The 144,179-nt window shown below is 43.7% G+C and overlaps 1 protein-coding gene across 1 annotated transcript; it reads right to left on the bottom strand.

The window, feature by feature from the left end:
• Window positions 1-25,293: 25,293 nt before the first annotated feature.
• WNT3A (Wnt family member 3A) lies at window positions 25,294-116,438 on the bottom strand. The gene is made up of 4 exons (XM_061474380.1): window positions 116,186-116,438; window positions 66,538-66,779; window positions 32,919-33,184; window positions 25,294-30,344 (listed from the first exon to the last, which is right to left on the bottom strand). The coding sequence occupies exons 1-4, from the start codon at window positions 116,254-116,256 to the stop codon at window positions 29,865-29,867; spliced, it is 1,059 nt and encodes a 352-aa protein (XP_061330364.1). The 5' UTR covers window positions 116,257-116,438; the 3' UTR covers window positions 25,294-29,864.
• Between the last annotated feature and the right edge of the window lie 27,741 nt (window positions 116,439-144,179).

The following is a 144,179-nucleotide window of genomic DNA, read 5'->3' as shown; positions in this document are numbered from 1 at the left end:
ATTTTCTATTTGATTGCGGGTTTTTTTTCGTTGCAGACTTGACTTTTAACTCTTCTGTGTGCTAACACTGGGAGGGGAAATGACAGGATGGCATCCAGAGGTCTCTTCCAACCACCATTTCCAGGGCTCTTTCTAGTTTTCACCTTGTCTCTATTTGACATCATTCATCCTCCTGGCCCTGGTGCAGACTAAAACACTGAAACCCCCTGCAGCTGCAGTAGTTGGCAGGGAAAAAAAAATCCTCTGTGGTGCTTAGAAAACTCCCATCAAAATGTCCTCCACCTGGAGACTGTTTAAACGGGAAGACCCTCCAGATAGCTTAGATGCCTCCTGCTGAGGGCTATGCAAGATAATCATAGAATCACAGAATGGTTTGGATTGGAAGGGACCTTGAAGCTTATCCAGTTCCAACTCGCTGCCAAGGGCAGGGACACCTTTCACCAGAACAGGTTGCTCCAAGACCTGTCCAACCTGGCCTTGAACACTTACTGGGATGTGGCATTAATAACTTTGTGGATACGAAGCTGGGGACACTGTCAATTAAAACCCTTTGAAAAATGAGGATGAACTCTTAACAGGGTCTAAATTTCCATGTCCAGCAGAGACAAATGGTCTTTCTTGACTGTTTCCTGGAGTGCAGCAGGAATGCATTTTTGGATCCATGGACTCCCTCATGCATTTTTGGATCCATGGACTGAGTTTTGGTCTCCACTGTGGAGGTGGTAGGGACAGATGAGGACTTGGTGTTTTTTGGGAAGTACAGCCCAGGGTTCAGCATGCAGGGGGTTAATTGTATTAGAGCAAATACTTGGGGAATTAATAATGATTTGCTGCTCATCAGGCAGCCTTCCTTGAGAAATGTAATGCAAGAAAAAACACGTTAGGAAATGCCAGAAAAATGCAGCAAGAAAAAGAAGTTGTGGGTGTGTGGGGGTGGTGGTGCGAAGAACCAGTCTGGGACTTTGGTTGGGCTCAGGCCAGGAGTCACTTAAGACATTTGACTGCCTTCTGGATGGGGCCACCCAGCAGCCCCAGGGCCTGAATATGCCCTTTACTCAATTTTACCAGTCCTGGAGGCTAAAGGTGGGCTTCCATAGAGGGCACGACCTGGCTTGCTGCAGTGCTGTAGCTCTGTGAAGGGAACCTGGGGAAAGCATCTGTCTGTGCTGGGGAGGAGAGGCGCAACTGACAAACATTCATGCCAAAGATGGATCACCTGGGTTCCCATGAGAGGGAAAGCAAGGGATACTAGCCCAACACAAGCTGCTGTGCAGTGTGCCCATCTGGGGAACTCCTTGCTGTAGGGCACTATTGTGCTATCATAAAGAAGAAAGGGAAAAAAAAGAAGGCAGAAGAAAAAGAAAGAGAAAGTGATTTAGAGGAGTGACAAAGGCATCTGAAAGTCTGCTTGGAACTCTGAGGGCCTAAGAATGTTCCTCCTTTAGGGTATAGGGAGGCAAAGTAGGAGAGTTTAAGAACTAACACTAATTTTTCACATCAAGGAAAATGTAGACAGCCACCTTGGTATGGGAATATCTCTGAAGCTTGAATGTCCCTACTACCATATGTCCTTGGAGGGATGGCAGTTTAGTCAACCCTATTGCACAGAGAGGGGAGCCGAGGTGCAGGGAAGCTGCTGAGTGATTTAGCATGACACAAGCAGATAGTCTGCATCCACCACAGGCCTGAACCACATGTCCACAATAGCCCCTTTATTCCCTCTCTGGGCACTTTTCCAACTTGCCACAATAGTGCCCTGCCAGGGAAGTTGGGTGTCAGAGAGTGGTGGGGACTGGGCAACATGAGACATTCCTGCTTGGCGTCCCATCTGCTGTGGGTGCTGTCCAGAGTCCCCTGTTGCTTTTCTTTGGAGAGTAAAACCCTTTAATTTACATCAGTCCCACATAATCCTCCTTGTGCTTGTTGGTTCCCACTGCTGGCTTTCCCTAAGGTGGGGATGGTGTTAGTTTGGGATCTGCTTGCTAATGGATATTTTGGCAGTAAAAGACAAAAGACTTGTCATGCACCTCCCAATGGGCACCAGGTAATGGGAGGGGCATCCAGAAAACCTGAGGTCTGAGGATTATTTCCTCCCTTACTGGAGTCTTTGGGATACTTACCCTAATTATTAGGCAAGCCAGCAATGTCAACGCAATCTGCTGCCTGCGTCCTGCCTTCTCCCACCCTCTTCCCTCTGAGCGCAAGTCTTTGGTGGGTTGGAAACGGCCCAGGCTGTATGTCAGCTCTGCTATCAGAGAACTGACAGAGCTGTTTTCAGTGTTGAGGGTGCTGCTCTCAACTTGCTCATCTGTCACTAGCTCTGAGGAGGAAGCTGCCTTGTGTGTCAGATTTGGAGCCAGTCCATTGATGGAGCGATGCTGCTTTCTTGCTGGGCTGGAAGCTTGTGCCTTTGCCAAACAGCTGATGAGCCTCTTCACAGCCATCTCTTTCTCTGCCTTTTGCTAGGCATGGTTTTGTCTTGATACCAGAAAGCCATTGTAGTGAGGGGGATATCTGGTTTTGAGAAGAAATTTGCAATTGTACTGTGCCCCAAAAACATCTATTTCATCGATATTGGTGAATATCAGAATTAATTTAATTAACTTCCAAGAACTTGCATTGGCCTTCAAATGCAGAGATTGAACCCTGGCCCTCAGATTTGCAGGTCTGATATAATCCTTCCTATATGACTTCTCCTGAAACTGCCATCCCTGTGAGGAGAGTAGGAAAAAAAACGAGGACAATTTGTGGCCATTTACAGATCTCTATTTCAACACTGCAGCTCATTCTCTCCTTCCTAATTGCTGCTTTCTTCTCTTCTCAGGCTCCTTTGTTTCTCTCTGCAAGCAGCCACATCTTTCAGATGTTTTAGGGTCATTCCTCCATGTGCTGCAATGCTAATTATTTCATCTGCCCTAATTCAGTTTTACATATCACTCCCAGCCACACAGGCCATGTAGCACACACAAGCACGCTCTCTGCATTCACGTGATAAAACATCCCCATAGACACACACAGGACAACACAAAACCATAGGATCCTGACACTGGAGAGCAAACCATGGTTTCTGTCTCGCTGCCGTCACTTCGTTATCATGCCGTCTTAATTAGAGGGTTTCCAAAGCTAGAAATCTGGTGCAGCCGTGTACCAGATCTGCTCCTGTACTAATGCTTTGAAACTGTGAAGATAGCATTGATAATAATTGCCAAGACCCCCTTTGTTGTTGTCTATTATGGTTTATCCACAGCATCCAAAATATGTTAAGTGGAAACTACTCAAAAAAACTTTCCAGTTAATGAATGATTTGTGAAAAGCTCTGTCTTCCAAAAATGACCGATATTAGAATTGGTGCTGATGTCATGTAACAGCTCCCATTCAGAAAAGCTATTGAAAACAGTCCAAATTCCTCAGAACTGTTAAATCTCTTTCAGTTTCTCCTCTTTGTGTACTTATAAACTGTGGAGGTTTTGTTTGTTTGTTTATTTCCCTCTTGTGGAGAGTGAGTTTTAATTTAATTTGCATGTTGGGTTGCTGCTCTTTTTGTGTTGTGTTTAATATATTCAGAGTATTTGTGGAGCCTGAGGTCTGGAGGCAGTGGAAAGTGAGATTGTTTCTATTGATGAATGTGGCTTTCAGAAAAGAAACTTGAAAGTTGGGGAAAATTAAATCCATGAGTGCCAGAGTGGGCAAGAAAACGAAGGATTTTTTTTTTCCCTTGCGTTTTTCCAAGGCAAAATTAACATAATTCCTGTCCTTCCTCCTTTTGTTTTCTAATGGTATCTGCTTTAACAAAAAAAATTGCAGTGATGGCAAGAAAAATTAAAAAACAACCCAAGAAACAACCCTAGACAGCGGTTAAGGTAGATAGATGCCAGGGAAAGATTAATTAGAAGAATGCATGGAGACATACAGCTCCCATCCAAAAATATACTGGAAAATTAATGTAGAGAGGCTAATTCAGAAGTCTCCATGCGCAACTTTGGGTCTTGTATGTTTGCACAGTGTTTTGCAACCTGAGAGCTGTTTATGGGGATGAGGGTACCTGCAATGGGGATGCATTGACATACAGTGTTTTCGGGTATATAAGCCACCCTTCCTTCCAGATCACTTCTTCCCTCTCCTCTCCTCTCCTCTCCTCTCCTCTCCTCTCCTCTCCTCTCCTCTCCTCTCCTCTCATTTTCAAAATGACATTTCTAATTTCGTGTTTTAGAGCCTGAAATGAGCAATGTGTTACAAGAAGGAGGTTTCCTCCAGGCTAAAGATGGAGGCGATAACTCTGAGGACTCCTTGCTGAGGACCCTTGTCTCTCCTAAAGAAGGATTTTGTATTTTTTGAGGGGAAAAAAGAAGCAGCTGCAGGAAGGCTTGTCCATGGGCAGGAAATGACTGTGTGACCTAATCAGATTTTGCCCTCCTGAGCTGCTGAGCTTTGATGTGGTCAAAAGACACATCATGTACCCAGAGTAAACCTTGCAGACTTGTTCTTGGAAGCCTTTGAAATGGTCTTTGGGGTTGTGCAGCCAAATCCAGACTTGCCTTTCAAAACCAAAGATGAGGGTCCCTAAAACGGGAAAATATTTATTCTTCTCTTCCCGCCCCCCAAAATACACATTTAGAAAGTGTATCTGTCTCCTGCCCATGGAATGCATCTGGGTAATGTGAAGGCCAGGGAGAGGTGATGCTCAGCAATGCCCAGATGAGGGTCAAACATCTGCGTTTCCCACTTAATGCTGGAGACCCGTCACTACTCCGACATGAATTCCTGGAGACAATGCGAGCTGCCCCCAGCCGATGAAAGGCTCCTGTCCTGCTGGGTCTTCAGGGAGATAACCCCGCCAAAACCCCTGCAAGCCTCCACTGAGCGCCTCCAGCCCTTCCCCCCGGGGAACCCGGAGGATTGTATCCCCTGTGCTTGCAATTTGTGTGTGTGGCACCATTAAGAATTGATATGCTCGATATGAATGGCGATACTTCAAAACGTCTGAATAGACCCCGAGCTCCCTCCCATCCCCCCCCAAAAAACCCCAACATTGTTGAAAAAGTCCCCTACTCAGCCTGGGAGGGAAAGTTTGTGTATCAATCTAGTTTTATAATAGTGTAATTTAGTGTCTAGGCCTGGGCTCTGGTGGTGATATTGTACTGCAATGAATGAAACAGAGGACTCCAGGCTGAGCAAGAGCTCGAGGACCCGGCTGGCTCTATTCAGGCCAAACTAATCGGCTTCAGCTCAGCTCTCCGCCAAAGCTCCCCTCTCAGTAGTGGGTTTTTCTCTGGGTTTTTGTTACTGTTTCTTAAAGAGCTCAGCTGGCTGCTGAGGCTGAAAAGAATCAAATTATTAAAGATTTTGTGGAAAATCCAGTGAGAATGGGCCCATGCAAGAATAATAGCATTGTGCCACCGTGGGCCATTCCCAGCTTCCAGTCGGGAGAAATTGTCAACTCTGTCTTTGTTTTCTTAACCCTTTCAATGGAAACAAAATAATATTTAGCTCAGCACAAAATACCTTCTTTTTAATTTCTAATCCTTTCAGGTTCCTTTTTTTTTTTTATCCCTTCTCCTCCTCCTCTTCCTCCCTCCCTCTCTTTTTCTCTCTCCCCCTTTCCCTTTTTTATGTTGGCTGTCCTCTGAAATACATTTATATACCTCATACATTCCCCTTTTCCTTGCCAATTGGCCAGAGGGGCATCTGTTATTAGGAAAACCCCTTCTTTTTTAAGCAGGATGTAAAATGGATGATTAAATCTTTTATTAACAATCACCATTCAAGATTCTCTTTTATTAACATATAACATTATATTAACATTATAAAATTTATTAGCGGTTAATAAATCATTAGCATGTTGTTCAATGGGCTGCCTATATAAAGTATCATGTCTTTAAATGTCTGCAATTTTACATTTAATAAAATATTTAATTGGGGCATTGTAATGTCATTAAAGAACAAAAAAGAAATGTCTGCCTGTCTGTCCGTCTGTCCATCCTCGGTGCATTAGGGTAGATACAGACAATCACTTTCCTCCTCTTTTATTTAGGGACTAAGTATCTTTCCATTTGTGAGCTGTGTCTTTTCTCAGCTCTTTCTCTGTTGCACACACCAATCCTAAATGTGTTGAGGAGCAGCATTGTCTCTGTGGTGGGAAGAAAAGGCCCCCAGTCACAGTATGAACGTCGAGCCCAGCTGGGCTGCAGGTCTTTCCAGGTTACAGAGCAACTAGGTATGGGAAGCTTGGCTGCACCCCATCATTTCAGGGGAGCTGAAAGCTCATGGAGATGGCTCCTTTGTGTGGGGAAGGCAAAGCTGCTGCCACCTTTTTTTAGGATTTCTCCAGAATGGAGTAGAAAAAGGATAAAATAAAAATATACAAAGTTTGCCGTAACAATCCTCCCTCCATACCAACTGACTAGTGCCAGCGATGGGGTGACAAAGTGTGATGCCAGACCTCCTGGTGTAAACTTGATGCCAGCAGAATTAGGCAGAGGTAAACATGATGAGACTGTAGCTCGCCAAGTTATAATGTAGATAGCAAGTCCGGTACTAGGGTGTGGGGGTGAAAATTAAGGGACAAAAGGATACTCACTGTCCCATTGTGGGAGATCCCTCTAATCAGGATATTCTCCCTCAACTTTGCTCTGCTGTAACCTATTGACAACAGAACTAGGTCATCTTGGTGAATAGGGTAGATTTTCTGCCGCCTCAGTGTCTTTGAGGCTGGAAGGGATTGTGTGTTCAGTGTTACAAACAGACCTTCTGTCTTTATTTCCCAACCAGCAGCGCGCTGCTTAACAAGGAGAACTGGACCAGCCATTTTTCCCGTAACAAATGGAGTGTCCCATCCAAGCCATCCTTGCCAGTTGGCTTTCAGACAGGGGAAGCTTATTCATGTTTTTAGACCTCAGCCAAGTTCAGTCAGGAAGCCTGAGATGTTTTAAACTGGGGGGAAGGCGCGGGTACCCAGTGTTCCCTTGCCAGTGAGGAGGAGGGAAGGTTGCATTATTTCTGTATTTTCCTGAGTTGGGTCTTTTTTTGTGCGCTCCCAAGGATAGAGTTGTCTATCCCTGGCATAATGCTGGCTTGAGAGGGAGGTGCGCAAGGACTTTTTTCTTCCTGGCACTCCTCAAGAGGACAAGTCCACCCCTGCTTGCTTGAATCACCTAAAATGGTGGGAGAATGGCAGATGATGAGCACTGAGGTTGCTAGTGATGAGGGATCTTGCAGGTGAGTCACTGGCAGTGTAGGTGGATATTACACTACAGCCCAAGACAGTAAAATGTCTTGTGATGAGCTAGACACAGAAAAGCTGTTGATCATCTTCCTTTGGAGAAGATGTTTATTCCCCATCCCACCTTAGGTTGTTTTCTCTTCAGCTGTCTGCTCTGGGGAAGGACAGAGCATCATCATGCTTTCCCTTTGAGATCATGGTGCAATGTCCCAGAAAAACACTTGCACCACCTTTGTGTAATGTTGATCCTGGCCCATTTCAGGTGTAAAAACATCCTTGAATCTTTCAAGGTAGATGATAAGAATATTCCCTTCTAAGGAATAGCATTACCCTATCCTAGAGATCCCATAGACATTACCTCATGACCTTACACCCATTTTCCTAGTTAGCCAAACCTCATGTCCATTACTATGGATGAGTGCCTGGTGTCTTGGATCCTTCTCTGCCCATTTTAAGGCATCATACAGAGGTGTCACCTATACCTTGCTGAACAGCCACCTCCTGGGAATATGTAGAAGAGGGCATCCTGCCCTGCACATCAGGCACCCCATGACTTTCTCCAGACTCCACAACCACCCACCAAATCCCCTTCTGGGATATGTGAGATCAGAAGCAAGGGGGAATACCTGAATGGGGCTAAGCAGGAGTGACTGACCTGTGTTTGGTGGAGCAAAACCTTCTCAAGGACATGACTCATCCTTTTCACAAGCTTGGAGATCAGCTGAGGAGGGTCAGCAGGAGAGGGGATCCTTCTCAAAGTTTCCTGTTTCTTGTGGTCATTTCTAACTGTCCTCTTTTGTCTGGTCTTGGAGACAAGTTTTGGGGCTCAGGGGACTTTTTGGTGAGATCCGTTAGAGCTGTTCTCGATCTGTAGGATGCTCCTATAACTGCTGCAGTCGGTGCTGAAGATACTGTAATACAGGAGACAATGTGTCCTAAACTTGGCTATATGCCTGGATTAGAAATTGAAGGCAAATAAGGCAACTGAAGCTCTGGAACTGCATCAAAGGCAAATCCTGGCTAAATGGGAAGGATCCAATTTCACAGTTAAGTTTGTTAAATAGGTGGGTGGTGGTTGCCGGTGGTGTGCACATCCCTTTATTAACAATTTAAAAATGAAAGGTCCCTGCCTGGAGATAGCTGGAGGATCAGACCTTTTTCTGACTGTCTTGCTACAAGTAATCCTTACTCATGCTAGGTTCCTGCTAAAATTGACATAGGTACTGTCATACACGAGGACCATCCTGGATAAACAGAATATAATGACAAAGATGACGTGAAAGTTGCAAGGATAGTAAGACATGCTTGGCAGACTCAGCGCAGCAGAAAATAATCCAACAAATCTAGTTCTTTGTTTTTCACTTGTGAACCGTCTGCAAGCAATTCCCAGCCAGAAATTACTCAGCTGTTCGTTCATGCAAGCATGTTTTTCATTTTGGTTGGCTTCTGAATTTTGCTGCAATAAATTACACTTCAGCGTGTGCCCGTCGCGCAGAGCCTCTGACTGTTCTCCCTGAAGTACGCACTGGTTAGGTATGGCAATTTGCAGCAGAAAATTTGACAGAGGGTTTGGGTTTTTTTGCACAAATCATAATCTCATCATAATGGGTAATCATTAAAGTGAGAGTTCGAGGAGCTTCCACTGGCACTGTTATGATGCATTTTTTGCTTATAGATTGTTCTTTGCAATGTAAAAAAAAAAGGCTCTGTATAACCTTAGGAAAAGTTTGACAGTTTAATTCAAAGACTTTTGCATATATTTGTTTGCAGCGTTCACCGGACATGAATTACAAAAGTTTCCTTCTCTACCTACATCAACATCAGGATGAACAACTGTGATTACGAAAAAGTCACTTTTGCCACCTTCTCTATGTATTTTTGCTGTTTCTATATATTTTCTATATATAGTGTTGAATTATTTTTGGATGTTTTTTGTTTGTTTTCTTTTTTTTTGCTTACGGTAATTTATGATTACACTGCACACTTTTTATATCTGGATTTTTCCTGGTGTTTTCATGCTCGGTCACGTGATAAATTAGTTGAAAAGAAACAAAGCCTCTTCCCTGGATTTTTAGTACTCAGAACAAAGTTTGAGAAAAATCTCCCAAAGGACTCAGGAATCAGAAAATATATGACGGAAATCCAGCATGAACTATTTCTAATATGACATGACTTTTAAGCAGATCTCATAATTTTAGCAGGAAATGACTGTAGAGGTTGGGCTGCTTGGCAAGGGCAGTGCTGTGGTATGCTACATGAAATGGTCCTGTAAACAAAAGGAGGTAATTAAAATACATTTGCTAGAAAAGAGCCTGGATTTTCCATGCAATGTGCAATACTCTCTACGGAGCAGAGCTTTTCCTTTCTGCGCTCCCCTCAGCTCCTTTAGTTTTATCATCTCTCAGTCAGAGGCAAGCAAGACAATAGACATTCTTTGAGAAATTCACTACAGGGGATATGAAGCTAAGGTCTGTGGTGCCAGTTTTACATCTCCTTAGGACTCGTCTTCATGGCAAATGTGACCAGAATAGCTATTTTATAATTAGCTTTCTATGGTACCAGTATTCCAGAGGAAAGAGATTTTATTTCAGATGAATTACCCTGTTTAGGGAAGCACTAGCTATTTTGCAACTAAAATGCATGTGTGTAGAACAGCACATGGTAATGTACAGAGATACCTGATATATGGAAAGTCAGAAGCAATGTGGTCACATTAATGCCGTGCTCAGATCATGCTCTTATCCGCAGCATTGTGTAGTTACATTCACCCAGCAAAAATAGGGTATTCCTCATTAAAATGTAGTTGCCTAAAATATGTTTCCAGTGTGAGCTGGCCACCTTGTCTCTCCTTACAGTTAATGGGGTGAGAGGATCCTCTGGAAGCCTCTTGATCTCAGCTGTCTTAAGTATGTTTGGCTGGGCAAACTGCTTTGTGTAAACATATGCTGATTAGAAAGGAAGCCAAAATTCAGAGTTTAATCTAGATTTGCAGGAGCAGTGATGAAACAAACCCTTCTTCAGATGATTTCTGTTCTCAGGGGGCGGGACTCATCTTACCAGTTCAGATCAGAGTACACATTTGCTTTTTTAACGGGTGAACACCTGAAAGGGTGCTGCTGTCTCCATGATAAAAGATTTAAGATGCCAGTGGGTCACCTGTAGCCAAAACCTTTGCATCTGAGTTCAGTTGTACATCTGGGCTTCTTAGAAGTTACCACCTTCTCATGAATTTCCCCACACCCGTGCCTTTTGTGTGGCTCAGCTCCCACCACCTGCATATTCTGTGCTGTATTTAATATGTGTTTTAGTGGATAGACTGGGCCTTGACTCCAGCTGGGAAACTGGCTTCTGCTACCAGGTAGTGACCTGCCTGCAGAGGCACCCCTGCTGTCCATGGTGATGTTTCTTTTTTATTAACCATGTATGTCCATGGGGAATGATAAAATAAAAAAGCACGTCATGTTCAGGCAGCATCAGAAAGCATCTCTGAGTCACAGGGCCTCCAAGCTAGCTACCCTAGGGGAAATGCCTGCATGATTTCTGACACTTTGATAAAAAATGAGTAATCTTAGCAGCTTTTGGAGTAAAGAATAGTATCAGGATGTTCTCCTCTTGTCAAGTTTTGCTGGGGAAATCAGTCAGGCCCTCAATTTTGTGGTGACAGATGCTCTATAAATGCTGAGGGAAATCAATGCTAAAATGGATATAGGCTACTCAGTGTTTGTGGGGAGGGGGAATATAATTCATAAGGCCACCTTATACAGCTGGAACAGAGAGAAATGCTTCCAGGTACACAAGATCTTCTTCTCATCTAGATTTGTTAAAATTAGGAAAGATCAGACAAATGAAGTAGGTAGATTAGATTGTGCCCTGTGGTGGTAAAGGGTTTTCAGCATCTTAGCTGTGACGTAGGCTGAGTCTTATCTCATCAAGCTATGTTCAGAATTAACCTCAAGGGCCTTTTCCAGCTACAAGGTTGTACAGGTTGACCTTATGCGAGAGACAGTTCCTAAGGATGTCAGTGGACAGCTCTGGAGAGCATAGGCTGCAAGGGCAGTGTGTTGCAAGACTGATTCCCTACTCAGTCTAAGAATCAAATACTTTTCCTTGTTGCCAAAAGGCATCTTACAAGGGTCAGGTTAAAAGACTAGCCCTTGGGATGAAGGGATTCAACCTCTGTGACGCAAGTGCAACACCAGGGAAGTTGTTTGATGTGAGACCCGATCACATGATCTATCAAAAATTAATGTCTAATACGAGCTAGACTTTCACCTTCTACAGTTAATTAAAGAGATCTGGTTGTATAGAAAGTGACTTACCCCATCCATGTCAGGGGCAGAGCAAGACTGTAAGCTCAAGGTGTGGCAAATCAAAGTCTTATTTCAACAGGCTTTGCAGAGTAAGACATGCCCATCTGTCTCTCCCGAGGGCAGCAGGAGACTTGATACCTAAATTTGAGAAGACCGAAGTCAGGTGAAATGACTTGTCTTTTGGTTTCTGTGTGTTTCGTGAAAAATAAAGTGCAGTCTACTTCATCATAGAGAAGATGTGGATTGAAGTACATTAAAGACCATGAGATGTTTGTGTGTTGTGATCACAAAGCTGGATGTAGGGGTGTAGGTTAATTATCCTGATATCTGTTATCTTGTGCTTTGATGGACAGTGGGTGAAGGCATGCAGTTCAGAAAAGGCAACCTACACTGTAAACTTCATCCGTGTTTCTGTATGCGCAGTAACTGAAGTCAGATGTCACCACTGGGAGGCATCACTGGCAGGCAAATTCAGTTACATTCATGAGTTTGGAATACATTTAGTGAAGAAACATCCTGGTCCTGGCATGAGGAAGTGCTCCAACTTGCCTAAAGCAAAATTGACTCAGGGAATTTTTGTAGGTGTTGATTCACTATCAAAAGACACAGTGGTGGAAAACATGGAAAACTGTTGTCATGGTTTTATTGTTGATGCCTAGTGTGACCTCATGAGTAGGTTGGTCCATCATTGTGCTGTCACTTTTGGCCTCCTGAACCTGATTGAAGTGCTTATCTAAAAACCTTGTGCAATACAGATGAGCAAAGAGAATGTCACTATAGGAACATTTTTGGTGATGGGTACTTTAGAACCTACAACAGCTATTACAGGTCCATGTACCTTACTGAATCCCACAGTAAAATAGGGATAGTGATAGTCAACCAGCTTTGTGCTGTACTTCAGTTCTTAGGATGCTAAGAACCAAGAACTATGTGAGTGAATCTCATTTTGGTCATTTTTAGCTTGTCCTTTTTTTTTCATCCCATGAGTAGAAAATTCCAGATAAATTCCTATACTGGTGACTCTTCAGGTTTAGTTGGGGGGGATTAACAACCAGTAAAGGTATGTCCTCTTCATCAGTGCCTCGAGTCTAATGCCTAAAGATCTTGAGAAGGTTCCTACACTAGTCATGCAGTTGAGGATTAGGAGGAATTATTGACAGTGCCTCTATAAGATTACTTTCCAGCTGCTGGTGTAAATGCTATAACTGTTTGGTCTAGTCAGATTTTGCTTTGGACAATGGCAGGGACTAACCAGCCCTCTGCTCAACCTGAACCTCTGCTGCCAAATGAATAAAAGCTTCTTATGAAGCCTGGTGGGAGAAAAATGTCATTCTGCCAATGTTTTGTTGGAGAAAAGGAGAAATCAAGACCTGACTGATCACCACCCTTTGGATGTCCTCTGAGGTGAAATGAGAGAGGGCTGGGATGACAGATAAGTGAGGGATTGAAGCCAGGAGTGAATTAATAAGATTTTGTCTGGATTCCCTCTTTCTTTACAACCCCCCTTTGAGATATTTTTATTTTTCTGTAAGTAGGTTTCACATTATTTATCCTTCCTATATATTTTTAATATCTATGGGGCACAGAATGCCCATCATGATGCATGTGTACAGTAGCCAACTTTTGGTTGTGCCGTAGTAGAAATAAAAAAACAGTTTTCTTGAGAGCATTCTGGCAGAAAGATTCCTTAGCACCAACAGCTTTGTCTCACTAAGGCTGTGAAATGTATCTCTAATGTTTGAGCTTTTCTGTGTTTGTATAGCCCCTAGCACAATTGAGACAATATAACTGTGGTGTTCAGGTGCTCTTTGGACATAATAGCTGAACACTGTGACTGTGGCATTGCAGTGCAGGAGGCAATACACACCTGCTGTCCATTGTCCTCTACCAGGACAATGATCATGTAACCGCTCATGTACATTCCGCAGGGTATTGTCTGTTGAGATAAAATGGTAGGCAATAGAAATTTTAAAGCAAAAGGAATTACATACGATGGTTATAAGAGGCTGCTTATACAAATGTTAGAGACCTAGACTTGCCCCTTTCAAATCACTACCAGTGTCTCAGTTGAGTAAGAGGTGAGAACTGTAAGAACTATGACCACTTCATTTCAGTTCTGTCAGCAGCATCCATGAAATTCAATGTTCGAGGCATCAAGATCTGTTGTCTCGGCAGACACATTTTTGGCTCATTTTTTGCCCCAGTAAACATACAGAAGTTTTGTTATTGAAGTGGGAGATGTGGTGGTGCTTCGAGTGAATGGAACAGCATGGTGTCTCTGAAGATAACAAATTCTTCTTGAGACACCCCCCTAGCAAAGACACGTCCCGAGAGGATGTGTTTGCTTGCAGGGAATTATTTTAGCCACCAGATGTCTCTCCATGCTCCGCTGGTGAACAAGGAAGACAATTCTGGAACAAAAGTCATACGGAAAAATGCTTATTTGCAGTTTGTAACTCTTGTCTTTATTAATCTTCTACCTGGAGTTGGCTTTACACTATCTCAAGAGATACTTTGCTTCAGGGATGGCTTTTGATGCATCTCCTTGGCTTGAGGAGGTTGGAATAAATATTCTCTGGAGCTTAGTAAATCAAAGAGTTTTGTGTGCCGATGGCTATAGATGACAGCACTGTTGACAGATTAGTAATATGAAGGACACTTAGGAGGTCAGAAGAGCTTTATGGAAGAGATGGCCTTTAATGAAGGGGTTTCAAAATGGAGAGTGGAAGTGGAATGGAGTGGATAGAGTGAATTAGCCAAAGAAGAGCATTCAACCATTCTGGTTTTGAGCCTTTAGAAGAAGTCTATACAGGACTCATTTCTAACATGCATTGTTTCTCCACACTGCTGATTCTCAAGCTTTTAATCTTTCAGATTTTCTCCACTCAAGCAATCTGGAGTCAAAGCAACTTTTGCTTCCTACTTATTTTGAGAAGTTTACAATTACAGACCGTTGTGTCAGCCTGACATTTGAGAGTATACCAATCAAAAGGGGAAATTGCACATTTCTGACACCAAGAGATCATGGACCTGGAATATGTAAGTGCATCTTCCTCTGTATTCACAAATTGTGACTGTCCTTGGTTCCCAGTGTTATTCTCCTTTCTAGTCAGTCTACAGCTGTTTAGAAATTAAATATCCCAAAGCATTTTCTCTCTTTTCCACAGCATATTCAGATTTTTCTTTAACAACTGTAGTATTAATTGAGCTTGTGGCACTTGTGGAATTACTGCCCCTTAAATTTACCCTTCAAAGACACCCCCGATTTGGATTTACAACCAGCTCCTGAATCTGACAGGAAGCCCTTCTCTTGTTGAAGTGTAAAGACAGCAGCTCTTATGACTTTATATCTGAAAGAGGAGTCCATTCACCACTGCTGGCATACCCTGAAAGACTTTTGCTAAGGAAGGCTTAGCAAGATGAGAGCTAGGTTTGAACTACCTCGATTCATTGCAACCACAGAGTCAAAATCCAGCTGACTCAACTCAACCCTTTTGCTTCTTCAGCAGCCAGGTAGAGTCTGTTCAGATTAATCCCATTAAGGATATATTGTTTCATGGCCTGTACAAGCATTAAGGCCATTTTTTGGTCAGAAATTAAATTCGCTTTGGTGTCTTCAGCTACAAGTTTCTCCCTAGTTAGAAGCAGCCTTCATTCTTCAGGTCCTGTGATTATCGTGAGCTTTTCCTTCTTATGAAAAGCATTGCAGACTCATCCCTGGAAGTGTTCAAGGCAACGTTGGATGGGACTTTGAGAAACCTGGTCTAGCAGAAGGTGTCCCTGCCTGAGGCAGCGGTTTGGAAGTGGATGAGCTTTAAGCTGCCTTCCAAACCAAACCAGCCTGTGACTCTATGGTTCTATGAACTATTTCTCAGGCCAGGAGTGGGCATGTAAACCTGAGGGGTTCAAGGGAGATTTTGGTGGCAAAATATAGTTAGCCCCTGCAAAATAAATTTGAAATATATGTGCATTTTCTTTAGTGCTTAAAACATTTTTATTACTTTTTTTTTAGTAGTTTTATCTCACAGTTGCGATTCCTGCAAATTTGGGGTGAGGCTTGCAATTTTGGGAGGGTTTCATCAGTCCTAATTTACACCTCTAATGGTTAGATGCCCATGTCCAAGTTAGTCAGCCCAGGCTTGCTTTGCAGTCAAGGGAGAGGAGAGTCATCCCTAGGGGGAGATTCATCTCTTAAAACATACACCCAAGGCTGGTCATGCAAATCACTTGCTGGACATGTCCCATTCTCTGTCTTGGCTGTAAAGATGTCAGACTTTTAATCTTTTTTAAGTTAGGTGAAATGATGGCTGTCTTCAGGGCTTTTTTAGCCAAACTGAAAGAATAAATCACCTTTTCCTGAAAGTGATTCCCCTTGAAGTAGAGAAAGAATATTAGTCTCTCCCAAGTTTGTTTCATGGACATTTACATGTTGATGAATATACGATCAGCTGTACTGGATCAGACAGCAGGTTGTGCTAGCCCTGTCTCCTATCTCTGTCAGAGTCCAAAAGTAGGTGCCTGGGAAAGAGCAGAAGAACAGGACAAACACAGGATGATACTTCCACTGGCATATGCCCAACTCCCAGCCACCCCTGTCTGGGATTTCTGATTGAGGAGTTGAACCCTTGAGTGTAAAGACTCCTTGTGCATTTTTCTTCAGTGTACGTGGTCTAGTTGCTTTTCAAACTTGGGTAAATTTAAATATTGTGGCAGAGATTTTTACTGTCAAACCATGTCTCATGCAAAGACACACTTTCTGCTGTTTTCAACCTGCTAATTACAGTGGATGTCTCCTAGGTTCAATACTGTGAGAAATGGTGGATATTTGTTCTATGTTCACCTCTCAGCCCTCTTGTCTCCCCCAGGCCTGTCAGCTCCAAGGTTTTCTTTTGCAGATCATGCCAGCTTGCACGCTATGGCCTCTGCTTACAGAGCAGTTCCCACCTTCTTTATGCCAGCAAGGTATAACCACATGCTTGGTGAGCTAGCAGAACTGTAACTTTTTAATAGGCTTGTACTAATTGCAAGCCACAAGTGAAAAAAGTAATTTCCTTGGCATGACATGTTTGATAAATGATGCTGAAAGGCGGACCTCACTTTTTGCTAGTTACTAACTTGGTGTTATTTTTTGTGTTCAGGTGACTTGCAAGGCATCTGCTTGATATGTACAACTTTGTGGCCTCTTTGGGTATGGTTGTTGTATCTACAGTCAAACTGGCTGTATAACAATGGTTATGAGCTATTTTTATTTGTCAGCATCACTGATGGATGTAAACAGAGTTAGGTAAAACCAGATCATTTGGACTGGAATTTCTTTAGGACAGGATCCACTACCTTGTTCTGTATTTGTGTCACCTAGCATTAGAGATGGAATTCAGCTGTGATGAGCCCAGAGACACCACCATGAGACAGGGAGTATGATTGAGAGTATCATAATAACAATGACAACTGGATCTCATTGTTTTCTTCAAACATTGAAATATCCCAGTTTCAAAGAAAAAATCAATCAAGTTATGCAGCCAGCCAGCCTTTTGGTTGCATTTTATTCCATAAGAATTTGGAGTGTCTGCTGCCTCTTAATGTGTAACCTTTCTCTCCCCTTCAGGAACAACATCTGCTGCTAAGGTGAGGTGTGTCGAGCGGTCCCTGCCAGCCTGTAACAGCAGCTGGGCAGACGGGGAACTTACTCAGAGCTCTTGAGGACCTCTCAACTATCATTCATTAACAAGTCTAAAGGATAGCTCCTTGCCTGCCCTCCATGTGCCAAACTCCTGTGTGACTGCTGTGCTTGGGGGATGGTGTTCCCACTCCATGGTTAAACCAGTAACAAGTGTGCTTATTGATTTAGCTGTTAATGTCAGCTAAAGTCCTTCCCTTACCCACTTCAGGACTATTTACTTTTCCTGCCCTCTCCACTTCATTGAGACACTCTACTGTCCCAACTGACACTGTGGAAAGCTTGTCTGGGAGAAATCTCCTGCAAAGTCTGGTGTGCTGTTCTGGCCTGGGTTAGCAATGTGAAAGATAAGTCTTCAAAGACAGGTTGGACAGGGCTTGCGGCAACCTGGTCTAGTGGAAGGTGTCCCCGCCTGTGGCAGGGGGTTGGAACTGGATGATCTTTCAGGTTCCTTCCAAGCCAAACCATTCTATGATTCTGTTTTTCTGCGATAAAACCAGCTGTTAGGTGTTTGGAAGAGCTGTGTCTCACCACAGTCTACATGAAAAGGGGTCTTTGTCAAAATACCTCGTTCATCTTCATTCACAGTGACTAACCGAATGTTACTGTGCAGTCTCTACTGTGAACATGGATTTAAAGAGTGGGTGGGACCCAAGTTACTTCTTTATATTTGAGAGCACTTGGAATTTGGGTGTATTCCTTGGGAGAAGTATGAGAAACAGAGAGGGAGCAGCAATTTCAGAGGAAGCATTTTGACCTCTGGAAAGCAGCAGTTTGTTGAAACCAGAATTCCGGTGAGGTTGCTCAAGACTAGACTGGAGCTATCAGTCATTCAGAAAGGGCTGGTGACTCAGCCAAGGTATTGGCTGTAGGTTCAAGTCTCTGTCTGATAGGAAGGGGAGGCTTGCACTTGGATTTCCATATGCTTCCAGTTGTCCTTGCTGTGTGGCTGTTCTGGGATACTTTTCTCACTGAAGCTATCCTGTTTTGCATAAAGACCTTGATATTTCCGGGATGAAAGACACTGCCTGCATAAACCAGCTGCATTGATTAGGACAGAAAAAACAGGTTCAAGACTCTCCTTGGATGCCTGCATGAAAAAAATTCTCACTATAACAAGTTGGCACCCCACCACCGCCACCACTGTTTCACACACACACCAATGCTGCAGAATTGGGAATGACCATGGCCTCGCATATCCCAGGAAAACGTATTATGGAGCCTATTTATTTCTCAGAGCACAAGTGCTTGGTGAGACATACAAGCGCAGCTGTACCTCCTCTTTGACAAATGAGCAGATAAAATTTAGGGTATTGGGATGTGCACAGTCCAGGGAGAATGGAACAAGGTTTCAAAGGGTCTGGTCCAGAGCACAGATCTGTTTTAGACCACTGTTGAAGTCTGTTTAACCTTGCTGTCCTTGCATGAAACCAACTTGCAGAGAAACTGAGCTGACCTCACCTTAACACTACCACCAAGTTCATTAGTTAACACTTCACCTGTTGACACTTGCAGGCAAATCCCAGACCGGATCGTAGCCCTGTGGAATGCAAATCTGGCTATGTGCCTCCAAATGACTGTGTGATGGGGAAAAAAAATTCCACACCTGCAAATAAAAGAGATCATTAAGCAAATTCCAAACCCAGGCTAGGTAGCAATGAGATGGCAAAGCTTTCAAAGTATATTGGGTCACAGCTTATTTCTTTATGGTTGGGTTAGCTGCTGGTCAGGAATTGCTTTCAGCTGGTTTTCAAAGCTTCAAAGGGTGGTATATTGCACTGATTGCTCAAGATGGATTCAACTTGCAGATTAATACATCCAAATTTAGGCAGCAATAGATAGCATGCTCCTACATATAATCCGAGAGTCCAAGATTCCACTACAGCCAGTGGAGATCAATTTTCTGGTGTGCTTGCCTAAACACAGAAGTCCGGTACCATCTACGATATCTTAGTGAAATTCCTTAGGGTATCGCCCTGCTAATCCAGATGAACGTGAGTCTCCTAAAGGGTCTGTAGCATTACATGTGCCAAGCACATACAGTACTGCAGATGACTTATGTGATATAAGGCAGCACTCAGACTGCATGGTGAAATGGATCCCTCTTTAGACTTCACTAACAATAGAGGGAACTTGAAAGTCAGACCTCAAATTCAGGCAAATTGGGCTCAATTCATTTGACTAAAGCATCTAGTGCCTTTTGACATGTCTTTGGGTATCTGAGACATCTTTTTGAAGCTGCCAGACATGACGCAGACCTGCAGGAGACCCATGGTGGTTCTGGAACAGCACCTGAGGACAGGCAGAATGCTCCAGATTGAAATGCCTTGAGGACACCGATATGCCTATTTGTGGTTCTGTGGGCACCTGCATTTGTGCGTTTCAATGTATGAGTTGAATCCCACTCTTTGTAATCAGTGAAGCCTGTGTGGCAAGTCTGCAAGTTTGTGGAGGCTTTGGATGCCTTGTTTACATGCAGATTTGTCTGACTATGGGTGGTTTATTTCCACCAGACTGGTGCACAAGGACTCTGGGGGCTCTCAGAAGCCTTGAGCTCACCAATCTGCACATCTACTATGAATCTGGCACATCCCAGACTGGTTTGAGTTATTGTTCGTATATGTCTGGGAAACCCGTGCATGAAAAACAGTTAGGAGAGATGATGTAGTACTACCAGCAATGTGGGAAAGTGAACTTGGCCATGATTTTGCTTAGGAATAATGCAGTCAGTACTGATTTTTTGCTGGGAACCAAACCTTTGGCCAAGCTCAGTGCATTCTTTCTCAAAGAAACATGGAGTTCTCAACTCTACTGATTACAAGGAGGTTAGGTGCCTAATTATCTTTCTACATCAGGATGTGGGTGCACATCAATCCTTAAATTATACTTGGGAATTAGGATAGATCCTTGACTCTCTGTATCAAATACCTGCTTCTTGATAGTGGAACAGTTTTAGGTGACTTCTATGACATAGGTTGTCCTGTATAAATGTGACCATAGTTAGGCTGTGCTGCCCACCCACAGAGGGGGAAAGAACCGTTCTACAAAAGAGAGGACTTACACAGTTTCCCTCATGATGAAAAGTCCAGGTCATGGGACAGAAATGAGTTATCAACACCAGATTTTCTTTATTTCATAAAAGGGTCTGTGGGGGTTAATAGCATGTATAAGGTAAAAGTGAGATGTCCACTCATTTCTTAGTTTTTCCTATTTAAGTGAGAAAAGAAAGTCTCTTGCTCAAACCTGGTGAAGCAGGCAACACAGCTTAACAAATAAATTTATCTCAAGTGCTCTCTAATAAGAATGTTTATAATTTTTTTCTGGAAAATATGTTGGGTCCGGTATGCTGAAAGCTCTCTGTGGTGTTTGACCTGTGTCATTCAAACCAAGGCACGGCTGTGTGTTTGCAGGGGTTAGGGGATATTTTTTCTGGGACATTACAGTATGCTGCTTGCTTCCCAGACCCTTCTCATAGGAAAGGTGCTTTTGTTTTTTGTTTATCAATATGTTCATTTACAGTCTGTGTAGGAAAACAGATGTCTCTGAAGAGTATTTATACCAATTAAGGTCTATGTTTTAAGCAAGTAGGATAAATCTCTGGACTGCTAAAATCCCTCCACTGGATAAAGGAGTCATCAAGGATGAGTTTAGAGGAGATACCTGGTCCATGAAGGATAACACTGGGTGGCTTGAATCTCTCCAAAGTGAATGGTGAAGGCCACAAGAAGACCTGTGGGATCTGAGCTGTTTCTGCTTGTATGAACGGGGTGGGAGGTGAATAGGCAGAGTCCCTGGAAATGCTGCCCTGCCTGTCCACAGCTGTCTCCTTCTGCAGCAAACCCATCACCTCTGCAACCAACCCATCCCCTCTGCAGCAAATCCAAACTGAAAGTGCTGTAGAGAAGCTGTGCTGCTTTCTGAACCAAATGAGCCCATTTCATGAGGATGCCTTTCCTTGCTAAGGACAGAGGAATGGGAAAAGCTGTTACAGGATTTCTTCTGGGAGCAGATTTCTCTGTATGCAGTCCATGCTAGCTACGGTAGGTGCAATAGAAGGCCAGACATGGTTCCAAATAGGTTCCAACATGGACTCCCCATCTCACCTATCAGCAGTGTCTTCCACTAATTATATCTTGCAATCTATTCATTTTTGCAGCCTGATTACAGCCTTAGTGGTTGCATGACTATGATGTGCAGCAGGCTCCCAACCTAATGTACTAATAGAGGAAGAAAATGTCAGGAAATGGCAAAACCGACACGAAATTTCTTAGAGCCTTCTAGCAATGTTGTGCAAAGTGATGTGTCACTTGCTTGTGACAGGCTTTTACTGCTTCAGAGAACGTATAGCAGTCACAGGCCAAGGTGGCAGCAGCTCACCATGTACCAGGTCTAGGCTATGAATAGCTGTGTGGTTGGTCTTTGTCCTCCCCATGTTTGCAGCAAGATGCATGGCTTTTGACCACCTTTCCTTTACATTGCAGCTGGGCTCCTGGAGGAAAATTGTGTCCCTGTCCTGGTGATGCTCAGCTGAGAAATGGGCTTGTGGCAATTTAGGTGTACATCTTTTGCTCATAATTGGGTGTCACCTACTAGCTGGACATAGGTTAAATGGTGCCAACTTAGTTGGAATTTCTTCTTCCAAAGCACATAACTTCTGTCGTACAGGAGGAAGACACAGTTTTTCCCTCCGTCTCCCCAGCTATATTTCAGCCCATGATATGAAATACTCTCCTATTAAACTGTGGGATGGTAGGAATAAACACCCAAACACAGGTTAAAATTAATGCTTTTTTTTTTTTTTTTAATTTTCATTATAAAGTTAACACATCTATCAAACTTAACTGGTAACAAAAAACAGTTACAAGACATCGCTAGTGTGCTGTCAGTAGAAAATAGGGTAAAAGCCAATGAGGTCACAAGCACAACAGCAGAGCAACAACACTGTCCCGATGAGTTATTTTTGCAAATATATACTCTTACTAATATATACATTTATTCATAAAATAAATAATCATAAAAAATCATCAGACTTAACAAAATACTGAGGGAAAAAAAGGTGACAATCCTACTTTGTACAATAGCTTTGGAATTTCAAGTTGTATCATACATGCAATCTGTACAAAGGGGTGCTCAGGTTGGGCGAGGGCAGGGGCAGGCTGGGGAAGGGTTACAGACAGTGATGTAGCTTTGAAGAAGGTGATGCAATCAGGCAGACAGTCTGTGGGAAGGGAAAGCAATAGTGAAAAAACCCACCCAGAAGAAGATACTTGTCCTTGACTCCTGGACAAGCATATTTTGTACCATGGGGAATCCCTGGGATGCTACAGGTCTGTGTTCTATGTCTTCCACACTGCTGGTGGGCTCACCAGATAACCCAAACCTATGACAGGTCTTGTTCAGGCAGGTTTTGTCCTGGAATTGACAGAAAGTGATGCCAAAGGAGATAGATTGAGTGGGTCTATACTGAGATTAAGAGACATAAGGCTGAGCTGCAGTCAGGGACAGGTGGGCAGTGGGGTAACCAGGTCTGGAGGAATGTACACCTGCGGGACACTGGGTTTCAGTGGGTAGGATTTCATCACACACAGGAGGATTTTTGAGGTTTTGGGGGCCTGCCTTGGAAAGACTCAGGCCTCTTGTGCTTTCCAAGTGGTAGCAGCGGGTGACAAATACATGTTGGGAAGAAGCTCTGACAGGATGATGCCTTCCCTCAAAAACATGGGTGATACCTGTCTGCTTGCCAGCCTATGTCTGTAGCAGGCATGCCTTCAGGATTTTTGGTGGGGTGGAATGCATGGTGAGAAATAAATAAATACTAATAAATAATAAGAAGAAACTTGGAAAAGAAAGAAAAATGAGGAACACATCTCACACCTTCCTGCTTTCCACTTCCCTGCAGGTCTGTCCAAGACCTCCCATTGGTCCACAGAACATGTGTAAGAAAAGAAAAGTCTACAGAGACAGAGGAGGAGACCAAGTTATGTGGTAAAGACTCTTGTGACTGTTGTGCTTCAGGAGCTTTCTGTATCTGTGTGGTATTCATATAATAGTAGGATTTTTGCCCATAGCTGACTTGGTAGGACTTGTCCATTTTCATTATGTGCTCACCAACAGGAAGAGGAGAGATGCTCCAACCCATTAGATACCAGTCAGTAAACTGGATTCAAATAACTATTCTCACATAATAGGTTCACCTTCTGCTTTCTTTGATAAACTTGTAAGTCTGGTGTTATGGAAAAGCTGCCTCCTGATTTATACCAGTTCAAGTGACAGCAGAATTGAGCCCATACACAGTTTTACATCTTAAAGTCTCTAAAGACATGAGAATTAGGAATCTAGAGTGGGATTGACTAGGAGTTCAACTGAGTTGCTCATGCACAGGCATCTATTGCCATATGAGATGCCCTGGGGTTTCTGAAGCATCTGCATGGAGCCAGCAGATATGCTGTGGGACTTAACGGAAGCCTACACTTTTCCACAGTAGCTTCTAGAAGCCAGTGGGGTACCCTGAGGCATCCCAAATGGCTCTAGACACCTATTTTCAATAATTCAGTTCAGCCCTAGATGCTACGTTTAGGCAAATGGAACCCACAATTGTGATTGTATGGGAGTTTAAGCATCTAGCTTGCATGTAGATAACTGCATTTAGACATCTCACTTTGTATTCTGAATCCCACCCTAGGTAACACTGCCTGGGAGTTTACTCCTGGCTTCTTGTTTGTGCTTGAGAAAGTCTCCTCCTCCAAGGTAGCACCAAAGTGGGAGCAGAATGACTTCTTAAATCCATAAAGACACTTGAAGTGTCAGGAATGAGGACTAAACACCTCTCTCTCAAAATGAAGGCCACAGGAGCCTCTGTTTCTCACCAAATGGAAGTATCTGCAATTTGCAGCCATTAACTGCTGAGGCAGGAGGGTCCTGTTCTCTTGCTGTGTAGTGATGAACTGCAGATCAGTTGCTTCTGTTGGAGCACATGAGAGGGCAGGAAACAAGAATGGGGGGAGCTAAGGCATGAAGAGAAGAATTCAGAAAAAAGAAAGCCAGGTCCCGCTGCTGCTGCCCAGCCAAGATTCAGGTAGAAAATAGGATACACAGCTATGAAGAAGAGATGAGATCTCCTCCTGCCCAGTCCACCTTCTCTCCCGTTATTTAATACTCTCTCTACTTCTTCTCCAAGCAGCTGCTTGGGCACATGACTGACAGATCAGAGCAAATATTCCATTCACTCGCCATGCCACAGACAGCATAGTGTTGCTTTCACAGCAGCCTCAGCTCTGGAGCAGGTCTCTGGAAGAGCCAGGAGTCATTTTCCTATGGGTAGCCGATTTAACCATGTGCAAGCTGTCTGCAGGACAGTTTGATTTGGTGCCTTTTCATGGCCCTGTCTTATCTTTCCAAAGCAATATCACTAAGGCACCAACGGAACCCTGGAGTAATTTCATAGTGCAGAACCTAAGACTGGATTCACAGCTCCTAGCTCCTGCAGAGGGCTCATGCTGTAACCCTGAATATCACCAAGAACACCTAGCCCCAGGTTTTCAGGACTGAAACCTCTATTTGATGCTAAGAATGTGATCAGGGTTTCTCCAAACCTCATAATATTACTCCTGTATTTGAATTTAAGAATAGAGGCATGACAAGCATGTGAACACACATGACAAATGTACTATAACCCTTGGACATCTCTAAGACAATAGATACGAATGCACTGAAAACTCTAAAAATGTTTTAGATGGAGGGGCAGAAGAAATTGCTCTCTCAGGTTTGTTAATACAGAAATCTTGCAGTGCTCAGCCAAGACTATAGTACTTCTCTCTGCAGGGCTGATGTGGTTGGTGCTGACAGAGAGATTTCTGCACCATGTTGCATTTTGAAGTGTGGTTGTTTATGCAGTCCCCTCCCAAGATCAGATCCTGTATGCTTTAGTTCTGTACACAAAGCCCCTCGTAAGCAGTGGAAAAATTCTGGAGACTTCAAAATGCTTTGTGATAAGTATGACGCTTAGGCAAAAGAGATACATTGGGGGTCAAGTAATAGAAAATATGCATTTTCCTCCCCATGTTTTTCTTTTCTCTGAGAAAGAGAAGCCCCCTAATTCTAAAACTAAACAAAAGAAAAAAAATCCTAAACTTTCCATTTCTTTCATAGAAAGAAAAGAGATGAATCCAAATTCACCCCTTGCAGGTAGCTCCACTGTCTTTCATAAGGCTGGATGTAGAACTGATGGGCCCTGTCAAACCCATCTATTCAGCTAAAGGAAAAGTTGGATAGCAGCATGTAGGAAGATGGAGTTATATTCTTTTTTTTTATTTGTATTTTTTCATCTGTGTTACTTGGCTGGATGATATCTTCTCCCTTTTCCCTGGTATTGCAAGACACATCCCTGATACAAACCATCTGCCTGAAGACAAACCTCACAAGAAGTGAAGACTGAAGAGAAGGGCACCATGGATCATGGAGGTTGAGTTGGTCAGCTCCCATTTGTTGGATATTAATGTTCTTTTGACTATAGACTGGTGCATTACCCAGATCAACTGAAGTGGAGGGGAAGTTTTGACTGAACACCATTTCCAGACAAGTGCACAATTCAACTGTCTACACTGAGGCATCTCATGTCATTTTGCACACCCTACAGTCTTTGACATATCTGCCCAAGTTTAAGACTTGCAGGAGTCCTATGCCATTGAAGCAAATGCTGGATCCCAATAGGATATTGTAGGGCACCTAAAATGTCATCAGGTGCTGATATTATTGAATGAAACCCTAAGTCCCCTACATAAAGAAGTTCCTATCATTTTCACAGAATGGAAAAACCTGAGGCAGAAGGTGGCTCTGGGTTCAATTTAGACCATCTCCTAAATGAAACTCAATGCAGGCATGATGAGATGTAGGGAGGAATGGCACCTCACTCATCACTGACTCAGTCTTTCATACCAATACAGTGTCAATCCTGACTTGAGACATCTAGTGTAGGCAGTGGACTGGGATCTTAGTTTTCCAATGACACTTCCTGAATTCATGTGTACTAAGGAGTGATGTCCCAAGTCCTTTCTCCAAAGCCATGGGGTCAGATGCAAGCCTAGCATGTGCACTCAGCATGCTCCCAGACCCCTAGCAGGCTCTCCCTCTTCCCTCCTTATAGGTAGGCAGAGCCAGATCAAAGACTAAGACCCTCAGATGCACTTGGGATGATAAACAAAATTCACACAGGTATTTTTCATTGACTTTAGTAGCAACTGCTCAACCCCTTACATTGTATCATCACAGTGGATGACTAATTACATAATAAAACTTAACAATTATGCATAGGCTTCATTAAAAATCCCTTGAACGGGGTGGCAGTCCCCAACCATTTTGCTGTTTCAAGCCTGACAGCCTGACCCCAGCTTTGAATGAAGGAGTACAACTTCCAGACCATCTCAGCTGACGATCAGATTGTAGCTTCACCTCCTTGACTCAGGGTGGACTTCACATCATCAGACTGTACCCATCTAAGAGCTCATCATCTAGTATGAGCTCATCAGCTAAAGTCAGAGGAAAGACAGAACCCAGTGGGCAGTTTACCACACATAGCTTAGATACCATTCTAGGCTATAATGAATCAGCTTCTGGCCTTGTTTGTTTCTTGCCATTTTTCCTAGCAGAAAGCTAGATAAATAGCTTAGACTAGATGACATAGACAGATGAGAGAAATTCCAGCGCTGCAGCCAAAATCTGTTTAAATTAAGAGGCAATTGCTCAGCAAATGCCTAGTCTGTTTTTGTTGGTTTTTCTTCCCTCCATGCTTCCCAAAGAGCTTCACCTGCTAGTGATGCTGGGCTTGGTTCTGGTGCAAAAGCAGAAACAGTGGATGTTAGCGTGCTGTGGATGGGCTGTAGTCAGAGTCCAGCTCCCATATTCAGAGCCAAATCCTTCAACCCATTTCTTCACTGTTATGGTATAAAAGAGTTTGAAACCATCTTGCTCAAAAACATTAGGGTAAATTAGTGCTGGGTGTGACCCTTCTGAAGTCAATCGATTGTTAAGGACTGTGACCTGCAATGATTTGCATCTTCACTGTCAGGGAACCATTTAGTGACAGAAGTACCTGGTGGGACATGTCTAACATCTCTCACTGTGAACACTGCAGCACATTAAGTAAATGAGATGAATCTTTCCTTGTCCCATTTTTTCTAATTCATCATGTCTTCTATTGCATATATGGTTTTCTTCCATATTTCCTTTCTTGACGGCTTGTGTTTGAATACTAGTTATTGTGGCAATTTCACGCGCCAGTGGCTTCGTTCTCTGTTTTCCTTTTCTCACAGTCTGTATTACAAAAGTCAGTCATACATCCATTAGTTGTTCCATCTTTCTTTCAGTTTTTAGTGGTTTATTACTTTCTACCAGTTGGAGTGTGGCCATCCATTGGGTTCAATGTTTACATATACAAATATGACTGATTGTTTTTCTCCCCATTTTTTTCTTTTCCTCTCTTGATCTTTTTTGTTCTCCTTCCCTCCTTTCTGTATCTCTGCTCTCATTGCATTCTATCTTTTTTTTTGCAGAGTACTGACAGAAGTGCCTCCATCAATAAGCAAAGCTTGCTTGTGCCCTTGGGCACAGCCCTGAGACAAATGGGTGATGCACAAACTACACCAGCCTAGGAGTAGTCCCAGGAGACGCCATGACTCAGAGTCAGCCCTTAGAGGCATAATTTCTTCCTGTTTTCTCTCTGATGGGATTAAGCTCTGTTTGTTTCCTGCCTCCTCTGCATACTCCCTGCTTTGATTCTCTGGAATAAGCTGGCATGCAGTAAGAGCAGAGCTCTCTGATTCCTCTGCATAGATGTGCAGGTGCGAACTAGCCAATAGTCATTACAATATCATGATGAAAAGACTCTTATGGGTTACTGGGTGTTAGATCATGCCCCATTTCCTTTCTGGTATTGAAGAGGAATTAAAAATACCAATCCATTGTCCTTTTCCAAAGTAGGAACCCAAAGGTATAGGTAAGGCAAAGAGAATGCAGGACGAGTGCATCTGAGGCTAAACAGGCTACTACTTTTTGCTTGGTTCGTAACAATTCTATATGCCAGCATTGACCAGGAATAACTCAAGGAGAGTTACAGTGCTATAAATGCCAAGGTGGTGGGATGAGATTCATGCCTGATACCCACGTGGCTGAAGGAAACCCTGATGACCATGGAGGAGGCGAGAGCTGTTTCTGTAAACTGGCAATCCTGATCTGAAATCAGAAGTAGAGCAGCATTCAAAGGCAGGCAGGCAGAGGTGAACAGCAGAGATGAGCCAGAACTGCAAAGCTGGGATTCGTCTCTGTGTCCAAACTTGCCCGGACTCTGGGCTGCTTCAGACTCCGGGGTTTGTGCGGTTTAGTCTGTGCCACTTTTAGAGATGAGAATAGCTGTAGAAATTAGGTTTGGACAAAATCTGGCTCAAGTCTGAAACTGTTCCAGCTGGTGGGGTGCAGTGGTGGTGCGTTGGCTCACCATCATGTAAATTAGCAGGTGACAAGCAGTCCTTCAGAGTCTTGTTCCCAACAGATTTGTGGTCTAAGGCTTTTGCTAAGTGCCCAGGGGGAAGCCTTCATGAGGTGCAGAGAGAGGATGGACTAAGTGCACTTTCCATTCTTGGTGGCAGCATTTTCTAATGAGGTGGAAGGGATGAACACTTTCCCTTTCCTCCTCTCCAGGAGCAAGCTGGGATGCTGAGGAGATATCGTATGCCCAGCAGTGAGTGTCCAACCCCAGGGATCTTGCTCTGCACTGCATGCTTCCAAGAAAGACTCGTTGGTTGAACCATGTACCAGGCAACAGCTGGAGCAACATCTCTGTGGGGTGGTCTCCTTCTCAATACACATAGTGAGTCCCTTTCACTTCACAAGTCAGGCAATGAACTTTTCCATACCGTGCACATCACCTGAGTGCCAGCAGGGCATTTGAAGGAAACCATTGGCAGTTTTTTCTCTTTCTTTCCCTCTCCTTCTCCCTCTCCTGCTCTCTACAGGTGTCACTGAATTCTATGTCAAATCTGACAGAAGCTACTACGCTAAGAAGTTCATGTGAAAAGGCTGCCCACTCTACAGCTCTATAATATATTTGTAGACTTCTCTGGTTCCAGGGCAAAGGAGTATTTGCATTATTTTATTTTTTTATTATGAATTTATCTACTTTTATTTCTTTTGCTGCTGTTGTTGCTCATATTATACACAGAGTCTGGCCATTTGGCCAGATAGATCTCAGAAAGCCTGGAGCTGCTGTCCAACACAGCCTCTGTCTGGATGAGGGAAAAGGAGATACTTAGGAAAATGCAAGTCTTTCAAAGGACACTTAATCACACGAGTCACTTCAGGTGGGTGAGAGCAGAGCAAATCCATGCCTTTGCTAATGCTCTTCTTTCCAGCTCTGTATTGTTGGCTGGTTGAAAAACCTCTGTCTTCTACAGGAGGCATTGTTGGGGCGTAACTTGTGTAACTGCCAGGTGTACCTCAGGATAGCCCAGAAGTCATTAGACCTATTCTATCCAACCAGTTTTAGCCTTTTTTAAAGTTTTTATTCTTTTAATATCAAAAAAGTAGCCTTCTCTCATGTCTGCAACCTCAGAGGAAGTAGGCTCAAATCCGTTTCTCCACTTGGAGCCCAGTAAGGGTTTTGCCTGCTTTATTTGCACGTGTGGACATCATAGACCCGTATGCACTCCTGGCAGCGAACGTAGCAGCACCAGTGGAAGATACAGTGGCACTTCTCTTTCCGTTTCTCAGTCCTTGTATTATGCCCACGGCCGCAGCACAAAAGGTCACAACCATCAATCCCATGGGAAGTGACATTACAGATCCTGTCACGGGTTCCAAAGGAGCCTGTCTCAGGGTTGGGCTCACAAAAGTTTGGTGAGTTCTCGTAGTAAACCAGGTCCTTCTCAGTTGGAGCCTTGAAAAAGTTGTATTTGGGTCTGAGGGTCTCGACCCAGCCACGGGATTCTCGATGTTTTTCCACCACCATTTCAGAAGCGCTGTCGTACTTGTCCTTGAGGTAGTCACCGATGACCCTGAAGTCTGGCTGAGACCACCAGCAGGTCTTCACTTCACAGCTGCCTGAGAGGCCATGACATTTGCACTTAAGATGCATGAGTTCAATAATAGACTGAAAAAGAGGAGAGGAAAGGCAAAGAAGAAGGAAAACATTAGCCTGTAATCAAAACATATATTACATTCTGTTATTTAGCCAGGATTTCCCAAAGAATTGCAGTGTTTTCACAGATATATTTACACTCTTGTGAACAGAAATCACTGTATTCTCCTGAAGATGCCCTTCACAGATGCTGGGTCAAAGGCAGGTAAAACCTCTGCAGCTTTATTGTTCTCTGTGAATATCTCTGATTCCCACCCCAAATTTAAGCATTAGTGCTTTCACTAAGGGCCAGAGAGATTTCTCTTCATACTAACTTCTATCTTATCAATGTTCATGTGCGAATATTGCAGCATGATCACCTGAGAACACAGTTCAGACACATCTACCAGAGAAGTGAAGAACACACAAACCTACTAAAACAATGTCTTCATAAATTAAAAATACAGCTATTCCACTGGAAGCTAAAGAAATATGGAATGCCCTAACCATCTAGCACAGAATTGCATCCTTTATGTGTTTGATGTTTTCTTAAGCAAACAAGATTTTAGCCTTGCTGCGGCTGTGTTCAGAAACCTGAAAAGTAATGCATTTTTATTTTTAAGCCATGTTTATGATTTTTATAAAACCATATTAAAAAGGAAATAGGAGACCAACTTTTGATTTTGAAAGATTCAGACTTCAACATAAAACATTGTCCTGGAATAAATGGGAAGGTGATTATTGATCCCCGAAGTTTACTATTACCTCTTATGAAATTAGTTTGAAGGTTTCTAGAGGTGTTGCCCTCCAGTATTCTGAGGTGGGAGACAGCTTTATGCAACTTACTTGATAATCTGCGTTTTCAGACTGATCAGCAAATTTCCAGGTACATGAACAGACTAGTGCCAGCCTGAGTCCAAAAGATTTGCCATGAATCAGCACCTTGGTGTTCACCAGGTGCTTTCCTGTGTTATTTACGGAGTATAACCCGCCGCAAAGGAGGTTGTAATTAGTGATGAGAGAGAACCACAAAATGTTTGGTTCATATAATCATGCTGAACTTAATCAAAGCTTCTGGCATAGTGGTAGGGTTTGAGTTTATATGGGAACTAATATGAAACATTGCCTATGGCTCAGGTTTAGCTGGAAATGCTTGAGTATGGAGGCCTGGAAGAGCTACCCCGTGAGTGCTGCCACTGAGAGTGGAAAACACCGTTGCTTTATAAAACAGGAGGATTTCAGATAATGGTGTGACATCTCTCTAATCTTTGACATCTGTAAAATGTCCCAAAGTATCTCAGTGTCAAGTAACAAGACTTACAGTAAATAGACTTCTGAAGGCTCGTGATCACAGGGCTGTTTGCTCAAAGCTCAGATTTTCCAAGGGCTCTCACTTAAAGGCAAATCCCTCCTTTCCACTCTACCCACCTTCTCCACAGTCCTATTGGTCTCATTATCTATCCCAGCAATGCACGATACCTTGGGGTACCTGGGAGAATTTGGGCAAGTGCTGGAGGAAACCACATCATTGCTTGTAGTCACCTACATTGCAGGCAATTTTTTGTTTCTAGTGGTATTTAATTTTAAAAAGTTGAATTCCTTATTTCAGACCTTCTCTGCTGTGGTGTGAGGTGGGGTAACTCCACCAGGGTTTGACAGTATCCACCTGAGGAGCTCACACCAAAGTCCTAGCCTGTGTGAGGACAGCTGTTCACATGCATCTAGTGCCATTTGTGAGCTCCAGGTGTGTTTAAGGTATCTATCTGTCATGAGATGGCAGAGGTCCTGCAGGACACACACAGTCTTTCCCAGTAGCAGCCCAAGGAAAGGCTGGATACTTCAGGATATCTCAGTTTATACTAAAATGAATTTGTTTAAGCAACTGAAACATCCCCATAAACCTTGGTCTATCACATTTAACTTCAAATGTCTACAGAACAGACATCTTTGGCTGTACAACCCACCTTCCAGTGGAGGGGAACGGGCACAGTTCAGGCATCATTAACTGAGCTATTTCAAATTTCTTCTTCGAGCTGAGATGAAATCACATCCTATACCTGTCTATCTTCATCCATTTTCTGTAAAAGAGGTCTGGACAACTGACTCCAAGGTAGACATTTACATCTAGGTGGGTGAATTTACTTAAAGCTTTCATAGATCAGGTACTTTGGTCACCTCCCTGACAAGAACTATCATGGTACAGGTATCATAGAATAACAGAATGGTTTGGGTTAGAATGGACCTTAAAGCTCATTCAGTTCCAAACCCCTGCCATTGGGCAGGGACACCTTCCACCAGACCAGGTTGTTCCAAGCCCCATCCAACCTGGCCTTGAACACTGCCAGGGGTGGGGCAGCCACAGTTTCTCTGAGCAACCTGTGCAGGGCCTCACCACCCTCACAGGGAAGAACTTCATAATATCTATTCTAAACATACCCTGTTCTAGTTTAAAGTCATGTCCCTTTCTCTTATCACTACATCATTTCATGGTGTAAAACTGCTCAGATTTATGTTTGGTTATTCCCCTCAATTCCCTCCCAGTGTTCATTATGGCAGGTAAGAAAAGATTAATGGGAGACTGAGAAAGATGAAACTAAATATCCTTACGGTCCTTCCAGCTTCATTGTTGTGCCTGTTCATGGCTGACCGAGCGTCTGGTCTGTTCTCTCGGGCATCTGCAAACTCCCGAGACACCATGCTCCCAAACTCCACGTCCTCGCTGCAGCCCCCCCATTTCCAGCCTTCCCCTGGAGAGCCCTTGTGGCGGGTGTCACAGCCGCAGATGGTGGCCGAGCCCTCGGCGCAGGATCTGGTCACCGCAAAAGCCACTCCAGCAGAGGCAATGGCATGGACAAAGGCTGATTCCCTGGTAGCTGTGAAAGAGAGAAATCAATGAATAGTGGCCAGTGAAGGGACCACACATGGCTTTGATCAGCCCTGTGAACACCTTCCCTTGAGGGCATGGCAGAAGGCCAAAAAACTCTCCTTTTTCCTGTGGTCCTGCTTGGACCTACTCCAAAGATGTTTTTGTATACTAGGAAATAAACTCCTGTGTAGACAGGACCAGGCTTGATTCAAGACCACTGAGGTCAGCCAAGCAGTTTTGACTGAGGTCATCCTGAGGTCTTAAGATAGGGCCATGGCAAAAGAAAAAACAGTGCAAACCTGACTTTCAGGCAGTGTGCATAATATGCTATATGGTACTTTGCAGGCTATGCATCATGTAGCCATATCCTGAGCTGCAGTCTTGGCTTCAGATGCACAGAATTTGACCTATGTTCTTACAACATGGAAAATGCATGTCCGCACTTATTTATAGCCTCCATCATTAGTGGTAGGACCTGAATCAGGTAAAGCACTTCCTCCTCCTCAGCTAGGAGAGCTTCTGATGGCTTGAAGGTAGGAAAATACCAGGATGGCCAGATACTTCCCAAACTACACTATATAAACTAAACATTGTCCTCACACTCCATCCTGAGACCACCTTCTTTTTCTTAAGCTCACTTACAGGCACTGTTTAATATGTGGCACGTTACATCTATAGAAAGTTTTGCTCACTTGCCTAATTAAGGCCCCTACCAAGGGGACTGGAAATGAATTGATTCCCCTCCAGTTTTGGTCTCAGTATGTTTCTTCACTCACTAGAAATGACAGTTCCACACAACACCTCAGAAAACACTACTGAATGCTTCTTGGATTCAGCAAAATGACACTTTTAAAATGAACAGGGATATTCTCAAACCCTTGAGGCAATTCTAAGAAGACACAAAGATTCTCATAACAGGCCTCTCTTAACCTCCTATACTGTCTCCCACACGAGCTCACCTTGCACCTATAAACCAAGAAAGCATTTTGTCAATGATACCTTTCAGATGATTGATCTAGGACAGTGCTGAAATATTGAATGAATCCATGCAGGGGAATTATCAAGTTTGCAGCTGATGCAGCTTCACCAGCTTCTACTGAGCTTTTCATCAGCTGATGAGGTGCCTACTCGAAACCGCTCAAACCTTTTCTGCTCCGTATTTTGCTGATCTGAGCTTTCTCTGGACATTTTGTCTTAATCTTTACCATCTAGATGCTTCCAGGCTTTACTAACATTAAGACAATTTAACACGCCAAGCCTAAAAGCCAACATGTTCTTGGGGAGAAATCAAAACTGCATGCTTGCAGAGCAGCCCCGTCTGGATTGAAGGCTTAAGCAAGAACTTGTGCAGCACCTCTTAGCTTTGGGAAGGGAACCAAATACAACAATATGCAAATCAAATAATGTGCATGAACATACAAGCCAAAGGTATGAGCAATGTCCTGGAACATGTTGTCAATGCACATCATGAGGTTAGTAAGACACTGAGGGCTAGAACCAAAAAAGGAAAATGCAGGAACCCTCAATTCCAAAATGTGTTTTTGAAAAGCCCTTGTTCAGCATCTGTCCAGCCTGGAGTATCCTAGCTTCCTGCAAATGGTGATGCCGTTCATGAGCTGTCTGAAAGCTCAACTTTTGAGCATAAATAGATGAGTCCAGTTTTAACAGGACTGGGGACTTGGCATCTTGCACTTACCTAAGCACAGCTGGGACCCAGAAACCAACTCCTGAGGTGGGGATTTTTGCATGATGTCTTCAAGGACATTAATGACCACCCCTGCGGTCTGTGAAGGCTTATAGAAGCCAGTCAGATAAGCTAGTGGGATGAATGCCATTTCCCTCTGGTAGGTAGGTAGAGGGTATAGTGACTGATGAGATAACAGCTGAGAATGCCTTCCATCTCCCCTTATTGTGGTTTAAGTAATCTTGAACCTTTTAATAGAATCATAGAATGGTTTGGGTTGGAAGAGACCTTAACGATCACCCAGTTCCAACCCCCTGCCACAGGCAGGGTCACCTTCCACTAGACCAGGTTGCCCCAAGCTACATCCAACCTGGCCTTGAACACTGCCAGGGATGGGGCAGCCACAGCTTCTCTGGGCAACCTGTGCCAGAGCCTCACCACCCTCACAGGGAAGAACTTCTTCCTCACATCTCATCTAAATCTCCCTTTAAAGCCATTCCCCCTTGTTCTGTCCCTACAGGCCATTGTCAAAAGCCCTTCTCCAGCTTTCTTGTCAGCCCTTTTAGGCACTGGAAGATGCTGTAAGGTCTCCCTGGAGCCTTGTCTTCTCCAGGCTGAACAAGCCCAGCTCTCTCAGCCTGTCCCCATTGCAGAGGTGCTCCAGCCCTTGGACCATCTTCGTGGTCTCCTCTGGATTTGCTCCAATAGCTCCATATTGACCAACACCCCCAAGTCCTTCTCCTCAAGGCTGCTCTCAATACAGTCTCCCCCAGCCAGTGTTTGTGCTTAGGATTGCCCCAACACAAGTGTAGGACATTGAACTTGGCCTTGTTGAAATCCATGATGCTGGCACTGCCACCCCTCTCCAGCGTGTCCAGGTCTCTCCGGATGACATCCCTTCCCTCCAGTGTGCCAACTGCACCACAGAGTTTGGTGTCATTGGAAACTTGCTGAGGGTGCTCAGTTCCACTGTCCATGTCATTCACAAAGATGTTGAACATCGCCAGTTCCAACACCAACCCCTGAGGAATGCCTCTTGTCACTGATCTTTATTTGAACGTTGAGCTGCTGACAGCAACAATTTGAGTGAGACCATCCAGCCAGTTCCTTATCCACCAAGTGGCCTGTCTGTCAAATCCATGTCTCTCTAATTTACAGAAGGGATGTCTTGTAGGACATTGTCAAATGTTTTGCACAAGTCCAAGTAGATGACTTCAGTTGTTTTTATGTATCTTCTTTTTATAGAATCTTTTCCCATTCCTCTTGATGTCCCTGGCCAGATTTAATTCTATCCTGTCTTCAGCTTTCCTACCCTTTCCTACCCTGGATGCTCTTACATTTTTTTCTGTATTCCTCTCAGGCTACCTGTCCTTGCTTCCACACTGTGTAAGCTTCCTTTTTTTTTGCTGGAGTTTCTCCAGGAGCTCCTTGTTCATCAGCACAGGACATTCAATGTCCATTGGCTCCTCATCCATGCCCAGGTAAAGCTCCATGAACTTCAGCTGGTCACTGACATGACTCTTTCTTGTCTCCCCTACCAGTCCTTCCTGAAGAGCTTGTATCCTTCCATTCTAACACTCCAGTAACAGCAGCCATCCCACCACTTTCGTGTGATACCAATAAAATCACAGCCCTACAGGCGTGTGCACATTTCTGTCTCCTCTTGTTTATTCCCCATGCTACATGTGTTTGCATAGAGGCATTTAATTTGGGTCCTGATGAAACTGAGTTACTGAAGCTGATTTTTGATGCACTGCTACACCATGGACAGGAGAAGAATATGATTCTTCTTATGGTGAGAATGGTGAGGTCACGGCACAGGTCGCCCAAGGAAACTGTGAATGCTCCATCCCTGAAGTGTTCAAGGCCAGGTTGAATGGGGCCTTGAGCAACCTGGTCTAGTGGGAAATGTCCCTGTCCATGGCAAGGGGTTAAGAACTGGATGATCTGAAGATTCTTTCCAACCCAAACCATTCTATGATTCTGCAATTCTGTGATTCTGATATTCTACAATTCTTTTTCTCCCTTCTGTCTGACAGACGTAGTGGCTAAAGCACATTGCCTGGGTAGGTTAGCTCTCATCTCTTGGGAATCATCCCTTTCTCTGCTCAGGAAGAGAGACCTGATCTAGGCCTTTGGCTCTTTGGGAAGGTGCTATAGGTGTTGAATAGATGTTTGCAAGTGCCACGGAGAGCCCCTGTGCCTTGCCATGCTACGACTGAAAAGAAAGCACCTATACGCACAGTGTTTGCGCAGAAAACCTTCTCCTAGATGGGTTTAAGATGGGTAGCCTTGGCGTCCACAGGTCATGGATTCCATCTGGGCTTCAGCAGGAGCCATTAGCTTAGAACAGAGATCTTTCTCTGTGCATACAGTTGCAGAGCTCACCAAAGCCCAGGGAGCTTCAGACAACAGCAAGAGGGTCTGCAGAATTTCTGCATTTTTCAGGACTTGGAAGCTGAGCAAGCAGTTCCAGGAGGACACCCAATCCTAAATCCCAAATCTGTTACCTAAACTCTTGAGGGTTGCTAGTCCTTCCTGAAAGCCTACAGCTCCAGGTGGCTATTGATAGGATTTGTCTTAAGAAGCACCTATTATACTCGGCTCTCTTCCCAGAAAGAGCGCAATGCCTTTTACAGCCTGTATACGTTGTAATCACTCCCCTGCTTTTGAAATGCAGCCACCTCTGGGGTGGAGTGCAGCCACCACTTAACAGCACACAACAGGAAGCAAATAGCATTGTATCTGATCGTAACTACCTGGGGAATGTAGGCAGGCAGAGCAAAGAAACTGAGATCTGGCCTCGGGCACTGAGGTTAGGAGTTTGTCTCTTGAGAAAGTTGCAGCCTATCTCTTAATGACTCCACGAAATTAGGGCACTAGGTTTACATCTCCTACCCCTAACTTAAGGCACCGAGTTCAATATTGACGCAGATGGAAGAGCGCCATCGCGTGAATCACGTCCTGCCACCTAAGTTATAGGACTGTCCTCCGATTACTAAGCAGTCCTGACCCCACTGAGCTCCGAAGAGCTCCCCAGGTTGTAGCCGGGGGCAGTGTGGCTGCAGGAATGGAGGAGTGTATAGAGATACAGATAAGCAGAAGGAAAGCATGCACTTGTAATGGAAATGAGGGGTTATTAAGGTGCCATATAAAAATGCAAGAGACTTAGCAAAGATAACAAGAAAGTGCAGTATATTTGTCAGGTCACTTCATTCCTCTCTGGGTGGTTCTGGTAGCAGGAGACAAGCAGCTCGTTAGGACTTGAAGAGAGCTTCTGGAAAGTCGTCCGGCAAGAGAAGGTTAATAGGGAATAATACCTCATGGGGATGTTGATTTAAGAGCATATTAACCACTTTGTTTTCAGTGCAGCACAAGGTCACCAAAGCTCTGGCCTCAGATTGTTTAATTTCTGCCTAGTCCTGAGTTTCCCTGCAGGGCTTAGAGCCTTGGATGGCTGGTGCTTTGAGGTACCCTTTTCTGGACCCTTTCGAGAGGGTTGGCTATTAGCAGAAAAGGTACTGAGACATACAAAGGTCCTCTAAGGATGCTTTGTAGCCACCTCCTAATGCAGAGGTCCTTCAAGTCCCTGGTCGCTTCTGGAAACTGTTTCTTAAGGCGCCTGATGTGTGAAGCTGAGAGCCTGAATCCTAGAACAGTTTGGTTTGGAAGGGATCTTTGAAGGTCATCTCTCCAACCCCCACGCCATGCGAAGGGACATCTTCAATGAGATCAGGTTGCCTAGGACAACATCCAGCCTGGCCTTGAATTTCTCAAGGGATGTCCTGTGCAGAAGACCTCTGACCACCCTGCCTCAGCATCAGAGAAATCTTGGGATGCAAAAACACATGGCCGAGCGGTAATCATATGAGAATTCAAAAACCTGAGGATGAGGTGACCTAAGAGTTGAGTTCCTGCTTTCTTGGGGATTTTTATATGACTTTGGACAAATCCTTTGTCTGTGCTTCTGCTTCCTTATCCATACACCTGAGGGCAATCCTGCTTATCTCCTCAGGAGTGTGCAATGTTGAATCTGCAATTCAGTGATGTCTTCAGAATTGTGGGCAGAAAGTGCCAAAGATGAACAGAGGGTCATCAAGTTGTGGGAAGAGGAAGGCAGATGAATAATCACACAAATATCTCAACTGTCTAGTATATGAAACGTTCTCTCATGTGTTGTTCTGCCGAGACAGTGACTTATTTTCCCTGAATCTTTCTCTGAATGACTAAATTATTAACCCCAGGTCAGGTAGATGTCCCAGGTATGTGGGAGGAAGGACTATGGTGATGTAGAAGGATGAACAGAATGGTTTATATTGGTCTTAACATGCTACAGTCCCTTTTTTACCACCTTTGTACCATAGTACTGAGCCCTGTTGTCCCTGTTCTTGACATCCTAACTCTTCCCTTCCTCCCTGCACAGTGGCCTGGTGGTAACAGCAGGCTCCTGGGACAGGGCAACACAACCCACCTTCAGGTGTTCTGGGAGCTGAAGCTGCAAGTCCTGTGTCCTGGACTACAGCTTGAAGAACTAGGGGGTATTTTAGAAAGGGAGCACCACTGTTTCCACTGACTGCTCTTTAAAAGAAAGCTCTAAGTGGTTTCCACTCAACATGCCACTTTCCTAGATGGTCCTTCTGAAGGTGTAGAAACTCCTCTGCAAAGGGAACCTTAATGTCTCCAGGACATCTACTGACTTTGTCCTGTGGAGACAAGTCTCCCTTGCCAACAGCCCTCTACTGTCCAGGACCTTGTCACCATTCTTTTTGAAGCATAACCCTTGGAGTGAAACACTAGAGATGTATGATAGTGACGGAAAGAGTTTCCACATCTTAGCCACTCCTCCCAGCCATCATTAGCAGGTCTGCTCTTAAGTAGAGCGTCCTACTCCCTGTTCCACACGAGAAAAGGCACAGCAATAGTGAGGCTGTAAGCCTTGGATTTCTGGAACCACAGACTTCTTGAGGGCTCTTGGAAGAGTCACTTGGCAAGTGAGGCAAAATAAAGAAAATATATCTGCTTGGCAGGACTGCAGGAAGGAGACATTGTTTTCTTTGAGCTTCATTTTGCAAAGCTGAAAGAGAAAAGAAAGCTACCTGTTGTGTCAGCTACTTCAGAAACCCAGACATCCATCTTTGAGAGGTGGAAGGTGTAAAGTCTTTCCAACATTCATCTGCTATGGCATGTACTCAGGGAGCGTGAAGAAGGGTTTCAATTCCCTTCTTGGCTCGAGGGGATACAAACCCATAGCTGTCATGTTAGAATTTGTACAGCAGTTGACACTACATTGACACTGCATTAAAAAAAACCAGAAACCTAAATAAACCCAAAGAACCAAGAAACTGGAAATAAAACTGAGGGCACAGTAGTGCTGATGGTATCTGGAGCCCACACAGCCCTGCCTCTTACACTGGGGGGCCATCCTAGTGGCTCATTTCCCTTTTGGTTGCTGTGGTTGGAGTTCTATTTATAGGTTAGACATCACTGGGGTTGCAGGGGAGGAAGGCATTGTTCAATGACGGAAGGTGATGAGGAATTAGTGAAATGAGCTTTGAGAGTTTTGGAAGCCCAGTCTTTGTCTCAGGTGAGGCTGAATTTTGTTTTCAACTGCAGTATAAAGAGGACTACTCAGCTGCCACCAGCTCACTGTGATTTCCTCCTTGACTTCATCAGGAGAGACACCTTACCAAGAAGTGGGAAGAGAGCCGTGCTGTTTTTTTGTGAAGAGGGTCACCCGTAAACACCTCCATGGTGAAAGCTAAACCAGAAGGGCTTGAATGAAACACCATGTTGTACAAGTTTGAATGAAAAAGAAGGATGCTATATAAAACTAATGTCAAATGCTCCTCATCATGGGTGCAGGAGCTGAAGCATTGATGGTATGAAAGTCAGTGATTGTGTAAGTCAGTGCCTGTCCTTATTTGCAACTGCACTGAAGCCAAGGCTGGAGGAAGGTCTCAGTTCTGAAGTGTAGCTTTCAGAGCTACCTTGGGCCAAAGCCTCAACAGTTGTTAAGAAGATGCTGACCCCCAGGAGAAGTGGGCTTTTTTAGGCTCACACTGACAGCCTTGGAGGCACAGCTACTTTCTGAATAGCAGAAGTGAAATCCAATGGGACTGATGAGTCAGAGCTCACAGGAGCTGTAAAAACATATGCAGACATCACTATTGGATTATATTAACATGAACGGCATTGCCTGCTGGCCCTGAAATCTGTGTGTAGGATAAGTAAGGACCACCTGAAGCAACATGGCCTTGATTATCCCACATACCAGCAGAAGATACTCCAGTCCATCAGCCCAGGTGGCCTCTGTGCTAAACTTGCCAAACAGCAGATCCCTCAAAGTCAAAAAACACGGGTTCAGGACATGGGGATGATGTCCTCCATTTTGTGATGCAATTTGCACTAATAGGGGCTTAATAAAAAGATGGGGACAGACCTTTTAGTATTACCTGTAGTGACAGAACAAGGAGTAATGGTTTAAACTAAAAAAGGGTAGATTTAGACTAGATGTAAGACAGAAATTTTTTACAGTGAGTATGGTGAGGCACTAGCACAGGTTGCCCAGAGAGGTGGTAAATGCCACATCCCTGATAGGTTTCAAGGCCTGGTTGGACAGGGCTCTGAGCAACCTGGTCTAGTGGAAGATGTCCCTGCTCATTAGAGAGGAGTTGGAAGTAGATGACCTTTAAAAGTTCCTTCCAATCCAAACCATTCTATGGTTCTATGAAATGGTGGATCACATAGAATCATAGAATCGTTAGGGTTGGAAAGGACCTTAAGATCATCTAGTTCCAACCCCCCTGCCGTGGGCAGGGACACCTCACACTAAACCATATCACCCAAGGCCTCGTCCAACCTGGTATTGAACTCTGCCAGGGATGGAGCATTCACAACCTCCCTGGGCAACCTATTCCAGTGCCTCACCACCCTAACAGGAAAGAATTTCCTTCTTATATCCAACCTAAACTTCCCCTGTTTAAGTTTTAACCCATTACACCTTATCCTATCACTACAGTTTCTAATGAAGAGTCCCTCCCCAGCATCCCCATAGGCCCCCTTCAGATACTGGAAGGCTGCTATGAGGTCTCCACGCAGCCTTCTCTTCTCCAGGCTGAACAGCCCCAGCTTCCTCATCCTGTCTTCATATGGGAGGTGCTCCAGTCCCCTGATCATCCTTGTGGCCCTCCTCTGGACTTGTTCCAACAGTTCCATGTCCTTTTTATCTTGAGGACACCAGAACTGCACATCTCAGAGCATGGGACATATTTCCCCCAGAGGGAAGGTGGGGAGAAACATTAAAAAGGCTTTTTTTTTTGTTTTGTTTTGTGATCACAAAGAAGCAAATCATTTGCCAATCAGAACTATTAAATATTGGCATGGCACCAGGTGAAGACGGAGAACAGGGAACCCTTTGGCACATACCAGCTGACAGATCCATCATGCTGCATAAACGTTGCCCAAGTGCTGGAGAGGAACAAGCGTTGTTCCCATCGTAGAGGAGGAGGAAGAGGAGGATCACAAAGGTGTCGTGGTTGCTGTAAGGATGACATTGCTTGTGGGGAAAATACTGGGAATGTTGGAAACCAAATATTGGCACTGGCAGCCTTGGAGGCAGACGAGCTTCAGTTTCACCACATTCATCTCAATTGTAGCAATAGAGGATCCCATATCAGATAAACCAACTGAAAGTTTTTTACATAAGCTCTCTGGCTCAGCCTCAAGCCTCCTTCAGCTCCTCTAAGGAGAGGTCCCTGTTTCCATTGCTTGTATTTCCCCTGACCTACCCTCACCAACCTCAACATGTTGGTCACCTGCAGCATCTCCTGGTCTGGCATCAAAGATTCCTTAATTACTCCCTTACCCCTTACAGGGGCATCATTATACCACAACTGTTATTCAGTTATATGCCTCCTATCCATTAGGAAAGGTGGAGAGGTGCAAGTTGTGGCACTAAGTCCATTCCTCAAAGATCCATCTGTAAGACCACAAGTCTCAGTATAAATTTACTCACTGCTCTGAATTATTTGGAGCCAATACAACCATGAAACCCAAAGGTCTCCTGCCATTGTTTGGTGTGTAGGCTTGTCTCAGGTCCCCTAGTTTTTAGCAGCATTTCCGAAGTGGGTTAATTTCTATGTCTGGGGAAGCCTGCTTTGCAAAAAAGCAGTTCTTGGGACTGCAGGTAATCAAGGCTTTCAGGTTTAACCCTGAAATGGACTAGGGATGGCTCCAAGAGCAAGCTTCGCAGAACCCACACTGCAGCAACTGATGCTAGCCAGTAGCTGCCCTGTGGATCCACGCTGGGGTCTGTGTGATGCCTCAATCTGTGCCCTTCTTCACAGAAAGCCATACCAACTCCATGCCCAGCTGATTCTGCACTGTTTCTCATCAAAATCCAGCTCCGGGGTTTGTTTGACTTTTTTATCCTTTTAAAAATCAAGCCCCTAAATGCAAAGACTTATGCAAATGCAAAGCATAATAACAAGAAGCTAACCACACTTTTGCATATCTTAAAGGAAAGGTTAGGTTTGGGTCCCATCTGTGTTTTGAACGAAGTTCTGATTGAGTTCTCGTTTCCTCTGAACCAGCATGCTAGTGTCAACACATCCCTGGGAAGATGAAAGGCCCTAAAAAGACATTTGATCAGATTAGCTGTGATTCAGATCATTGGAGGGAAATTATTAAATGGGCAATTCCTGCCAGGGAACATGAAGGTGATACAGATAAGAGGAAATGTTGGATTGAAGGAGGTTGGATTAACACAGTTTGTAAAACCCTGAAGGCCAAGTTTCCCTGAAACATCTGAATGATTCCATTTTTTATTATTTTTTTTTACCACTTTTCTTCTGCTGGTTGCTTATGGTTATTGTTGCACCCAATACGACAGAGTTGCAGCCTCCAGAGTGGTGCTCACAAACCTTTCGGGCTCTACTTGAAACAGGTAGAGCCAGATTGTCAGACACTGGAGCAGCCTGGGAGCCTTGTGCATGGTACTGGGAGTGGGGCCTGTGCTCCCTGCTGCCCTCAGAGCCCTCCTGTGAGCTGAGGGTGGGTCAAGGGCTGGAATGTTCTTGCTAATTACCTACTGTCAAAATAACCCCAGGTGATCGCAGGTAACCAGACCCCCAAGATAGGCAAATCAGCAGGAAGGTCTGGTATCAGTAACCCATGTCTGATACCTGCAAAGCAAACATCCCTCTATCTCTCCCTCTATCACCCTATCTCTCTGTCGATCTAATCATTACCGTGTATGGTGTATGTCTCCTTACCTACCCTGCTTAATGAAAGCACGTTTTATCAGTCTTTCTGTTGGTCATGTGTGAAACACTCGGCGTTAGATCTCCCCTCCCACCATCCTGTAGATGCCTTCTTTTGAATATTTCATAGCCATCTTGAAGACTGAAACAGTATGGTCCTCTCAGTTCTTCGAACCGCCACAAATTGCCCCCAGCCTCTCTTCTCCCTAATGGCCTGATGTCCCTGGAAGGCTCTAGACAAAAGGAAACTGTGTGCCAATTGGGGGTTATTATCAGAGATACAGCATGTTCATTGTGGCAGGACCAAGTCCTTAATGAAAGGGGAAGGTAGCAAAGGAGGGGGAAGGACTGGGATGAAATTCTCCAGCGCGCGTTCCAGGTTAAATGATCATTGGGGTCCCTTCTGTCCTTGAAAAAAAAAGGCAAGGGAAGAAAAAAAGGCAAACCCCAAAGACTGCTATGCAAAATAGCCCCGCTGGTCAATAGCATACAGGGAAGGGGAAAAAAAGAATATAATTGTATTCTGTTATCAGAAGCAACATGGTCGAACAAAAGGATCGCCTTCGCCCACCTGAGAATGGAATGTGAGGCTCCATTTCACTGCTCTGATCGTATTTGACAGCCCCCCTCGAGACTGCCTGGTTGGTATGGCAAATCGTCCTTATTACCTGCTGGGGTGAATGAATCCCCCTTTGTGCTGGCACTGTCACGCTGCATTAGGTTGACAATGGCCCGAGATATTTTATATGAAATTTGCCCTCACTTGTGATTAGCCAGCACCAACTAAGTCATAGCAACCTAGAACTATGCATTGGCCGGGCCCTGTTGTCCGCCGAAAGGGAAATCCCTATTCAAATGGTTTAATAAAACAATCTAAAGGGCGTGTGAATCCTGAAAAGCATTTTCACTTTTCTCTTTAGCTTAATCTCATGGTCGCTGGGATATTGTGCTCTGAGCAGACCCCAGCAGGGTGTGGGCTAAGGTCCCCCATCAACTTCTTTTACAGCCTCCTTTTCTGCGAGTTAATGATATACCGGTGTGATTGCCTCCCGCAGCAAGAAGAAACACGCATTTGATGAAAAGGATGGACCTCCTAACACATCCTAAATGGCAACAATTTCTCATCCAAAGGTCACAGGTCATAACCTGGATTTTGAATCACCACCCAGATCTTTTTCAAAGCCCTGCTAAAGCTGGGGGATTCCGCAAGACCGTTTTACACAGACACACACACACACAGACACAGACACTGCGTTACCTCCAGAGATACTTGCTCTGCTTGAGTCCTGAGTTTAGTGTTTGGAAACAACTGGATTTTCCCCTGGTTTTGGGCTACAGTTTGCTGCCTTTTTCATCCTCTCAACCCTGGGTTCTGACACAGGGAAATGAACAAGACAGAGGTGGGCAATGCAGAGAAGTGCAGAGTCTCTGTAAGGCACCTCCTGAGCATCCCCAAAGTGTCACCCTGAGCTCAGCAGCACTGGGATAGAAGCAATACCCTTAGTTGCATTAGCAGCTGGCTGTTCATCCATGTTGCCCGCCCCGAGCATCACCTCCAGCAAGGCTTTGAGGTCTCAAAACTCTCCCCACTCACTTGCAGGTATGGAAAACCTCTCCCAGTGCTGACCCCTTGACGAACAACATCTCCCATGCATGAGCGAGATGCAGCCACAGAGATTCAGCTGGGGTGGAAGGAAGGAGAAGCTCAGGGCTCCTTTTTTGCATTTTTGCTCCTCTTCCTCAAGCAGGTTGGGAAGTAAAGGAAGACAGCAGCAGTGGGTCCGGAGTCTCTGAAAGACTATCTGAAAGCTGGGTGCTTCTCTTAACTTTTACCCAAACAGATGAACACTTTACGTCTGAAAAATGAGGCTGGAAATCCCCAGGGAAAAAAAGGTCCCTCATGAACCTTCTGCAGCCGAGCTTCCAAGCACACACAAAAGGTGAAGGGGAAAGCAGGACAGGAACCTGTTTTCATTTCCCCACTTTTCTTCCCTCTTCTTTATTCCCTCCCCCCCCCCACCTTTCCCATTCTGAACTCTTGGGCTGTCTGGGTCTTCCTCTGTTGGTTGTATGTCAATATTCTCCCTAAACTTTTTCCCACCAGGATCCAGCAAGAACAGCAGGGCTGCAGGGAGCATGCACAATGAAAGCAGCCCAGGGTCTCACTAGGGACCCTTTGTCAATGTTAGCCTCCCTTAAAAGGTGTTCATATGAGCTGTGGTATGTTTCCACTGCAGCTCTCCATGTAATTGTAAGCTATCTGGGGCAAGGAGTGATTTTGTTATTATGTGCTTGTACAGTATTTAGCACAATGGGGCCCTGATCTCTGCTTGGGGCCTCAGAGTCTACTGTAATACAAATAATTAACCATAATAGAGCTGGGAAAATATCTTAATAAAACCATGGAATCAATTTGAGGCAATTAAGCAATTTTTTGGCTTGCAGAAGTTTTTGCTTTACAGGCTTGATTTGGAGAAGGGAGGGGTTTTTGGGTGCTGGGGGAGCTGCAGGGAGCTGCTCGTCCTCCTGCAGCAGGCTTTGGCAATCTTTTTTCTTTCCTGTGGGTTTCAGTTTCACCAGTTGAGGAGGCAGAAAAGTTTTATGCCATTCCCAAAGCATTAAAGCCACTTTTTATAAATAGCTCATAAGAGGAAGCATGGTTTAGAGGCTGGATATGTGGTTCCTGAGGGAGAAGAGGCTCTGTCCTAAACAGCATAACTTTCTAGCAGCTCATCTGCTCTACCTCTGCCCCAGTTGCCCACCTGTGAAATGGAGAACAATCATTATCTTCTTGCTTTCTAATCCCAAGCACTTAAGGACACAGCTACCTGCAAAAGCACTGGGGCTTTGCAGATCTATTTAGACAGAGAGGAATAAGAAAACTGCAAAGCCCCGGACACAGACTGAATGATTTACAAGCAATTGTAAGCCAGCAGATAAGCTCTGGATGACAGATATTCTGATTATAGTTGAAGCTCTTGCATAATTTGCAAGTGAAAAAGGGAGCCAAATATATTGAACACTTGTCTAAAGTTGCATTCAGTTCTGTACTTGTCCGAAAAGGAGAGAGTGCATGTGAGGACACTACAGCAACGAGCATATCTTCTAAGGTTGGGCAAACTAATAAATTTACTGGCTAATCCAACCAAAATAGTGACCTCAAGGACTGAACTACACCACTCTTTTCTGAGGAAATAGCTATACCCTCTATCAACACGTCTGCTGGCCAAGTGGATTCAGACCCCAAACTTTGTCATGAATAGACCTTTCTTGGCCAAGCATTTGCAGCAGTTCTTAAGACCAACAGTCACGTTTAAAGAGGCCTTCCTTTCAGTCTTTCAATCCTAGAAAGACACAATCAGACTGATGACAGCAGAAAAAGTGAAAAAAATAAAGATATCCCTTCATACACCATTGTGCACTGACAGTATGGCTAAGACAAGTCTGTGAACTGGTTATGAGCCTGATATTGGTCCCAGACATGAAGAAATTAGTCCTAGTACTTAAAAGCTGGAGAAATGGATCTGCACCAAAATTCTTTCAAAGTAGACCTCATCTTCTACTTCATGTATGTCCTAATAACATCTCATTTAGCTTCCACAAAGAGCTAGCCTGTCATCCTGCTGGACTGAAAATGTCATCAGTTTGATTTGGGAAGCTGGGCAAAAACATGGAAGGTGAATATTTGGCTAGACACCTGGCAATCTCTCATACCCGGAATAAGACAAAGAACTTGAGTTCTTGATAAATATAAGACTGCAGAAATGAAATAAATGGAAGTTGTCCATCAGCTTCACTGTCAAATGATAGACACAGGTTAAAAAATACTATCAGCAATGAAATAGCCATAATTTTTATCTACTTGTGATTTAAAACAGTGAAGCTCTCACACACACAGTGTCTACCCTGCTCCCACCAAAGTCAATGGGCTACTCGTCATAGACAACTGTCCACCCATGTGCCTGTGCCCACGCTGGCGAAGCAAGTGACAAGCAGGTCTCATCCTGTGCTGTGGTCAAGTGCCATGTGCTCTTACTGCAAGGACAAGGAGCCAGCACAAGGAGTGAGCTGTCTTCAACTGGAACATCCAACCTGTGTTAGGAGAATGGTCTGGGGTTTCCGGTGCCCACCAGGAAGCTCCCAGACATGATAATTTCTGCTCCTCACTAAGTCCCACAGATTTTTGAACCAGTGACCCCAAAACAATTTCAAAATTGTAGATAGATGTTGGCAAGACTCGGTTGTCCTACTGCTATTTGGTCCCTCCTGTAATCGCAACAACAGCACAGTTGTTACAGCATGAGATAGCTACTTGACCTGAAAAAGAATAAATCCTGTTGTAGAAGGAAAGGGTACCAAACACCTCCAGACAACTTTCTCAAGTAGTCATCATTTGTACTCATAAGCCAATTTCATTAATCTTATGCTTACCTTATTTTGCCCAGTTTTATTAAGCTTGAATAATGCCCACCTACCTAATTACGGAGATGGAGTTTTCTCTCCTAGCTCCCTGCCATACACTCATCAGCCCTCATGGTGAGCAGAGCTGGAGGTGTGCAGAGATGCGATCTCTATGGAGATGATCTCTTCCAGTCTGAACTGCAGATGGGTTTTGCCCTCCCAAGCAAGGAAAACAGTGGGCACCCAGAATGTGAATAACCTTCAGGCAGGAATTGGATTCTTTCTGAGGAGAGACAGGGGCTGTGAGTGAGTGGAAAGAAGAGGCAGGTGCTGTGTGTTTCGATCCAGCTTCAATCTTTCTCTCTGGGTTCACTCATTTTAAGTCAGATGATAACATTCCCTTTGATGAAGCATTCCCTTCTTCAGACTGTATGTCATTAAGGTGTTTTTGCTTCTTCTCTTTCACATTATGAAGCTTTTCCAGAGCTTGACCAATCTGATTGCAAGAAAACTTGAAATTCCATCTTATACTTCTCAATTTTGCTGCTTTTAATTCACCAAATGCCTGTTTGCTCTTATGTCAGTCCTGCCTTTGTATTTAGCAACTGGACATGATGTTATTCCTGATTTTGCATCTGTTGCTCTGCTACAGGTTCTTAAAGAGTATCCACACCCCATGGCTATGTGTGTATGCACTTTAGAGTTGGTGGGAACAACTCACAGCTCCTTATCCAGCATATTAACTTGGAGAGAAGGAAAGGTAATGACCTGTTCTGCCTACACTGTCCTTGGTGACAGGAGTGGAAAGCATTTGCCAAACTGCTGGAGGAACCCAGTACCCAAAGGGTTTACTGACAGTGCACATTGCTTTCATCCCTGGCTATCTTACAGCAACAAAATCAAAGCTATGTATCCTGCAGTCTCTTGAGATGGGAGCTGCTAAAGATTCCTCTCTTTCTGTTAAATGTAAGCTCCCTTGATGGCAAAACTGCTGCTGCCCTGTGTGATGAGTGGGGACAGATGATATGTAAAGTGCAGAAAAAAAAAAAAAGAGAACAAACAAGAACCCTTAGGAAATGTCTTTGAAAATCAGTTACTGAATAAATTGGGTGAACTAAGAAATATATCTTGGCTATCTGCTGAAAAGCAATGAACTTGATTCTCCTCTTTGTTTGGTATAAATCAGAATAACTGTTATCTAATTCAGTGGAAGCAGCATAAAATTGAACCCAGTGAAATTAGGGGTGCATCTTGGCCTAGGAATATTTTTTTTTTCTTAAAAAAAGCTTACTTTTTCTAATGAGAAACCTTCCTTTTTTGTTATTTTGCATGAAACTGGCATTTAGATGAACTGGCAGGCTCAGCCCCTGCTCCAGAAAACCTTAAAATCATAGATACCAGACTTGGACCTCACACCCTTCTGCCCAAAGGCAGGATCCACTCTGCCTAAACTATCCCTGACAGATGTTTGTCTAACCTGTTCTTGAAAACCTCCCAGGTCGGAGCTCCCACCCCTTCCGCAGGCAATCTATCCTCATGCTTCACTACCCTTACCGTTAGACTGCTCTTCATAAAGTCTAGCCCCAGTTCCCCAGCTCTGATTGAAGTGGACATGGAGGAGAATTTGACAAATCAACCTGGGCAAACCAAAGGAGGATGTGCAAGGAAGAGAGGAAAATGAAGTAATACTGTGAAGTTGCAAAGCTGGGAATAGAGCTCTAGTCCCTCGACTCCATCTGCATAAACAGGGGAGTTCTTACCTTAATCCCACAGGATACCTTACCATTCTCCTGGCCTTTTTTTAATACACTCTCACTTCCACCTCTTGTTTTAATTTCCCTTGCCTTTCAGCATCTCACATGTACCCTCAGAGGGTGAGGCTGTTATAACATATACATTTGACTGATTCATCCCTTTGCTTGTACGTGACTAACACTCATACTATATGTCTATAACTATTTCGACTGATGTACATTTAATATACAAAAATTTAATTAAAGGATTGTTCATAAAAAAATATCTGGGCCAATTTAGTATTTTTTAAATACCCTAAGGGAATATTTCAATGAAGTCCTAAATGACAGAAAACATTGTCAGATTCCCTCTCCTCCCCCATCTCTAATCAAAGCAGCAGGTTTTCATATTGTAAAGAAAAAGCCACCAAAACCACAACAATATTTACAGGAATTCTCTCTGCAGGTGCAGAGATCAATCCTGAAAGAAGCTGAGAACTTCCAGCTCTGGGTGGAAACCAGTGGAAGTTACTTTGAGCCAAACTATGTACCCAGAGCCAGCTCCTTACCTAGTGGATCTGTGCTAATGCTCTGATTGGAGAATTTGCTGAATCTTTCTAATCAGCTCAGTCCTGCAACCTTTAATCATGCAAACAGCTCACGCCTTCAGTGCAGTTCCAGACTTGCCAGCAAAAGGCTTGCAGGATGGAGTACGGCAAGAAGAACTGGGATTTGTGCTGGCACAACAAAGTTCTGATGGTTATGGGCCTGAAAATGCATCTCTCCAAATAGGTGCTTCTCTCAGGTTAGCTGGGAGGGGTAAAAGCTCTTGGGCTTGCATATTACATGGCCCAACAAGTCTCCAGTGGACAGCGTCATTCAGTTTAGCAGATATATTAGTATTTCCTGCTTCCAGATAGGCAGGGACTAACAAAATGAAGGAGTCAGATGGAAATCATGGCCCAAAAAACCACAACAACCATCTGAGTTTGTTTATCCTAAGAGGACCAACTTGATTTAGGTCTTGGGAAAAGGCTGGGATTAAATCACCCAGTCTTCAGTTCACCATTGTCCAGACCTGATTCACAACAGTGGTCAGAAAGTCCGGTCTCCAGCAGTTTCAGGTACCTGTAATAGTGGCTCAGTACAAAAGTCTACCTAGGACAACTCCCTACAACAAGGCTGGGTGTGTTACATGTAGCGCACAGTGGGTGGTATGACAGTGAGGACACAGAAGTCTTGCGTGACTGAGAACAGGGTGTCACACCAGTCAGTGCTGATGGTGGCCCTTGGCCTCCCTACTCCTCCCAGCCTCCTGGCATCCACCACAAGCCATGAAAACTTGTGCTCCCTAACTATCCTAGTGCTTCCTATCAAGCTTGACACTTTCAGCATGAAACAGCAAAGCCTCAAGAGCAGCAATGATGAAAATGTTCAGTCACCCACATCCCAAGTGGACACCTTCACCCCAAAACTAAAGCCAATCCAGGGATGACATCTGCCCACAGGTTTTTGAGACCTTTCCAAGGCTTTTCAAGACTTGTGAGAGCCTTGAAAGGCCTTACTGTCATGCCAGTGCAAATGAGCTGCAGAAATCCCAGATTTTTCCTCAGACTAGAGTGCCTATATCCTACCTACAGCATGGAAGTCACAGCTGCCATGCCAAAACTGAGTCCAGTGGAAATGCTGTGCATCACATGTAAGGAGTCACCCCTAAACTCTCTAGCAGAAGGCTGTGTATGAGTCATGACATTCATTCTTCAGGAAGATCTTCAAGCCCATTTAACCCAAGCCTTCATTTCAGGCATTTTTACGAGGTCGTTTCAAAGGCTCAGCCATTTATGTCTTCAGAGGGAGATAGTAGGTACCTGAAATATGTGTTAGTGCATGATTTACCTCCATAGAGCAGTAGCCTTGCACTGCACACACAGAAGCTGTTAGATATGCTAATATGTGAACACAGGCCTCATCTTGAAATCTTAAGAGGGGATTAGAGCAGATGAGTCCTCATTTTGTTTTCCAGCACAGCGGCAGAGACAAATCTGGCTACTCCTTTGCAGGGTGTTAAAGGGGGATTTCCTGGTGGGTGGGTCTCCTCAGTGGGGTATTATTGTATTGACAGTGGGGCGGGAAAGAATGGATTAAGCAACTGGCAATGAGATATGGAGCCTTTGCATGTGTTGACAATGGATATAAACTGAGGAGGGTGTAAAACTGTCAGTGGGCTACAGGAAATCAGGTTTGGTTCCTGGCTTATTCCTGGAGACCACGCTGTTGCTCTTGAGCTGAGCATTACTCTTCAGAAATTCATCTGTGGCTCCCATGCTGGGTAAGTCACTGGTGACCAATGGTAGGGTTCAGGTGTTGTGGACACTGCTGGACCTCGTGCTGTGGAAGGCAGTCAGCCACCTGTAGCTGTTGAAGTTGGGTCACCCATACACTGCCCAGTCCTACTCCCACAGTGGAGCAATGCCAGTACTGGGAAGAAATGTTATCTCCTGCCCATATATCACTCCCAGGTCTCACCATCCTCTGGGCTTTCTTGAATATGTGCAATTTTTCTGCTATGTTTCTCGGCTATGGTGAAGATTTTGGCATGCTTTTGCTCTAATCTTTGTGTTTGGTCTTCTATTCTGGATAAACATAGGCACTGTGGGCATCACCATCAACTTTGGTGCTAATTTTAGGGAGTGGTGGAAGCCTACAGGCAGTTCAGGAACTACCTGAGAGCACCCCTGAACAAAGCAAAGCTAAGAATGCGTTTTCGCTTCACTCTGGAGATGTCATCTCATTTAGAAGAGAGATTTTGGTGAGGAACTGAAGGAATTCTTCAAATTTCAGGGTCTGTGTTTACCCTTATTTTAATGCCAGATGCAACAGCCTCTGAAGCTCAAAGTGCTGTTGAGTAAATACATTTGACTTAAGAAGCAAAATGCCCACGATCTGCAGATTCCCAGTCTCACAAAACTGCTTAGAGATCAAGCACAAAAATGAAGAGCTCCCAGCTGATAAGCCCCACACAAAGATGAGTATTTCACCTAGGCTGGTTAACCTCAGTTGGCCAGTTGAGATAAAACAGTTTTTAAGGCAGGGCAGTTTGTGTATTAGTTCAGGTGAGTATCTTAAATTTAAGTTAGGTTTGGATATTAACTTGGGTGAGTAGTTGAGTGGCTCTCCAGTGTTTTGCATAAGGTTCTTTGGCTTGTGGTTGGTTAGCAGTAGGGCTATGCTGTGTGGGGACTATAATCCCAATATCCCTGGCTTGAATTACTCTGGGATGTGGCTTGCTTGCCCAGGCCAGCTCCAGAGGAGCCACCATCATCATCTGAGGTCATTCTGCTCCACCACTACCCCACACTTTCTGCTGTATGTCACATGTGGCTTACTAAATGAAGAAGATCCACCACACTGATGTTCATCCCAAACTGTCTGATCCCAATCAGTATCCATCTTAGACCTTTGATTCTTTTAAGCCAGGCTAAGTGCTCGGTTGCACAGTCTAAAACCCCACTCTTCTTCTGGCAGGGTTGATGGAATCAAAGAAAAGTCTAAAACATCAGGAGGCACAAACCTCACAAAAGAAGGTGCAGCCTTGTATTACCAAACTAGCAGTTTACCTCAAGCCTCTGAAATATTAGAGCCAGCCCTAGCAAGAAGAGCCCAATACACTTCCAGCTTTTGGTCAACCACATTAGTGGTCAACCCCATAAAAAAGGCAAATATGTGTAGTTAATAGTTCAGAGTGCTTGACACGGTGACCTCACTGAGTTGCAACACTGGTGATTACAGCCTCTTTTCCAGTAAAACTGTAATGCTGATATATATTTCTTTTTAATTGCACCTATCCTACTCTGCAGGCTTTGAATAACTATTATTTTGTAGCCAGCACTGCTGTGTGAGGCTTGTGCCAGAACTGTAATTGTGAATATGGCTGTTAGAGAGGAGTATCGTCCATTTCTAAAGTATGTACATGAAAAGTCAGGTTAAACTGATATATTTGGAATCCTTAAAAAAGCCCAAAATCAACAAACAAACCCACAAAACAAACACCTTTTTCATTTTGTCTTGTCTTTTTTTTTTTAAAAACACTGGCTTTAAGTCAGGTTGATTTAAAGATTTCAGGGAAGTCACAGTAGCCTTAACATGAATAAGGCTATGAATATGAATAATACTGATGGGACAGGAATATTCTGGAGGTTAGTGGTTGGCTTTGATTGAAGTGAAGAGGTTTTAGAGAGGGTTTTTAATTCTTATGTTTGATTATTCTTACATATGGATTATTGATTGTTTGATATAGTTACTGAAGGCTTGGGGCAAACAATGGAGACATTGAACTGAAAACTGAGATGGTGCTTTTCTGCTGGCTGAGAAGTTCAAAGCGTCAGCGTCCATCTGGCCTCTTGAGAACCAACACAAGAAGGCAAGACTCCATTGTTTTTCTCAGTGGAAGTATAGAGTATTTTATGGTGAAACACTTATATCTTCAAGTCTTTCCTGGACCACAGGGATCAATGACATCATATAGGGATGTGTTTGGACCAGAGTTATAATTTATAACGCCATAAACAGAATTTTACTAAACCTATTATTTGCCAGGGTTTTGCCTTCAGAATCACAAAGTCATGTCTCGTGTTCAGGTGCAAGTGATATGCACATTAACTTTTGATTGAGAAGACAGGGGAGATACATACAGAGATTACCTCTCATTTCAGATGCTGGGCACAAATGATAACTCAATTACAAATATCACCAAAGTACTGCTGAGCTGTTCACAGACTAAACGTCTAACACAGGCTGCTTGTGCCCCACAGAGCTCCTATCTACTTCTCTCAAGACACATGTATGTCTTCTAATTTATCTGTCAAGGAATCTATCTGAAATTCAGTTAGGAAAGCAGACTGAAAATGTTTTATGAACAGAAAACCCAGCAGCACTAAAACACTTTTCCACATTTTGTTTCTTTTCTGAGAAGAACCTGTGCAATTTTTTGTTGGATCATCTTCATGATGTGTTTATAATGGGAGAGAATAAGTCACAGATTTGGGGCCTATGCTACAACTCTTGTTTTATAGAGCTATAGGGCTGCTTTATGAATTTAGAGGGGTCTGTAGGAGACCACTGCTAACACTCCACTCTCAGTTAATATGGATTTAGGTAGCCTGTCAGAAAGAAGGAGACTGGAGATCATGTCATGCCTATGGCCAGTAATGAGGGCCAAACAAATTGAATTACCATATTATGGGAAGTTCCTTTTTGTTTTCCTTTTAGGAGTTGAAAATCAGATGGAAAACAAACATGAGAGTCTGAATTTTTCCATGTGATAAAAGACTGAGAAAAAAAAAAGTTACTTTTAACTGTTGAAGTATGTTATCTTACTAATATCAGAATGTTTTGTTTGACAAGATAAAACCATTCAGCTTCAATAATAGAAAATATTATTCAATAATATAGATATTCTATAAAATATTAAAGGTACAGCAGTGTGTTTTCTGATATTTTAATGATTTTCTATCTTGAAATAAGACCATATTCAAAATAAAAAGAAGTAAAATGGCTTCAATTACTCAAATTAAACTATTGGAAATTTGCAAAACACAACAAGAAATCCATAGCTGTGCATTTTTGCCTTGAAATTTTGCCTGCAAAACATCTGATTTTTGATACAGCTGTCTTTTCTGGTGGAAAACCGGCCTAGAAAATAAATAAATACATTTTTGACAAGGTATAATATCTCCTAGGCTGGATCTTGTGTGCCTAGCCTAAGGGGTCTCCAACTTTTTTATGGCTCCGGGTGAACAGAAATATCTCTTTATGCCCTCCCCACCCATTCACACTCCCACAACATCCCTGTGGCAACAGCTTCCCTGGGAAAGTAGCATGATTAGGAAAGGATAAACCATAATTATTAGCTATCATTTAATGTGATTTAGCACCTGGAAATAATGGAGAGGAAATTGTGCCAGATGCTTAGTCAACAAACTGCAGCCTACCAGGAAGTGTTCCATGAAGCATTAGTGCCCTGTCTATCAAACTTGAGAGCAACAGTCATAAGTAGGCCAATAAAACTACCTAAATTATGTTGCAAGAGCTGCAGGGCCCTACATATGACCTACTTTGGTATCACTCTCTTTGAAATATCCAGCTGTTTCTGTGGTGAACTCTGTGGGAAATGGAGATGCAGAAGAAGGAGGACCTACTCCACTGTCTGCATGACAGCCAAAAGCAGAGACAGAAACAAAACCTCTCTTTTAAGCCTTGGTCCCTATCACTGGTCCAGGATGAGAAGCCAGACAAATAACATGTATGCTTTGTAAACTGTTTCCCTCTGTTGGAATGGTGAGATGAGTCAAGATGAAATAAAAAGTGAAAGCCACTCTTTATTCCTTCACCCACAAGGTCTACCCACTCCAGCTCCACCTCCAGCAATGTGGATGGCTGTGTGCTTCCAAGGATCTGGTGGGCTCTTTGCACTTCTGTCTGTGCTTTGCCATTAGATTTTAGGGTCACTTACAGCCAAAGCTCCCTAAGCCTCCCTGAGGCTCACCATGCTTCTACTTCCTAAAAAAGCCCACCAAAACCAAACAAAAATGACAACAGTTTCCTTCAGTGTATATCCATACTGTGACATATCTATAGCCCTCTTCTATAGGCCCATTTTACAATGATCTGCTGTATTCTCCAGAAGCATCTCAGTGCCCCATGGAAGCATGTTGAAGGTGAGCAGGAGACAGAACACCATGCACTCTCCTGCTTAATGTCTTGGAGTCTACTTTGCACAGTCCTCAGATGCCTCAGCTTCACATATCTCATGCTGTTTTTCCATAACATGGCACTTCTGTGCAGCACCTTTACCTGCCCTGGAATGGTGGAAGTCCCTACCCACTTCAGCTGGGTGCTGCTTGACATGAAGCTCTCTGATTCTGTGACTTTGCATATCCTGAGACTTCTCAGTTCCCAAAAGCCTACTTTCCTCCTATTCTGGCTTTACCTTCACTGCTCAAGTCAGCTGTGTCCTCATCATTCCTATGAGCACATCATTCACATGCACAACAGAGAGACTCACACAGTCATAACAATCCTTTTGAACCATTCTCTCTCCTGCAGGCTGATCCCTGCCTGTTAATCCTATGGCTCTTCCTGGATGACGAGTCCTTCCTTTGAAGGAGGTTCTCCCTGAAAGATGGGGATGAGGAAGCAAAGAATGGGTGAAGGTGACCCACCAAGGTGCACACTTCATCCTGCAGCAGACCTTAGAGAGCATGATAACCTGTCTCCTGTCAAGAAGTGCCTTGACTGTCTGTTCTGCCTGCTTGGCAGGAGACAGCCCTGATCCCCTGCTGTGTAAGCCCATAGTGCAGAAAGAAGCACGCAGGGCATCTTTATATGCTCTGTTTTTATTCTTGTTGCCTTGTTATATCTGCTCAGGGAGGAAATTCTCTGCTTGTTATACAGGAATCCAACCAGATGACATCACAGCTCCTTCTGGCCTTAAAATTCCCACATCTATTCAGCATTGCCAGCTCACAACACATCTCACAGGAAAGAAAAGCCACATTCACAGGCTTGGATCCCTCTTTGTCAGAAGACTTTGCTTGTTTTGGCTGTTTGGTACATAGGAGTCTGGGCAGACACATGTCCAGCTCCTCAGCTAGCAAAACCCACCTTTGTGGACTTGAGGACGGGGCGCCTTGGCTTGGGACCAACCCACCTCATCGTGGTGCTTAGCGGTGAAACCCACCGTGTCCCCTTTTCCCCCCCAGCGCCTGGATGAGGCGACCAAGCCTCTGCCGTCTCCGTTTCCCTCCCTGGCTTCCGTCCATGCGTGTGTGTGTTTGTGCGCCAAGGGCCCATTTAGGGCCGGGATTCTCTCGGGACAAAGGGATGCTAATCAGCTCCCTCTACTGTTCCCTTTTGTCTAGGACTAGCTCCCACGCTTGGACTTGGCACTCCGGGATGCGGCAGAGGGAGCTCCCTGTTGCAACCAACCTGGACCCAGTTGGGGAATGCAGTGTACCCAGCAGGGAAGGGGGAGCACGGGGAGGGGGAAGGAAATAAATCTGTAACTCCGCACAGCCAGCTCCCAGCCAGCCCGTCACATTGTGCACTCTGCCTGAGGCAGAAGTTTCCAGTGCCTCCCACCTCCAGGAGAGACGCCACCGGTTTTGTAGCCACGGGCTGTCTTGTTCCTTCTCCCCTCCCTGATCCCCCGTCTAATGTTTTAGTCGCCAGAAAAAATCTCCATGTCAGGGTTGACAGATGAGGGTTTGTGCAGTGGGAGGTAGAGGGAGCACAGAAAGCAAACAGGATCAGCTCCTGGCATTGCTACCATTTCCTTTTCACCATCACTGCTCGCCCAGGTTTGCAGCTCGCGCCTGGGTGTTGGCTGTTTACAGCTGTTTACACGGGCTGTCTCATCTCCAGAGAACTGTACAGATGCACAAGAGCCAGATCTTTATCCTGGGATCATTTTGCAGGTGTAGAGGTGATGAGGTCAGGGCTTCTGAATAAGAAACCCAGAAAATGCTTGAGCCCACTAAACCCAGGCCATGTGCAGCCTCCAGCTTCAATGGGGATGAAGGGGAAAATGTGATGTTAATTGTAGTCTTCTGGGTGCTATTCTAATGTACCAGAGGGCTGCCTAGTTCTTTTCCTTGAACACCTCTAAAGCCACAAGAGGATGAAGTGACCCCTTCTGATGGTGACCTGACCCTACCAGCAGCTCCAACAGTAAGAGGTGCTCCTGCACCACCTCATTGGCATCCTGATCCCAAAGGCTGAGGGGCAAACATGTAGGCAAATTTCCCCAGCATCTCTGTTTGCTGCTGCTGCAATTTACACCTCCTGCCAAGGCTCAGGGGAAGCTGCTAATCGCCCAGTACTGATATGGGTGACAAACCAGAGATGTGGCTACAGTTCATCTACACATCCTCAAACTGCGTTCGCCCCTACTCCTCCAATGCTGCTTCCTGTAGAGTTAGCTACGTAAAAGCCAGTTCAGAAATGCTGCAACTATCAATGTGCTCTGTAGCTGTGGCCTGGAACGTGGAGTTATGCAGTGCAGTGATAGGCACTTACAACTGTCCTATACCCTGCAGTAATCCCCAGCTCCAAACTCAGTTTATACTGACATAAAACACAACTGAGATTTCTGTCTTGAGCCAGGATCTGCCCGTCTATTTCTCAGCAGCACTGGCAAATCTCTGGCCTACAGTACTTATGCATCTTGACGGCTGAGTGGAGCTTGCATAGTCACATTTTCAATCCTGATCCTTCCAGTTTCCTTCCCCATAGTTACAGGGTAGAGTTTGTAGATCTCCGTTGTTGATACCAGGGCAGCTGCCCAAATTGCCATTAGCGGAGAGGTAGACGGGGTGTGGTTGGAAATCAGATCCTCTTGGGAAGAGTTTCATGAGAGAGCAGAGAGTACCTCCTACATGTAACTAACCTCCTGGATGGATCGGTATCTTGTGGCTTTCTGCTCATGCCTTACTTTATTGCAGAAGTGGAGAAGTCTGATCTAGAGCAGGGAAAGAGGGGGAAGCATTTGGCACAGAGACAACTGAGATGCCAGAATGCCATCAGGAAAATATGATGAGGTCTGCTAAATTTATTAATTTTAAATCATGCAAAACAGTACAAGATGGTATTATGCCTGAAACAGCAAAGGACTGCTTGTATTCAGTGGTCCAGGAGATCCTTTCCAGAGCCATGTTCTTGCATTAGTAAAATGGCCTCTCTAACAGAGGCTAGATGTAAGGACTGCTTTCTAACAGGAGAAAGAAGGTAAGTGGGAACTATTTGCCCTCAAAATGGGCCTCTAAGAAGTACACATGGAAGTCTGAGCCTGTAGCCCTAGGCTCCCTCTATAGTCAATGGAGAGAAATAAACATCTTGGTATGATTCATGTTATCCTGAGATAGGTGTCTAAGATAGGTCAGATGAATTGCTCTCTGGAGATGCTGATTGTTCTCCACTGACTGCAAAGGGAGCCTGGGGTGACTAGCTCAGACTTTAACATCTAACTTTGGTAGATGAGATCAGGCCTATCAGAGAGCCTGTGGAGCAATATTGTTACGACAGAGCAAGAAAAAATATGGTGGAGACTTGCATCTCCGAGGTATTATAAATGAATATGAGGGTCTTGTTCTGTTCTTGCTAAACCTGGAGAAAAACTCACATAGATTTCATTAGGCACAAGATGAGCTTTCTCATCCACAGTAGTTACAGGGAAAAAAGAGTCAACCCATGACCACAGTTACATTTGGGCTTTCTTGAGAGAAATAAGACATGGAACTTATCCACAAAAGGTCTAGAATCCAAAATAAGCCTAGTTGCAAATATAGCAGTGCCCAGCATCCCAGATGAAACTGGATGTGACCTGAATCCCACATGTCATGAACCAGACAAATGCCTCCTCTGCCCTTCATGTAGTCCCTGGGAGCAGGAGTCTTCTCATCAAGAGCTGGTCTCCCTGGATTCCCTCAGTGACTGATGGGGAGATGTAGAAACTTCAGGGTGTGAATAATGTAAGCCTAACTGTCTAGAACACATCAGATGAATCATGCCCCAGAGGACCCCAGCATCAAATGGAACTCCCTTGAAATGTCTTGCTGTCTGACATAAAGGACCCAAACTTTTGCTGCTTTTCTGCAGGCCTCAATTTTTACTTTTTAAAAACTGTAAGTAGCAAACGAAAAGCTCAGTTCTGGAAGAGCTATTCTGAATCTAGCAAAGGAAAATATAGTGGTTGGTCATCAACACCAGAGTAATGTTGCATTAGATATGAAGAGACTTGTAAAAGGGAAGGTAGGTATATTGTCTGTCTCTTGGTGGTATGTCAAGGCAAGATGTCCTTTGGGAAGAGATATCCTAGTCAAATCCAGATTTTGGTTTCATTCCAGAAGTCCTGAGGGGAAATTCTCCAGGCTGCATCATGCAAGAAGTCTGCTTGGATAATCTGACAGTCCTGGCAGGCTGAAAACATTCAGTGTATGCTCTACTGTGGGAAGGAAACAGGCATTTGAAACCCAGAGATCTCATATCTCTACCAGTATAGCACTATCGTTGCTGCCTCTTTCCATTGCTGAGTGACCTTCGAGAAGATTATTATCATTTTCTGAAGGGCATTCTGCCATGTCTGTAAGACAATGTCATCTGTGGGAACATTATGAGTGAAGACAATAGCAATTCCTTACATTTCATGGTCTCCCTGGAGAAGATGACAGGGAGATACCACCTGGAAGACAAGACATCTACCAAATTGAATCATGAAGAAATCAAGTGGTCTTGAAGACTCTCTATTTCTTCCACGCTCATGCTGTTAACTTCACAAACAGAAGCCGTATCAAAAAGGACATCTCTTTGCTGGACAGGAACAGGGTTAATCCAGGGGAGCACAACACTCACCACTTTTGTGGCTCTCATCACTTGCCTTCTAACAGGGTCAATGGCCAGTAATTATTTCTGGAATGAATTTATGCCTCCACGCCTCTGCATCACCCATTAGGCTCTCATTTGTCCAGTGGAGAATTTGATATATATCCTCAGAGGGCACATCCGATGGGTGCAGACACTTGACAAAGCCACAGGATGCGCGCTTACCCACCCCGGCTGGTTCAAACCCCTCACACGCCGGCAAACACCCCAATGTACAAAAAGGGACGGTGTGGCTTCCCAAGGTTGCATGAGTGTTAAACTCTAATAAACAAGCCGCGTCAGAGAAAGCTGAAAGAATCTGAGCCCTCCCCAACAAAACATTTAATCCAGTTTGGCGTAACCTTTGACATTATTAGGGATCGCAGTGACCCTAATCCAATCAGATTGATTAACTAAAGCGGAGACCCCATAAGCTGACCCCCCTCTGGCCTCTGCTATTTAGTCCTGACCAAACAGTGGGAGAGACGTGCCGTATTTACACCACAATGGGTCTGTGCTGAGAACCTGTTTCATTACAGAGCGACTTAAACTCCCATTACTCCATCAATGTATCATTCTTCAATAGTTCATTAAAAGCTGCTCCTCCACAATAACTATTAACCATTTCTCAGTCCAGCTGGCAGGTTTAAAGCCCCGGCCAGTCTTTAGCAGAAGGAGGTGGGAGTGAGTGAAAGAAATAGATAGACAAGGGCTCCCTTTTTAAATTTAAACGAACTGGGGGCTTAAATAGTTGGAGGTAATTTACTTTTGTTGAATGGGGGGAGGAGAGGGAGGAAACTTTTATTTTGACTTAATTATGTGCTGAGGTCCTTTAAAGAGACAGGGCCATGATCAGCTTTTATTGTATTACTTCTCTTGAGATTGGTTCATATTACTGCCCAGATGAGTTTCAAAGAGAACTCGCACAGCGTTGAGAGATTATAAGATGCACCACAACTTAAACACGAACAGCGTCTTCATCCACTACAGCTAAAAGCAGGGCAAAAGACACAATTCCCAATATATTGAACTAAAGTTTGAGATGTCAAACACCTGTTAGGTTGCACCATTGATTTTCTTTTGTCAGTGGTGACATATCCCTCTTGTTATATCCTCCATGGTTTTGTTTTCTGTATTTTTAAAGGTAACTCAAAAATATCCCTTATCCTTGGGAAACTGAAAGATGCAGCAACTGCTTTAAAATGGGCTGTGGCTAAGGTGAACGCTTAATGTCCTGTGTCTATGGCACTGCTTCACACCACTATGATCCACTGCTTCACACAGTACAGGCGAAGAAACATGAGAACATTTCTTTTTCCTCTAGAAATAACTCTGAAAAGTTCAAGTGAGAGGTCCTTTCAGCTGTCCAATAGTTGAGATTTGAACTTCTGGGAAACTAGAAATTGTATGAACTGTAGCCTCTTCTCTGGAGAAAAGAAGGCTGTCTGCAGAGCACATAGCAGCCTTCCAGTATCTGAAGAGGGCCTATACAGATGCTGGAAAGCGACTCTTCATTAGGGACTGTAGTGATAGGACAAAGGGTAACGGGTTAAAACTTAAACAGGGGAAGTTTAGATTGGATATAAGGAAGAAGTTCTTTACTGTGAGGGTGGTGAGGCACTGGAATGGGTTGGCCAAGGAAGTTGTGAACGCTCCATCCCTGGCAGTGTTCCCAGGTTGGACAGAGCCTTGGGTGAGATGGTTTAGTGTGAGGTGTCCCTGCCCATGACAGGGGGGTTGGAACTAAGTGATCTTAAAGTCCTTTCCAACCCTAACTATTCTATGATTCTGTGATTCTATATATGACTGACAACCAGATAGGTAGGTTTAGGTAGAGGGAAAGAGAGCAGGTTCACTTCTTTTCTATATAGGCATTCTTCTTTGCTTTCCCAATAGTCTAAGTTACTGAGACACCTATTTCCCAGTGCTTTGCAAGAAAGACCCAACAGTGTCGCCTATCTGAATGTTTCTCCGTGGAGCTGCACAGCTGCTCATATGTTCCCCGAGACCACAGAGGAGGAGAAAACCCCTTTTCCAAAAGCCCTGTAGCAGTTTCACCTCCTGCTAATGCCTGAATCATTCCCCATCATAGTAAAGAAAGTGACTGTTCCCTTTGAATGGGGAATGTTTATTCCTCAGCCAAGGACCTGCAAAACAGAGTAATCAAATTGCTGGATTGGATGGGGGATTTCTCTTCTTCCTATGTTCTCAGTGATATATGAAGAACTAGAGGGACATAGGGCCAAACCTGTCAAGTATTGCCTCCAAGTAGCAGGAGATCTGGATCACCATTCCCTTGTTGTTGAGCTCATGAATACCATTACTGTTAATATGATTAATTAGGCCTGGCTATGGAAATGCAAAAAAGATACATATATAAATAGACTTGTAGCAAAACCGTGTGGGATTTCTCTGCATAAACAGGCTGATGGGAAAAAAAGAGTCCAATTTTAAAACGAGATATCAGAACATGGCTCTTAACAGGACCGAAGTCTGGTGACAGTTTGGCACTGCTGAATCACAGCTCAAGCCTAGCCCTGAATTAGCAATGAGATACCAAGGCAGCAAGGGCAGCCCAGACAGTGGGGCAGCCTCAGTGAGATTTGGGCCTAGAAAGTATTTCCTGAAGGCATTAAAATCAGTCCTTGCAATGAAAGAATTGCAGATAGTTGTGTAAAGCACAGGGGAGTTGCTTTAGTGTCTACACTGGTTTGTGCTGGGGGAGGACAGGGTCCCTATTGACTCAGAGGAGAAGCTGCAGTTAAGTCACTTGGGTGAGATAAAATCCAAGCTGGAAAATAGAGTTTTGCTTTCTTGTTTCCTTTCCTTCCTTTTCTCCTTCTCTCATTCTGGGTAGGAGCTCAAATATGCTCCTACCCTGGGGGATCTGCTGCACAAGAATGTGACTGAACTGTTTTTTTTTCATCCCCCTCCTGCTGTAGGTGAAGCAAAACTGAAGGGTGGTTTGATTCTCCCTCAAGGAACAACATTCTTCAGTTATGAAATCGTCCCAGCCTTCTTTCCCTCCCTGAGCCTGGCTACAGAAAACTGCAGTCTCAAGCATGGACAGACCTTTCATGTCGACACCATTGTGAGATAAAAGCATTGGGCAGCTTGCTGGACTGGGGTTCCTTCAGTGGGCAAGGAGGTGAGGATTGCTTTCCTCATGCACAGAAGATGTCAAGTGTGTAAACCAAGACCATCTGGGAGCATGAGGTGCTCCTTGAGGACATCCAGCCTTGTGACGAGGCAAAGACATTGGGTTATCTGTTACACTTACTCCCTGTGCCTAGTCAACGATCTTGTGCAAGTCATGCTGGGCTTATGTGAATGGGGAAAATATCAGTTTGTCTCTGCTGGCTAATTCAACTGCTCTACTCACCCAGGGGTGATGCATCCAGAATGGTTGTTTTAATTGTATGCAAAACATTGTGGTATGATACTTTGAGATGGGCATAAGTGCACCACACTAGAAGCTCTTACAGGCATAATTATTTTGGGATGACCTCTCACCACTAAACCTGAATAGTAACACCAGCATTAATATAGTGCCTCAGCTCCACAGCTCTAACGGGGCTGAAAATGAGCTGAAACCACCCCTTCTCCTGCTGGGTGCATGCGAAACACCTCTTATTGTTGGTGGGAGCCCTGCCATGATACAAATCAAGGCTCTGATCTCTCTTGGTTGCCCTATTTTTCAAAATTCATGCACGACAAAGTGCCCAAATCTCTTCTGAGTAATGCAGCAGGGGAACAACAAAGAAAACCCTTATCTCCAGATGGCAAGTACTGGAAGAACATGCCCTAAGGTGGGTGAGGTCAGCTGCATACACTAACTCAGGAGATTCCCTGAAGCTATCCCAGATCGTGGAATCATATCATAGAATCATAGAATGGCTTAGGTTGGAAGCGACGTTGAAGATCATCTAGGAGTCTAGGAGGAACCTTCAGATAGAGAAAGAGAAAGAAAGAGAGAGAAAGAGAGAAAGAAAGAGAGAAAGAGAGAAAGGCAGGCAGGCAGACAGGCTGCACTTCAAAAGGCATACTATAAGGGCAAATTAAAATAAAACACTTCTTATGGGCTAAAATAGGTTCCTGCCAACTTATAGAGAGAAAGACAAGATACTCAAACTTAGCCAGGGTATATCAATGGGCGCTATGTCAGAATTAGTTGTCTGGATCATCACTCTGTCTTAATTTGCCATTTTCATGACTAGTGAAAGAAGAACCATTAATTGATGGTGATTTCCTCAGGCCTTTGACCTTCACTGTATCCCATTATGTTATCAAAACTGATGTTATCTGATAAGTCCAGCTCCTAGGAACTATCCCCAACAGCCGACCATTTCCCCTCCATAATCATGGAGAGAGCTGAAAATGCAGCATGAAATGCCATGGGGTCAGCCAAAAGGAGCTTGACCACTGAAAACACAATAAACCTTTGTGTTCCTTCCAAGGGGCATAGGATCATAGGATAATTCTGTTGAAAGGGACCCTGGGATGTCTCTAGTCCAACCTCCTGCTCCAAACAGGGTCAGAGATGACACCACTCTCTGTGCAGTGCCAAATGGGGCACTTCCCAGTTCTCTGGGTTACCTATACAACCCCAGTAGGACTGAGGTAGAAATAGTGGTTACCTATGACTGGATGTTTCCTGTACAATGGATTTGGCGGGTACACCCTTGTTGCATTTGGGAGCCACAGATATACTTTCTGTCCCTGTTAGAAAGTTAGAAAGTCCTGTCTCCTGCAGCCCATTTTACATGATACTATGAGAAGCAATTGTGTTCACAGTAGGTTTCTCAAGATCTCTGCTGCTACTCTGTCATGGATGTTGCTGTCACCAAACCAATAGCACTGCACTCACCTTTATCTAGCACGGGCCCAAAGATGGCTAAGCTGTCATTGACAGTTGTGCAGTTCCACCTCCTCCCTCGAAATTGATGTTGGCATTCCTGGATCCCAATCTTTACACCTTCTGCTACACTGGGCATGATCTCCACATAGTTCCGACAGAAGCGCAGCTGCTTGGGTACAAGTCCTGGGATGCTCCCGCAGAGGATGGGCTGAGTCCCTAGGGAGGAATACTGGTGACCAATTGCCAAGGACCTGAAAAAAAAACAAGGAAGAAGAGATGCTGTCAGGCTGGCTTTCACTTTTGTACTTGGTTCACAAGAATGGGTACAGAAAATCAGCATCTTCAGTTCCTCTGCATTCCCTGCTCCAGAAAACATCCTTTCCACTATCATCCATCCCCAAAAAAACTTCATCTCACTCCTGAAGTTCCCTACAGGCCCAACAAAGCAAGAAACTCTACCTTTAATATCTTCCTTCCCTTTTCTTCATTCTCTTAATGCCTTAATTCATCATTGTGCTTCTGCCCAAAAATGCTCAGTTCATACAGCTCAGCTCATTCCTTTGCAACCAGAGGGTCAAATCCATATTTCTTTTTTTTGAAAGCCAAGCACACCTTTACATGAGCAGGTAGGCTTTACAGAAAATTTGGTAGCTGAGGAAGCCTGGGGATTAGACAGTCAAAAGTGCTTTCAGAGCTACGCAAAGTAGTAACACTAGCAGTAGAAGACACCATGCTTCAAGTCTTTGGAAGGGAACACCACAAATTGACCAACCATCATAGAATTCAGCAGTGTGCTCTATATATTTGAACCTTACCTGGTAACTTCTGTGCACTGAAACTGGCCCTAAAGACTCAAGCAATTTGGACCTTGAGAATTTAAAAAACCCAGCTCTGAGCTACATGCCGTAGGAGTGCCATGTAAACTCACTACCATAAGCAGTAAAATTTCCGGTGCTATAGAGGAAAGACGATGAAAATGTAGCCCTGATAGATTAGAAGCTACTTGGGTAAAACCTCTCCTATGGATCTGATATCAATGCTATTCTCATGTGTAAGGAACGGTATTCATGTTACTAGAAACATTCATGCATAAGTGCATGCAAGTTGGGAGCCATGCCGGGCATTTTGGTAACATCCTGGAAGTACAGTCTAGAAAAGATTTTCTGCTGTTTAGCAAAGCATTTCCACACCTGCTTAATCCAAGCATGTGCTTTGCAAAGCTTAATACTGGGGCTTTCTGATCAGGTTGAATTGTAGGGCTGTATTTTCACAAAGTAATGCCAGCTTTGCTGTACTGTCACAAGGACATGGAGAGCCTGCTTTCACCATCAATCTGTAAATTGCTTTGGTTAAAATGAGAAAAGTGAAATAAAAACAAACAAACAAACAAAAAACCCAAAATACAATACAAACAAACACCAAAATAAAACACCCTAACAAAACTTCAGCGCAAATTCTGTGCTCAGACAAATGGAAGTCTGCTGAAAGAAGTGTCCACGAACCATTACGTTGGTTGAAGCCTTAAAGACAAACAAGTCAGCTGTGCAGAGATCAGAAGATATGTGGCTAATTAGATAGTTTTTTAAAAGTGTTTTTACTGGTGCTTCTAATAATAACCTTGATTACTAAAACTAAAGGGATTTTTAAAGTATAATTTCCTTTTCTTCAAATTAAATCTCTAGATTGACTTTTCTACTCAGAGTTAATGACAAACAGAAACCTGCCTGGGCAGTGTGTATTTCTGTTTACATTAATTTTTGCTGTGTGGTTTTCATCTGGGACCAGCCTGGTGTATTTGAATTATCAACAGGGCAGTCAAGGAATTGATTTGTCATCTTTTTCTGTAACCAAAAAGAAGTATAAGAATTCTAACATTGATGGAGTTAAGAAGAAATTAGCTTGACTTTAGCACTTCTGCAGACTATGATAAAAAATGGTTTAAGATGTCTGTCCTTTTTATGGGAGAAGAGTCCTTGCAACTAGTTAGCTCCCTTCCTGGTGGGTACGTGGTCAAGAGGCTACAGAAGTGAAAAGGAAATGAACATTCAGATGATCTGGTACCACATCTCAGTGGTTTTGCTAACTGTGCATGGAATAGGCTTTACATGTGAGTCCTTTCCAGGCAAGTAGGACACACAGGCATCCATTTCTGGATCCCAAATAATTCTAGGTAGAAGTCTAGAACCAAGATAATCAGCTCAGCCAAGAATGTGCCCTCCAGTAAATTGGCTTTAGGTGGACAAGATAGGAGGTGCCTGGGAAAACAAAGGATATTCAGCTGATTTCCGAAACTTAGACACCTTTTTTCACGTCAGCTGCACTTCAGGGAGAAGAATAACTTCAGTTAACATTAGAGGGCAATTTATCTTACCCCAGGGAGGGAAGATGGAACAAATAACATCACCTCAGCCTCCAGAAGTGGCCTCTTTCCACTCCATTAAAACAGGGAGGAAGGCAGCTCACACTGACCAGGAACTGTGTTCATGCCAGTTGCCTTCTGATGTCTGCAACATGGACATCTCCAGCTGATCTACTCATCCCAGTCTGCTTTTGCAATGTCAGTGGAGAGAAACAGGCACTTGCAGGGCACGATTCATCTGCCCATTTTAGATGTCTGTTTTGGAATGAAGTGAATCATGGCCTTGCCTCCATTGACTGTATTGGCTAGACTATCACGACAGCTTGGGTGCCCGGATGAGTGGGATATGTCTGCATTGTAAAAGTCTCCCGATGAATCATGCCATGATACCTAGCAATTGGGATGGCTAAGTTCTTTGGAAAAGTCCCACCCAGGAAAGCTAAGTGCTGTGTGGAAGCCCATGCAAATAGCTCAGCTGGAAGAAGGAGGCAAGTTCCTGCAGGAACCTGCAGGAACTCACAGGAGAAGACCAAGGGAAGGACCCAGTTAAATTGTTTTTCTTATCTATCTAAATAGCTTGATGTGGGTTTTTCTTGAGCTTTAGATTAATTTAGGAAGCAACTAGTGGCAGAAAAGCACCTGTGAAATGAAGCCCATGCCAAGCCAAAGGGTGTTTTCATTTTTACTGCACTGTGTGCATTTTCGTTTCATTGCTGTTACACAGAGAACACTAGATCACAGTTTCTGGACTAAAGACACCTTCTAAAACACTGCTTCAGGCTTCAGAGAGTTTGTTGAGAGTGTTGCCTCTGTGGCCTTGTTGGGAATGTGGAGTCTCAGGGTGCCACATCTCCAAATCTTAACCCATTCAAACCTCTGAGCACTGGGAGTTAGTAAGTATTCACAAATGCCAACTTTAGGCTCAGGAGGTAGACGGTTCTATCTCTGTAGACAGTGGTGAGAGATAGATGCCTTCATCGAAGCCTCCAGAGCAAAACACTAGCTTAGTTGCTCTGACTCATCCTTCAGAAAGTAGTTCAGCCACTGACGGGGAGTTCAAGCTGTGGACATTGCCCAGTCTCTAAAGCTAACTTTGTTGGAAACATCTATATAGATTGTTCCGACATCAACTAGAATCACCAGCATTCTTTCCAACACTTTCAAAATGCCCTATCCAGTTCCCACCAAAGATAAAGTATCCATTGAGATAGAAACAACCCACTGTAGGCTCCATCCACCATGTTGTGAAGACAGGAGGACTCTCTTAAGCTATTTCAATGGGACTTGGATGAAGTTTTAGGATTCCCGTCTCATAAACTTAGTTACGTAATCAGCCAAAGTCATGCCTGTCTCTATATTTTTTGGTGGTTACTGCAGTGGTAGAGTGAAAATACCAGTCATAGGAAGAAGAGTTTATAGGTTGGTGCCCTCAGCCATTTGTTTCCGTTGCTGGGAAGATCATTGAAGATAAAAAAAAATAAAAACATGTAGAAATACTTTTAATTGCATTTCACACTGTTCTCAATACAGTAGGGAAACAGTCACACCTTGCTTTGATCTGTGTTACAGTCTGGAAAGTTTTTAATCTGCAAAAGACAATCTCCAGCAAGAGTCTTGTTCTCAAGGTGTCAACAGGCACTGAGACAGTGTAATGCAAATTTGGCGTTTAATGGAGGAGTGTGTAGTCACTTGACTTTCAGCTGATGATACAGGGTGGAATCTCAAAACATCTCTCCATGACCAGTGCCTCTGCTGTTAAACATAGCTAAGCAAAGTCCTTTTCCTAGCTCACTTGAAGACCCTAGAGTGTGATAATATCTATCAGAGCACCTTCTTTTGGTCTCTACTTTGCTTCCAGCTTCCAAGTGTAAACACTTTCTCCCTTTCTCTAAAGCAAATTTGTCTTTAGGGGAACAAGTTCTTTCAGCTTCCTGCCATTTTTATTGATCATGAGATATAAGCTTTATGAACCTTCCAACTATACCTCCCCCCCAAGAGGCAACAGCTCAACAAACAAAACCTTTAGGAAAGATTGTGAAAATCTATAAAGATCAGAATCTCATTTCAGTGTTACTCAGCTCCCTAGCAGCTCCCATCATTCATTTTTCTCACTGATTCCAATAGTTAAATCTGTCTTTTGCATTTTTCCACTCTCCTGCAATCTGCTTCTAAACTCTCTCCTGTATGGGGGCAATATTGAAAATGTGGTGTTGAGAAATGGCCCAACCATCACATATTGTGGTCTGACCAGACATCATCTTCAAATTTTTTAAGCACCAATATTTCCTGGATGCATTACACTAACCTCTTCTTTTCTACTGGATAATTCATGAAACACTCAAGTTTACAAACACACCCCCGGAACAGGCACTGCTCAAGTTTGATTCAAGGGAAAAGGTCAAAGAATTGCTCTTCTTAAACCAATTAGCCTTTTCTTCCCATTAGCTCAGAAGGAGCCATGAAAACATTCTGTATGTCCACAGCCAAAGTTCTTGGCTTATCTTTAAGCCTTGCATGCCCTGAAGTGTTTAATTCAACCTTCAGTGAGCATTTTTCTTTGCCAACACACCTAGAGAGCTCTTCATTTCCCTTATCTCAATCTATCTGCTCCTTCAGCAGAGCTATTGTATATAAGTACCTGGCCACCTTCTTAATAAATTACATGTACCCTCCCTCTTGGAATGGACAACCCAGCCAGTTTATGAGGAAGAAAAATGAAGGAAATTTATGCTCATAGCTTTTTCAGAAATAGAGAAGGCTTCAGTTCTGGATGACCCTATAGCACTCTACTGACTTTTCAAGGTCACTACCTTCTCATTATGGCTGTCAAAAGTCCTTGACACATCAGTAGCAGCATGTAGAGACACATATACCTACTTGCTTCTTCCTGAATTCTGGTATTCTTGAACTCTGTAGGAGCTCTATTTTGCTATTCATCCTGGAGAGGCCTTTAGCTGGCTCCAAGTGCTGCTGAGAGGTTCCTCAGTGGAGGTCCTCTTGGGGTTCCCAACACAGATAAAATAACTGCATTTACTAACGTTGTACAGCAAGGGCTTAACTTGTCTAATGACCCAGGATAAGACCCAGAGAGCGCTTAAATCCCCAGTGAACATTGAAAACTCAGGAATAGCAGTGAATCAGCTCCTTTTGTCTTACACAGATGCAAGGTGGCAGCCAGTCCTGCTGAAAAAGTCAAAGGATGTCTATCTGCTTATGATAGAGGGGATTTTTGTTCATTTGCAGGTGCTCTTCTTCCACGCTTCCCCCTTGAATGGAATCGCCTAACAAGATGTCACACTTCCTCTAAATCTTTTCTTTTAATCTGCTCAGATTTCCAGAGGTTCACCTCACTCTTTTACTTTTACATTCATTTTGGCTGCCTCTCTTTGGTGCCACATCTAACTTTGAAGACGAATCTCAGACATAAGATATGGAGGGGGCAAGATATGCAGAGTGGTCTACCTAAAAAGATGCATACTCACAAGATGTCCTTGGTATTATGACACTAAAATATAAAAATGAAGAAGGTGGCTGGAGAAGTCTTTGTAAGTTCTGTCGAGCTATAAGGAAAACCCATCAAGGGTTGTCTCACATCTCCTAGTATCAGGTCAGAAAGGCTCACAGGGAAGCTGCTAGCAAGGGATGAGTAGGCAGCCTAACCAGTAGTGCCCTAACCATAATCCTCATGCGTTGCTAAGGTCAGCCATCATGAACTTCACATCTCTGAGGCTGCCTAAAAACCTATTTGGGCGTAAATGAGTAACAAGGAGGCTGTGAAATTTCAAAACACTGGAGGCTGCTATGAACAGCCAATGGCATCTGAATGTTCAAGAGTCTCATGGGATAGGTTCTGTAAATCAGCCTTGTTTCAGTTCCCACAAACCCTCACCACACAGGGATGGTATACCTGACAGAAGAACTATGATGCCCACCTAGCATGGACAACTGGAAGCTGGGAAGGGCGAAGAGACCAGACACAAAAGATGTAGCTAAGCCTACTGTCTTTTACAGTCTGACAGCATGCATCAGTTCCCAGTCTCTGCAAAACTCTTCTGTAGAGACTTGAACCACCAGTCCAGAGGCCGGACGGGTATACAGGCAGAAAAAATAATAAATCTGCTTTCATTTAATGATATTCTTTTTCACAGGAAAACATCAGTATTCTAGCATGCGTTGTGATTATTTTTCTGTTTTCCTAAGAAAATGAAAATGAAACCTGGAGAAATTTTAGAATGGAAAGAAAAGTAATTGTATTTGCCAAACCCCATCATTTCAGATAGAAAAGGAAATAATTGCGCTAGCTGATGTCCCTCCTGGATGGAATTTATTTTCTTCTATGACATTAAAACTATCCCAAACCTAAGAAATTACAAAATGTGGACAATAACAATATTTTTAATAAATATTTTTGTAGAAAATTTTAAAACCACCTCAACATAGATCAGCGAAGTGATAAATTTAGCTCTAGAAGACATGAATAAAGTAACTGATTATCATGAAAAATATGTTTTCAGCTTGAGAGGGTATTTTTGGTTGTGTATTGCTCAGTAATAAACCCAGGCCAAAGCAGTGTAACAGTACAGAAGTGGCACACATTAATTTAGAAATTATGAGTGTCTGTAACATTCATTGCAGTGAGATCTTCAACTTCCGGTGTCTGATCATCTGGCTATTGACAGACTATTCCTAAGATGTTCACTAACTAAGAACTAAGAAATCCAAATTTGTTGTTAGATCAAATTCACTGTGCAGGTGTTTGTCCTTCTAGTATTTTTTCTTCCAGTATGGAAAAAAAGAAGACTGAGACCTACTGGATTAACTGTTGTTTCCACTTCTCTTGTTAGATATCTCTTCTTTCACCCTGAAGTAGAGCACAAGAGCTATATTTAATTAATTTTTTCTTTTACCCCAGAGAATATGTATATAATTTTGTGGCTGGGTCCTATCCTGCAAACATGCAGGCATGGAGGTAACTTTTCTCCCATGAGTAATTCACTCACCCTTACCCTGCATTAATAATAATGATGGTGATGATGATGCAGCTTTGTATTTCTCTAACACCTTTCATCAGAGGATCTCTAAGCGTGGGACTCATCTCACCCGACTTTGACCATTTGAGAATTAGGCATTTCAGCCAAGTTAGCTGTCTGCTAGAGTCCATGGAGCAAGATCAGCATCTCCAGAGGGCAATTCAGCCCGTCCTAAGATAGGTGCCTCAGATAGGTGGGCTGAATCACTGGAGATGCCTAGGAGGCGGCACTGGCTGTGGAAAAGTGATGAGCATAAACTAGACACCATGTTTTTAGCAAGCCAAAGGTAGGGACCAGGAATCACACCTTTTTTTGTTGAATTTCAGAAATCCCTGGGTGTAAGAGGATGCCAAGTAGTCTTTCACTGAGAGGTAGATAGCAGATATCGCTAATATGGACCATGCAGCTTATTTATAACACCCAATACCAGTTTGGGTCTGGATTTGGAAAATAATATACTCAATGGCATCTTCAAGTGGATGCTAAGAAAGCAAAATATAATTATACGAGTTGAGGTTTGGCCAGGACAGTGAATTCCCACAGGAACTAAGGCACACCGCAACACTCAGCACCTTCCACTCAGTGCGAGAGATGTTTCTTTGACTTTGTCTTCCCTTAGGATCTACTGAACAGATGAGGAGAGAATATGAGTATTAACAACTCAGTGCCTTGCAAAAAGTCTCAGGAACTCTTTAATTACTTAGGCAATTAACTCCTCTGTTATACAACTCATCTGAAAAACAACCCATCCAGCAGAATAATTGCCCCTCAAACCATGTTTTCAAGCCTGGATCCAGGACACAGTGACCTCTGATATTGTTTCCATACCACATCCTACATCTGGAGCTTCTTCCTGGAGGTCCCTCTGCTGGAATCTGCCTCCATCCAGCTCCATATATCTTACAAGATTTGCCAGGATTGCAGTGCAGGGTATTAGAGGTGTATAAACCTTAACATTTTAATCTGCCACCTACACTGCAGTTTATGAGAGCTGTAAATCTCGTGGTTATAATGAACTCATCTAATGATATTGCTGATGGATAAATTTACCTGGGATGAGGAACAACAGTTTCTTGCAAATGAAAGAAGAGTAATTTAAAGTTTCATGTAAACACCTTTGCTGCCTTGCTTCTGACTTCTCCCAGCCTAACCCCTATCAGGATTTTATGATGAATGGAAAATATGCATGTATGTGTGCTCACGACGCAATAACAGGCAGACCTGTGAGAGAACCTGCCTCTTTCTACCCAGTATAATCCTTATGTACCTTGGGCATCGGAACCAAGTTTTAGATTAAAATGGATCAAATTTTCTGGGTCACGTGTGCTAAATTAGGAGAATGGAAGGAAGAGAGAAGGTGGCATATTAGGCAATGAAAAATAAAGTATTTAAAGATATTTAGACTCCTACTATGAATTTCAATAATAATTAGAAGTGTGGCTAGTCTTAACCCTCCTAGTTCACCCTCTCTCCTAAAGCATTCCAGCTTTCCTTTTTTTAAGTGATCGGCAATATAAATTACATAATGTGGTTTCAAACCTCTCATTAATGCTCATCCCCCTGAATTGAGGTCTGTCCTGGGCTATGTCAGTGCTAAATACCTTGGAGGACTGGGCTCAAAGACCTCAGATCCTTGCAAAGATTGGATTTGGACTTTTAAATTGCTTAAGTGCTTAAGTGCTTGGGGGAATTTTATCCTGAAACTCGTTAATGATGAAGCCGGTTCTGAAATGAGAACCCTGGATGGAAAGCTCTGTCATTGTGGTGTTTAGGAAGTGCTATAAGACCATGATTTTTACTGACCACTGTTTTAATACAGCAAGTTCCTTAGATGTGTTGCCCTTTCCTCCAAGAATGCATTCTGAATGCGTGCATTTGGTCATGCTAAATACACATACGTACCCTCTCTCAGTTGTGCACACACACACACAACGTCTGTGAGTTCCTTCTTTGGCTTTCACTGAGTCATCAGGCTCACCAAATGTGTGAACTCACGCTATAATGTTCTCCCAGAAAAATAACAAATTGATTTCATTTTTACAGGCTACAGCATGCTATATAATTGGAGACACTGCCTTGTCAACTCAGACCGGTCTGACCCGACCAGAGACATTGCTTACAGCTGTTTACGGAGCCATAAAGTTTCCTCCTCTTTGTTTTTCCTTCCTTCTGCTCTCTTTCTTTTTTTTCTTTTTCCTTCTCCCTCTAGTGAATCCTACAGCTACTTTGTGTTCTGGTCATAAAGTACTGTTAAGGAAAATGCAGGAAGCCTTGATTTAGGAAAGTACATCAGTCTGTACTTCAAGTTAACACTGTAATCAATAGAACCTAAGCACATACTAAAACTGAGCATGTGTTTTAGGACTTTTATTGCACCAAGCAGTCAGTAAGGAGCTCTCTGTTGCACTTGTGTGTGCTTTTTTTTAGGTATTGATACCAAGATAGAGGGTTTAATTGAGCAGTCTCAGGGACTGTTTCGTTTTCAGACCAAGAGCACAACTCCAGTTGCATCAGGAATTTTCCCATTTCTCAGTCACTGTGTCCAAACCCTGATCATCTGAGGAAGAGCAAACTCCTACACTACTTTATCTACTCAACTGAAACTGCCCACTAGGACTGGGCACTTTGTTTTTTTACAAGAATCTATTTCCCATTAAAATAAATAAATAAATAAATAAATAAATAAATATATACAAACCACAGCCTGAAATCTTCTCCGGGTATTTTTCATATATCTATGTGCTTTGCAACATTTGCCAAGCACTCGAAATAAGTTTAATTCTTCTGACCATTGTAAAAATACAGTTTTGTGGAGGGTGGTTTTGCATACAGTTTTACTTTGTGTAAAGATATGTTTATCTTAAAATACTCAGAACCTCAAAACTTGAGTGAAATATTTTGATTTATCTGGAAAAAAAAATTCTGCTTGATTTTCCAAACATGAAAAAGATATTTCCAGTTTGAACTACTGAACTGGAAAAAAAAGATCCCAAACCTGAAAGAGCTTTTCATCTAGTTGCATTATCAGTCAAAATACCAGTTAAGTACTTTGCAATAAATTATGGTTGTGCTTCATTACACATTACCCATTTATCACAGAATCTGCTCCTTTGGTCTGAAATGTCACTAGACTCATCTCATTCAATCCCTCTGAAAGGCTAAAAGACTGAATCGTTGGTTCCAAAGCCATACATAGATATGAATACACCTTACACCCTCTTTTAGGACCATTTCTGAACACAAGATGGCTAGGACTAAAGAGAATATTTTTGTGGATCGTGGTCCAAACATGTATGGAAAAGGAACATGAGAGTTGGTCAGGGAAGAAAAACTTTCCTCCAAAAATATACTGAAGCTTTTCAGGTCTATGTTTTTCTTTTTAGGAAAAAATTAAAAGGAAAGCAGCAGAAGGCTGCTGAATTTCTCCTTCCCTCTGTTTTGGAAAGGCTGCAACAAAAGATGACTTGTTATTAGACAACAGAGAATCCACATGGAGGAAGGGTGTCAGGAATGCCCTAACTCAGAGGGAAGTCGACTCTTATTTAGAGGTGAAGTCTTGCAATACTGCCATGAGACAAAAGCTCGGGCTTTTTTTGCTGCTGTAGAAAATCTACAAAACTATTTTTTAAAATGAAGCAGCAATTTGTGCTGCAACAGAACAACTGGATTTTTTTTTCTTTTGCAAAGAAACTACTTTGCATGGGAAAAAATCCTCATGGCTCCTTGACATGTTTCAGCTAGATCTCAGTAAAATTAAGGAGGTACAGACTGATGAGTCGCTCAAAGGTACAGGAAAAATGCCAGTGTATGTCCTGGCATATGTATAAACTTTGAGAGAGAGAAAAATTCTCTCTCAAAGATCATCTCTCACAACAAAAATAACAGCAATAAAACCTAATACAGAGAAAGATAAAGATTTATTTTGCTTTACAGCACTGACTTTTACTGTTGTTTGAGGACACATCCTGTCTACTGAAATGAATGTACTGAGTCTCTTTCAGTCCAAAATTTATCCTGGTGTGAATAGAACAGGCAGGGATGTTTCAGCCATAAGGCAGCTTAATTTTCTTGGGCTGCTAAGCAAAATGCCTCAACTTCCTACATCTATGGCAATGACGTAACATTAAGTCAAGGTTTCATAATCTGGTTTTGAGATAGGAAGCCCTATATCTATGTAATGTGAATCTATTCACAACCACTGTGTTTTCACTAGCCATTTTCTGTGGACTTCTAAGTAACAGGCCACCCACTCCAAGGATCTCCACACCTTTTGGTCAAAAAAAAGATGATCTGGCTGAAAAGCTCTTTCAGTCTTCTGAGTGATAAAGTGGCAGACCTGGTCTGATATCCTGCAGCACAACTGGAGAATTATGGCACCATGTGTGCATCACTAGACAACACAGAGAAGGACCAGCTTTCTTCTCCAGGCTCCTCTCCCTAAACTTGCTGGAGTTTGGTGTTCACACACCAGGAGCTGCAACGTGAAGGTCTTGCAGTTATTCAGGAGGTATGATGACTTGATGTTCCCTCAGAAAAACATAACTGTTCTCCAGCCCAGTCACTTCTCCATGCAATTGGTGACTCAGTGACTGGCTGAAAACAGGCTGGCAGTGGTCAGGCTGGTAAATGGGGAAGAAACTTGGGTGAAAGCATAGTATTTAGAGGAAAGAAGGTGGAGAGGGAGTTGTCCATTCAGCAGGAAAAACTAACCCAAATCTATGACTTGGAGGATGAAATAAGATGGCTGGTGAAGAGCAAATAACCATAGCAATGGGATCAGTTTCACTGGCTGGTGAGGGTAAATGACCCCTCAGAGCTCAGGACAAGGAGCCTCCTGCAGAAGGACTCTCAGAGTGTGGCAGTGGTCAGGATCTGCACCTGCAGTCCTCTCTGCGCAGCATCAGAACCTTAATGATTTCTTTCTGAAAGCGACTGGGGAAATGCAGACAGGCTGCCAGATAGTGATCAGCTAGTGGAGGGGTGATCACTATTAGGCAAAGATACCAGCTTTGACACGCAGCGAGGGAAGCGGCCAAGAATTTGGGAAAGCAATCCCAGCTTTCTGCTGCACGTTCCTCTGCCAAGATACTGCCTGTGTTTACTTTAGAAACCAGAGACGAGCCCTCCTCTTCATAATAATAATAATAAAGCTGCAGGGTCACTCAGTTTAGCAGATGGATTCCTTCCAGCTTGGATTTCTCTTTGTTACCTGCAGAACTGATGCACTGATGTATCTGGGAGATTATGCAATATTAATAATTGGGTTTCACAGGAGATCTGAGCAGTGACAATGAGAGGCTGTGGGAAGGAAGGTTCATGGGAGAAGATCAAATTGACCCATGTGGAATATAGGGGATACAGTAGAGATGCCTTCCAGTACCTAAAGGGGCCAACAAGAAAGCTGGAGAGAGTCTTTTTACAAGGTGATAGTGATAGGACAAGGCAGGATGAGGAACAGCTTGCCCCAGAAGCTGTCGCTGCCTCATCCCTGGCAGTGTTCAAGGCCAGGTTGAATGGGGCTCAGAGCAACCTGGTCTAGTGGAAGGTGTCCCTGTCCTTGACAGGGGGCTGGAACTGGGTGAGCTTTAAGGTCCCAACCATTCTAGGATTCTCTGGTTCTGACTTCGCTTGGGTCTAAGGGGCTTGAGTAGCCACAGGGGCCATGCAGCCCTCTGCAGCAAGCTGCTTTCATTCATGTGACAGAAGCAGCTCTGTCTTGCCAAAAAGCTGCAGGAGCAATCAACCAGACTACTCACTCTCTAGTTTTCAGATTTCCTGTGCTTGTAGATCCTAAATATCTAGTGGTGCCTGTCATAGCAGGGTCAGAGACGGAAATCTGCAAAGCTGCAGGAATATTCCCTTCCATTTATTTTCTAATCAAAACCTTAAGCTTTGGATGTGATTGTGCAGAAATCCTTAAAAGCCTAAGCCTCCCTAAAGCTCTTTGTGTGTTTTTGCTATTTTCTTCCATGATGCACATGTTGTATACAGAACACTAAACCTGCACCATTATCGGGTTTAATCAGCTAAAGTTTCATTTTTACTGTAAAAAAAAACATGTTTTGTTGCAGCACGAGTAACTTATTTTCCACATTGAAACAACTTCTAGCATTATAATTTTTCACTCAGGTCGTCCATGCATTAGAGCATTGAAAAGTATAAAACTAAAGGTGATACTTTGACTTTACCAGAAATATTTAACTGAACAAATCACTCAACATTCTAGAAACTTCTTTTGAGTAAGAAATGAAGAAATTTCCAACCATACTTCTTGGAAAAGAGAAAGTTTGATTTTCAAGGATTTCTACAGAAATGACATATTAAGTGGTACACAGATGTTACAGTTATTATCTTACAAGGCCCTTCACAACTCTAGGTTTTCCTACAGTGCTCAGCTAATTAATTAATGGAACTTAGTTTCACAAATTTTCATTGAGGCTCAGAACTTAGAGCTCATAAGAAGGGATCAGCTATTTTACACAAAGCAAAAACACCCAGAGATTTGACAGCACAAGGATGCTAAGGTTTTCAGGATTTCTGAGCGCTTCATCTACAGGACATTAGCCTGTTTATAGCCCACTAGGAGGACAAAGAGGAAGCTTTCTTTTGAAGGAGCTGTCTATCCCTTAACTGCAAAGATGAAAATGGCAAAGCAAAACCACAAACACGATAATCTATTTACCCTAGATGCCACCACCAGATGTTCTCTGCCTTCTGTTGTCTTCCCTTCTGCGTGTACCCACGCAGAGACACACCTATTGACACACGCCTGTCAGTGGAAGCACGATTTAAAATTTCTCCGCTCCAGTGCACCCAAGCATCAAGCAGAAACATCAAGTGCCCTCAAAGAACTCTTTCTTATGTCTTTTTTATCCTACTAATAATATTTGAAAGTCAGAAGCTCAGAACTAGGTGGGTCAAATTTCCAAAACCTGGGGAGGTATTTCAAGACACTGGAGGGTCAGTTTGTTCACATGGGCATCTCACAGCCTTCTAGCTACACTTGGAAATCCTACCTAGCTCCCAGCTGCCACACCACAAGGGAACAGGTCTTTTAGGTGACTAGGACCTGTGTGGTAGCTGCCAGCCCCATATGAGTGTCTTGGGTACCACTGGGAATCTATGGCAGAACTGGCTGCCTTAATGTGGCCCAATCAGCTGGGTAGGATTCAGCTCACTGCAGACCTGAGCTACATTTCCCATGTGTCCATTGGAAAGAAAAGGGCTCAATTAAGACACAAGTAATTTAGTCGAGTTTAGGTGTCTGTTTCAATATGAATCATGGAATCATGAAAGAGTTAGAGTTGGAAGGGACCCAGGGATGGAGCATATCTCCTATGAAGACTGGCTGAGAGAGCTGGGGTTGTTCAGCCTGGAGAAGGCTCCAGGGACACGTTAAAGCAGCTTCCATTGCCTAAAGGGAGCTACAAAAAAGGTGGAGAGGGGCTTTTGACAAGCACAGTTAGGGACAGAATAAGGGGGAATGGCTTTAAACTGACAGAGGGGAGATTTAGATGGGATCTGAGGAAGAAGCTCTTCCCTGTGAGGGTGGTGAGGCACTGGCACAGGTTGCCCAGAGAAGCTGAGGCTGCCCCATCCCTGGCAGTGTTCAAGGCCAGGGTGGATGGGGCTTGGAGCAACCTGGTCTAGTGGAAGGTGTCCCTGTCTATGGCAGGGGATTGGAAATGTGTGATCTTTAACATAAAGTTATGTCATGTGCTGGACTCCACTGGCTATTAGAGTTATACCTGAGGTGTGCACTACTGACACTGTAGGTGTTTAGTTAGACGATTCCCACCTCAACCTGAGAATCATATGGTCAGGTGAGAAACAGGTTTGTATTCACCTATACCAAATCTTTTGGCCAATCAAAGACCCAGTTCTGAAGGCGCTCCAGAAAGACACTTGTTGAGAGGAGAAAGAAGGTTGTGGTGGGGTAGGAACCCCCTCCATGGGAAGTATAACGAATAAAGGAACAGAGACCCAAATCCATCAATTTCCACTACAGCCCAAGCCAGAACATGGGGACTCTCACTGGGACACAAAATTCTGAACTGAGGGTTCAGCACCATTTTCTTCACTTGCCTCCTTGTGAGATAGCTTTCCTCAATTGGGGCAGGGGAACTGGTGATAGGTAATCACAAAAGTCTAGGAATTCTGCCTAGTTTCTCTTCAAGAGCACTGTAGTCTTATTGATTCATCAACACACACACTTTCTGAGCTAGGCTACCTAGCTCATCTCCTCTATACCACTGGCCATTGCTGCATCAGCTCCTTCGGAAAGGTACCCAGTCCTGATGCAAAGATAACCAGACATGAGGAATCTACCAGTTCCCCTGAGGATGTGCTGACCACTTACTTGATAAAAACTGCTACCCCTGCTGAAACCAGCCACTTGCAGTGGCAATGACTGCCCCCAGTGCAGAGACTTTGGCAAAAGCAGTATGGCTTTCCAGATGAGAACATTGCAGGTGCTAATTTTGGCTCCACTGAAATCAGTGAGACCTGAATCCTGTCTAGAATAGGAAGCAAGAAGAGGAAGACAGTCAGCCCTCCATAACTTTTTAATCTGGTTTTGGTTTACTTCCTTAAAAGAAATAATTAGAGGCTTTATCCACTCCCTGCAAGAGATCATATATTCCTTCTGCTGCAAAATGAGTTTGTAAGCAAATAAGTTGGACCTCTTCTGCAAGTGCTTCTGCTGGGTATTCACTTTAATTAGGGTGATCTCACCACCAGCTCCCTCTGGTGAGGAAGCTGGTGGTGGGGAGGAGGGGAGGGCTTGCAGTGTTTAAGGAGGCTTGTGAGGGAGGATAGGGACCTACCTCCCCTCCACTTCATGCTGCTTTCCCCTCAGCTCCCCACAACACTAACCCCCTTTTACTTTCTGAGCAGCAAGCTGCTGCTGCTGCTGCTGGTGTTATTGACACATATTTCAAACAAGCCCGTGCAAGGGACTCGAGACACATTACATTGCACATGGTGCCCCAGGCCACAGATTCGCCTCCTTACACCGACAGCACGTTTTGCTTCATAAAGAATGTGCAGGCCTTCACCTCGAGCTATTTATCTGGTGCGCTCAGAAGAAATAAGAGAGGGAGAAAGCCCTACATGCCTATGTTGGCTGTTAACCCCATACTACATACCCCACAAGTGGCCAAATGTTGACCTCTCTCTGCATGAGATCTGGGCCGCTGTCTGCTGATGAACCTGGATGGATGCCTACAGTCCATTCCCCATCTTTCTGTGAACCTGCATTTAGGAAAACAGCTTCTTGCAACTTTTTGTAACTTCACTGATCCATTCATACAGCTCCCAGCACATGCTCTATCACAGAGAGCAATCAGAGCTCCCAGACTCTAGTATCATCCCACACTGGAAGAGGAAGACTATCAAGTGATTAAATGTTGCTGATACACACCTCTTTCCAGGATCAGGATAATCTTCCCTTGCTGTTAGCAACTTTTTTTTTTTTTTTCAGCTTTCTCTAAATCTTTCTATCATTGTTATTATAATGATAATAACAATAATTATTACTATTATGCCTTGAACTTGAGTCTAAGATTAGGGCTCCCATTGTGTTAAGAGCTTCATGGAGAAATGTCAGGGAGACAATTCCTGATGTAGAAAGATCATTGTCTACATTCAGGCAGGTCATGAAGCATGAAGAGGTGAACAAGACAGAGAAAAGGGGCCAGGAATGAGGTAGGATGAGAAGCAGCAATAAGTAGAAAATGAAAAGCAGTTAGCAGAATAGCAGGAGTCAGCACTGGTGCCTTGCCTAAGCAAACCCCGCTCCTTGTCTGTGTCCACACATGTCAAATCTCTGCAGGGAGAAGGGGAATACTCCTTTGAATTTCCCACTTGAAGAAATGTGGATTTTTTTGAGTGGGACAGCCTTTAGCAGACGCACATGAGTCAGATGGCTCCTATTGCCTCTTCACTGATAGAGCTCTGCTCAAACTATATCTATCTAATGCCCAGAAAAAAACCTTCCTCTCAGTCAAAATCAGGGTGGAGAGCTTTCCACCACAAAACCCCTACATTACTCTTACCTTGAGAAGAGATCTCTGCAGTCATGTCCCTTTTGGGAGCTGGAAAGCTGCCAGGGATCTGGGGTGAATGCTAAGATTGTGCCATACTAATAATTCTTCATTTCACCTACCTTTTTTTCTGTCTCTTTAGATTAGGTTTGAAGTGCTTTAGGGCAGGGACTGTCTCTTGCAATGCGTGCATATAGTGCTTAGGACAATGAGCCTTTCGATTTCCTTGGAACTGACAACTGCTAATGTACTGCAATTAATAAATAACTGGAAAGATCTTGAAAGGTGGGATGTGAAATTATAACAGACTGAGAGGGTCTGGGATGGTTCTAAAATTTTTAGAATCTAAGCTTTTGGTTTTGATAAATGGTATCAAAAGGCACACATTTCCTGGCTGTATATAGGAATAGATTAATGCCTCTACTTGGACTCTTGATACATGAACACTGAACTACAGTCTAGGCAAGAAAGGATAAAAGAAATGATTATCCAGGTAGTGACATGAAAAGTTTAGATAAAGTGAATGCTTGCTCTTACAAAAAAAATGGCAACGTGGGTAAAATCCCATGGGATAGTTTAAAAATAATCCATCAGTTCACAGCACTGCCCACAAATCTCAGACTTGCTCCATTTCTACTCACAAACAATGAAAAAGAGTGGGAAATTGTGGACATAGTGAATACAAATTGGGACTAAATAAGGCAGATAATGATAAGGGAAGCTCAAAACATCAGTGAATAGTCCATGACTAGTTGGAACATATAGTTGGAACTAGGCAGTCTTTAAGGTCCCTTCCAATCCAAACCATTCTATGATTCTATGAATGCTAAGAACATGAGAATGAACAATAAATAACTGTTTAATGTATTGTTGGAGGATATACAGAGATAGTCACACACATTCATACACAAACATACATCTATAGTCCCTAATAATATATTAACCATAATAAATAAGGAGATAAAGAATGAAGGGAATCTAGGATATTTCTGGATAACTGCTGTTAACATTTGTAATAAATCTGAAAGTGATGATGGAAAACAAGAGAATGCCAAATAGGTTAAGAATCTACTGTGTTGTTAAAGAGCAAATGGATAACTGTAAATCTGTTATCTGGCCCAAAAGGGAAATGGGTGACACAAGACTGAACCCATTGAGAATGAAAGAATTGTAATGTAATTAGTGCTAGTAACCAGAGTTATATGGAAAATCAATTTTATGCAATTTTAAATGAGACTGTTATTTTAACAAGGTGATAACTCTGTTGATATAGCATTCTTCTCAGAATATAAAGGAAAAAAAAGTGAATAAAGAATTCAAAGTGGTAATATGTAGGATCAATACAGTGCATACTAAACAGATGCACAGCTGACAGCTCCCCACTATCGTTCTGCTATGCAGTCATGATCAGATGGAGCTGTATCTAATTGAAACTCTCCAACATCATCTCAGTGCTACTTAACTTTCTTATCAACAGTCAAAATAACCTCCATAACATCATTAATGAAAAAGTCTGTAGTATGGCAAAGCACCAGAGGAGTGAGAGTGAAGGATACGGACAGGGCAGCAGCACAAAGTGAGGGATCAGGATGTTTCCACCTAAAGCCACCTTCGTGTACCAGATGCCACGTCAGGCTGGTAGGATTGATGTAAGTCATGTCAAGACTCCAAAAGGATGCAGGGATTTGAGGACTGACAACCACGATAAGAATGTTGAGCACAGCAGGGCTGGCTAGGAGGGTAAAGACAGAGGGGGAGAGCATAACCTCTGCACACAGCAGTGGCAAGAACACTACCAAAATACCGTATCCAGATGTACTGAAAAGCTGGAGAAGGCCCAGAGAAACAGGAAGACATCTAAGTTTGAGAGAAAAGGCTGTTTCATACTGTCGTCGGTCCATAGCTGCTACATCATTCCTCCTTTTGCAGATAACAAAGAAAGCAGACAAAGATTGAAAGCAGTCACATATCGGGGATGCTCTAATATTACCAAAGCTTCTTTCTGGTGAATGAGAGAGAGCTAGAGTTTTGACCCAAGTTATACATTACTTTTTTGTTCTCTGAAGCTATAGTAGGCCCTGATAAGATCTTCTAAGGTCTAAGAACCTTAGAGCAGTTCAAATGAGAACTAGAGGAATTTTAGGTGATGACATCTTGAACAGCTTTCTAGATGTTTTAGCTAAAACACAAGTTACTAGACCCACAAAGGAGTGACCAGGTGTAGCTCTCAGAGATCATGGTTATAATGGTCCTAAAAAGACAGAATCATACTAAGATTTCCTTGAAGACTTCCCACCCAAGTAGTGACTCAGCCTCCTTATTGTTTTAGGTAAGGAATCTGACACAATCAGGCCCAAGATGGTCCATGTCTTCAGGCCATAAAGTCCCCTATCACCAAGTGCTATAAAATTCTCTGATCAGAGGAACATTCACTACAAGCCCTCAAAGGGCTGAGTACCAAGATCTGCCTTGGACAATGGGATGTAATATATCTACAACCATATAAATAGCAAGTTGGATGAGAGTTTGATAAGATCATGGCTTTACAATGCTACCCCTCCTGCTTTTAACCCATCCCAGTGTTGGCTGAAACCAGGATGTGGCAAGCCTCAAAGGGATTTATGCCTTGAATTACCAGCCTTCTTTAGCCTTACAGGAATAAGGATGTTGATTGTCACCAGCAAATTACTCCCACTCAGCAATGACTTTTCTTGCTGATCCTTTTAGCACCACCTTTTTTGTTTAGAGCATCTAATCACTTATCAGCAAAGGTCTTAAACTAAAAACTGTTTGGAAACATCTCACTTGTGGCCCTTTAATTCCATTGTCCTGCAGCATCCTGCTCAAGAAAGGCTTTTGCACCCCAGACTCTTCCTTATAAGTGATACTCTACTCAGTTTGGGTTGTCATTGTGAAAGACACCCTGTGCTAGCAGAAGAAAAGGAATTGCTTTACTGCAATTCCTATGCTGCTTGCTGTGACAGGACAGAAATGTCTCTTCGGTACCCAGAATCTGGCTGGCGCCAGTGCTCTGGGAACAGACTGAAAGGCGTGGGCTGTTTTTGGATGAATCATGTTTTTAATCATCAAACACTGCCAATCAGAACTGCAGCAGATTTTTCCCATTTTTTTTTTTTTTTACCTTAAGAATAATAATTTCAGACACACAAATCTGGATTAAGCATAGTTAGGAGCTTCACAAGCACTGAATATTGAAGTCTCACAGCCCTCTTGTTTCAGATAGAGAATCTTCAACATCAAAGATTAGGTGATTTATGAAACTGTCCTTAATGGAGCTAACATTAGATTTGAGATAATAATCCTTCCAGAATGCACATGGATCAATTATATCAGTGACTAACTTTAATTAGGAGAGAACATGGCGTAGTTAGTAAGGCATGAGTATAGGACTGTGTGTTCAATATCTCACTGCACAAAAGATTCCCTGTGGACTTGAAGGCAAATGAGGCATTTTGGTTTGTCTCAACTTCCCATCTGTAAAATGGGAATAATACTACCATACACATTCATTAAAATAACTATTTATTTAAGGAATTAAAGACAAAGGCCATTAACACTTAGAGGATGGATTATTAATGAATGAGCCATAATTGCAGTGGTAAACAGAGGCTCATGCCAACCACAGAAACACAAGAACAAAAGGTAGCTGATGGATCACTGAAAAGTATTTTCTTCCAGAAGGGCTGCTCCACCTCATCCATAACATTTTCTCCTTGCAGTCTTTGGAGTAATATCAAATGCAGTTGCTTTCTGTGGTTCTAGTAAAGCTTTGTCTGATAACTGGTGGATTTTTGTTTTCAACCTTTCAACCCACTGTACTAGATAGGGCAGATGGTGGGAAGATGGAAATTTCTTTTTCTCACTCTTAGATTACATTTGTTCCCAATTTACCCAGTGCCCCAGTAAGCTATGGATTAATGAGACATAAGCAGGATGTCCTAGGTGCTTAAACATGTGGTTAGTGTTTGGCTGAACCAAAGTTTTCATTAGGTTTAGATTTAGTGCAATGAAAGTGAGAAATCCCACGCATGACCCAGGTTTTCCTGTGTTAGATGGTGTAACATTGGATCTTACTCTGAAGAAATTCCTGTTCTGTTTTAAATATTTTAAGACTTCCATAATTTAAAACCATGAAAATCTCTAAGGATTCAAAAACAACAACAAAGCCCCAAACAAACAAACAAATAAATAGCAAAACCTCTTTCAGGTAAAACTTCCAATAAATCTATGTTCAGCTGTATTTTACCAACTTCAATGATCTATTTCATTCAAAATTTATTTACTGAGGGTACTATTTCTTCATATCAGTTGCTAAATTGTCAAAAACCTTTAGGATTCTTTACCAGTCTTAGACTAAAGTGAGCACATAATGCACTTACACCTTAGGTGGAAGGCTTGATCCAGGGCCTGATCCATGTAGTCCAAAGACTACTCCTGAGTAGAAATTTCCAAAAAAGAGACCTCTAGGAAACCTCTGCCTATGCAACTGAAGGAAGCTGGCTTGAAGGGGAGCCCAATCAGAAGCATGATACAATATCCTGATAATTCAGGAGTGAGAGTACCAAAGTGGCATGTTTGTGTCTTTGCAGAATGTGTATTTTAACTGTTTTCACCTATTCTTTGTATTGCAGCATGTTCCTAAATGATAGCCCACAGACTAAATTCAGTTTGCAAAACACAAGTAGTCAGGAAGCTCAGATGAACCCAGAAAAGCAACAGACTGTGGTTGTCTAAGATCTGATACTCATAGAGCTGACAGCAGAAGTCCTAAGCAGACACTGACCTTCAAGACAATCACACAAATATGACTCAGATAAGAGTCCTGAGCTCTCATATTCACATCACCTCTCTTCACACACTGTTGCATTTAGTCTGTATGCTTTTAGTGTCTTCTCGTATCAGCTTCCCTTTAAAACCAGTTGGGAGCTTCTGTTTGAATTTATTTTAAAGGATACATGAAAAGAAATCACTGGGACAGTCAAATCAAGCACCCTTATTTTTCAGAATGTCATCCTTCAGGTTGTCTTTTCTGCTCTTTCTTTTCTTTTTCACAGGGACAGGTAAGGAATCATGTGGTCAGGCTGTCCCATGGGAGAAAGTCTAGATTCAGGTGGCCACAACTGTCACATACACTGTCCCAGGAGAAACAAGTCTAGAACATGCTGTCCTCATCTAACACAGGAGCTCTGAAGGAAAGGAAATCAAAAGGCATTTTGCATGTTCCCTTCATTGTATGTGCATCACTTCAATCTGCTTTGAGTGAAAGCATTGCTTGACAAGAGCTGCCTTCAGAGCTTACCAGGGCTTTTGATAAAATAAAGCAAGATCCTGGTCATCTTTTTACACCTAAAACCCAATCATAACTTCTGCCAGCTAGCTGCTCTTGGGGGTACCCACGCAGTTCAGACCAGATCAACTTAGAGCACAATCGAGATTTGGGGATTTGATCAAAGTGAAAAGATAAGAATCACAAAGGCCAACTTTATGACTCTGTTACTGATTAGGTGACAGAGCAGGGACTAATCTAGATACTAGCATAATTGATAATAACCTTGGAGCTTCTTGGAGCTGTTTAATGACCCAGGAATCTGGGGAATGCTGTTGCATGGCAGAATGCCTGCCATGTGCCTAACACAATCTCTACCTCCAGCTGTGAGAGGAGGCATTAGGTCAGTTAGATTGGATTGATACAGCAATACTGAGCAAAAGGATTACTTCAGTCCCAAATTTTGGGTGTCTGAGATCTTGGCTCCTAGTGCACCCCAGATCCTGGAACACAGCATCACAGAGGTAAAGAAAAAAAAATATATTTCTCTTAGATAATTCAGCAGCTGGGAGGCAATCCAAATTCACTAGGCAAATTCGGTTATATGAGCTAGGAACCTTCATGTCACGCCTCAACCTGGAATCAATCATATTTCAGTAGCTATGGTAAAATATGCAAACAGTGACTTCCAGCTGAGACAAGTTCAGCACAGCTTGGCCAAAGGGGTGGAGGCTCCATTTTTGATTCACCTAATAGGGTTACTGCCTAAGGACCATGAGGGTCTCTGTGCAGTGTGCACGAGCCATGAAGTCCAGCCAATGCTGAGAGAAGGGGTGGGGAGGATCTGCTCATGTATTTGGCCTCCAGCTGGATAGGAAGTGTGAGATTCTGCTCCCGAGCTTGTCTCAGCTGGAAGGAACTCACCACAGACATAATTCATCCAGACTCTGTCCTCTGCAGCTTTCTGTATAAATCTCATCCCAAGGCATTTTGGAGCAGTACATAATGTAACATGACAACACTGCTGAAATCCAGTGATCTCTATCGGCTCTGAGGGAAGACAGATCCCCAGCCTGCAGGTTGTGTCAAACAGCAGCACTCTTGGGCTCAGAAAATCAGGACACAGGTCCTTAAAGGCATTTAGCAGCCAGTCTGTCTCTAAAGATACTTACACCACTTTGACTGTGATGACAAAACCATTCTTCCTTCCTATCAGCTGCATACCTGTGCATTTACACAGTGATATAAGCACTGACGGCAACTTGACAGCTAATAGTATACTCAACAGAACAGTCCCCAAAGATGAGTTTGTAAATTACATATTCCCTTCTTCTATCTATGTCTTTGCAAGTCAGTCAATAAACTCTGACTCTTTGCCCCATATATAAGCATTTCTTTGGCTATTTTACATGTCCTGTGAAGATCCTCCTCTTTAACACCAACTCTCTGATTGCATGAGCATGCTGATTGCTCAACTTTTCAGCAGGGTGCTAAGAGTACCACAGTGCTTATATAGTGTTGATCCTGAAAGTCTTTTTACAGCTGCTATAAATACAGCTCTTTCACACTCTGTAAGTCTGGGAAGTTGAGAAAAAGACCATCTCATGCTGAGTGTATGTCCAAAAGAAGGAAATACCTAGGTTCTGCTCTCACAAGTGGCAGAACATCACCCCACTTCATCTTCACTTACGGAAATCTAAAGTAAAGCATTGACCTTAGCTTAAGGTCCCTGACAAATTATTATCTGTTCTCCAGAGCTTCTCAAGTGCTCATTTGCAATTCAGGTATGACCCACCTCACCTAACATAAGCCATTTAAAATATAGGTTTCCAGTCTCACCTACTCATCCAGTTCCTACTAGATTTAACAGAAGGAAAGGCAGCTTCAGGGGACAGTTCAGCCTACCACATCTGAGTTATGATAGCCTAAGGGAGAAAAATCCCATTTGTGGGATCATAGAATAGTTTTGGGGGGAAAGACTATCAAAGATCATATAGTCCAACCTCCCTGCAATGAGCAGGGACCTCTTCAAGTAGACAAGGTTGCTGAGAGGCTCATCTAGCCTGGCCTTGAATGTTTCCAGACATGGGGTCATCTACTATCTCTCTGGGAAACCTGTTCTAGTGTTTCACCACCCACAATGAAAAAAATGTCTTCCTTCTCTCTAGTCTAAATCTACCTTATTTTAGTTTAAAACCATTACTCCTTGTCCTATTGCAAAAGGTCCTGCTAAAAAAGTCTGTCCCCATCTTTCTTATAGACCTCCTGAAAGGCTGCCTTATGGTCTCCCTAGAGCCTTCTCTACTCCAGGCTGAGAAACCCCAGATCCCTCAACCTTTTCTCATAGGAGAGGTGCTTCATCCCTCTGATCATTTTCATGTTCCTCTCCTAGATCCTCTCCAACAGGTCCATGCCTTTACTGTGCCGGGGACTCCAGAGCTGGGTGTGGGACTCCAGGTGGGGTCTCACAGGAGAGGAGTAGAAGGGTAGAATCCCCTCTCTCGACCTGCTGGTCATGCTGCTGGTGATGCAGCCCAGTACCTGGTTGGTTTCTGGGCTGCAAGTGAACACTGACAGGGCTTGTTCAGCTTTTCTTCCATGAGTACCCACAAGTACTTCACAGGGCTGCTCTCGATCCCTCTATTCTCCATCCTGTATTGATACCGGTGGTTGCCCCAACCTAGTGCAGAACCTTGCACCTGGCCCTGTTGAACCTCATGAAGTTCACATGGTGCCACTGCTTGAGCTTGTCCAGGTCCCTCTGGATGGCACCTTGTACCTTGGATGTGTCAACTGCACTATTCAGCTTGGTGTCATTGGCAAATTTGCTGAGGGTACATTCAATCCCACTGTCTATGTCATTGTGGAAGACATTAAACAGCTCTGGTCCCAGTATGGACCCCTGAGGGACATCACTTGTCATCGATCTCCATCTAGATATTGAGCTATTGTCCACTACTCTCTGGATGTGACCAACCAATTAATTCCTCATGCACTGAACAGTTCACCCACCAAATCTGTATCTCTCCAATTTAGAGAGAAAAATGTTTTGGGGGGCCAAACACAATTACTTACTGGGATAGAAAATATGTTTCATAATTAACACTGTGAAGGCACACAAACTGGTCACAGAAAATTATCGAAGTCAATACAAAATTATGAGTTTATATGCTTTGTTATATCTGGTACACAAAATCACAAATTGGCAATTTCACAGTTTCATATCTCAATAAGTGAATGTCCAAGTCCTCAGGCTGAGTACACAGATTAGTGCCCTGGGAGTCCATACATAAATGAAGAGCTGAATTCCAGCTCTTCAGTTACCTATTCTATCTCTTTGGATATCTAACAGCTTCACCAAAGTTGAGGGAGCTATGGTGATTCATAGCAGCTGAAGATCAGCCCTCACTGAATTTCATTAAAAAATTACTGATTTATGTTGGTTCCATCCAGCCATAGAATAGAAACCTCCATCACAAATTTCCTATGGTTTGCCTGGGATCATGCCAAACAACTTAACTGATGATATTTTCATTATTGTAAAACACTCCTCTACACTCTGACATTCTATCAGACAAGTTACTTTCCCTGGTATCTAATGTATCCCCCTTTCTTTTGTTATCCTAGTCATGCCCACTGGTACCCTGTGGAATGATTCTTCTTGCTTTCTTTTACTATATGCACCTTATGAAAGTTTGAGAGCTATTATCATATCATTACTTGGCCCAGATTAGTACTTGCTAATCTTTGCTCATAAGCATCAGTCCTTTCAGCCCTCTAGCTTTTTGAATACCCTCCAGATTGTCAATAACTTTCTGGCATGAGCATGGGATGGAATACAGTAGTCCAGGTGCACTCACTCTGGAGCTGTATCATCATATCAACTCAATTGAAGGGCTCGGTGCACTGGATCATGTGGGTTCTTCTTTCCCGTCAGCTTGCATTTAAACTGAAGGATGCATGCCTGTGCATAGCTCATGTGTGTCTGTGTGAAGTTGTGCTTGTTGACATAGCAACACTTTTCATATATGTAGAGGTAGGGGCTTTACCTCCCTCTGTTTACTCACCAAGGTGATGAGAAGCAAGGTATTGGCACACAATGAATGAGATAAAGTAATTGACAAGTTCCTGCCTGCCAGCAGAGCTGCTGCAACTGTCCACGCAAGTGCTCTTAGCTTGCACCAACTGGGAGACATATAGGCTTAAGTCTCTTCCTTTTGCTTTGACGTTAGATTAAGTTCAGGTCATATACAGGTGTTGCAGTGTTGTTGATGGCTGGTAACACGTCAAGCCACAAAAACTACATCGCAATGAGTCATCTGAAGATGGTGCATAGTTTTATCACAAAGGGAGTTAAACTCTCTGATAACCCACCTGTCTTTAGCTTTAGTTCAGCTGCTGTGCCAGTAAATTTAAGATTATCCTATGCAACACCACAACTTACTTTTCTAGGTAAGACTGTCATCTTAATTTTATCCTTCAACGGTAAATAGACACAGATCTAAATCAGTAACACTGGATTACTCTTGAAAGTGACAAGTATTTAAAGTCAATTTAAAATTGGCAACTGGTGCTGGACTGCTAGTTCTGGAAACTGTGGTCTTCCTTCTCTTCCACCCACCTATTGGCAAAGTGAGCTTCCACATTCCTGAACATAGGCTAAACCTGGTCCAAATTAACTGAACCAAAACACAGGAGGATGGTTAATTCTTTCATATTTCATCTCACTAACTTCATTATTGATGACTCCCAATATGTCCTATTACAGTCAAGAGCTTCTTGGCCAGGCCATAGTCCTCTCAACCATCATTCCGAATACCAAGATAAATGTTCATTGCTGTGGCTAATTTAGATAATGTTATTTTACATAATGGCACTTTTAGTCAGGAAACATTCAGAAGCAAGCTTGCTAACAGCTGATTTGGGGAGAAATTGTATGTGCCTGCTTGAAATTATCTTGATTCTTTTTCCCCTTAGCTTATGATATGCTGAATTCTCAGGGTAGAACTCAATTGCTTAAGCATAGGTGTGTTGAATAGTATTTAAGGTGCTTTACAGAATCCACCTGGCTCCATTCTGTCTTTGTAAAACATGCTTATACCTCAGATGACATAACTATATAGAAGATACATAACTATAATAAACCTTAAATATCCATGGACTGTAGCAGGCCTCAGGTAACTAGTTAGGCATTGATGTCTATATTGTAGGAAAACGAATTAAAATATCTGAATCTGAAGTGCAGGAATCAATTTAATTGCCTAAATATTTCCACATGAAAGATCCTGTACAAGATACTTACACAAGGTTTTCAAAGATGACATGGGACCTATGGGAGACCTGTACCCTCCTGGAGCAGCACATGGACTCCAGGGAAATCTCAAATTACTTTAAAGACCTATGTTTAGCCAAGTGTATAAAACTCTTAGTAGGTCTATTACTATTCAGTTTGAAAATTCACTATGTGCAGCATAGAACTGAAGTCCTTCTTTGCTCAGGATAAAGAATCACTAAAGTGAGATTACAGAAAGGGCTGTGTTAGGGAAAGGAAACTGGCTCTTGAAAGATGCTGATTTAAAAATAAATAATTAAAAAAAATTGCTTGTTTGGGTCATTTCTACAACTCTCAGACTCTCCGTTGATACCTTGTGGGCTCAGGCTTGGAACTTGACCAATTCTGTTATTTTAGCCTACATGAAGGCAGGAATTGCATGCTGCAGAGAATCTCCTGTTCTCTGAGTCATCATGTATACCCATAGAACATGCATATAAATCACTAATGATTTACCTACATGGGACATCATCTCATAGCAACCTGGATTGCAAATATATTAAGTGCTATTTATTCCTCACAAGCTCTGAAATATAAGTAGTCAACAGTGCATGCATCTGAATAATCTGCAGTGGAGTATCTCAAAAGGAAACCCTTCTTTGAAAGGAGGTAAGTCACATTTATTCATAGTTTCTGTGATATGCTTGTGGGATTGGCAGATACAAGAACTTTGGGAGACCCAACCTCCTCTGAAGAGGCATGTGGAGGCCCCTCATCCATTTCTCCTCTTTATAAACTATAAAGGAGACAGAAGAAGATGTTTCTTTTGCAGATATCTGAGCATGGATGTCCTAGAGTACATCCTGAAGGAATCACTACACAGACATGATAAATTGAGATCTCCATTTAAGGCTCAATCTCATGGTCAACCAAGTGGAGTTCAAATTACTACTTGCTAGTTGACCTACAGCAATTCTACATATGTGGATTCCTAGCCTACAGCAAATGCTAGTGAATGTGATTTAAATTAACCCTTTTTTATTGTGGGTAAGCAAAGTCTAATTACCTCACTTGCTGCAGGCTAGCATTGAGCACACAGACAGTTACCAAGGGTCAGCTGATGTGCGGTAACTTGTTGCACCGCAGAAACTTGATCATGAGTTTAATTTGCTATAACTTACACACACAGGCAAACCTTAGACCTGGATCCTAATTCCTTCTAAACCCTCAGGCAGTACAAAATTGTCTAAAAGTTGTATTAAAGAGAGGCAGCAGTCACGCTGATACACCTCTCTGCTGAGAGATGCTATTACAAGATGGGCATCAGCCCATATTCCTCAAAAAACCCTTCCATTTTGCACAAATGAAGTATCTAACAACAGTAACAATTTTAAAAAAAATCTAAATTCCTGAATCTTTTTCAGCTTAAATCATTAAGAAAGGCTTGTATGAAATAGCAACAAAACTGTTACACTAGAGGCAGCCAGAATCCCTTGTAAGAGAGTTGAGCTTATAGAAAATGATAAAACTAATTTATCTCTTAAAAATAAATTAAGTTATAAATCACTTAATAGCCCTCTTTCTTCCGAGACAAAAACCAGCAAATAAAATTCACCAAAGGTCCTTAGTAATAGGTACTGTGACACTACAGCTAACTCTAAGTCAGAAACACACCTCATTGCTGTTAGAACAGATATATTACAAAAGACACACTGACAGTTGGGTTTTTTTCCCCCATCCCATCTATGTTTTCTGCTGCTCAGGTAGAAAATAGACATGATCAGCAGTGATCTCAACATAAGAGGAGCCCTGCTCACATCACCAAGCCCAGGACAGAATACAAAAATACTTGTTTCCCAGACCTTCAGTGGTCCACAGGGCTCTCTTGAAATGACATACCCAGCAGGGGACAAAATCCCAGCCAGATACATGGATTATATGAGGGCTTTTTTCTAGCATTGAAATGGGAACCAGCAATGGTTCACTGACACTAGCCAGATTCAGCTGAGGGGTAGACCTGAAGTACAGTGAAGTTAATGAATCCCCAGCTGGCCAAGTCCATCAAGAGAAAGGATGGGCTCTCCCACCCTTTCAAGATCACAACTGAAAGCTCTTCCCAAAAATGCATTTCAGTCCAATACAAGTTGTCTGAATGAAATGGAAAATATGTGGTGAAATCTTCATTGTCATCTTAAGAAATGAACCCATACAGCTTTACATCCCAGACCCACTTTTAAATGGATCAAATTATCAGTCACCTAATGCTGAAGTTTCTCAGGACAGAACTCAGTTCACAAACTGAGACATGTACACATAGATGTCTGCATACAAAAAATGTCCAATAGGACTAATTCTGGCTTTACCAAATCCAACACATGCAGTGTATTTTGCAATTAAACCTTATCAATCAATTACTGCTGACGTCCCCAGTCATCTCTGGGACCCAGCTCTCAGTATGTATAAGAAAGCCCAGGAGACATGGACCAAAGAGCTGAGCTTGCTATTCCCACCATTCCCTCTGACTTTCCAAATATTGCATCAAATTAAAGAGTTTCTTAAAACCTAGATGAAACATGATGAGAAGAGCAGAAAAGTTCAGACACTGTGGAGTTACAGGAAACTAAATGAATACTTCAATTAGAGAAAAATGTAGTCAAATTTGTTTAATTTTCTGCAAAGCTGAAACTTGGATTTACCTAGAAATTCAGTTATTATCACTTTCGCTATATCAAGAATGGAATAACCATCATTAAAAAAATTGCCATAGAATTTTGAAGTTCGGTGGATACCAAACTTGTATTCTGCAAAGCCACACTATTTGCAATGACATCTCTTACTTACTCAGATTGCTCTGAGGAAATCTCCCCATTTCCAAGTTGTCTCATCTGAGCACACATCCACAAAAGCCTAATGAAACTATGAGGTTTATGCTTATGAAATCAGTCTGGAGACAGAGATTTTCTCACTGTAGAGGTCTGAAACAGAGCAAGAGGGAAGCTTCCAGAGATTCATAGCTTGGTTAAAAACTTCCCTGGAGTCAGGGTTGCTATAGTGTTAGCACAATTAGGCTTTAAAAAAACGTGTAGGTACTAGTAAACTTCTCAAGCCATAACACTGTGCAAGCAAGCTTCTGAAGCTTCCTCAGCCACAGTGACCTCATATTTCACCTCTGCACTGTAATACTGTTGGTGTGATATTTGTCAGCTGCAGTCCCCATCCTCTAGGCTATAGTCCTGTGCCAGTTCACACCATTTCAGCTTTAAACAGGTTCTCAAGGCTGAAGGGCTTCAACAGATTTGCAAACACCTCTCTTGATTCATCAGGACTGAAATCTCACATGTGCTCATGGCAGAAACCAGTGCTCATCCCAAAGCTGGTTACCTGGAACAGAGTTCATCTCACCTCTCTGTAGCAACCTAAAAGTTAGGAATCTGGTTAATGATATCACTTCATCCCCTTTGTCCTCCTAACAGAGAGATCAGGGCCTCAGAAGATCGAGTTGCTCTGTCCTAAAATAAGCGTCTAGGTGGGATGAATTGCCTTCTGGGGGAGTTAGACCCTACAAAAGTAGTCTACATGTAAGCTATAAACTAGATGTTAAATTTCCAGATAGCAGAAGCTTGCTAAGATGAATCCTATACTTCTCATGAGCCATACACTTTCACAAAAAAAATTACACAGCAAGTTCAGAGGAAGAAGTTTTTAAATCACCTTTCAGCATAGATAGCATGCAGTGTTGGCAACTCAGCCTAATATTTCTCCCAAACGTTGTCAAAGTTATACTGAGCCATTGGCTAGTCACAATCCATCAGCCACCCTCTCAAGGATGCAGTGATGAAAAATTGCTTCTATTTTATCTATAAAGATCATAGTGTCCCCATTGCAGCCGTAAATGGATTAACACTTTGCACACCAGGCTTGTAACAATGCTCCAGTTCTACAAGAAAACGTGAATTAACAGACCGGAGGCCAGTAATCCCTTCCTAGAGTGGCCAGGACAAGCTGCTTCAGAAGAAAATGTAAGTACCTTGCACAGGACATTTGTGGAACAGTGTTTCCTTGCATGAATCTTATTCTGGTCTTTGATATCCAGATATCACCTTAAGCCCAGAAATAAAAGCCCCACAATATTTGATGTCATTAATTATGACAATTCTAAATGTCTGTAATATCTCTGTAAATATTGCCTAAAAATACTCTATTGAAAAATCCTCTTGAACCCTGTCAAATTTTTGGCCTGATTAACATCCTGTTGTTCACCCCAAAGCTAAAAACTGGCAGGTTCTGCTTCAACCTGAAGACAGAACGTAAGACTTACTTTCCATGGGAAGGGTGGTAATTTTCATTTCTTTCTGAGGCCTTTTTAGTATATGGAGTTGACCTGCCTTCCCATTCAGTTTTCATTTTAAAATATATTTTAATGGCAAGCTTTTTCTTTCTCCTGAAGTCTGCAGAGAAGTATCTACTTCAGTTTGTTTATGTGCCTCAATTGGAAGAGTTGAGCTGTTTGCACCAGAAAGGATTTGGGTCTATTACCTCGTATCTCCAGGCAAAATCAACAAGGAAGGTCAAGGACTTGACAAACACTGAAGGCTTCTCATCAGCCACTCTTAAAATAGAGATAAAAGCCTTCCAGACACCAACTGGCATCACATCAATGACATTTGTTGGGTGTTTAGGCACTCAGTCATACCTCCCAACTTTAGCTGTCTAAAAGGTAGGTGTTTAGGCTGTTTCTAGAGTGGATAGAGAAAGATAGGCAACTCCAGACAGTGATTCATCACATCCACTAAAAAGATACCTATCTCAGGAAGGATGAATTGCCTTCAGAAGATGCCCATCTTTCTATGGGGAGGTAAGATGATTGGCTCAGATAGTTAAGCAATACATGGCTAAAATTGAGTGAATTCCATAGAGAGATCTGTTAGAGGAGTGTGCTGTCACCCAATAGAGTACAAATACAAATCCTTGTAGGCTTAGGAACAGTGTGTGTCCTTAAACTTTCTGAGAAAGCCTTATGTTAAGAACTGAGTTGTCCCAGGTTGGTGGAATGCTTCCTTAAGGATGAATTGAATCCTCTCAAACTAACTTGAAAGGAGATGCCTCAAGAGAACTTGAGTCAGCCAGCCTTTGGGATCATCACAAGACAAGGTTCCACCCCTTAAACAAGTGATTGGTTTTTGGTTTGATTTGGTTTGGTTTTTTTGGTTTGTTTTTTTTTTTTTCTTGACTGGAACACTGAGTCCAGTTCCTGGAACATTTTAAAGACATTTTCCCTTATTCAGTCACTTGGGCTCATGCAGTTATGCTCAGCCTGCTTTTAGGCAAAGCTGTCTATCTCTGCAATCCCAGATCAGTTTGCCAAGAAATGAAATCAAGGTCTTCTCTCCAGAGCTGCTGTATTCCTTTGTGGCCATTTCCAAGGCCTAAGGGAAGTGCATTGAAAAAGCGGTAAGCACCTAGTGACCTCAAAGCAACCTGCAAGCACTGCTCATCTTCCAGCCGCACCACCTCTTCTTCAGTGGCTAAATAGTGTTTTATGTGACTAACTTTCATACCTCCACATATTTAAACCTCTTCAGGACTCAGAGACTGGCTATGAGAAATGGGAATATTAACATTATGTCAATGCCCAGAAGGTGTCTGACTACAGAGCTTGTGAGGCATCAGTAGACTATCTGCGCATGTCGGCTAAGGTTGGCCACATGAATCTCAGGTGCAACTGTGCTCTGCCAAAAGAGTTCAGTGGAGTCAAGCTCAGCAAATACTTTCTGGCAAACCAAAAATGCACTAAAATAATTATAATTGTAAATATAGAAATGGCAGGTTTAGGGTTTTTGAAAAAAGGAAGAGCTTAATGTTTTTCTTCAAGATGCATTCTCAAAGGTACTAAGGCTAGAGGCACAGACCCAAGTTACTAGGAGTCAAACCAGGGTGTGAGACATGTAACACCCATGTGAACATTCTTACCCTCTGGTATATATGAACCATCTTGTATTTATTGCAGCTAAGAGCATTCACACGGGCAGTTACCACAGAAAAACTGGCATCTTATTAGTTCACACCCTAACTTACCTTGTGGTAATTTGCTCATGTGCCCATCCCCTAAGGTGCCATTCCCAAAGTGAAGTTAGAGGACGCAATGTCCCCTTTGTACTCATAGTCAGCAACCTACTGGTTAGGGCACTTACCCATGGTATGGGAAAGTGAGCTTTGTAAGTTTCCTCTGCTTGATTTGAAGCAGGGTTTTGAACCCAAGTTTCTCAAATCTCAGTAGCACAACATAGCCAACATTATTCTATTCCACAGAACTACTCAATCAATTATTCACATTGATTGAATCCTGGCCAACGCTGGAGATTAGCCAGAATCCTCTGGAGCTCAGAGCAGAAACTCTCAACACCCATCATACCCACAACCTGGGTGAAGATCAGGATAGGTAGTATATGGATAGATTTTGTAAGTGCTGAAGCCCATTAGGATACACAGTAAAGTTCTGCAATTCTGTCTTTGCATGCCCCAAAACCCCATCTAGCTCCTAGCCAAGTTTTGCTCCATGTTGTCAGATATATACAAGCCTTAACTGGGCTCCTTCTCTCTCTTGCAATGGGATTGGAGATGGCACTGAGATATGCCTGCAATTTACATACATTATTACTGTATGTCCCTGATGGCATGTATAATAATGTGCTGTGTACCAGCCCAACAGAGGAAAGACTCCCTGCTCTTAGGCTTGATCTCAACCTGTGTGACCCAGCTTGGTGCCTGTGCATAGAAAATGAGCAGAACTGCCCAGATATTTAAGGATAAACACAAGGCTAAGGAGCACTTTCCTGGCCCAGAATCAAAGTATGAAGCAACCTGCAGAATCAAGCCCTAAAGGAGCTCACAGTCTAAGACATGAGACAAAGAGATTGCTCCAAAGTCTGTTAAAGTCAAGGGAAGATTTCCTTTGAGTTTGATTTGTCTTTGGAGTAGAAGCTAAAGCTAAGGAGAGGGATATGTGCATGTAGCTGGCTATGCATATACATACGTATGTGTACCTAGGCATATGCATTATATATGCATATAACTATCATCCTTCATAATGTGTATTCCTTCTCTCTAGAGAATCCTCACGGTAGTTTCTAACTGGCCTTTTGTAGGTGATGTCACTGGTAGCAGCCAACACCAATCCACCAGAGAATTTCTGCAGGTGTTATGCTTCACTGCTCCCAAAACACAAGCTAACTGTTCTCACAAAGCCTTCATCACTTTTATTCACTCTATCTTGTGACCTTCTACCAAAATGCCTGCAATGCACATCTGTGCTGTCAGGTGCATACCAGAGGAGGAACACAATGGTATATGTCCTGGTATGGAGACAAATTGGGGCTGCAAAGGAGCCCTCATCCTTCTTGAACCCAATGAGAAGGTTCATTTGCTTCATCTCTTCTTCAGTCATATGATGCAATATTGTCTATCAAGAGGTTCATGGCATGGCTCACTCCCTTCATCTTCTCCTTCCTCCCACAAGTGACATAGCCAGAAAGAGAAAGAAGGGGGAAGAAACAGATGAATGGATTTAAAAAAAAAAAAAAAAGAAGAACTAGAAAACATAGAGCAAGGAATTATTCTGTGGGCACTGAAACTTGTGAGCATTGGCTTCTCTTTCCTTCTGTCTGGATTTATGATGTCCAGGGAACAGTGAACACACACACGTATGCAGGCACACATGTGCATGCTTACTTACATGCACGCATGGCCTGCGCACAGATGCACACACATTGTAGCCTCTCCCTCTCGGAGGGTCATATCTCCCTGCTACTTAACTGCCAGTTTTTGTGAGACTTGTGGGTATCCAATATCTTTGAAAACCTTTGCCAAATGAAATTCATTAGGCCAATAGGTTCAAACGTCATCATGGGGACAGACTGACAGGCAGCAGGGTTACTTAAGCCTTGGCTTGTGCAGAAACCAGTTGTAAGAGATGGAGTAGAGGAGAAATATGTCCGAGAGCTCTTCCATGAGTCTGTCCCTGCCCTGCTGCTAGCCTGCCAGCCAGGTAGCATGAAACACATGTCCTGAAGGACACTGGTCCTTTTGCACAAGGTCTCTACTTACACTTACAGGTCTGCATTTTAAACACTCTTAGGAAGGACCTGAATTTCCCATAGAAGAGGGCCAACACTGCCTGAAAATCACACAAAAAACACCTGAGGTGTCTTCATCTATCCTTTCCTTATATTAATAATAAAGTCTAACTTACTTTGCAGTGCCTAAGGCTAAGTTCAAGCCTAACTTAGCACCCAAAGAGTTTTAATAACAAAACCTATGTAGAGACCTGAAATTTAGGCAGTGTAGAGGGATATTCACATCAGTTCTTTCACTCTTCCATTATATTGATGCTGGCATATTCTTCTGGCATCAAAGAAAATCCTAGTCATCTTTCCTGACATCTTTAAGATCAAGGAAATATAAGATAAGCAAAACTCTTCCTTATTCACGTTAACAGAAACAGTCTGGGAATTTGAGGACTAGACAGCACAAGTGTGTGAATAAATTCGTACAGATCTTATCAGCAAGGTCAGCAGAGCCATAAAAATCTCAGCCTCAGGAGAAGACAATATGAGTTGGGGACTCTTGCAGCAGCAATTTCAGAATCACGACCAGCCTTGAGGGTGGTCTCTGTCACTGCCTCCACTTGGCAGCTCATCACCAGTTACAAAAATCAGTCCAACTGACTGTTTCTTTGGTGAATGATGCTTATGCAAGAGCACTTTTCTTGAATCAGCCTTAGCACTGTAGGCTAGCACCATAGAAAACCAGAAAGGACTATTGCAGAAATAGAAATTCCTTGTCCATGGGCCTACAGCTGTGGGCAGGATGAACATAAGGATTTGGCCATGGTAGAGTTAGAGCATTTGACCTAACCTTGTTTATCGAGAAGTCAGGCACTCAACTAGTCATCTTTGTTCTCTTGATAACCAGCACAGAGAGATTGGCTGCTACAGAGAGAGTCATTGCATCCAAAGATTGACATCAAAGATAGGTCTGATGAATCACAGTGAGGAAGTGTCAGCCTTCATTCATTGACTAGGAGGGGAACTTAGATGACTACCTCAGATGAGATGTCCAGCTCTAAGACAGAGTATGACGACAAATCCTGCTCAGCACGGCTGCAGTGCGTAAGCACTATGTACATCTCTGCATCAGAGTGAGCAAACTTAAACACTTCACTCATGGTCTCTGTCATAGTGACTCATATGTGTCCAGCTGCCCTGGATGTTATCCTCACCTTAGTGGGTATTTTTTTTTTTCAGTAGTGAGTCAAAAGTAACTCCAGCACAGCTCTTGCTCCTGTACTTCAGGCTCTGCTCAGTGACCCCACGCTGTATATTGAAATGCGATGTGCGCAGCCTGCTTCTGCCAGAGACTGTAGGAAACAGTCTTGTTTGCCAGCTTTCTGATTCTCCTCTGTCCAGACCACCAATCTGTTTGTTTAGGCTTGTGAAAGGTAAAGAAGGGATATGACTAAAAGTCCTATGTCCTAATGATGTGCTTTAGCCTGAGTTGCCTTCCCCCCCTAGTTTATCACAGCAGTTCATTAGATAGCCAAGATCTTGCATGTTGCCCTACCCTGCTTGTACTAGAGATGGACAAATTAAGTTCTTGCATGCAAGAATCCAAACAAAAGCCTTTATTGCCCAGTTCCTGGAACCTGTGTGCAGGAAAGAATTTCTCAGTTTATTTTGTCTGAGTACCATTGTCAGAAGCAACAGGAGCTCATCACTGCTGGTGGCAGACACCACCCCTGTATCTGTGACTGCAAATGTATGATAGACTATTTAACCCTTGAATTAGTTTCTGTACTACAGTTTGGAGAGTCTTTTGGTAAACATGACAGTTTATATGTAATTAATTTTAATGGCAATATCAGAAAGCTGTACTGACAGCACACTGCCCTGTATTATGACTAAACTTGAACCCTTCATTTGCCATTCACTGAGACTACACATTGTGTCAGCAGGACTCATGGACTCAACTCTGGTTTCTATCACAGACTTCCCATATGCCTGTGGGCAAGTTGCACCAAGGATTTCAGTAGCCACTGGATTAGCATTTCCCTGTCTGATTCCCAATCTTCTGCTAATGTGTCTTATCTATTCTCTTTCGACTCAGTCCTCAGTCGTTTGCCCCATCTGTCTGAACCATATACTTTTCCAGGCAACCAGCTCCCACTATGCTCTTAGTCTTCTGCATTAAGTGACTTTCAGGTTTTGTAATCAATCCATTAATATCCATGACCCGTCCTGTTAAAAAAAAGGCTGTCATCCAGTAAGTTACTTTCTTACACAGATGATATTCTTGTTAGTAATGACTCAGTGCTAACTGCCTCTTTTATCCATTACTTCTTCACAATTCTGATTTAGGTCTATTTAATCCAGCCTGGGACATATGAGGATGGATGAGATGATTTCTGGATTGAATGATTTGATGATATTAGAAGCTGTTGTACCTATAGTTGCAAACCCACAGTGGGATGCATCTCAAGTAACCTAAGGTGCCTAACAGGTAGCTAAATCTGTGCTGTTTAACCTCTGTTCTCTCTATGACGTGTGAGGAGAAATAAGCACTTCAATAAAAGCAACAATGCTAATCCACTTTTCCTCACATTCAGAATGAGCTGAGTATTCATGGACTACTCACTGCAATCCACTGACAAGGGGCAGCTCAGTAAAATTAGTTAAGTGGTCAGATTATGGCAATGCAGTCCATAAATCTAAGGCATAAAGCAAGAATTATGTTTCTAAATAGCCTTGCAATTCACTTTTATGTCTTTTCCCACTTAGTCTCCTGTTGCTTTGTCTGAGCACTTCCACTATCATATCTTTCCAGATGGTGACCAAACCCCACCTCTGCTAATGTTGAAGTAAAACAACGTTCAGGCCCTGGAGCTCAGGCTGCCACTTTCTTTCTCTTTCCAGTTACACTATTTGTAAATGAAAGCGTATCCAGGCCTTGAAAAAAAATGAGCGAGCTGGTGAATGGGCTAGCCTAGTGGTATGCGGGGTCAAATGAGGTACCCAGTTCTCCTGTTCTGGATCAGTAAGGCAATTTATTTCACAACAAATGCAACTGAACTGTTCTTCCCATGGAAGAATGTGCAAGAAACTGAATTCCTGTCAAACACCTTTCTGAAATATGGGATTTTTGCTCAGCTCTGTTATATATATATGGAATGCAATGCCAGGACTTCAAATGATGGTTGTCTAAAGGCAATTCGGTCATTAAAGATGTAAAGCAACACCCACCAGTATTTTCAAAAGAGTCTTCTAGTGGAGGTCTCCTCTTTCAGTATTCTACATGAGTATTTAGATCACAGAATGCCTACATGTTCCTAGCCTTTAGGAATGTACTCAAAGGAAAAAAAGAAAAATAAAGGCAGATAGATTCGTCTGTCTAAAAGGAGATATCTTTGTCTGACCTAGTCATCCAGGATCTTCTGGTGAGAGAACTGGTACAGCTGGGATGTGACTCATCTCATCTGGAAGTAGATATCTAACATACATCACATGAATTGCATCTTATTTGTCACCAATAACTCTGAGGGAAACTAGGCTACAGACTACTAAAGCTGCAGTATCATTCTCCCCCCAGAAGGGGTAGGATTTAAGTCTGGATTTCCCCAAACCCAGTATTAACCAGATTTTTATGCCTCTAAAGGAACTGTGGGTGTCACAGTAAATTCTACAAATCTTATCTGATGCCCACTGGTATTTCCCCAGTCTTCACTGGGATTTGGATGGGGCCCTACCTGTCCAGAGAGAGCTTGGAATGTCCCATTTCTTCCCAGATACTGCAGGTTCGTGAAAAAATGGAAAGGTTCCCTTAAGTGCGTCCCTCAGACTGCAAAGGATTTAGAGTAGCTTTCTGTCATGCCACACAACACTGTCTAGCAACAGGCTCTATCATTGTTCTTCTGGGGGCAGCGGGACAAACTGAATGGCAACTGGTCAAGGAGTTTCATTCCTGCCTTCCCACCCCCTTGTAAATATCTCTATTAGGCAATGTGCACCCTTTTGGAAAGAGAAGAAACTCCTACTCTACTCTTGGCTGTTTTGGCTTCATTTCTCAGGCTTGGCTATAGCAGAGATGGGCTCTGCCTTTTCTCGCTGCTCGGTGCCACAATGTGAGTTCTGCTGAATGACAGCAACTTCCTTGGAAACCTCAACGTGCATAACTTCTGCCATAAAATTGCATCTTCCAACAGACATGCAGAGGAAATAGCAACCTGGAAAGTGAATTTAGGAGCTACAGACTAGGAAAAAATAAAAGCTTTTGATTTCAGAGAACTGTAACAAAATGAGAGGAATTGTCTGAAAGAAGATACAACTCTAGCGTTAATAAGAGTTGCTATGTCCTCTGCTGAGGTAACTGTCATGATAGGGAAGCAAGGAAGCCGTTTTGTACCTCCATTTAATCTAAAGTTATATCACAAGCTTGTGACGGTGACTTGTGGATGTGGTTGGAGGATGATGGGAGACTGGATGTGTTTCAGTGTGCTGGATTAGAGTCAGGATTAAATATCTTACAGAGAAAGCTGCAATACACCTAAGCTTCTTAGCCTATGCTGAGACATGACAAAATACAAGATGTGAATTTGCTGAGGAAAGGGATGGCCTAGAAGTTTTTAGTACCAGCCTGGATGGCATGCACATTCCTGCAATAACATACCATGGCTGCAGACATTCCAATACACCAATGAGCATTGTGCACTGAAGAGCTTATTTAAACATAGGAGAATGATGAAGAAAAAGTCCATGACTTTATTTTAGCTGTGTGAAATTATGCCAGGCAATGGTCTTTAGAGTTTATATTTTAACAGCTAGAAAAGAAGTAAATGAAGAAACTCTCAAAGAGTTATATCCCTGTTTTGGATATAATCTGACTTAAACCTGTATGACAGTGGTGGAGCTGGTTGCTTCAACTTCTTCACAGCTGCAGAGGTTTTAACCAGTCAAGCTCAGTCTAATGAGCATTGCACCATAAGAAAGTGCCCACTTCCCATCAATGAAAGGAGCAAAGAGCACCTGGCTTGGATGGAGACATCGAAATTGCAGATACATAATGGGTAAAATGAATTCCACCCCAAGGCTTTCTCCTGCAGAGAGGCACCAAGTGCTACTGAGATACTGTAAGGTTTTCTTGACTGGCCTCCATCTGCTGCTGAGTGAGGAGTGCGTCATCAGTGGGTTGTATACAATCCCTGACTCTGAGACCTCTGAGGACAATCAGGATCCCATCAAGCATCTTACCTGGAAGTAGAACCTATGCATAGGCTCTGAGTGGGACCCTGAGCATCTTCATTTTTGGACTAGATGTCTTTCCTGGAAGACAAGCTTAACACTAGGGTTGATGCTTGGCAACTGGGACAGTTCTTAAACCTGTGATACACATAAGGCCATGCCAGAAACGTGAAGGTCTACCATGATCTGAGCTCAAAGAACCTGGCAAACCTGCTCCAACACACTTTGAGCCTCCACTGAAGGGGAGAACCGATCATCCCAGACAGCCAGGATGCCTTATGAGGCCTGTGATGTGAAAAAGGAACCAGCCCACATGCTATGATATGACCTTGTTGGTGAAGCCTTAGAGCAAAGATGCAATCAGAGAAAAGCATTTCACACCAACAGAGTGTGGAGAAATATGCATATTAGAAAAGAGCAACAGCATCCCTGCTAAGAATTATCACTACACTAATTTAAAGCGTAACTGACTATTATACCAGCACGGAAACTGTGATAAGAAGACCAAAGGCACCTTGAACTCCTTTGATGGCCCAGGCTCTACAAACGCAAAGCTTTCTCTGGGTGTCAGCAACATCCAAGTAGGAAGGGAACTGTGAATATGCAGGTGACAAACAAGGAAAAGAGACAAACAACACGTTTGTGATGCATAATGCTCTCCTCTGGTTTACAGGCTGTTTTTAAAAGCAGTGCCCTATGTTAGGAGTTCAGAACAAGGGATGTATTGGTTCTTCTTCCCTCACCTTGTTTTTTGCAAGCATCAGCGGAATTTGGAGTGAACTGATGAATTTTTAGATGTTGTGTTAAGATGATAACAGGATTTAAAACAAACTTTGCTACTTTGAAAGGGACTGAAGGGAAGAAAAGCATTATGAATGGCCTGGGCTATCTGGACGCAGTTGGTTTAGAGTTTCAGGAGTGACTTTTCTGCAAGACCAGCCCTGAGCCTGATTCAACAAAGCCCATCCTGGAAGGGCACCTGCCCTCAAAGACTTCCCTGAGTATTCCTCTCCTTTCAGTACTAAGCCCCAGTAGACTGCCTTGGCTTTTATGGACCCTGGGCCTTCATTTGGCTCTTGATGGTGTCAGCAAAGGAGAGATGGGTTTAGTAAAACAGGATGGGAACAGCTCTTGCTGCAGCCTTGAGTCTGTGCCCTACCCAGCCTTACCTGGACAAGACATACGTGCTCTGGCCAATACTTTTCCCACAATTTCCTCTTCCTTTCCACTACATTTCAGTGGTTTTAACTAGTGCCATCACACCAGCACCTGCCACCACCTCACTGAGCAGAAAGCACCAAGCTCCATGTTACCAGAAGACAGTGAGTGCCTATTTTGAGCCTAGAAAGCCTTTCTGGTCCAGTCTTCAGACCTCCTGCATGCTCTTCCGCTTCCCTTCCCAGCTGCACTCTTTTGCCCTGCAGCATTTCTTTTCAGATCCAGAGCAAGATCATGAGTCCAGTACTGCTCTGAGAAGGAAATTTCAGCATGGATATTGATGGGAGTAGGACTAGTCCATCCCTGCTCGCAGGATGCCCTGGGGATGAAACTGGATGCTCAGTGCACAACCAGCTGTGTTCACTATGGTGTGTGCAGCTCAGCTGTCCACATAGAGCATCTGTGACTCAGAGCCCAGAGGATTCCCCCTGTGTGCAATGCTTGCTAAGTGCTATCATTATGCCCAATAAAGCCACCTGAAATGTGGCTGGGCTGTTTGAGTCATGCACTCGAGTACAGCAAGCACAAATGCTGAGCAAGGGAGAAGCTGGCACATCAGCCCATAGTTGTCCCATTGGGCTTTCCTTGCATTCCCAAACACACAAAGCAAAAACATTTGTTTCTTATGGAGTCTAGCACAGAACAGCCACCTTCACCTGCTGCTGTGCACCAACGCAAAGCACTGGTGATGTGGGAAGAGATGCGGAGACTGGCAGTCTATCTGGAAAAGCAGCAGCAGTGCTGCAGGGCTGGAGATGAGCTGGCTCATCACAGTTGGAGGAAGTGGGATGCAAGCAGGAAAGGATTCCTATACATTTGGGATGGAGCCTCTTTTCCCCTGGTACAATCAGCAATCCTCGACTTTTCTTTCCTATGAGAAACCCCACAGCAAAAATCAATGTTCTTCCAGCTTGACCCTTCAGAGGGAGAAGTCAAAAGTCTTTTTTGGCCAAGAGAATGCCAGAATGCCAGGTTATGACCATCCCCCTGTACCAACTACTTACAGCAGATCCAGCTGTAGAGCTGAATCTGGAAAAAGAGATGCTGTGTGCACAAGTGAAATGTGTCATCATGCTGGCACATGAGCTCAGAGAGGAGAACGGGACCCACCCATTTCATAAATGTCTCCTGCTCCTGCTGCAGTCCTATGTTTACCCTGCCCTGGTGCTGTGCACTGCAATAGCACTCAAGGACATGAGGCCAGTGCAGAGATGTCTTTAGGGAGAGAAAGAAAAGGCTAACCTACTCTCAATAGATCTTAGTGCTACACCCAGCCCTACTGCAGGCTCATTGCAATGTCTGGGGCAGGGCCTTTAAATTCTTCTGCCTCTGCTTACCTGCAAAATTGAAATAGAAAAACATCCTCTCCCTTCCTGAGCACATACCAGAGCTTAAGCCATGTTAGTAAGTGCTCAAAAGTTTTCAGGTGAGAAGTCTTAGAGGTGTTCAAATATCTGTAAAGGACATGTTTTGCCTCTGGGGCTACCTGAAAAGGGCTGGGGAGGAAAATGATTCACTGTTCCTTATCTTAGTTAGGAAAGGCTTGCTTGTTTGATAAAATGCATTCATCCAATGCTTTGAATATCAAGTTGCTAGTTTTCAGGTTAACTTATCTAATAAAGTCCTCTTAAAATTGAAAGAAAAAAAGATAAAGCCATGAATATGTAGCAGGACAGCACAATTTAATAAAATGAGACTAAAATCTAAGTAGATGAGGGCTCTTCTTTAGCACACACTGTGCTCTCTGGGAGAATCACAGCCCTCCCCATGTTTTGAAACAGGGACTTCTTGCTAAGACCTTGTAAAATTTTTAGTTCTTGCCATGAGAAAGGCTTCTTGTGTGATCTTGGTTCAGTCATTTAATCTCACCAGCATGGAATCTCCATGCCTTGCCTATGCCAGGAGCAACATTAATACCATTAGAGTCTGTTCCTCCAGTCCCACCATGAAAAAATGGAGATGGGAAAATATTTCCCCTACCCTTTGCACACTATATCTTATGCGTGGATGAGGCAAGAGCTATTTCTCACCACTCACATCTACACAGCAAGATCCCCTAGACCCAGTGGCGCTCTATCCCCATTGCTGCTTTGGTGAAGATCACCCATGCTGTGCTCAGGAAAATGTAAGCTGGTGGGTGATTTCCTATCTGAGAGTAGGCTAAAACATCCTTCCAGGATTATACACTACCTGGCAAAACAGGGCCATGTAAGATGCTGTTGTAACACAGATACACGTGTATAAAGACAATTCCCAAGCCTTGGGGCAAGGGTGGGAGAGGGCTGCATGCACAGGGATTGCACTGTGTAAAGCTGAAATGGAGCCACCTCTGCAGAGGAACACGACAACTCTTTAATACTGCTTCACAACCCGCTGCATTACAGAGGAAATGAAGATGAATGCCATCACCTCGGAAATGTCAAAATCCTTGACTCCAGCTAATCGAGCGGAGGAGAAGTGAGTAGATGCAATTCATACTTCCGAGCTCTAGAGATTGTTTTAGGAGCTCTGGTGCCAACACACATGGTTCACGCTGTCCCTTGGGTGACCTTCCACTGCTTTGCTTCCCTCCTGGCTAACGAGGGATGATCATCTCTCACTTAACACAGTTGTTCTGTGCCAAACCTAAGCTTTGCTTTCTCAGGTGCGGAGCCTGCCAAGACTCCACACTTGCTTCTCTAGGATTTGCAACAGATGGAAAAGCAGCTTTCTCTTGGGATCCAGAATCCAGCCTGGCTTTCACCCACCCTGGCATAAACAGAAGGCTGTTGCACCCACCTTGAGGGGGACAGATCCCAGGAGAGACCTGAACCAGAACACAAGCCAGGACTTCATCCATCACAGCTCTTACTGTGGCGATGCCATCAGACTCTGACAGGAACATGTTCAGGTGTTGCACCTGTGTATTGTTGCAGTAAAGCTACTGGGTTACTTGCCTTTCTGTTGGCAACACTCCCTCCCACCATGCTCCCCCGCACTTATGTTTCCTGAACTGCAAAACAACAGATATGGAAAGATCTCTTGGATCACTTTCTCCAATCTTCATGAGCTATAAAATAGCTACTGCAGAACATCACAGGCTTTGGCCAACTTCATCCCATGTGGGTGAGTAAGCCAGCAGAGCTTCTGTGACCAGTCTGGGGGAACAAGCAATAAGAAGCCAAGAGGAAACATAGGCTGCAGCCAGGAAAATATTCCTAACACACATCTTTCACATCCACAAATACCAGATTGGCATGTCCATTAACTCTGCATTCACTCTGGTACTAGCAGTTATGGCTCACCTCCTTGACCAGTTTGTTATGGAGCCAATCTCCACCTACCGCACTTAGGATGTGGTACAGGTGCTACAGGGAGCAGCAGAGGAGAGAGGAACTCCACCACTACCAGTGGGAACAGAAGAAGGGATAGACATTGCCGCCTAAAGCAATGCGACCACATCAGGTCCCAGCCAGGGCCTGTCTACTCCTGTGAGACATCCTCTTCCAGTCCCTTTCCAGGCACATACTTTAACCTTCTACATCTCTCAGTGTGCAGCACGCTGCCTCAGATCCCAGGAATAACGACATTTGAGATGCCAGCTGGCATCTCCACTGTGAAGAGGTCTGCCTGTACTGCTAATTCAGCCCAGCTATCCTCTCTGTTATCATCTCCCCTAGTACCAGCCTTCTGGGCTCCTGGAGGTTAAGATTCCCAGTACTGAAGCTCTGTGTTTATTGCTGTTTTTTTTCCCCTCCTGAACCAAACTCTTTTTTGCTTTTGAATCATTTCTGCACTCTGACTGTCCTCAGACCAAGTCAGGCCACATGCCACTGATGAAAAAATAATCTAAACCAAATCAAAAAGCTTTTTCTGTTGCATGTACAGTCAGCTGGTCAACCAAATTAGATGGAAGAAGTTTTAGCTTTGTCTGTGCTGTTACTGTGACTCTGCATGGACCCCAGACCCCCACAGGGTAGGGGACAGGTTACATCTAATCCTCCCCCACCTGTGAATTCTGCTTCTGCATTTCCTGAGACTTCCTGCAGTCGCTGCGCTTTCTCTCCTTTCTTTAAAAACAAACCAAAAAATGAACAGCACTAACATCTGGGGAAAAAAAGCCCAAACAAAACAAGAAACAATGTATTTTTGCTCTTAATCTGCCCACCCTGGGTATGGAAGAGCCTGTTGCTGCTACCAGTAGCTACTTTAGGTTGAACAGTGTTGGAGAAGGTCCCATGGGGTTACTGTGCCGCAAGAAATCACGCCAGTGCATCCCTACAAACTTGCCACATTAGTCCCGATGGGAAATGGTGTTCTCTCATTTTGTTATTTTTAAATAATTGTTTTTAAAGCCTATTTAATCCCTCTTTGTACATACATTATTTAGGAATTTTCTGGTTTTAGGAAGTTACCCCCCCAGTCATCACTGAAAGGACATGGACAGATCAGGAGAGCATTGCTGCTCTGGGGAATCTTTCCCTTTTAAACCACTGAACTTTTCCCAAAGGTACCACTCATCCAGATGTATGCGGAGACCACTGGCACTGCACAGCCTGATTTTAAACAGGTGCCCCATGCCACAGTAGGAATGGCAATTTAAACAGCTCAGCCACATAAGGAACTCTGTTTAGAGGTAGACAATAATTATGGTAACTCATGCCCACTGCTCCCCCTGACAAATCCACACTTGATGTTTCCCCTAATTTCTTTCCTTTGGGAAAATAATTAACCAAAACCTACTGGAGAGTATCATTCCTCATTCCCTGCTTTTGCTCAGACTGCCTTGAAGCTGAAAGAAATATAAGTATCCACAGCTCTGTGTGCTTTGCGGTGAGTTTACACTTTAATTACAAACTATTATTTGGAGGGGGGGAGGCATACACTAGGGTGGGTAAATTACAGATTTTCTGCTGTAAGCAGTGAAGTTGCTATGAGCTAATACAGGGGAGGCTTCAAACAGGGATGGGTAGGATGCCTGTTGCTTGTGCAATCATACTAAAAAATCTCTGGCCCTCTCTGCAGTTACTTAGAAAAGAAAACCACCACCAACAGCAAAAATAATAAAGCAGAAAGAAAAGACCAAAATTAAATTAAAATAAAATGAAGCAGAACGATCAATCTGCTAAATAAGCCAGCTTGGAAGCAGGCTTTCCTTGACTAGGTCACTTTTGGAATGGATTTTGGGATGTGCACAGTTGTGTCCGAGAGACCCTGTGCTACCTGCCATCCCCAATTCCCAGAGCTGTTCCCCAGCTCCAGCCATAGGGTAGCCAAGGGGTTATATCTTGCTTGAGGATAAATAAAGAGGGAAAGGGGTGTGTGGGGGGAATTTAGGCAGCCAACGCAGCAACACCCGGCCTCTCCTCCGACTCCCCCACCCCAATCAAAACCTCCTTTGCATTTCCATGCCCTAAGGGAGGGTTGCTGTCTCTGCGAAAGAAAAGTCTAAAACCGCTGGTTGGCACAGGGGAAGGATTGGAAAGGGGGGAAAAACAACCCCCCAAACCCAAAGAGTCACCGTCTAGCTCCCCCCCTGCACACACCTGATGCCCCGGCTTGGAAAGAGACTGCCTGCCCTTCTCTCCATCGCCTCCTTCCCGGCTTTTCCCTACCGAGAGCAGCCTCTCCCGCACCTACGGGAGTGGGAACGGGAGCGGGACCGGGAGCCGGGGGGGCCGGGGCCGCTCTGCCCTCCTCTCCCCTCGGTGGGTGACAAGGGAATATTTATGATGGTATTAGAGGAATGCGTTTCCTTCTCCAATCAGGAATGCAACCAGAGTTTCTAATTATAAGTTAGATGGTGGCTGGGAATAAAAGATTGCTTTTTAATGACTCCCGTCCAGGTGCTCTTTCTGCCTGTCTTCCCAAGAACACATTTGCATTTTATTGCTTTTCTCCCATCCCAACGAATTCCCTGCTTTCAGACATACCTGAAATACTTTGGAGAGACTGCCTTCAACACCCTCACCTCTGCACCGCCGGGCAGCGCAGAGGTACCGCGCCCGCGGCCCCCGCTCGCCTCCGATCGCACCTGAACCCCGCTAACGCCCCTCGCCAGATGAAAGGGGACACACACACACACACACGCACACACATTAAATGCACTTAAAACAATTAATTATTACTAGCAAAATCTTTTGGACGCCTCTGAGTTATTCACAGCACCGCCCGGGCTGCGCAGCAGCTCCCGGTGCCGTGCACCCCGGCCTCCTCTCCGCGGGGAGCGGGGCTGGCCACTCCACACCCGCGCAGCCCCTCTCGGCTCCGCGCAGCCCCACGCTTCCTTCGCGCCGGTGCCGGCGGAGCAAGAGTCGGCCCGCTCTGGGGCTTCCCTGAGCCCAATTACCTCCGCGGGGTAATTAAAGCAGATCTTGCAGTTACATGCCTTGCCCAGCACCATTTGCTTTTTGTAGGGGAGAGAGAGAAAAAGCTCTTAAAGGCGTAGGGTGCAAAGAGCAAAAAAAAAAAAAAACAAAACCCAAACCAGAAACAACAAACCGGGATAAGAAAGCGCGTTATCCCGGGGGAAACGGGTGCGCAGGTCCCCGCCGATCTTGCGCTGGGCAGCGCCGGTCACACCACCCCTAGACCGGTCTCTGCTCCCTGCTCTGCCTTTCCACAGCCAGCCCAGGTTGTTCAGCCTCCTCTCATCTCCTTTCTCTTTCATTTTCCCCCCTCTTTTCCCTTTTTTTTTTTTTTTTTCCTTTCTCCCTAAATATTCCTTAAAGCGAAGGGGAAAAAAAAAAATTCATCCTTTCTCCCCCTTCCTTCCACCTGACTAGCTCGAAATCACCTTGAAATGCTCATGTCAACTTGTATCATTATCTCTTTAATTCAGGCAGCGCCTTTTGTTCTTCACAGGAGAGGATCAAAGCACTTAAAAAAAAAATAACTTTCCGATCGCTCTCGCTCGCTCTCTCTCTTTTACAGTAGGAGAAGGAGAGATCAGGTATAACCCAGTCAAAATAAACAAAGTGAATGCATAAATAAAAAAGGTGAAATGCAGGTTCTAAGAACTTGCTGGCGCTGGAACAATCCCACCTCTTTAGCTGAGTGGCAACGAAAGGAGAATTTCAAGTCATCTTAAGCGCAGGGGTTGCAGAGAAAACAGAGGAGGGGAAAAAAATAAATGAAAATGAGAGGAAAAAAAAAAAAAAAGAAGAAGAATAAAACTTACCACCAGATTGGGTAACTTGACAGAGCCTGACTCAACCCACAAAGAAACAGGAAATATCCAAAAGAGGCCATTGATGAAAAGTTGTCTTTTTTTTTTTTTTTTTTTTTAACCAGAGTTGCCAAAAACCTTCCTTTCTTCTGAGGCAGGATGATTATTTTAATAATAATAATAACAATAATTTAAAAAAAAAGTCAAATGAAGTGAACTCAACCCGACCAGGTAAATCCTCTCTTGCTTCCTCTACTACTCTCAAGGAAAAAAAAATCTCAGAGAGGTAAAAAACTCTTCTCTCAGCCAAGACACTGAAGGCAAATATTAAAAAAAAAAAAAAAAAAGTTTGAAGTAGCTCTCTTAAAAAGGACCCAATCAGCACTTATTGCCAAAGGGAGAATTCTGATGCTTTGGCTTGTTCTGTCAATCAGGAGCGTGAAGTCAGGAATGAGCTAATTGCAAGGAGATAGTGTTTTAATACTCATTAGGGGGCACGTTGGCCCACAAGCCAAGGGATAAAATGTAGTTTTAAAAAGGGGAAGGAAGATTTAGGGGGTTTAAATAGACAGGGGGGACCCCTGTGGATTTGGGTAGCTATAACAACCTGCCCGGATTTCACTCCCTGGGTCGAAGCTACTAAAATGCAAAAAAAAAAAAAAAAAAAAAAAAGAAAGAAAAAAAAAAGAAAAAAAAAAGTGTGATTTTTTTCCCCTTCCTTTTTTTTTTCTTTTTTTTTTTTTTTCTTTTTTACTTATTATTTACTCGGTTTGCTCTTTCTTGCCATTCTGTCTTCTCATACCCCTGTTTCCTCACGGTGACGGTCAGGACGCATTTGAACTAACTTTCCAGAAACTATCTGTTGGTTATCTCTCTTCTTTTTTTTTTCCTCCTTTTTTCATTAAAAAAGGAAGATTTTCACCCAGCCATGCACGCGCGCACACAGGCACACACACCTCCGACACCCACCCCCCTTCCCCACCAGTCCAACCAGCCACATATCCAAGAGCTCCACTGAAGGCATCTGCTATGAAATCAACTTCTTCCGTGCAAATCTCAGTAAGGCTCGTCCAGATCATCACAATTTACAGGAGCCCCAGCCCTGGACTTTGCGAAGGCACTGCTGCAAACGACTTCATCCACCAGATCCACCCCACCGGGCACTAGTAATTGATCTCTTTTTTAATTTCTTTCTCTACCTATTGTAACCAATTTCTCTCTTTTCAGTGGCAGTGGTGGGGGGTGAGCTGGGGTGGAGGTGGATCGCGCTGTTCCAAACATTTGCAGGTTTTCGGTGGGGTGGAAATAAAAAATAATTAAAAAAAAAATCATGGTCAGTATTATTATAAAGATGTAGCTCCTGGAGACTGGGTATGTGGTTAGATTTGCTGCTCCTCTGGAACATATTGTTTAAAGCTTGATGGATCTGTGGGCAAGTGTCACCCAGATGACAAGCTTTCCCCTTACCCTGGGTCATTTGAAAGGGGGCTTGAGAGGCAGAAATGAGGGGATGGAGGCACTGGTTGAGCTACGAGATATTTTCTCTGTGGAATAACAACGATGATTCTCTTCATATTGTTATGGCGGCTGCCTGTTGGCTTTTTTTTGCTGTTTTTTGTTGATTTTTAAATTCATTTTTTTTAGGGGAGAGAGAGAACTTGTTGAGATTTTACTTATTTATTTGACTTTATTTTATTTTATCTGTGAATCAGAAAATTTCTGTGGCTCACACAAAACAAAGAGAGGTACAATTTTTCATGACTTTTTGGAGAAAGGCTTGCAACCTTTCATGAGCTCATATCAAAATGCATTTTCTTTCTCATTAAGAATTGCATATATATTTTCCCTTAGTAGGGAATATTTCTATTTACACACACACTGCTTTATATGCATATATAAAAAGATATGTTTGTGTTTATCTAGATGGAGAGATATACTCATTCTAGTGAAATTATACTAGAAATGCAGTTCATTCGGGGATATTTAAATCATTGGGAATTTGGCAGGGGTCGGGCCCTGATTATTTTCTTTAGGGTTGGATGACAAGTGATTGCAAATGTGAACACTGGCAAGTGCTCCGAGATCTAATCACTCTGTGTAGCCAAGCTTGAGTTGATCTGAGCGGCTTCTCGCTTGCTTCCAGAGGAACGGATGCTCTCTCTGGCTCTCCCAGCAAATCCCCATGGTGTCGGTACTGCAATTATGCTGAGTGTATTAAATCCATCCTCCCCACCTCCTTCAGCAGCTCCCCTCACCCCAGAGGAGCCAAAGAGGCTGGAGAGGGAGAAGAGAGTTTTATTGCACAAGGTAGGACAAGGAGAAGGAGGAGGGTGGTGGTGTGTGAAAAATCATCTTAAGGACTTTCCCTCCGTATTAGAGAAAATCCCATCCAATTATAGCATTACTGGAAAGAACTAAACACTGCAACTTTCAAAGGAGGGGATTTCTCTGTCTTTTCAAGTGAAATTGCTCACACTGCAGACAGGAACACACACACACATACACACACACATACAGGGACCCTCAGAGACACCAGCGCCTGCCCGGCCATGGGGGTCTTGGTAAACTGGGGATGGAGGAGGAAGGGGCAGGACACACATCCCTTCCAGTGGTCCAGCTAATCTCCCCTCCTTTTGTTCCTGGGGAGAAATTTAAACATCCCCCAAAGCCTCTGCCCCTCCCTTCAGGAAGCACCAGGCAACTTTACCTGAAGGTACAAATTCAGCCACTCTCCCTTTTCCTCTTTACTTTGCAGCTGCTATTTGGGGAAGATGGAGATAATCCACTTTGTCATAGGCACACACACACAAGCAGGATAGTATTGATTTCTTTGGCAGGCAGCACTGCTACTTACTCTGAAGCCAACTGCTTTTAATTATACTGATAAAAAGGTAGTCGGGTATATAATAGCCATTCCCATCCCTAGAAACACTACTGTAGATTAGTTATCTATTACCAATGTTATCTTTGAACTTAAAGGGTGAGATTTTGCAGTCCATTAGAGTCAGTAAAAAGGCTGCCACAAGCCTTATGGATGTGGAACTGCTGGCATTTGGCTGCCCAGATCTGCAGGGTCCTCTCCCAGCAATTGATTTTAGGGCCTGATGTCAGAAGCTCCCTAAGCTCATCCATGCTGGTCCATTGGTTTCTGTCCCTCTCCCAAATATTTGGACATGCATTCAGACACATGCTTTGCAATGAGAAAGATCTGGTCCTCATTGAGGTGATGCTTTGGCTTCTTTGCTTTTGGTGTTGCTTTGATGCCCAGGGAGAAATTCTGAGGGAAGTCCAGGTGACAGGGTTGTGAATCCTCAGTGGTAGACAGCAAGGCTCAGTTCTAGTGGAGCTGCAACTTGCTCTGTACAGATTTTCCACAGTGCCCATCCTCACACCATCAAAATAAGCACCAGGGCTTGGCTTGTGGCTTCCCCAGGATGTGAAGGTCCATCACCCTGACTTGTCAAAAGGGAGGTTAAATTATTGACTATGCTCACAGTTGTAAGACCAATTCCTCAGCTCCCATAAGCCTGCTGCAGAAGTAGGTATGTTAACTCAGTTATCAAGTTGGCATGGGGAAAAGGGGGTGGGAGGACAGGGGGCAGGTCTTAGTATCATGGAATGCCTTATGAAGGCATTGCAGACTGGTCTTGTCTTGCTTACTCATGGGTATGGCCCAGCTGGCATCTTCAGGGCCCACTTGAGTGTGTAAATAGAGTTGGATTTAGAAACATGACTGCTTTGTAGTGTGGTTAAGTCACAGCAGGGAACAGCTATGCCCACCCATGTTCAAAAAAGGCATATCCAGCATTGCTACAACCCAGAGAAGTCTATGTAAAGAGATCAGGGACAAGGGGAGGAGGTCTGGAGGGATCCAGGCAGACAGGAAGCAAAGCAGAGCAGTGCAATGCAGCCAGTCGCGCTTCCCAAATACTCCACATGTCACTTCTCTTGCTCACCTTCCCCCTCTGCCCTGCATGGAGAAAATTCATTGTTGATGCAGAATGGGAAGATCATCCTCACTGAGAGCAAACAGAGCCAGGGAAGGCTCCTTGCTAGGCAGAAGGTTTTGCAGAAGGTTTTACTTATTTTTGGTGGAGGACAGAAGTGCATTCTGTACTTCTCTTTTTAATATTTCAATTCCCACTACTGACATCTGAGTCATTATCTGCTTTTGAAAATTACAACCAGGACTAGTCTGTGTTAGAAGATGGTTAATCTTCCCCATTCGTAATTTGCTCACTGCTTGTCCCACACAACTCTCTCTGAACACAGTGGTCACCATGGCTGTGTACAGCCACCATGGCTGCGTGCAGCCACCATGGCAGCTTGAGAAAGCTACAGCCAATTTTTCCTTCAAAGAATCCTTCCTTCCTCCAAGAAGCCCCCACTGTGGCACGTTGTGATAATGGGAGCACCAGTAAATCCCCACCAGGCAACTTTGTAGCCCACCCTCCCTAAAGCCAACCCTGGTGAGGAACCCCAATAGCATGTAGGCATTGCTACAGATATCTGGAGACCCAGATATCAAAACATGCTGCAAGCACTAAACCTCATCTATCATATTTATATAAAAATGTGAATGCTGGGGTCCTAGATACCTGGGCACTTGGTTGCTGGAGGCCTGGCTTTGCCACCTGCCTTGGCATGTCATTCTGCTTCCCTCTTTCATTTTGCCTCTGTGCCTTTTAAGGTACTCAAAGACCAAGATCCATGTTGTCCGTGTCATCCAAACATCTTGACCAGCACTATAAATAGCAACCAGGTAGGTTAATATGGATCTCATCAGACGCAGAGAGCAAAGCCGAAGATGTGTAGTGGATGGCTAATGATGTGATGCAGTGGCAGAACTGGTGAAAAGATGGGTTTTGCTGCTAAATTCATGTCCCTCCTTCAAGACAGGTCTCTGTGACCAATTTTTTTAACCATAGAAAGATCACTGCTGCCAAGAAGTGCAAGTTGGTCCAAAGTTGAAAATGGGGGGTTTTTGTTCTTTTAAATATACCAAATATACCAATGGCATATTTCACTTTGCCTGACTACAGCTGTCCAAATTTACTCACTTAATTGGCTGCCTTTGTGGTCAGTGGTGCAGTGGAAACCCGAGCAATACATCCCACTGTCGATACTGGCCCGTGGAAGGTGGGGTAAATTGCTTAGGGAGTTGCATTTCTCTTTGGGACCTAGTTTAGACTTGGTGCGTAATCTTCAGATGGTTGAAGTTAGGTGAAAGGCCTACAGGCCATTGTCTCTTCTCTGGGATCTAAAGGGGCACTGATAGCAATAAACTAATCAGGAGCACATTTGGGGTGGGTTTCTCAGCTCTTTATGCTGCAAGGAGATGTCCTCAACTGCAAGGGAACAGCATTTATTTGACACTGTTTAAACTGCCTTTGGCTATGGCTGTGTTCTGCCTATGTTATTCCAGACAATGACAGACTAGGATTTTAGCTGCTTCTGGATTCCCTTCAAAACATTTCTATATAAAGGTGTTATCCTCTGATCACAGTGCTCATAAGATAAATGGATGATGGCTGAAAGCATAAAATCCAGTACTGTCACAAGGATGACAGGAAAGATTGCGTGGCACGGCTTTCAGTTTAATGGAGACAGAGCGTCCAAAGAGCTGCACTAGAATATCCCAGACCTTTTGTGGAGTGGAGCAGATCTGTCGCGGGTGATGATGCTTTCCTTTGGACTTTCATATACAGGATCTTTTGTCACCTTATCTTGGGTGAAAAAAAATGTTATTTTTGGGGAGGGTTCCTCTCTCATGTTGTGTGTGCCTCCAGTTATTACCTGCAGTCACTTGTGCTGACTGTGTTTCTTGATCACAGGCTCTGAAGAGTATGTCCTGGCTGCCAATAAGATGCTTTAGAAAGGCAGTAGGTGATAAGGCCAGACCTTGAACTGGTGGTGTTGGCTCTGCTCTTGTCTTTGCCACCAGTCCATGATGTGACTTTGTGCAAGCAGCTTCACTAGCATATGTCATAACCCAACTGGGTTGCTCTCCCTGAGATGATCACTTCTTTAGGACAGGACACCTTTCTTGATAGGGTTTGAATGACAGCAAGACTCAGGGTGAAACTTGGAGGCTCTTTGACACCCTTCCCTGCCCCTTCCCTCCATCTCCTGTCCCTCAGCCAGCTCTGCCCTGCCCATCAGGCATCAAGCGGGCACCTGCCTTGCTCGTCTTCTGCAGAAGGACTCTCATTGGTGTAGCTCTGGCCCACCTAGTGGTACAGCCGGAGAACAAACCTGGGGAGAAATAAAGCAAAGACCAAATATGCAGCCAGTCCACAGGGATCTGCAGCACCAGGGTTCTTGTTTCCTTTCACCACCATACAACAGTTGGCAGAGCTCAAGATGGAGAAGGCACTTATCTCTGTGTCTGTGGTGGAGACACAGGGATATCAGAGAGGCTTGGTGGGCAGAAGGATGGTTGGGTCTTGCCTTGGAAGGTAGAAGGATGAATTGTGGGTGCTATCTCTTTCCTTGCCTCCTCCATGCATGCTCAGGAGAGATCAGTGCTCTGGGACAGTGTCACCATGAAGTTATTTCCTTGTCACCTCCACACTGTACAGCACAGGGTAGGTGGGGACACCAGCATCCCTAGCCCTGGCCTCCTGGTCAGGTGTAGAGTTGGTACGCAGGTAAAATATCTTCTGAGAGTGATGCTGGGAATGAGAAATATTATGGTCATCACCCAAACCTCCCCTAATGAGTGACAAAAGAGGGGAACAGGACATGCATATTCAGTTTTATTAGGCAGCAGTAGCAGCCAAGGAGACAGTGCCATGTCTGTGTTCAGATAAACATTTCCTTTTATTGTCCCTTTCTCCTAAACCCAAGTTGGTCACCTTCAACCCTCTTCCACAGAGCCTATCACAGCCACTCAGGGTTGTGACAAAGTCACTTTTTGCTTTTTGGAGACAACATCTCACAAATGAGTGTTGTGAGGGATAAGTTGGGATCTTCCTCACGGGTTAGGATTTCAGGAAACCCTATTTATTTTGAAGGCAAACTGACCATCTGAAGGCAAAAGTAAGTCTCTGAGTACCTAAGGAGCTTCTGCTTTTCTGACACATCGAGAACTCCAGATTCATAGAGGAAATAACAGAAAATAGGAACTGAAGAATCTAATCAGTGTTAGCTTTCCCCTAAGGACGGACTTTAATTCAGTAAATGTATAGATAACCTGAGCCTTGCATGTGTGTTTGCTTTTGTGAAATTTCTCTAGGCCAGAATCAGCTAAAAACCTATTAATCAGCAGTGGAAGCTGATAATGGCTAGTGGCCCAACCCTGCTACCACAAATAGGGTAGTGTAGGCTTAGGTGTTAGTAACTGAGCACAATGAAATCTTTCCAATCAAGTAATAACAATCACCTGTGTTCTTTAAGAGAAACATTTTAGGGTACTATATTTTGGCTCCTGGGGGCAAATCCTGCATCCCTTTCTGAGACATCTATCTTGTCAAGTCTTAGCATCTAAAAGGGTGATGAAAATTTGTTAATGGTACACATCTAAAGGGAGCTTGTGGAAGTGAAGTGCCTTTGGTGGATGGAATGAAATGTCCTTTGGGTGTTCTTGTTTTCTGCCTTTCACTAATTGCTGCCTAGACAGCTACCTTCACCTATAGGCCCCAGTCAAAAAGCTAAATTCAAGAAAGGTGATTCGCAGCATTAATAGTCAGTACCGCAGTGAGAGCACTACAAATGTAATATTGCTGGTCTTAGAAGGAAGCCACAGGAGCAGAACACGGCTTTTGCAAAGATTCCTTCCAAATTCACACTCATAATAAGGACTGGCTTTAAAACTGTAATTTATTTACTCTGCTTCATCCAATCTCTCTTTATAAAAACGGGAGGCTTTTTTTAGGGATATACATTGAATTGAGGAAAAAAAAATAGGGAGGAAAACCAACTGTTTGTGAGACAACAAGATCAATAACAGAAACATTTATTTCAACATTGATGCACTGATGTTGAAATTTTCTAATCCCATTCTAACACATAATTCAAATAACCCGTTTTCAAAGGGCTAGCCACACTCCTGCTGCAGGTGCAAACAAAAGGAAAAAATTGAAATTGAAACCAGAATTTCATCCCTTTGTGAATTCACTCATAACACCCCTCTTTGAAACCTGAGTGATACTATCGCTTGAGATGAATGTTGGGCTTCAGTCTTGCGCTTACGAATCCATATGCATTTTAAACAGGGATTACTCTGTGCTGCTGACAAACACCAGTCTGAAAAACTACCCAGACTGGAGTGTCTTCTCTTCAGTCGCAGGGCAAGATAATTAAGATACATTAAAACCAGTAACTAGTAATCTAGGGTACAATTTGAAAGCATAGAAGCATCTGCTCGACTGGCACTTTTGTTCCTGTCCAGCATTGCAATAGCACCCTGGACAAGGTCTCCAAAACCTTTTAAAATGTGTTTTAAAAGTGCAAAAACTAAAGGTTTTTTTTTTTGTTCTGTGTGGTTTTTTTTGTTTGTTTGTTTGTTTTTTTTTGTTTTGTTTTTTTTTAGATTACTTTGTAATTTGGTATTAAGTTTGTTTCAAAACAGCTTAATATGAAATACCACAATGGCAAGTTATGGTGCGTTGCACTGGGTATCAGCCCCGCATGATATGCAAAGAGGGGAACATGGGGGAGCTGATGAGCTGGGCCATGTGTGGTGGAAAATAATGAAATAAGCAACAGTATCTCTTATGCACACCTAAAACCATTCTCACTGTCAAGAGCTGGACAGGGATGGATGGGGGATTGTCTGAGGTTTTGCCATAGGAGACTCTTAAACTGGATGTGAGGAAGGAAAAAGAATAGAGATTTGGCTGTGAGAGTTAAAAAGAAAAAGCGTTACCCTCCAAACCACCCCTACCCCAAACCCCACTAAGGTGCTAAAACCTCAGTCAAGTGAGGTGTTGACAAGGGATCCAAGTTGATAAATAAACAGAAAGAAGCTCTCCCTTGCAAAGCCTGAATGACAAAGAGAGAAAACCAGGCACTGGAGAGTGTCCCTTACCATTTTCATTTTCATCACAAAAGCTGATGGTGGGGGGGAGGTTTTGACAAGTCTGACTTTCTCCCCTTTTCTCCGCTTCTTTTTTTTTTTGGTCTTGGCTTTTTTTTTTCTCCTTCCCCTCCCTCTTATAAACAGGGAGGACAAGAGGTCATATCCCCAGGGTTTAAAGAGACACTTTTACCCCTTCCAGGAAGGGTGCATGTTCTTTCAGCCTGCTTACAAATTGGTCAAAGTTATGATGTCTTAATGTAGTTGCCGGGTGGCCACCTGCCCCGGACTTTCTGGTGCTTTTACTTCATGTGCAGGAGTGACACCTGCAGATGGTTTCTTGCCCAGCACCCAAGTCTATGTGTTAAAATGGGATAAAATACCACGAGTCAGGCACATGAGTCTCTTTTGCTTCAGTGTAAGCAATGGTGAAGATTGGCTCATGGGCCTGCAAAGTCCACAGGATGCTTTGAGGAGGGGCTGTGCTCCCAGAGGGGCTGATTGATGTATGTTGGCAGCTGTATGGACCCAAAAGACACCCAAGGGAGGAATTTCTGCCAGGGGATCTGAAGCATGGTAATGCATGGGAGCAAAAACAAGGGTTGCATCACTTTGGTTTGCTCACAACCTTGTGTTTGCAGGACCAAAATTAAGTTCAGATCTTCCCATTCTTCACACTGCTTTAAATGGTTGTTTCCAAGCCCTGGGCATGAGGCGAAGTGGCTTAAGTAGCAAGTAGTTCAGTGGGAAATGGTGTTAATGATGCTTTGTGTACCTTCCCCCTTCCTATGTGGGCTCCTTGTTGCTTAATAAAGGTTGAGCTCACATAGCAGCCCTTTTCTCCCAGGGGGAAAGGAGGGAACTGCAGTAATAAGGTTTTTCTTCCCTACCTGTACACTTATTTTCATACAACCTAATCTCTCTGAAACCTTTATCTTTCTGCCAAATTGGGCTGGGATTGGCCGAGGGGTTCAGAAGTTGGAGGGGAGGAAACGAGTGGATAGAGACACACACCATAATCAGCTAAATGAAGTTCCCCAAGGAAACCAGACTTCAAATGCATTACAGAGCTTTACAAGTCTTGCAGGAGCTGCTTACAAATCCCAGTCATGAGCCAGAACCCCCCCGTGCCAGGCACTGTATGAACATATTCCTCAACACAATCCTTTCCCCAGGCCAGTGCTCAGGAGCTTGAAACAAGAAGTTTAAGGCACATAAGGTTGGCAAGCACACGCTTTTCAATATGAATGCAGAGCAACTCCCTTAATGTGGGTTGTATTTGGCTGGATTCTGCAAGAGAGCAGAGCTTCACTCTGCTGGAGTTTGTTTTTTTTCATGGGAATGGCAAGGAAATCAGAGGGCTTAAAGAACCTTGCCTCCTAACAGCCTTACTTGGCTTCGATCCTACCCAGAAATCCCGTTGGCTCTGTGGAGTAAGAAGGGAGTAAAATCTGCAGGGCTTGGCCCCATTTGCAGTGGTGCAGTATTCTTTTAATATATTTCCCCTGCCCCCCCCCAAAAAAAAAAAAAAAGGTTTATACTCTTTCTCTTCAACCATATCAGGTAGAAGAAGTGCTTAGGTCTTCACAGGGCACTGGGTCATCTGTATGCCAATGCCCTGCTGGTGTCACACCAGGGATGAGCTGGTTCAGTGTCTGGAAAATGTCTTTGCCTCCTAAGGTAAAGTCTTAAACCCTGGAGCCTGGAATGGGACCTACTACACAGATTGTTTATCTTTTTAGGCATTTGTTGAGCTCTGATCAGTTAGTTCCTCATGACCCTGACTTATTGGCTTCAGGCAGGACTTCCCACGAACTAGTGGACTGGACAGGAGAGGTACCTTGTGACCCCAGCCCCAAGGGAGGTAGAGAATGCACAACATTGGGGATATTTGGGTCAGCTCAAAAGTCCTAGCTCTCCTGGAAGGATGTGGTGCATCATTTCCCAACCCTGCATTTCCCCATCTACTCCCATCCCTGGCCACAATGGCAATATTGCCTGCACTAGAGAGTGACACTTCAGCCACTTGCTGGGAAAGCCCTGCAGGTAGTTCATGGCTGCTGAGTCCTCTCTTGAGATAATTCTTCATCCTCTCCTCACTTTCCCTGTCCTTCAGTGGACTCCTCAGAGCTAAAGCTGCACAAGTCTGAACCTGCAAATTCAAAAGACATTGAACAACAAACTATTGGCACTCCAGGCACCAAGAGTCAGCTCTTTCTGCTTCTGTTTCCTTCTCCCAGAACTTGTAAGGTTTTAAGGAGTGAAATACATTTGGAGTCATGAGTTACTTTCTAGTTTGTGAACTTTTTAAATAGGTGTAGAAGATGTTTTCTGAAATATTTTGCACACCATGAAACTTGATGGATATTTGCACAAAACAACGTGACTCCAGAAGTTGTTGTGTTGAAAAGAAAAAAATACCAATCAAACATTGAGATATTTGGTAACATAATCTGACAATACTGACATTTGGGGAAGTAGTACATGAAATGGAGAAAGTAGCAGGTATATTCAGGTAGGGTAGGCAAGACTGGTCATAAGGAATTAAATTTTTTGGAAATGTTTTCATTTTTAAAGAAGATGCTATTTTCATGTAGTTCCCATCATTTCTTTGCAATTCTAACCTCTCCTTGAAGCTCTTTTGACGAGCTGGGCGCTATGGGCAATTGGAACATGTCCCCAACTGAAAGTCCAGGTAGCTGCAGCAGTGGGTGTGGAAGGAGCATCTTTGCGGGTGGTGGTCCCCATGCTGAGGCTGTGGATGCTGATGGTGAACACCTGTGAAGCAGATGCCTTTCACGCTGTCCTTTAGAGAAGTTGGACTGCAGCTCCTACTCCTGCAACCTCAGCAACCCCATAAACTGGAAGGAGGCAGCTCTGGACCTGGTGGTCATAGGCTATTTTGGATTAATAGTCGCCCATCACAATGCTGATTTATTGGCTCTCAAAGTTGTTGCTCTTGATCTTGGAGTTTCAGCATGTTGTACCTTACTTACAGCTGGTATTTGCCAGTCAGCTGGTCAACCTGTCCTTGAAGTTCTTTTGAAGAGCTGGGCGCTATGGGCAATTGGAGCATATCCCCAGCAGCTCGGTGTGGCCAGCTAAGAGAAGGTGTGGAGGAACTTCTGGTGGGACAGGACAGAAAGCAATGTTGTCCAAACTGCCTTTTTGCCACACATGCCCATCTAAAGTCTGCCTGACACTTCCTGCACAGAAGGTGACAGAAGGAAGTTTTCAACCCAATTTCAACCCAGTGACCTTGCTTAAATCTTCCAAGGGTATTTCCCAGTGTAAGGTTACAGATGAAGAAAGGGGCTTGGAGCTTTTTCAAGGGAGGGTATATGACAAGGGAAGGTTAAAACCTTTCTCCTATTCCAGTATAGGATTTGCAGGTAAAGAGAATTCTCTTGGACCTGTGTGTGTTGGGAAATGTAGTGTTGCCTTGGATGATTGTAGGAAATATACTCTCATGAGCTTTGCACCATCAAACAGTATAGCACATTATTTGATCCTACTCTAAACTCAGTGTTTTAGGGTTTATCTGGTAACCCTTCTCAATGCTGTTGTCCACCCTGGACATCAAGATGAAACAGACCCAGTCACTGAAGTTAAACACTGGTGACATCTCTAAATAGATACAACTCCATGGGATAATGGACAACATCCAACAATGGGTAAAAAAGGCTTCTCAAGCATTTTCAAGCTTTCTGCATCATCTTGAATGTAAAACAGGGAGGGCTTGTCACCTCCTTTAGACTAAAGGTTACTGAGGCACCATGGACTATGAAATAGGGGACAGATTTGTGAGTGTCCAGGGGGAGCACGGCTCACGGAAAAAACAGCAGTTATCCAGAAGAAAAAAATAGCAAAGCCAGAAAGAAAATGTTGAATTCTCCTGAGGGAGATGGAAAGATGAAGAGATGGGAAAAACAGGGAAAAGGAAAAATAAATGCATGTGAACAAGAGGGAAAATGTTGGCTAAAGAGGTGGAGGAAGAAGGAACCATCAAATCAAACATACTGATTAAAAGGTAGTTTATGGACATAATCTAGCGATGGTTTAGGCTAATAGGGGTTTTCTAAGCATTGGGTGAGACTAGCTGATAACATCCAGCAGAGGTGGCAGGTGATGTTGCCTTTGAAGAACATAGATAAGTGATCACTAAGCAGGGCTTCTCGACAGACTGCCACCATTCCAAAAAGAGCTCTTGTCCTTGATGGACAGCTCCCTGCTCAGGAATGATCTTAAAAAAAGAGAAAGAAAGGGAGTTGGAATGTATTTAGGAAGGCAGTGGGAACAATGCTGGGAATATCTCATGTGTTTGTCTAAATATGAAAACTATAAATAAAAAACAGTTGCCCTCTGTCAAAATAGAAAATTAAAAAAAAAGAGAGAGAAAGAGAGAATTGGAGCAGATTAAGAATATGAGGCTTTCATTGCTGAGAGGCAGTGAATAAGAGGTGGACAACATAATGAACAGGATAGAAATAAGTCAAGAAGCTATAATTTGTTCTGACTCATGATACCAGCCCGATGGGATTAGAAGCAACAAAATTAAAACCAGTAAAAACAAACGCTTTTATATACGTAGCTAATGATTAAACTGACGAGCTCACTGCCACAAGACACTGGATCTGGTTTCTAGCATTTATGAGCCTGTTTTGTGGTCCACAATGTGATGGCATTTGATCACAGATACAGAGTAAATGGAGGTGAGATTGCAAGTAATTTTCTCTTTCTCTCCCCACTCACCACACTGGCACATGAGCATTCACTGAGTAAAAAGGAAAATTGTAGATTATTAATAAATATTACATTCAAAATAAAAAATCCACATCACAGATGAGCACCCACTGTCCTATGCCCATTCAACATGTACCACCAGTTAGGTCTCCATCTCAAGTTTTTCAAGAAAAAAAGAAAAATGGGATGTATGTTCCATAACTGTCACAAAGAGACTTTTTTTTAGGAAATATTTTCCTTTCCCAAGGTTATCTGTGGGGCATTGGACACCATCATGGGCTTGCAATGCTTCTGTGCTGCCCTTACAGAGGAGAGGGCAGTGACCTTCCTTCCTTCACCTCCTTTCCCTTTCCCCAGGGTGCTTAAAAAACACAGTGGACACCATCTTCTCTTTTTCCAGCCCCTTGCACTGTCAGAGACACTGGGATGCCCACTTGAGGTCACAGAGGAACCTGGCCTTTTGTAGAGCTTAGAAGACCTGTGCCAGACGCCAAGATCAGGACAAACTCAGGAGAGGACATGCCTAGGCTCCACTGATGTTCCATCAGAAAAGCAAAGCATTGTATTTGGATGTGACTTCAGCATCTCAGACCCAGCTCTTTGAAGATGTCAGAATAGTGGTTAACCTAGGAGAGGTAGCTTCCTCCATGTCCTGAGGCCCAGATTCTCAAAGGTTTCCTTACATCACCTGAGGCTTTTCTACCTCGGGAGATAAATACATGTGGTGAGAATGTAACCATTGAGCCAACCATAACTGATCGGGATAGTTGTCTACCTCATCTAATAGCTGTCCACAAAATGCCCAATTAAGTGCTCTCCTAGGGAATGATGTTGTGGGGGACCACTCACACAGAGCTGCAATGGCTTGCTTTCTGCCCTGGTTTGAGAATGTTTCTCAGTTTGTTGAAAAGTTTTTCCCACCACCACCCCATTTGCTGTTATACCTCTAATGCTTTTGTAATTAGGATAAAAGAGGATAATTTTTTATACTGAAATAAATTATTGTCAGTTGTCTTGTCTTGATATCTTGCAGCAGTGAGTTCCACTGATGAACAATGTATGGCAGAACAAATTCGTACTTTGGTAGGCTTCAGAGGTGTGGGATCATCTCTCATATAGTGTCCAGAGCAACACTGAAACCTTCTCGTGGTTCCCAAGCTATTGGCCACAAACATGTCCTGAATATTCTACAAATGTTGGATATAGAGATCAAAATAGGGTTCGCCAGGAAAATACTCTACTACATCCCTTGCTGTAAGTGTAAGACAACTCTTGAGGGATTCCCACACATTTTGGGTTGCACTAGCCATGCTGAACTCCATGGCTTTGCATGCAACTCCTACACTGGTGGGAGGCCAGCCAAGAAGTTAGCCCTGTGGGAAGGGGATGTGAACTCATGTGTCCCAAGGAAGTAAGATTGTTCAGAGATGTGATTTCAGTGAGGCCGAACAAACTCAGACCATTCCATTTCATTCGCTGCCAGAGCCCCTGGAGCTACTTATCTAGATACCTGGCAGGATCCCTATGTCCTGTGTTGATGCATCCATCCACATTACAATACTAAGTAGTTGTTGCTGCTACTGGTGGTACCCATGACCAGAGGTGGGGAAGGACCAGTTCTGACCTGCTGCAATACAGTGATCCAAAATTGCTTTTAACCACTGAAGAAAGAGCTTCTCTGTTTCACTAGGTAGCTTGTCCTGGTGGGCTACCAGTCAGCATCCTTGCTGAGAATCTTTGCTCCAAGTGACACCGATTTCTTTCCACCCTTAGCTGGCACTCAGCTGTCAAGTGCTGCCAAATGTAAACAGCCACTGCCATCTAGTGACCATGGAACAGCTCACAGCTCTAGAAACGTTTTCTGGCTTTCTGAGGGGCAATTGCAACGGAATGTGAGAAAGATGTCCATTTAGCCTCAAAGACCCTAAGCCTGTGTGTAGGCACTCATGAAGGTAATATGGGGTTGAACTTAGAGATGGCATTTAATCCTCCATTGGTTTGCCATTTCTTGAGCAGATGGGATACTGTCTTGATAGATATTGTCTCTGGGGTCTTCAGCTAGGTGCTCACAGCCTCAGCAAAAGCTATCCCATCCATGGAGAGGGTGATTTGGAGGGTTATGCACCTATTGCTTCTTCAGCTACTATAATTGTCCCTTTAGCTCAAGATAGAGCTAGGCCACGTAGGTGCCTCCAACAGTTTCACTCAGCAAAATGTTAAAAACCAATTGATTAAATCAATTAAATTAATAGTTTTGTCTTCTGAAGTGTAAGAGGAACCCACTGCTAGAAGGACTGTGATTGAAGGCATCTGTTTCCCATCTATTCATCCACAGCTTCCCATGAGATTGCTTACTTCTGGATGGTCCCAAGCCTGATCTCAGACTCCAGATTCAGCCTCACTTTCAACAGATTAGCAACATGGGACCGAAATTTCAATTAGTCCCTGAATCATTCCTGGTGAAAGTTGAAGTGAGTCTGTGTTATTGGTCTCCATTGCACTGAGAAGCCCAAAACTGAGCTGGCACATCACTGTACTATCACATAATACTGCACGGACATGGAAAAGATGTGAATTTCCAGCTCTTCCAGGCAGGGACAATCTTTTATTCTACATCTGCACACGCCCTGGCAAAACGCAGCTGCAATCTAGGGCTAACTGTGATAGTAATACAAACAAGGCTGGTGCATCTTCTGGAGACCTTCCTGTCCAAGGCCAGCTTACTGCATTGGCCTGAGCACTATCGTGTGCTGCCTGCTGGTTGCGAAAGGTCTCCTTTCCCAGTAGATGGCACTGGTCCTCCATGGAATCGCATATGGGGACAGGTGCATCCTTACCCATCCCGGCTGCCTATGCTCCTCCGCTTGGGTTAAATCCTTTCACCCAAGAAGCTCCTTCCAGAGCATCCTCTAGGTTGCTGATTTTTCAGGAACACAAGGACAGCTTTATCCCCACCTGGTCAAGCCCGAGTCCCACGTATTCACATATTTTCCTACATAACTAGTGCAGATCATACAGAGTGGATTCCTCATTGTAAATGCACAAAAAAAAGCCACCTCTTCCTTTTCTTCCTGTAGCATTTCACTCTCTCATCTCAAAATCTTGCTTTTCTAAGGAGAAAAAGTACCTGAAATAAATGTATTCAACCTGGCAAGGGCAAGGACTGTTTTAGGTTAGTTGCTATTAATCTTTACACTAGCAGCTAAGCGGCAGCTGCTGGAGGTGTACATCTGCTCATTCCAGCAGATGATGGGCCCACGCTTTGAGAAGCCCACAGAGATCATGGAAGAAGTGGGAAACAGTGTTCTTATCTAGTGATAGATGAACAATTTTGTCCGATTTCAGTATGGTTTGAAGGTCACTGTGGCCAATAGATGGGGCCATTTTCACACTTATCTTCAGGTCCACCAGAGCAGGTTTTTCCAGTACTAACAGGCAGGTGGTTCCTCTGTCCACGGGATGAAGGCTTTCTATGTATGTGGTTGGGAAATGCTGTCAGGAGGAAGGTCAATGCTCTGTCTTTCCTTTTTGCCAAAGACCAGCAGACAGGCAAGAACAAGTCTCCTATTGCTCCACTTCTTCCCCATGATAAAAATGTGCTGGTTGTCCCAGTAAGGGCTGGAGAAATTACCATGGGGCAGTGTTGGCTTCTCAGAGGAGAAGCAAGCCCTTCCTAGCTGGCTGAAACAGGGGACCCCAGAAGAGAACAGCACTGAGCTTTCCCGAACACTTTCCCCACCCACTCTATCCCCAGACTTTTCACATGTGGCAATATGGGACTTCTGTGAGCCTAGAGAAAATCAAGCTATTAATAATTTAGTGACTCATGGCACTTTGAAGACGTCAGATGCTCACCAATGAAGCACAGGATTCCCAGATGGAGATCCATCAGAATGGCAGAAAAGATCAGTTTCCTCACATCCAGAAAAGGAGGGAAAAAGAAAAAACACTAGTTGGAGAGTAAGATAGGAGCTCCTCTTTATTCCAGTTTCAATGGTCATTTTTGATGCCTTGTGCATTAAAACCTCAACATGTAAAAAGCAGAAAGAAAGGCGCCCACAGCAGACTTTTCCTGCTGATTAATTGCCCTTCAGCATGATGCAACAGCCAAGTGGAAGGGAGTAGTGCTCTGACTTACTTTGGCCTGCTAGCTACCATTCTGTGTGTGGGTTTAATTATCTATACTTTTAAATTATTACTTATGTCCTGTAGAGTTAAAAAGGCCCCAAACCATATAACCTCCCCCGAGCATCAAATAGGTCAGCAAACTTCAGTTTTAACCCAGGGATGTCTGAGTCACCTGACCTTGACCCAGCAGCACAGGTGAGTACTAGTCCTCTATTTTTGCACCTCTACTGACAGTTACACTTGTGGAAGTATTCTTGTTTCCAGCCTTACAGTGTCTCTGTTGTTTCTCAGAAATCACAGCAAGACGGAGGAGCATGGCACTGGTGTCAATCAGAAAAGAAACTTCAGCAGGAGATGATGGCCTAGGACATACACCACTTACATACACACTGTAAGCACCTGCTAGACCAGGTGTAACAATGCCATAAGTCTCTGCGAACATCTGCACACCACAGATTTGCATAAGTGTCCAGCTAGGGAAACCCTTCCTTCCTAGAGGAGTAATCTACATTCACCCCTCCAGAACGGGAAAAGGTGAAGTTTCAAATAAACCCTTCCAACTGCTGGGCATAAGAATCTTCCTTGCTGCCAAAAATAAGAAGAAACCTATTCCCACTCCCTCTCTGAAAATTCTTAGGCTTGTCAGGGAGAAAATACCCCAACTTTGCATCATAATGAATACTGTATTATCCTAGTTCTTCTCTTCTATCAGTCCCCATGTCCTTCATCTTCTTCAAATAGTTCACCTAAAAACCTCTTCCCAGGCTCTAGGCTCCTACTCTTGCTTCTGACCAAAACTAGAAGGGCACCGACTTTCAGCATCAAGGGCACTTTCAGCAACTAAACTTTCATTCATTATAAAAGCATCTGCTGCTGTAGACTATTTCAGTGCTTTCCAGCTTGGCCTGCCAGACCCAGGCTTTGCTTCAACTTGCAATTGCATGAGCCCTTACAAATTTCAGAATGATTTTGCTTCAAGACAGGACCTGAAGGAAGGATGGACTAGGTCCAGCCTGTATAAAAAGTGCCAACAAACCTGCCAACTCACACATATTTTTAAGGATTTAAAGTGAGTGGTTAATATAGATGAGAATTACTTTTATCTGCCCAACAGCAAAGGCCAGCAGAAACATGCACTTGGAAGTTGCACATGCCTTTTGGTTTTTTAACATGCCGCAGTGGAGGGAACAAAGGGCACACAGACTCCTCTCTGCAGGAAACCTAACTGCTGCATCCTTCCCTGAATGTGGGATCGCATGGACCTGTGGAGATACCCGTGTCAGCCCCTTCCTGCCATCACCATGGTGCATGGAAACCCTGCTACAACCCTGTTCTAACTGGGATGGGATTAGGACTGCAATTCATGTTAATTGCAGAGAGATAGAATGATTCAGGCAGGTAGGGATCTCAAGAGGTATTTGTTTGAGTGGGAAGGGAGGACAGTCATTGTGGGAAGGCAGATGTGAGACACTTGCTTGGCCTGGAGGTGGGACGCAGGAAGATTGTGGGAATGGAAGAAAGAGAAGACCTGGGCTGATAAAAAGGCTAAGGAGGGGTTTAAGAGAGGCTTGTGTAAGATGACCTGATGATCTTTGTGTTTTCCTTCCACACTGTTGTTTGCCTGGCTCCAGCTCACATTATCAATCAACATTGTACTTCAGAAGCACAAAATCTCTCAGGGGATAACCTGAAGGAGACCCATGGCATAAGCTGATGGACTGTGTTGTACCATGCTTTGCCCATGCATAACCCACACAAATCACTAGTATGGTAGCATGGTCATGAAGTGGTCAGCTGGTCAAGTGGCTTACTCTAGACAGATGATGTAGGTGTGCTCTATTAGTTCTTTGTTAGTGAAACCAGCATTTTCCATGTGTGAAGCATCTGAATGTGACAAAGCTGCATCTTCTCTCACCCACAGGACCACCTGAAAATGTCTTGAGCTCCCCAAAGCCTGATACCCCTCTGAACTTGCATGAAGAACCACCTTAGGAGTGCTGTGCTGCAACTGCTCATAAATCAGAAGTATGATGGCTTGTTTGAGAGTGGATGCTTCATTGGTTAGTCCCTGAACTATGGCCTAGTATGTGTGAATGCTGACAATGATTTACAGGCCAGAAGTGGTTTGCATGCCCACATACACACACTCTCAGAGGTGCCGAAATGACCTTGCACACCGGCAACTATGCAATCCCCTCCATCCCCTGGGCTGCCCTGGCATGGGGCAGGTTCTGCATCTCTGGTCCAGTGCTATCAGCTGTGCTAGGTGAGGGTGAAGAGCAGATTGCTTCCCTCTTGCTCTGAGTTGAGGCTTAGCAACAAACAGGGGAAGGCATACGGGTAATGTGGAATTGGCTGCAAGAGGAACCTGAGGTGAACTGTGCACATCACATGTGAATGCCTGCAGCAATTTTAAAATCCCGTACTGCGTTTTGAGCTCAGGTATGCCAGGCTGGCCACAATGCTGCCTATATGAGGACCATGAAGATGCTCTGAGGGCTGAAGCACCTCTCCTATGAAGGCAGGTTGAGAGCGCTGGTGTTGTTCAGCCTGGAGAAGTCTCCAGGGGGACCTTAGAGCAGCTTCCAGTGCCTAAAGGGGCCGACAAGAAAGCTGGAAAGGGGCTTTTGACAATGGCAGTCAGGGACAGGACAAGGGGGAATGGCTTTAAACTGACAGAGGGGAGATTTAGATGAGACATGAGGAAGAAGTTCTTCCCTGTGAGGGAAGTGAGGCCCTGGCACAGGTTGCCCACAGAAGCTGTGGCTGCCCCATCCCTGGCAGTGTTCAAGGCCAGGTTGGACAGGGCTTGCAGCAACCTGGTCTAGTGGAAGGTGTCTCTACCTGTGGCAGGGGGTTGGAACAAGATGGTCTTTAAGGTCCCTTCCAACCCAAACCGTTCTATTATTCTATGATTCTATGAAAAACCTGAGGTCTGAGCCAGGACCCTGTGGCAATATCTGTACCACTAGATAAAACAAGCTGGAGCATGTACTCTCCATCTGAAGGCAAGGAGCATGGCACAAAACACATCTAGATGTGCATTGTGTCCCCCCTCCAAATAGGGTGGCTGCTTCAACTTAGCTCCTGAGAAAATTACATTTTCCCTAGAAATCCACTGGAAGATAACAGTGCCCATCAAAAACCTACGTACTCATACACACATACATAAATGCTCTGATTTTTTCCTCCACATGTCACAGGTTGGGTTGTTTGCTTGGGAACATTTATCCAAGATTTTTGTTATTACATGAAACTAGTACATGTGTATACTTGGAACTAGTACATGTGTTGTGGTATGACTGTTTTGGAGCAGCATAAAGAAACAGGCCTGAGCGTCCAGCATCTGCAGTGCACACAGCAGAACATTTTCCTACTATCTCGTCCATGGAAACCGAGCACTGATTCAAAAAAGCCAGAAGATGAGGGACAGTAAAAGTAACATAAAGTAAACTGGAAATTAGTGATCAGGGCTCCCATAACCTCCCTGGCAGACAGCAAGGATGCAAACACAGAACCACAGTCAGTCTGTTTTGTAGCTCCTTCCAAAGTCAAATTTTCTTCTCATTCCAGGTCAAGGATGTGCAAGCTCCTGCTTATGGAACTCTGGGCCCCAGAAACCTCCCAGGAAAAGGCTTTGCTGAATCCAGCAAATTCAGATAGCATTTCCTTACACTTGGATCATTCCATGTGTCCTGACGGGGTCCACCACATGACAGGAGATAAGCAGCTGCTGTGTGTCTGCCACAACCAGCTGAGTGATTGCCCACATGTTTTGTTTTGGTGGCAAGTGCCATGGCAGCTGAGCCCCTTTCAATGACATCATTCCAGGCTGCTGTCCCCCATGCCGGTATGAGTGAGAGACTCAGAGATACCAGCATATGGCTGCTTAAACCCCTCTACAGTCCCCATTGATCATATCTCCACTGATTGTGAGAGCTTAGATATCCATTCATATAGAGACCCTGAAGCTTGAATAAGCTGCACCAATATAGTCATCTAGTGCTATTTGAGACACTCTGAGGCATCTAAGACATCCACATGAGACTGGTCTGCAGGACATTGGACCTTTTGGAGGACTGCATTCAGATGGGGTGGCAGCTGGAGCCTGATGGTGCATCCCAGAGCACTTTAGATAGCAGCAGGTATCTGTGGTTAAGCAATTTAATTGTGCCTCGAGATGTAGACACCAAGATTTAGGTGCTTCTATGTGCATTCAAATCCCACTTCTACAGCTTTTTCAAGGTGGGGCTTAATACGAAGTTTTCTTCTGGTCAGCAGAGCTTAAAAGGCAGAGGAGAAAACAGCCAAACCAGTGAATATCTGGGAGCTGGAGGTGGGTCTCCATCCTCTGCATTGTTTTGTTGGACATGAACTCTATCACCAGCAGTTTCCTAGCTAGCTGTAAGTGAGCGGTCCTGGGCTTCTGCCAGTCTTGCCTTTGGTGATAGACCTAATAGCCCCAAAGCTCATGTAGAGCACTGAGGAAGTGATAAAATAAAACCATTTGCTACAGGAACATTCAGAAGGGGAAACACCGAGAATCAATGTCAATAGCTTTACCCAAGCTATTTTTATAGTAATCACATTGTAAAAAAAAATCACATTGGAAAGGAATGGAAGTTTAAACTCTGAAGCTTTTTATTTGGCTGCCAATTACCATGGCAAACACCTTGGATCTGTTGGAAAGAGAAATTTGGATGGTGAGAGACCTATGGGTTGCTTGCACTATATTGCAATGATCTGTGTTGGACCTTTTTTGGAGGACTATCAGACTCTTTCTTCCACAGCATAGCTGTGCCTTTCAGTTTCTGCTCCTTTAGACAGTGCAAAGGGTAAAGAAAACATTGAAAAAGTGATATGAGGGAACTGGAGACTGGCTACAAGAAGCAGCAGTAATCTGCATGCAGGGGTGTTATTAGGAATGATGATGTGCATTTTTTTCTGGACCTTTTTGCATATTTTTCTCTGGACCTTGCAGACATCAACAGAAGAAAATGAGGTGGGATTTGAACTTGAATTGCATTTCATGGGTTAGAACCCTTGTAAAAGGAGGGGTGGCTCTCACAAATCTGTAACAGGCCAGACTGAAAAAACGTCCTGGGCTTTTTATCCATTTTGTCACCCTGCCCCAAGCCAGCACCACATCTGCCCAGACCAAAGCTGGGCAGGAATATGCCCTTAAGAACCTCCTCAGGCAGGTTGTTTCCAGGCTTTTGCTGGATCCCCAGTTAAAAAGCATAAGCCTGGGAGTCAAGGCTTGAAAGACAAAGCAACCCACTCATCACATGTGTCCTTCAGGAGGACAAGATCCCAAAGGCAGGAGTGTATGTAGGCACTGGATGGAGAAGAGAAGAGCTAAATAGGGGAGATAAACAAGCAGGTGTGAACCGTCTTTATTTCACATAGGTTATTTTTGTGTGTGTGTGCCAGGGAGGTATTTTGTGTGTTACTTTGTTTTTCAATTGTCTTTTCTCCCTTGTGTAAAATACTGCTTGTTGTACTAAATGGTTCGCCTTGGTGAGCTGGGGAGTTTTAGCATTTTTCTGGATGTCCTCATGTTCCTGTGGTTGGAGGCCCAGGCTGGTGTTTTCTGAATGACCCCTTCACACTTGAGCCCATGTTGCTGCCAGCCAGGCCTGCAGACAGGTCACACTAATGTTTAACTCCAGCCTGTGTCACTGCATTCGGAGCCTGTCGTTGCCTTTCCTCTAGATGAGCAGTTTATTCCCTCCCTTTCCCAGCAGTGCAAGTAGTTACACTGACCCCAATACCTCTCAGTCTCCCCCACACCTAACTGGTCTATTCCTCCATTACCCTTCACAGGTCCTTTTCCGAGACCCCTTTTCATCCCGGTTGTTGTCCTGTGACCCTCTCTAAAGGGGACACATCCTTTCCTGGGGCAGCAGAAAGCCTGAAACAAGTTCCCTTATTAGGAAGGACATGTAGATTCCTGTCTGGGATGAGGATAGAGTCCCAAAGCAGGTAAAATTCAGGTTTCATTGTCCCTAAGCAAAAGGAGGTCCATCTCTTTGCTGTATTTGTCCACAGTGGGATCAGCTATTTTGGCCAAAGTGGTGGGATCATCTGGAGTACCTGGGCTGTGGGCACTGGTCCAGAGGTTCCTCCAGGAGTGCAGAAACCTCTGGCACAAGGGCAATTGGGGAAGGTTATGCCTGAAATCAGGACAAAAAGGTCCATGCCAGCTCAGGCCATCTGTGTATCTCTCAGTCTACTTCCTTGTGAAGAAACTTCAGGCTGTCCCATTCCCCCTGTTTTTAGGAAGTGAGTAAGCCCATTTTGCTCCTACAGACAAAGACTAATTCCTTCTGCTGATCCTCTTCTCTAACCCACCAGCCATGACCTCTCCTCACAATCTGGTGCAATGTTCACTGCTTAACAACAAAAAAATCTAATGAGGCTCCAGTGTTGGCGTGCCTCTCCAGATCGGAAGGAGACCTTTACTTCAAAGGTTATCCATCCATGCCCTGGAAGGCTGGAAGGACTTCCCAAATGACAAGTATCCGCCGGGGAGGAACAAACATTCCAAGTGTTTGCAGACCATTCTCCTACTACCTCTTACCACCCTAGATGATGACATGAAGTCAAGGCCATTGTTCTTAAGTGGACTTGAAGTGTATTGACTGTATTGAGTCACAAGCATTTCAAGACTGCTGTGAGGAGTCCTGTGTCTGGTCTGTTAGCCCTTGTTGTCTGAGATAATTCTTTTTTTTCATCGAGTGGATTTCCCAGTGTTGGGTTGCTTAGCTGCGTGTGTTAGCAGATAGGAAAGTAAGAAAATGGTAACAAGAGGTGTCCCCCAGGTGTTGGTGTTGGGACCAATCCTGTTCAACACCTTTGTCAGTGACATGGACAGTGGGATTGAGTGCGCCCTCAGCAAGTTTGCTGATGACACCAAGCTGTGTGGTTCGGTTGATATGCTGGAGGGAAGGAATGCCATCCAGAGGGACCTTGACACGCTTGTGAGGTGGCCAATGCCACCCTCATGAAGTTCAACAAAGCAAAATTCAAGGTTCTACACCTGGGTCAGGGCAATCCCAGGCACAGCTACAGATTGGGCAGAGAAGAGATTCAGAGCAGCCCTGCAGAGAAGGACTTGGGGGTGTTGGTTGATGAGAAACTTAACACGAGCCAGCAGTGTGCTCTCACAGCCCAGAAAGCCAACCGTATCCTGGGCTGCATCAAAAGGAGCGTGACCAGCAGGTTGAAAGAGGCAATCCTGCCCCTCTACTCTGCTCTCATGAGACCTCACTTGGAGTATTGTGTGTAGTTCTGGTGTCCTCAACACAAAAAGGACATGGAACTGTTGGAACAAGTCCAGAGAAGGGCCACGAGGATGATCAGGGGGCTGGAGCACCTCCCATATGAAGACAACCTGGAGAAGAAAAGGCTGCGTGGAGACCTAATTGTAGCCTTCCGGTATCTGAAGAGGGACTACATGGATGTCAGAGAGAGGTTTTTCATCAGGGACTGTAGTGATAGGACAAAGGGTAATGGATTTAAACTAAAACAGAGGAAGTTCAGGTTAGATATAAGAAAGAAGTTCTTTACTGTGAGAGTAGTGAGGCACTGGAACAGGTTGCTCAAAGAAGTGGTAAATGCTTCATCTCTGGAAGTGGTCAAGGCCAGGGTGGACAGAGCCTTGGGTGATATGGTCTAGTGTGAGATGTCCCTGCCCAAACTAGATGATCTTTAAGGTCATTTCCAACCCTAACCATTCTATGAAAGTCCTGCTCAGGGTGATCGAATGTGTCAAGGGTAGTTATAAAGGACATCTCCCTAGCATATTGGTGATTGGTGTTTCCTTCTATCAACTCATAGACACCTGTCTTGGGAAGGTACAGATCTGGACTCTGCAAGTGACCATCTCAAGAGAGTGGGGTTGGGTGATCAGTTTAGATTGCATGTAGAATTAAACTCCTGACAAATTAGGGGGGTTTGGAGTGAAATCACCATTACCCTCAACCAGCTAAAGTGCATATTTGTCACTGTCAGATAAAGACAGGGATTTTTAGGTCAATACGTAATTATGTAGTTTGGTAGTCTGAATACAGTAAACCAGAAAATTTGACCCAGTGATTCCTGCTTTGACCCTAACAAGCTCAGACTTCTTATCTGGATGAGTCCAGGTGCTTTCAGGACTAAAAGTAGTGATGCATTCCCTGTATTAAACATATCCAAGCAAGAGACACCTCCAAAATGTCCTCAGTGAGTAAACTTTGGCCACCTGACTCCGAGATCCACAACATCTCTTCTGGATCTACTCAGATAGCACAGGGTGACATATGCAAGTCTGGGATCCAGAAGGCTACAGTTGTATGGTGTTCAAGCAATCAGTATAAAAGGTATTACTGAGACTCTGAAATCCTCAATGGTGATGGCCCTCAGTCTGATTTGCTGCTTAAAATAGTTTGGAGTGAGCTTTGCTTGCTAGCTTGCAGCCATTTATGTGATATCTGTTAGTCAGCTAATTTAACTGTTGAAAAACGGTCTGGGGTTTGTAATATTCATTTTATGTAGATCTGTGTGTGTGTCTGATCATACAGACATTTTTTCATACACATATAATTGTGTGTATGCACACATCTATGCACTTATATATGTTGTTGCTCCTGTTGTTTCCATCAATCTGAAGTCAGAGCCTCACAGCCTGGAGTTTCTTCTCTCTTATTCTCCCCATGTCAAAAACTTTCTCTGCTCACAGCTGGAAAGTCAGCCTGTCACATGAACTGCAGGCAAGGAACATTATCTGCATGGGTTTACTTGTTGAACAATGTAAGTAGATGATTAACCATTAAAGCAACAGAGTTTGCTGACCCATTAACCAAATAGGAAGGCTCTCTGGTTGGCTAAACAATGGGTCCCATACAGAAAGCACCCCGGTTTGTCCATCTCGTCAGTGCTGTTGCTGACAGACCTGTGCAGATATTGCGATGTAATGACTCAGTTTGGGCTCTCACGCAACAAATTACGTGCCAGAGGCCAGTGCTCCCCACATTCTCATCTGCACTGGTTGACCTTGGAATCTAATCTTGCCCAAATCCATGCTTTGTATCAAACTGTGCGAGACTTAATAGCTGCCATTCACTTTTCAACTTCATTTTTGCATGCTATGTGTCTATGCGTTGGAGACATGCTATGTCTGAATTCAGGAGCTGCTAAAGCATGCATATTTACCATCTGGAGGCACTGGCCAAACACTCATCAATTCTTGCATGAGGAAGAACTAATCATTCCTTTATCACTCATCATTGCTAATTAATCCCTCCACTCCCTGCCATCCTTACCTTGACTGTCAGACACATTCTCAGTCAAATCATCATTCTTGTGTTTTTGCTTTATGAATGCTCAGCTGTCCAGTACTTATTACCTGTCCTTATCCTTGGTGGGTACCACTGGGTATTCAGGAAACTGATTCTCCCATTTTTCTAATTTTAGAATAAAGGCAAACCTGATCATGTGATCACATGAAGGGGGAATATCTTCTATCTGCATGCCATTGAAATCATGATATGACACAAAACCAGATGCTGGAATGGGAATATACTCTATTTTCTTTTTTTTTTTTTTTTTTTACAGGTTAGTGCATGTATGTGGACTGGGTAGGTCTTCTGCATGCTGTACATTTGTTATATAACATAGTCCTTGTGTACCTCAGGGTTCTCAGAACCTGGGATGAGGGCTCAGGTGCTAAGCAGGCATGGGAAACCTTTGCTGGAGATCTCTGAGTGGAGAGGGCTGGATACCTCCAAGGGTTTTGTTGTATACCCAACCAGATGCATCGTGGCTGACCAGCCCGGTGACTGCAATCTCGACTTCTCAGCTTGAGTTTTCTTTCAAAAGGTTCTCTTTGCTCACAGGAATGGGGACTTATTCATGACAAGCTCCTTTCAGCTCGGGGCTCATGAGCCAAAACATGGCAGTTTACTCATGCTCTAACACAGGTAAAAAGACCTAGCTCCTACACACTCTGGCTGAAGACCAATCAGACAGATGACAGCATTCAAAACAATGACATTTCAGTTACAGCAGTAAACCATAAGCCCAACTTTAAAAGAAGGATGAAAACTGTGAAATAAAACACTTTTATTAGCA

The sequence above is a fragment of the Pezoporus flaviventris genome, unplaced genomic scaffold, assembly GCF_033815535.1.
Source record: "Pezoporus flaviventris isolate CSIRO_AGI_PZ_B2104156 unplaced genomic scaffold, CSIRO_AGI_Pfla_v1 ptg000079l, whole genome shotgun sequence".
In the NCBI taxonomy this organism is placed as follows: domain Eukaryota; kingdom Metazoa; phylum Chordata; class Aves; order Psittaciformes; family Psittacidae; genus Pezoporus; species Pezoporus flaviventris.
This window is presented reverse-complemented; position numbering and strand designations above follow the sequence as displayed.

What these genes read in the sequence shown, in the direction of transcription:
- WNT3A (XM_061474380.1), bottom strand. Translation starts at nt 116,256, where the DNA reads ATGGCCTCTTTTGGATATTTCCTGTTTCTTTGTGGGTTGAGTCAGGCT. An exon ending in TGGGCCCGTGCTAGATAAAG is followed by an intron (nt 33,185 to 66,537) that starts GTGAGTGCAGTG and finishes TCTCTTTCACAG; the next exon opens with CTACCAGGGAATCAGCCTTT. An exon ending in ACAATGAAGCTGGAAGGACC is followed by an intron (nt 30,345 to 32,918) that starts GTAAGGATATTT and finishes CCTCTTTTTCAG; the next exon opens with TCTATTATTGAACTCATGCA.